This window comes from Lupinus angustifolius, chromosome LG17 (genome assembly GCF_001865875.1).
Source record: "Lupinus angustifolius cultivar Tanjil chromosome LG17, LupAngTanjil_v1.0, whole genome shotgun sequence".
NCBI classification, from domain to species: Eukaryota; Viridiplantae; Streptophyta; class Magnoliopsida; order Fabales; family Fabaceae; genus Lupinus; species Lupinus angustifolius.
Genome location: NC_032025.1, coordinates 3,378,169 through 3,504,167, shown reverse-complemented (window position 1 = coordinate 3,504,167; position 125,999 = coordinate 3,378,169). Strand labels below are relative to the sequence as shown.

At 31.6% G+C, this 125,999-nt stretch overlaps 13 protein-coding genes across 26 annotated transcripts; 9 read left to right on the top strand and 4 right to left on the bottom strand.

The window, feature by feature from the left end:
• On the top strand, positions 5,105–9,878 carry LOC109330792. The gene is made up of 5 exons (XM_019565070.1): positions 5,105–5,564; positions 6,601–6,653; positions 7,601–7,729; positions 8,336–8,485; positions 9,637–9,878. Exons 1-5 carry the CDS (start codon positions 5,105–5,107, stop codon positions 9,823–9,825), a joined length of 981 nt encoding a protein of 326 aa, XP_019420615.1. The 3' UTR covers positions 9,826–9,878.
• On the top strand, positions 13,787–17,214 carry LOC109331733 (plant intracellular Ras-group-related LRR protein 4-like). Of its 4 annotated transcripts, XR_002105840.1 has the most exons (6): positions 13,787–14,096; positions 14,351–15,041; positions 15,172–16,085; positions 16,184–16,352; positions 16,752–16,890; positions 16,922–17,214. XR_002105840.1 is itself a non-coding variant. In XM_019566412.1 (5 exons), exons 2-4 carry the CDS (start codon positions 14,372–14,374, stop codon positions 16,337–16,339), a joined length of 1,740 nt encoding a protein of 579 aa, XP_019421957.1. In that variant the 5' UTR covers positions 13,787–14,096; positions 14,351–14,371; the 3' UTR covers positions 16,340–16,352; positions 16,752–17,214. The 4 variants fall into 4 exon arrangements, 3 of the variants coding, with proteins under 3 accessions (XP_019421957.1, XP_019421959.1, XP_019421958.1); XM_019566412.1 differs by having other exon boundaries at positions 16,752–17,214; XM_019566414.1 differs by having other exon boundaries at positions 14,275–15,041; positions 16,752–17,214.
• LOC109331623 (monosaccharide-sensing protein 2-like) lies at positions 26,500–31,484 on the top strand. 6 transcript variants are annotated; one of them, XM_019566246.1, is made up of 6 exons: positions 26,500–26,579; positions 26,671–26,770; positions 27,041–27,604; positions 27,915–28,795; positions 29,282–29,469; positions 29,758–30,263. In XM_019566246.1, exons 2-6 carry the CDS (start codon positions 26,692–26,694, stop codon positions 30,209–30,211), a joined length of 2,166 nt encoding a protein of 721 aa, XP_019421791.1. In that variant the 5' UTR covers positions 26,500–26,579; positions 26,671–26,691; the 3' UTR covers positions 30,212–30,263. The 6 variants fall into 6 exon arrangements, with proteins under 6 accessions (XP_019421791.1, XP_019421790.1, XP_019421794.1 ...); XM_019566245.1 differs by having other exon boundaries at positions 26,555–26,571; positions 26,619–26,770; XM_019566249.1 differs by lacking the exon at positions 26,500–26,579 and adding an exon at positions 31,468–31,484 and having other exon boundaries at positions 26,587–26,770; positions 29,758–30,221.
• Positions 33,097–38,346, bottom strand: LOC109330570 (MLO-like protein 10). Of its 3 annotated transcripts, none has more exons than XM_019564805.1 (15): positions 38,018–38,346; positions 37,471–37,528; positions 37,093–37,319; positions 36,767–36,883; positions 36,155–36,215; positions 35,909–35,997; positions 35,621–35,695; positions 35,448–35,536; positions 35,277–35,326; positions 35,135–35,175; positions 34,885–35,058; positions 34,452–34,487; positions 34,288–34,355; positions 34,011–34,071; positions 33,097–33,623 (listed from the first exon to the last, which is right to left on the bottom strand). In XM_019564805.1, the coding sequence occupies exons 1-15, from the start codon at positions 38,222–38,224 to the stop codon at positions 33,237–33,239; spliced, it is 1,740 nt and encodes a 579-aa protein (XP_019420350.1). In that variant the 5' UTR covers positions 38,225–38,346; the 3' UTR covers positions 33,097–33,236. The 3 variants fall into 3 exon arrangements, 2 of the variants coding, with proteins under 2 accessions (XP_019420350.1, XP_019420351.1); XR_002105689.1 differs by having other exon boundaries at positions 33,610–33,623; positions 34,288–34,321; XM_019564806.1 differs by lacking the exon at positions 34,452–34,487.
• Positions 39,651–42,717, top strand: LOC109330565. Its single transcript, XM_019564801.1, has 5 exons — positions 39,651–39,810; positions 41,000–41,117; positions 41,401–41,500; positions 41,595–41,681; positions 42,320–42,717. Exons 1-5 carry the CDS (start codon positions 39,744–39,746, stop codon positions 42,458–42,460), a joined length of 513 nt encoding a protein of 170 aa, XP_019420346.1. The 5' UTR covers positions 39,651–39,743; the 3' UTR covers positions 42,461–42,717.
• LOC109332022 (protein PIN-LIKES 7-like) lies at positions 51,629–55,407 on the top strand. Of its 2 annotated transcripts, XM_019566861.1 has the most exons (10): positions 51,629–51,864; positions 52,081–52,160; positions 52,439–52,563; positions 52,783–52,904; positions 53,110–53,322; positions 53,634–53,753; positions 53,873–53,973; positions 54,112–54,164; positions 54,264–54,449; positions 54,951–55,407. In XM_019566861.1, exons 1-10 carry the CDS (start codon positions 51,727–51,729, stop codon positions 55,073–55,075), a joined length of 1,263 nt encoding a protein of 420 aa, XP_019422406.1. In that variant the 5' UTR covers positions 51,629–51,726; the 3' UTR covers positions 55,076–55,407. The 2 variants fall into 2 exon arrangements, with proteins under 2 accessions (XP_019422406.1, XP_019422407.1); XM_019566862.1 differs by lacking the exon at positions 52,081–52,160 and having other exon boundaries at positions 51,779–51,864.
• On the bottom strand, positions 55,436–58,798 carry LOC109332023 (probable protein phosphatase 2C 47). 2 transcript variants are annotated; one of them, XM_019566864.1, is made up of 5 exons: positions 58,185–58,798; positions 58,030–58,154; positions 56,955–57,149; positions 56,642–56,847; positions 55,436–56,427 (listed from the first exon to the last, which is right to left on the bottom strand). In XM_019566864.1, the coding sequence occupies exons 1-5, from the start codon at positions 58,231–58,233 to the stop codon at positions 55,872–55,874; spliced, it is 1,131 nt and encodes a 376-aa protein (XP_019422409.1). In that variant the 5' UTR covers positions 58,234–58,798; the 3' UTR covers positions 55,436–55,871. The 2 variants fall into 2 exon arrangements, with proteins under 2 accessions (XP_019422409.1, XP_019422408.1); XM_019566863.1 differs by having other exon boundaries at positions 58,030–58,798.
• Positions 60,449–64,788, top strand: LOC109330649 (SRSF protein kinase 1-like). The gene is made up of 4 exons (XM_019564904.1): positions 60,449–60,945; positions 62,024–62,812; positions 63,646–63,693; positions 63,904–64,788. The coding sequence occupies exons 1-4, from the start codon at positions 60,763–60,765 to the stop codon at positions 64,222–64,224; spliced, it is 1,341 nt and encodes a 446-aa protein (XP_019420449.1). The 5' UTR covers positions 60,449–60,762; the 3' UTR covers positions 64,225–64,788.
• On the bottom strand, positions 65,941–68,391 carry LOC109331687. Its single transcript, XM_019566348.1, has 2 exons — positions 68,238–68,391; positions 65,941–67,756 (listed from the first exon to the last, which is right to left on the bottom strand). The coding sequence occupies exon 2, from the start codon at positions 67,418–67,420 to the stop codon at positions 66,287–66,289; it is 1,134 nt and encodes a 377-aa protein (XP_019421893.1). The 5' UTR covers positions 67,421–67,756; positions 68,238–68,391; the 3' UTR covers positions 65,941–66,286.
• On the top strand, positions 70,702–73,751 carry LOC109331051. Its single transcript, XM_019565327.1, has 7 exons — positions 70,702–70,906; positions 71,209–71,288; positions 72,134–72,204; positions 72,314–72,372; positions 72,452–72,533; positions 72,663–72,712; positions 73,559–73,751. The coding sequence occupies exons 1-7, from the start codon at positions 70,796–70,798 to the stop codon at positions 73,628–73,630; spliced, it is 525 nt and encodes a 174-aa protein (XP_019420872.1). The 5' UTR covers positions 70,702–70,795; the 3' UTR covers positions 73,631–73,751.
• On the top strand, positions 74,890–79,968 carry LOC109331664 (rab escort protein 1). The gene is made up of 9 exons (XM_019566310.1): positions 74,890–75,781; positions 76,778–76,900; positions 76,999–77,098; positions 77,780–77,818; positions 77,930–78,176; positions 78,267–78,342; positions 78,733–78,925; positions 79,181–79,261; positions 79,507–79,968. The coding sequence occupies exons 1-9, from the start codon at positions 75,042–75,044 to the stop codon at positions 79,606–79,608; spliced, it is 1,701 nt and encodes a 566-aa protein (XP_019421855.1). The 5' UTR covers positions 74,890–75,041; the 3' UTR covers positions 79,609–79,968.
• LOC109331513 (DNA-directed RNA polymerase IV subunit 1-like) lies at positions 95,601–116,254 on the top strand. 2 transcript variants are annotated; one of them, XM_019566054.1, is made up of 16 exons: positions 95,601–95,897; positions 98,453–98,581; positions 98,888–99,014; positions 99,114–99,238; positions 101,725–101,778; positions 101,888–102,106; positions 102,732–102,887; positions 103,005–103,100; positions 103,190–105,456; positions 105,633–105,769; positions 106,293–106,555; positions 106,651–106,824; positions 106,923–107,060; positions 113,038–113,285; positions 114,594–114,705; positions 115,263–116,254. In XM_019566054.1, the coding sequence occupies exons 2-16, from the start codon at positions 98,495–98,497 to the stop codon at positions 115,518–115,520; spliced, it is 4,461 nt and encodes a 1,486-aa protein (XP_019421599.1). In that variant the 5' UTR covers positions 95,601–95,897; positions 98,453–98,494; the 3' UTR covers positions 115,521–116,254. The 2 variants fall into 2 exon arrangements, with proteins under 2 accessions (XP_019421599.1, XP_019421600.1); XM_019566055.1 differs by lacking the exon at positions 98,453–98,581.
• Positions 116,912–119,038, bottom strand: LOC109331715 (bifunctional dTDP-4-dehydrorhamnose 3,5-epimerase/dTDP-4-dehydrorhamnose reductase). Its single transcript, XM_019566389.1, has 2 exons — positions 118,541–119,038; positions 116,912–117,533 (listed from the first exon to the last, which is right to left on the bottom strand). Exons 1-2 carry the CDS (start codon positions 118,991–118,993, stop codon positions 117,081–117,083), a joined length of 906 nt encoding a protein of 301 aa, XP_019421934.1. The 5' UTR covers positions 118,994–119,038; the 3' UTR covers positions 116,912–117,080.

The following is a 125,999-nucleotide window of genomic DNA, read 5'->3' as shown; positions in this document are numbered from 1 at the left end:
TCCGGTCTTTGGGTTTGAGATTTGTAAACTAAGATGTATATATATTAGCATTAAATTGAGGATAAGGATATAGAAGGATTCTTTTATGAAAAATAAAACTTTATTGCATTGGAAATAAAAAATGCGTTATGCTTTTCAGCACTTTCTACTAGTATATTTTTAACACTAGCCTTATGGTTGATGTTAAGAAAGCAATAAAATTAGCCAACAACATTAGGAAAATTTATTAAGAAAAGGAAAATAGGAAATACATTCAAACCCGATACTCTACGAAGTTTTAAAAATGTTGGGAACATAGAGTGGTAATGTATCATAAGGGTAGTAAATAATCAATCTTGGATTAAAGTTTATAGGTGAGAGTGTTGATGAGGATTAGGAATGTCTCTAGCTCTAAACTTAGTAAAACTAGGAATGTAAATACTCTAACAAAATCAACCGTCTATAATGATTATTATACAACACTATTTTAAATTAACATGTGTTTGATTATTTAAAAATTGAATAATTGTTTTTTACATTTCAATATTCTTTTTTATTTATAACCATGACATACATAGAGATTTGAAAATAATGACATTTGACTAAATTTTTAATAGCTATTAACTTTAGTTCATACACATGGAGATTTGAATATAATATTAATTTATTAAATTTTGAATACATATTAAATTATTATTTTTACAATTTAACAATTTACAAAAAATAATTACTTTCCGAAAATACTAATACATGTCGTGTGATAGTCAAGAATTTGAGAATTTTTCCTTAAAATATTATCTTTTAAGATTTCATTACTATAAATTATAATATAAAAGTTATTTATTAGATTTCCATAGTTATTTAGTATTTTTTTTCACTATTTCACATTTACAAAGTTTGAACTACTTTCTAAAAATAATAATGTATGCCATATAGCTTTCTGGTATTCAAGAGTCTCCACTTTTAATATAAACATCAACAAAATGTTCGTAGAAGAAATATGTATTCACTAATAATTATGAATTTTATAAATTATTATTATATTATCTATCATTCATATTTTACCATCATTAATTCTTTAAAAAAAGATTTACAAATGAGTGTTAAATAATATATTAACTGTATATAAATTTTTAATGATACATAAATATTACACTCTAAATATTTTTATTTTTACCTTCATAAAACTCTTTTATTTGGTAGCCATACATTAATTGAAAATCATTGAGTTTATCAAATTCAAAATTTAATCATTGAAAAAACGTCATATAAGACAAAAATCTACTTAAACATACTTTGACGGATTGTTTTCAACGATTACCTATTTCACTATATATTTTAGAAATATGTGACTATTGTCTAATTTAAAAGTACATTGACTTCAAATAATTTTTTTAAATCATTCAAATTCCGTCATCCTCTTTTTTAGTAAACTTGATAATATGGTCAAAAACTATGTATACATAGGTAATATTAAATTCTTAAATTTGGATACAAACTTATAACTTCGAATTAATTATTGCTTATAAAAAATAGTTTCTTATTACATATACAGTCACAAATATAAATATTTAAAATATTTACATATCTATACATCAAATAAATGTATTCAATTGTAGAAATGTTTAAAGTTTCTAAAAATATTAAAAAAATTCATTGTTATTATAAATTATCTATGTACACATATTTTGGTCTCTTTCGTTTGTTAAGAATTGCAACCTTCTCATGGTGAACCTTTTGAGGATATAGGTCTTACTTGATTTAATTGAGATAAGATTGTGGTTTTTGTTTATGTCATGTGCCAATATTATCCCGTTTTTTAATATTCGTGTATGAGGCCATGAGCCCTTCGCTTGAATAATGTGATATTGTGTGATTTAATTGTTTTAGTGTATCCTATAGGATATACTCTTTCTAATACAATATTTTCTTATTAAAAAATAATATTATATTCTTTAAATATCTATCTCAGTCTTCGAGGATTAGTTATCTCGTGTCTATTTTTGCAATTAGTTATATGCATATGACATTATATCATGTGGTCAAACGTAAATAAAAAAGGCATAACTTTTAAAAATTATGTGATTCTAATATTTATTTGTAAATTCTCAACTTTTAAATTGATTCAAGACCAAAAAAATTGTGTGAAAGTGTATGAGTTTTATATACTGTCACTATATCATATATTATTAATATTTAATTATTATTGATTGTTTAAAAATAATCAAAATGAATTGTGAATAATATGATGATTGTGTATAAATCTTTACAATGACAATATATTGATATTATATTGAATATTTCGTGAAAGAAACTTTAATTTGAGATTTTTATTATTATTTTGAGATAAATGATGAGGGAAATATATTCTAGAGTGAATAAATTATTTTTCAATTTTAGTTTTTGCCTTGTCACATGTATCTTTAAGGGGAAATCATATTCAAATCAGATAAATCCAAAACAGATAGAATTAACTCTTTTAATATAGGTTTTCATTCACAATACTCGAATTAATATCTTACTTATTAAATCAAATTATGTGTGTATCGTGCCCTGATCTTCGGTTGCACAACTTATTTAGAGTTGCCACTATATTTTATAGTAAAAAGTGTAGAAAAATCTTGTAAGCCAATTACCTTGGGCTTTTAGATTTTTAATATCCAGGTTAAGGAGTCGGTTACGAGGTAGGAAAGGTATTAGCACCATACCCGTCCGCCTTGAGCGGTACCCTTCATTAAAATATATCACTTTATTATTATTATTAAATTGTCTGATTAATTAACTAATTATTAAAAAGAAAAAATATTTATTTTTATTATTGTGTCTGATAAGATTGACTATAGTCCTACGTATCCCTATTAAGAGAATCAAGGCTTACATAAACATTTCATTGGTTGAGTGTATTTTAATTAAAGAAAATATATTGGTGAAAAAAAAGTTTATTTGATTAATTTTGGTCGTTTATTTAATTATGAAAATAGAATTTAATCGGTTGAAAAGAGTAGTGTGACATTTCGAAGAAGATCTGAGAAGAAAGAGGTATCTGGGACGACATTCTCTCCATCTTTGATTGAATCTCAAAATTAATTAATTTTTTAAAAGTACTTGTTGTCATGTTTTATTTATAAAAAATGTTCAATTTTTTATTGAAAATAATTTTTGCCATTAATATTTTTTTGTAATGTTATTATGAAATTAGAAAGAAAAATAAAAAATAAAGTTCTTAGAAAGAGATTGTTATTATTCAAAAAAAATATTTTTTTATTTATAGACTAATCTCTGTTAGATGTCATACAAAAACTACATTTTTTTATTTGTTAATCGATATTATGATTTACAAATACAAATATAAACATACTACAACAAAAAAATTAACTTGTTTGATTATGTGTGGGAGAGAGTATGGAGCCTTCTGCACCTCAACATATGGTGAGTGTTGGATCGTGGACCAGAAGGGTGCATGAGACGGTGTGTGGTCTTGCACACACTGGATCTTGTGCAATGGGTTATGGTGAAACCATTATGAGTTTCGCCTTGTGATTGAATGATCTGGAGTCAACGCCAAAACAATGGTTATCACACAAATCCAACAGTGGTAATCTATCCTAGCGGAGGGAGCATATGACGGACCTTGGGCACGCATGTACTCGATCGCTACTCCTTGGTTTTTTTCTCTCCCACGTGTATACTCTGTGCTTTTTTTAAAGTAATTTTGCAGTGTTTTTCGTGTTCACAGTATATTTATTGTTTCCAATGTCATTTCTTATCGATCCCAATACTTCTATTTATATTAAAAATTATGTCAATCGAATCCTAATTTTAGGTATTATAAAAATCATTTGGATAAATTTGATAACCACCTCCTAATCAAATCATATTTGACCAACCTTTTTATCTTTTTACAATTCAAACAAAATTTCTTAAAAGAATATTCTTAGCATTTTCATTTAATTACTTTAATAAATCCGAAAATAATTATAAAAAATCCATAAAAATAGTTTTAATTATTTTTATTCATTTAATATTATAATTTTGAAAAAAATAAATTAAATAAAATAAATTCATTTTATTAATTGTTTTATTTATGGATAAATGTATGAGTTTCTAGAAATTAGCTTTTATTACAATTTTTATTTATTTCTGACAAATCATTTTTTGTGAATTAAGTTAATTTAAATTTTGGTTAACCTAGTCATTTAGATTTAGGAACATTAACAACATTGATTTGATTTTATTATTTTTGAATTTTGGTTAACTTAATCACTTAGATTTAGGAAACTCAACAATATTGATTTGACTTTTCCTATTTAATATTATTTGTTTAATTTGTTTTGAAAAATGTTTTGTGCTTGGTTTTCATAGTGTGAATGTAGTACCATATAGCTTTATCCATTTAAGTTTCATTTTAAAAACAAATAAATCATGACTCTATATATTATTTCTTCCATATCAAGAGTATCCCTTACCGGCCAAAAACTAAGCCATTTCAAGGCATATAAGTCATTAAAGTGGTTTTTGCCTTTTTGTCACAAAGTATCTTTCTACATACGCATGATTATGATCCAACCTGTATGTCATGCTCATACAACTCATTTTTATTTTATCGAAAACTAAAAGAAAGCAACATTATTTAAAACATTTAAGGTGTCTCTCTTATTTTTTGACTATTTGGTTGACTATTGTCCCTCTTTTTATCCAAATATATAACAGAAATTTACTAAAGATTTTGTACAACAAAAAAGTAGGAAAATGTATTGTTTTTGCTTAAAAGACTTGTAGTTGATATAATGGTTGGGGTTTGTTGGAGAAAAGAAATGTGGTCAACAGTGTGCTTTATTGACTATTTGGTGTTACATGCATTTTATAACTATTTTGTTATAGATTTTTCATTTATTATATTCCATTTTCATTTTCTATCCATATTTAACACACTCAGATTTAGTCATAAAGCATCATATTAAACACTTTCCATAAACTTCAGATTCTAGTTGCATATTGGACCCAGTTTTCATTATTTTAAGATGATTAAGTACTACATCGTATGTGTATAAAATAGACCTAATGATACTCCTTTCATTCTCAATGAAACCCCATCGATCGATATAATTTATATTCAAGAAAGAAAATGTGCAACAAATCAAACCCATGTGTAGCACCATTACCTTCTTCTAATGGTGTTGAGAACAATGCTTCTCTTCGGTACAATTACATTGCAGATGAATCATCACCCTCTTCAGATCCTTATGGCATTGGTGTGGAAGAAGGTAATAACATGTTGCCTTTGCCCATTAACGTTTCTTCTGATATTCCTTTACTAACTCGACCCAAAAAACGTTTTAAAAACAACAACAACAATAACATTGTTCATAAACCCTTTTCCTCTAGTGGTTATGGTTTCTCTATGGTCACTAACATCTTAGAACCCCACTCTCGTGAAGTCGCCGCAGCCACAATGGAACCAGATAACACCTCCAACGTTAATGTCGCCATCACTGTAGCACCACCGCCACCGGTGCCGGAGAATGAAGAGGAGGTTGAGCTTGAAGATCTCCCGCTACCTTTCCCTTACCCTGAAGCAGAACAAGGTAATAGGGTTTTCTTGTTTTGTGTTGATTTTATTTTTAGTATATGTTCTCTTTATAATTATTTAACCAGACTCGTGTTTATTTAAGCAGACTCATATATTCGCAATTAATATATTGTGGTTGTAGTTCTGGGAGTTTTCGGTTAACATAAATATAACGATATGAGCCAAATTTAAAACATTGCTCAAACCTATTATCATATTTTAGAAATTTATTACTATGCGTTGATTTTACAAATCATTATAAGCAGAGCTAAATTTATGGTTTGTGTAATAATTTTATGGTACAATTCTGTCACTTTTGTGGTTTATGGGATTTATTACATTCTTAACTTTAAAAGTCTAACAAGGTGTGATATAATTGTGATTGAAAGCAAGTAACATTTATTGAATTTTTTTCTATAAAAAATATTGATTTTTTTAATCATTTTCCGAAGACAATCAAGCGTATGATTTTGTAAATCAAGAAAAAAAATGCAATTAAATGAGTAAAAAATTAGCTTATCATTTTATTTTTATGAGCATGCGGATTTTATAATTATATATTTAAGTTAAATATGACTGTATTTACTTTTTAGAAGAAGGTTGTAAAATTTTATCAACGTCTTTATATTTATTTCCACGTAAGAAACTGTTATTAAAAATGTTATATTAATATCAATCGCCATACACATAAATTGCATAATATTGTATAGTATGTGTGCTACATTCTATACATGCTCATTAATACTTAAATTGGTCTCTTTCTCATTCTGTTAATGATATATTTACCACACTCCAAACTACACTATATTAATATAGTATAATCAGTCACATTAACATATATTTACAAAGTATTTATATTGGATGTCAAAAATTGACCGAGAAAGTGTTTAAACTTTAAAGTCTCTATATTCAACGTCGCTATAAATTAATAAATGAAATTCAACGTCGCTATAAATTTATACCTTTTTATTCATAAAATTATGCAATCAATTACCAGGCCAAAATTTACCATATTTTATGATTAACAATAAAATTTCACTTAAATTTTACAGGGGCAAATGGGATACCTTTTGAGACATCCACCATCTTGGTGAAGCGGAATAAGGTATTACAACTTTTCGTTGTCCTTATTAGCATCGTAATTATAACTGCAACATTCATAGATATTTAGGTAAATATCTATAATTTGTGGTTTGATTTGGTTTGCAATATACAAATGGGTCTTTTAGAGTTACATATGATACTAGAGTTTTGGTTGATTTACTAATTAAACTTAGCATTTGAAACAGACACTTAAGGCCAAGGAACAACTTAATTACAAGTAATATCAATGCATTAAGGTAATTAATTAGTGATTAATTTGCTTAAGAATAGATCAGAGTGGAGCCATGACAAAATAAGGGTGTGAGACGGGTGTCAATATGGGCATTCCCTGCGGGCCAGTCCGCATTGCCCGCAAAAAAATGCGGGCAGGATATGGTATTTTTGCCTATTAGCCCATATTGCCCGGCCCTTTTGCCCACTTTATTAGTGGACATTTTAAACGGGCTCCGCGGGCATTACATTCTACATTTTAAAATTTTAATCCAAGACTTTATTACTGCTTGGTTATTTTATAATTATTATTGCAGACTTATTAGAGAGAGTTATTATGTAATATAGTTAGAGAGACATGTTTTGAATTACTATTACATAGACTTTTAATTATTATGTAATGTGATTATGTAAAATCTATTGATTTACTGCCTAATGTATTTGATAACTTAGCATTCACCATTGCCTAATGTACTTGAAAATGCCTGCGGGCCGCCCGTTAGCCTGTTTTAAAATGGGCAGGGCATGACTTTTTGTCCGTTAACCAATTGCGGGCATGCCCGGCCCGCTTAAATTATTGCGAGCATTTGCGGGCGCAGGCTAAACGGGCCGGGTGCCCCTTTTGACACCCCTAAGCGTATAATAAGAGGTGGAAAGTTACCGTTTTATTGGCATACAAAGCATCATTATCCTTTCATATAGCATAAAAAACTCACCAATTATATTTTTCTTTTACAGAATATAATACGGAAACTAGTAAAATTTGCACAAAAGCAAGGGTTTTTCATCTTAGGAGCTAACGGTACTGTATCCTTGGTTGAACTTCTTAATGATGAAGATGCACCCGTGGCAAAGACCACTTTGCAGGTTTTTCTTCACCATTACTCCAAATTTATTTCTATTCCTGCCTATCCTTTAGACCAAACTTTCTAGATTATATATATTTGTTGCAATTGATCTTTTATTTTGAATATAATATATAGATTATATTTTCTCATTAATAATCATCATTGTTATGATAAGGTTTTAATTTATAAATACGAGAATTTTAAATTCTAACTGTTACTTAATACTCGAAATAGAAGTCGAGAAATTCGTTATAGTAGATGTTAACTTTAAGTTAAACCTCTTATACAAAGCAATGATTTAATTGATTTTTTTTATGGCCAGTTGTTAATATGTTTGTATATATTGTAGATAAGACTCAAATTTTTAATCCCTTCGATTCCACCCTTAAATATCAGATCACCTTATAACTTATTTTTTATTTATTTTAAATTTACTATGGATGAGAATTAAACCCGTAATCTCATTCACTTCATTCAATAAACTTTTTTACTTCAATTATGATTCCAAGAATTAATTGAATTAATATAGGAGATTTGAGTTAATCTAACACATGCACTATTGATCTCATCTCTAGTAACATGTCAGATTTGAGTTAATCGTTAACACATGCAGTATTGAATGCAGGGAACATTTGAGATTATCTTACTCGATGGAAATATTATAATTCCCAAAAATAATAGCGAAGTTAGTTGGTTAACTATTTTAATGGCTGGAAAGGATTCTAGGATTAAAGGAGGACTTGTAAAGCGTTTACTTGCTGGATCCAATGTTCAGGTTTTTATTTTAAATCATTTCTGCATAATCATCTTTATGTTATGCTATTTTAAATATTTGACAATAAATTCGACCTACAGAATTCCTAAATTTTCAATTTTATGCTTGCAACATTGAAGTTCTAAAGTTCATCTAAGTTATAAATTAAAGTTCATGTTGCCCCTAAATGTTTCTTTATGTTTAATTCAAAAGGGATCACATTTAGTGTCGTTGTTCTTTTTCTTTAGGGTGTGCTAAGGAGGAAAGGAGAAAATAATCTTTTCATTCTTTATTAAAACTTTATAGATGATGGAAGAAAATAAAGAAGAAAAACGTTTATATTTTTTTCTCCCAATAGTGCTACGTCTTGCAACTATCAATCAATGAATGAAAGAAAACCTGTTGCTCGCAAAGTTAAGTGTCTAACGAATATTAGGTTATTAAATATTTCACTTAACTAATTTAAAGTTCTTGCATAAATGAATTACTTAGACATTTTGTTAGGAGAAAAGGCTATGAAAAAAACCTATAGCCACTATTCAACCATATGATGTTACAAATAGTTATTGAGATCCTATCATCTTTAATACTGGACCTAGATCTAGATTCTGATATATGATACCCAAAAAAAATTATCGGTCTATGTTTAATATTATTTTCAAATAAAATAAATAAATAAATATTCATCTCCTTGCACGCATTCATCCAAAAAAAAGTAAGTATACAGATTTAATATTACTTTTAAATTAATAATTAAAAAACTTAAAATTTATTTCTCCTCTCGGATTACACTACCGGTGAGGATTGCAATTTTCAACCGTTCATGTACTTGTTGCCTTGTTGGTCTATATAGGATTTTGGATCTGCTGCATTTACAAAAGTTATTGCATGCAATATCATCCATAAAAATAATATAAAAATTCTGAAGTAAAAATAAAATAGTGTGAACCGTTGACTTTGTGAATGCACTGCAGCCAATTTTTGATCAAAAATTAACTTCTTGCGTGTGTATCAATTACAATCTTTAATGAAAATGTTGTCAATCCTAATATTTAATATACTTTGCTATAAAATGACAATAACATTAATGTATGTTGTAGATCACATTTTATACAAATGACATTATTTTCTTAAATTTTAAAGTTTGAATGTTAATATACAAAACCTTGCAGATTGTGGTGGCCCCATTGAGTGCAATTGATGCAGAATCCATGGCAAGACAACAATATTTGAGAAGACCAGAGCTTGTCCATTTCCCAAACTATAGGCATCGAGATTGGTTGACAAAGGAAGTAGTGAATCGCATTCACAAGGCAACGTTGAAGGAGCTGAATAATGAAATAACAAACACACTTGCATGATAAATATAAACTATAAAAAATGTTAGATAATTTTGGAACGCCTTAGTTGAGTGCATACTAAATTGACTAGTAAAATAGTTGATAAGTTTAATTAATGTTAAGATTGTTTTGAAAGGTTTTATATTAGGAGTGTTTTGGGTATGTAATTGTGCTGCTCTTATTTAGCTTGTAATCTCAATAGTACTAAATTTCCTTAGAGCATCCACAATGGAAAACAACATTTCTGTTCTTATTTGGGTCTCACATATTATTTTATAATTTATTACAACTTCCCATAAAATAACAACAACATTTACGTTTTCTCTACAATGACAAACATTATTCTTATTCTTATTTGGGTCCCACAACCTATCCACACTTTTATATTTTATAATAAATATAATAAAATATTAAGAATAATTACTTATTTATTTATAAATAAATTAAAAATTGTTATAATTTATTATAAAGATTAGAAATCAATTATAAATAAAAAATAAAATTTTGTTGATTATTATTTTTAATTTTTGTTTCTGCAAAAAAAATTAAATTTTTGTGATGATTCTTGAATTTTTGTAATGTTTGTGGATATTTTTATATTTCTAGTTATGTTTGTGTGTGTATTTATTATTTGATTGTGTATTTTCATTGCACTTCTCTCCTAAAAAGGACTGTTCTTATTTATCAATTTTTGTTCTTATTTAAGAACATAACACAATGAATAAGAACAAGACAGTGGAGAATAGAATAAAAACGTTCTTATTTAGTTAAGAACAACCACCGTGGGTATTCTTACCTCTATTTTTTAATAATAAATATACATATAAAAAAAATTAAATAAGAACGTTTTTATTTAGTTAAGAACAACCACCGTACCTCTATTTTTTAATAATAAATATACATATAAAAAAATTAACAATAAGATTGGCGTACATCCAGCTAAACTTGAATATATTAAGTTTAGGGAAGACATTATTATCTTTGTTACTGATGTGCCATGGTGAGTAGACCATCGCTACCCACATTAATGGGGGTTTTGTAAATAAATAAAAAACATTCAATCGATAAGGCTTTATTAGATCTTTAGAAGGATCAAAAAATTAAATATTCGATACTTGTCAGAATGAACTGTCACACATCTAAAAAATGATTAGTTCTTTAACAAAAAAAGTGAAGGATACCATGATATGATAGTACAAAAAAAATCTATTAGTTTACATTGATTGTTTGTGTCATCTTAATTGATTTATAATGGCGACTTATTTAAAAAATTGTTGATAAAGTGCAGATTAAACACGTGCCATTTTCACATTACAGTTGGGCTTAAAATTCTGACATGAAATTTCAAATGTATGGAGCCTAGCTACAATGGGCTCAGCATGCAAGTGATACAAGAAAGGAACGGGATTCAATTGACTTAGAACCAAAGTTGTAGATTGATAAAGCCCCAAGATTCAACATTGAAAAATAGATAGATTAGGGGCACATTAAATTGCTTGAGGACCACACTGTCATTCTCTAATAATGGATTTTTCCAATTTTCTATGAACGAACAGAATTTTCCAAGAACTAATGTGTTATGACCAAGATCAAATTCAACATTTTTAAATACCAAAATTATATTTCAGCCTTTAATATTTGTCAAAGTTATCACTTTTCAGTTTAGAGGGTTTAAATTTGAACATTTGTTGTCACTGGTTTATAGGATCCTATGGCTAAATAATTTTAGCCTAACGTTTACCTTTCTCCATTTAATATTTTGATAATCTTAAAACTATTATTTCCTATATAAAACTTGTACGTATTGATTCTACAAACATTTAAATAATGTATAAAGGACACCAGTTAAATAACTCACTTTATTATATAAATAAGACGTTGGTTTAGTAGTGTAAGACATCATTATATTCACATAACGACCAAAATATATTAGTTTTGGTAAGGGGATATCATTGATAATACAAAAAAAAACTCACTTAATTATGAAAAAATGCAAATAGTAGTACAATTTGGTGGTTAATAATAAATGCATGCATATATGATTGCATGAATGATAAGGGGGGCAAGGCAGAACCAGAGACAGAGTGTGAAAGGTGCAGCCTGAGTTTTTCTCACATTGTTTTATATATCATGTGATATTCCTCAATGACATGATAAGTTTTCATTCCCATAAATTATAAATGGTAGACCACAGGGGTAAATTTAATGTATTATGTATGCAGTGTTATCAAAGGTTATATCTATGTTGCAGTTAATCTACATAAAAAGGCTGAGAAACACGACCACAAGTTACAGAAAGAATCTCAATTATAAGGGTATGTGAATTAATGTAATGTTGTTGATGCTATGAATGAGTGAGTGATTTGTATATATAAGTAAGGGTATCATTTCACTCAATGATAAGAAACTAATCTTTTTGTGTTGTGTGTTTGACCATATTAACAAGTATCACTTCTAAGAATTAAATTTTTGATATTTTGATACATCCGTAGATTCAATGAAGCTTTATCCTATTAGACCAACACTTTGTTAGTAATGATTGAGCGGATGAGATGTGATGGTTGATTATGAAATAGGTATATAGATTGTAGAAGATGTAGGAGGTGGAGGGTAACATGTACATGGGGTTAGCCTGAAGTTGAGGGGACAGATAATGGCACCAACACGTGAGGCTGAAAGTGATATCAGACTTATAGATCATGGGAGGATTATGATGGATTCAAACAGAAAGAGAAAAAATAGGGTTATAATTGTGATTCATTTCAGCTAAACTCAATAGAGTTTGGCTCTTATCCGATAGAGAGGGCAATACATACATAAGATTATAACACATAACAAAAATAATATTTTAATAGTCTAAATTTTTGTTTTTTAAATTAAATATTTTAAAAAATAAGTGCTCTTACATTCCCGGTATCGGAGAATATTCCATTTCAACTCCATGATGAGGCCCATGACCATGATGACCCCACTTTTCTCTCTTTTGTCCACTTTCTCTCTTGACCATGATTTAACAGCACAGTGTAATACTTAGAAGTGTCACACAAAAAAGTGTTGTGATGTACAAATAACAATGCAAGTATTTATTACAACAAACTAGTTAACAGATACAATGCTTATTTGACAGGTTGTTTTCTCATGATAACAATATAATTACATTTGAATCTTAACTTTTTGTATCAATAATTGGTTTATAATGTTATTATAAATTATAAATATTCTTACCATCTTAAAATAAGGAAAAACTATTGATTCTTTCATTATTGGTAAAGTAACTGAACCTGATCTATTTGTGCATTGCTTTGCTGTACTGTGTTGTGTTGCACTGTTGTGTTGGGTTAGCCAAAGAAAAGGGTAATGGCACTGACGTGAATAGCTGCAAATGCCAGCTGGATACACCTTTAAACGTGTCCCCCTTCCCAACACTTACACCTGTACCCTCTTCCATTGCCCTTTTTGCATTTACTCTCTCTTCACATTCTCTTCTGCAATATTTTTCTAGAAACTTTTCCTCTATTTTTCTTAATTATATACACATACCCTTATCACTCAAGGACTAAAATATATAATCTTTATTTTCTCCATCTATACTTACTTCCACCCCAATCTTAAAAATGAGATTAGTTATCCTACATTTTATATCTTATTGTATTTCAGTAGAATAAAAAGTTGTTATATATTTGAAAAGACAAATAAAAAAATATAAAATAGTATTTTTATATTATTTAGTGGGATATGATTAACTTGAGATATGATGACATGAAATTTTAGGTGAAGAGGATCCTAACTCTATATTAGATCCATAACCCAATTTCCAATGTATCTAACTTCCTTTTTTTGGTGTTACTACTATTTTGTTATAAAGTTCACATTATTTCATGAAGTGGGTATTATACTTATGTATATGAGTCCTAAAGTCCTAACCAAAGGCAATTAAAACAGTTGATAATAGTGGGAAGAGAAAAAAAACAAACAACATGGGGTGTCCTAGCTCGTTATTAAGGAATAGGACAAGGGTATACTGGGCAACAAGAAAAGCAGTGCATAAAGACAAAACAGGGAAACAATAACAACAACTAAACATCATGAAAAAAGAGGGAAGAAAGAAGAAACGAGGAAACAGTGGTAGCAAATGATGACGTTGATGATGCAGATCTTGTTCTAACTCTCAACTCGTTTTTCAAAATCTAATTAACTTCTTTCATTTCTTCATCTCCTTCAACACTTCCAAGTCTTAAAAGATTCTACTTTCCTTCTCCATTGCTCAGTTTAAAGTTTAAACTGCAACAAAGGTTTGAACTTTTAACTTTAACTTTAACTTCACTATACTTTTTTCCTTGTTAGGTATTACTATTATTGTATGTAACTCGTGTTCAACTTTAATGGTTTTGCTTTTTCTTCATTTTTTCAGAAACTTAGATTAGAAGAAACCGATTTAGTACTTATTTGTGGTGTTTCCATTTTCAAAAGGGTGTTCGTAATTGTCTTCAAGTTGTAAAATTTAGCTCAAAATTTTGAAGGTTTCACAATCTGGGTATTTGTGTAGAGGCTGAAATTCGAAGGAAATATGGGGACTTGGTTAACGGTGGATGCAGTGGTAGAAGAGATAATGAGGATTCATAAATCTTTACCTGCTAGACCAGGGATTGATGAAGTTGAAGCTGCAAAAACTTTGATAATCAATGTTGAGAGAGAAGACCAAGTGAGATTTGAATTCATAGCCAAACAAAATAAGGGTGTTGAAGTGCCAGAAGAGTTGTTCATGCTGCTGCAAGAGATGCAGAAGAATTTGGTTTATTTTCAGAGCAATGAGCAAAAGAGGGAGGCTATGAAACTTCTTGATCTTGAAAATGTTCACTCTCTATTTGATGAATTGATTCAGAGAGCTTCCAACTGTGTTTCTTCATCTCCCTCCAGTTCCAATTTGAATTCTAGAAAAACTAGTTACCCTGATGGTTCCACTTCAAAGGTTTCTACGAGTTTGTCGAAGAATTCTGTTTCTGCTTCAGCTTCTCGAGGTGGTTTCGATAAGCTGCCACCTCCTGCTCCTGCTGCTGCTTCTTACAGTTTGTTCAATGCAGAGAAAGAACCTGTGAAAGGTTCAGATTTGTTCACAAGAGATGACAGTTATGTTAAGACCAAGTCCACATTCTACTCCAACAGTTATGGAATTCAACCCAATATCCCATCAAAACCACAGATATTGGATTCATCACTAAAACCCACAACTACTGCAGGTAATAAACCCTATATGATACTCAACATCCAATTCAGATATTGTTATTATTGATTTTGTTAGGAGTTGGTGATAATTTTAGAACTTAAATTGTAGGCCTGGTCTTGTTCTCATGGAATGTTGTTTTGCAGGTCAAGTTAGTGATAAGCTGAGTTTGATAAAACTTGCTAGCTTAATTGAAGTTTCTGCAAAAAAAAGGAGTCATGATCTCAAACTCCAGAACAAGTTGATGGACCAAGTTGATTGGTTGCCTGATTCGATAGGAAAGTTATCAAGTTTGGTGACCCTTGATTTATCCGAGAATCGGATTATGGCCTTACCTTCAACAATCGGAGGCCTTTCATCCTTGACCAGATTGGATTTGCATTCCAATAGGATCACAGAGCTCCCTGATTCTATTGGAAATCTGCTAAGTGTAGTCTATCTAGATCTGCGGGGAAACCAGTTATCATCTCTGCCTGCTTCTTTCGGCAAATTAGCACGTCTTGAGGAGCTTGATTTGAGCTCAAATCAGCTTTCAGTACTTCCTGACACTATAGGGTCACTTGTTAGCCTAAAAATATTGAATGTGGAGACAAATGATATTGAAGAGATTCCACATTCTATTGGTAATTGTTCTTCCCTTATAGAGCTTCGTGCTGACTATAATCGGCTTAAGGCCCTACCAGAAGCAGTTGGTAAGATTCATAGCCTAGAGGTTTTGTCCACACGTTACAATAACATTAAACAACTGCCGACAACAATGTCATCACTAATAAACCTGAAGGAACTTGATGTGAGTTTCAATGAGCTTGAGTCAGTGCCTGAGAGCTTATGTTTTGCTACCTCTCTTGTCAAGTTGGTCATAGGAAACAATTTTGCTGACATGAGATCATTACCAAAATCCATTGGGAACCTTGAAATGCTTGAGGAATTAGATATCAGCAATAATCAGATACATGTTCTTCCTGACTCATTTAGGATGCTCACTCGACTACGTGTTCTACGAGTGGAAGAGAATCCTCTTGAAGTTCCACCAAGACATATAGCTGAAAAGGGAGCACAGGTAACCTTAGCTTTTTTCGATCTAGTTGTTTTGATATTATAATAAAGACCTTTCTGTTTTTGTTTAAATCTCAAGTTTCATGTGTTGGTGCATCTCAGGCTGTTGTCCAATATATGGCTGAGCTTGTAGAGAAGAGGGAAAAGAAGGATATTAAACCTCAGCAAGTTAAGCAGAAAAAAAGTTGGGCTCAGATCTGTTTCTTTTCAAATTCTAACAAAAGAAAGCGTGATGGAGTTGAACCTGATTTCATTTAGTTACACCAGTTTGGTAAGCAATAGATTCAATGAGTAAGTTGACTTGTTTTTCAGGTCAATACCTAATTACCTACTACTAGAGAAGTGAAGTTGAGAATAATTATGAAATAGTCCTTGTCTTAACCATTGCTCAGATGTTAGTGTGTTTAAGTGTGTCACTCTAATTGGAGAAATTTGCAAGCTGGCACACTCAAAATCATTATTTGACACAGATAAAAGTATTTTAAAAGATTAATGCATTGTTAATTCCTTATCATGGGTTATAGTATACATTATACAACCTTATATATGTGAAATAGTGATCTAAGTGTCTATTATTCCTACCATGGACTTTACAACCTTATAGTGAAATAATGATTTAAATGTTTATGATAGACTTTCTATAACATATTTAATCTTCTAATATGCATAGGTTCATTACTTTAAATATGTCTGGATTTCTTCAGAGGGGATAGTTTGAAAGAGTGAAGACATGGCTGGTGATATTTTCTGTATTCTACAATGAGAAGCATTTAAAAAAGAGACATATATCTTTCACTCTGCTGTCAATAGTATGTGAAGATATGATTTGGATCCTACGAGAATGAAGTGACAACCTTTTATGGCTGATAGAACTTGCTTTGACTTGGCATCAAAAATTGTAGATTTTCTTGTTATATATTTTTTCTTTTTGTTTCTGTACAATTTTATTTCATTTGTACTTATGTTATTGTGAAAGTAGAAAGAAGTGTACAATCCAACAGGGAAAATACTCAAATAGAGATGAGTAGTGACTAGTGAAGAGTGCTGGAGATGATTATGTACCATGTTTATGTCTATGTATGTATGTATGTTCAATTGTTTAATTGTTGAACAAGTTACAGTTACCCTTTGTACCACTTATATAGAATGTCTTCTTTCAGTTGAAATATGCTATATATCTCTTCTCTTTAGCTTTGGTACTGTTGCTAATGTAGTCTAATTTAAATGAAATTTAATTTGCCAGAACTTTTAATGGTAAGAAACTGGGTTTGCTTGAAGAACTACTATTAGAAATGGAATAGAGAAATGCATGACTTCTTAATTTTGATTTTCACTATTCTTGTAATTGGTGTGACATGATCATGAGCCTTGAATTAAATAGGACAGTAGTTAAGGGGGCCAACCCAAATTTTACTGAAATTATGGTACTGACATATTACATGTCATATGACTGATAGTGGAACTAAACCTTGAATAATAAACCACATACAACTAAGCCTTAATCCCATTATGTGGGGTTAGCCGATTCCCGAGGTATGGGTAGAGACATGGACAAAACCCCAACTGCTAGGTAGTTCAGTTTCCCTTTTAACAACTTGGTTGATAGTATATCTGACAACATAAATGGGTTCCTCACTCTTTTTTCAAACCAAATTCCAAAAGCATAAAGAAAAGGCAAAAGCCTACCAAATGAGTAATGACAAGTTCAAAAGTACTAAATGGTTGCAAAAAACAAAATCCACCACAAAAGTTATTCCTCATATACTATTAAGTATAAAATGACTTGCAATAGTAGAGTCACTAGTGAAATGTGAGTGCAGAAATCAATTTCCCTGAGTCTAACCCACTTCATCTCCTCTCAAATCAGTAGTAACTTCACCACTAGTTGGCCTGCAAGGTTTCAAAGCAAAAATGCATTCAGAAAATTGAGGATATTACTTGAAGTATTATGTTAGTTCAGGGCAACATTTCCTTCATAAATCCGCATGATGCATGAATAACCAATAATATGATTCCTTATAGAGTAACTAAATTGTAATTATCTTTGAACAAAAGATCGAATCCAAACTTCTTATATCAATCTTAATAGTTCAACTATGTGGATGAACCCTTAACCTCAAACTCTAAACACCAAACACCAAATATTTCATGCCAATCTTGTGCTTCATTGAGTAATGAATTATATTTTGTAAAAAAGTAATTTTCAGTAAAATTAACATGTGTTTTTCTGATTGCTTATTAATAATTATACAAGATGCAATATGTGTAACCAAGTTTCGTTATTTGTCACTAATCTTTTTTTAGATGTAAGTGTCATCCAATGAATTTTTTCTTCTATTAACAATGAATTTATTTTAGATGTATAAAAATGTAGAAATATGCATGTGAAAAGCACATAATCTCCCTGAACATAATTTTTGAACAATTCTGAAATATGTGCAATTGCAATTTGGTCCACGGACCATTAACCTTAAAAACTGTCTAGTCCATTTATTTCCATCCCAACTTGTTTAGTCCTAAATTGAGAACATGGATGAGGGACTTGAATCTCTCACAATCATTTTGTATTTGGATATCGGTTACTTTGCAATGTCCATCTTGGGCTTTTGAAGCCCAATAAATAACAAACTAAATTATCTCTTAAGCTTAGTCAACGAAAGAAATTTTCTATAGAAATTATATAAGGATATATAAAAAAACAAGGTACATACGTTGTTGATTTAATTGATGATGGAACTATGAGAAGGAGTGTTGGTATGGGATAAGATAATGGATCATTGGAGCTGGCACATTGGATGTGTCAAAATTAGCAACATACGTATACATTAGTTAGGGAAACTATAATGCCATATCTTACACACAAATGCATAAAGTCGGTGGCTTCTCCTGATATTTGCTTCCATGCCAAGACAAATACGTCTCTATTTATAGATATTTCTCTTTAGACGTATATAAGTTTTATAAGATGTATATATTGTCAATACATTATCTATTATTTATATTTAATTATTATTGACTTTTCATAAAAAAATAATTCAAATGAGTAATAGATAATATACTGATTATGATATATAAATCTTTACACCGATAATACATATATATTAAACTATTTTTATAAATATATTTGATGACTTTTAGTCTTGAGAATAAAATATCTCATAGAATAAGGAGATAAATTATCTTCTTGTGACTACTAAAATCATGACATGTGTCATATTTAATCATTTTCTATAAAATTATTTATAAAACTAAACAAAATAGTACAAATGTCATACTTTTATTGGCTAGAGGAGATAAGTTATATTTTTAGTATGGGGAAATATCTTATTCTTACTCTTTGTCAATATTATATTATACTTCAAAAATTAAATTAAAAGCAGGATATAAGAGGACTTATGAGTTTAATTTTAAATGAGTTTTTTCAATATTGTTGTTTAACACTCTACTGGAATTTATCATAATTTGTTATTCATTTCTCTTATAACACAAGTTATTAATTAATTTATATCTTTCAATATGTTTTTAAAAGTTTTATACAATATAATACTATTAATATATTTTTCATCTACTACATTAAAATGAACATATTCAATTGCTGTTGGTTATAAATAAGATATATCGTACCACTACAAGTTACATAATGATGGGAGAATATTGAATCCATGGTGATTAATTATTTTAAGCAACTTTCACCTTATTGTGATTAAATTCAACGAAGTTGGAATAAAGATCTGTTGATTTTAAATGTAAAGCAATTTATAAAAACAAAAAAACTAAATGTGGTTGAAATAAAGACAGACCAGGGACATGGCTTGAATAGAAGTCTTCCTATATCAACATCAATTCCAGAAAAAAAGCAACAACTCAATTTCGTGAGACAATTACTTTGTATTAGAAAATCTTAATCCTTGAGTTCATTTTATTTTTACAATGGAAAGCTACATATAATGGAAAGTATATCTACCGTTATGAAATCGTAAAGTTTGATTAAGGAGACACATTTTTAATTCGCAAAACTTAGACTAGCTGCTATTAGATAAATCTAAAATAATCAAAGAGGTTAAAAAAATATATAACACCAGTTGTACATTGAATATAATCACTTATTATTTATTGCAAAATAAGTGGACCATTGTACATGACATTGACACCTTTTATGGTTAAGTAACATCCAAATTTCCAACAATCAATTTAAATTTTGAGTCAATACTTACTGAAAGAGTGTGTTACTTTTTTTTTAGTTGGTTGAAAAATCTATATTTAAATTTAAAATTTAAAAATAAAATATTTTTTCTGATTAATTAAAGAAAATGACACATATAATAATATACTTGGTAAGACAAAAGATGCTATCTTAAAATTTATGATTAAGGCAAAATACTCGATAAGAATTTAATTTATAGACTTGTACATAATTGCCTCAATTTAGTAGAATAAGATTTTAATAAATACAAAAGTGTTAATAATTCAATTTATGAGAATAATACATATTGAGATGAACAATCAATACTCTAAAAATAATTAATTCATTACTCATAAAATAAGGTTTATGAATGGTAATACCAAAAATTATTAATACATAGATAAATAATTAATTCATTAGCAACATAAAAAAAATTAGAAAAAAATGTATACACTGATATGTATGAGTTTTATACATTGTCATTGTATCATCACCATTAATACTTAATTATGATTGACTTTTCAAAATATAATTTAAATGAACGATTGATGATAAATTACATGTGTATAATAGATTTTATACTCTTTTTATATTACCACTACATTAGTTATTAAAGTAATGTGCATAAATATTAATATAGAGTTAAACTATATATAATATAGAGTTAATTATACTTCCATGAGAAATTATACAAATTACTATTCACCTTTTTACACTTATACCAACCTTCCATAGTTTTTATACTTTCATTACACTAAGCATCATTGCATGATAAATAAATGTAATTTTTTAAATAAAAATGCGATAAATGCAATTAAGTTAAACAAAACATCGTATATTATGAGGAAAAATCCAAACAATATACAAATTAATATATCTTTTATTATTTTTTATTACGAAATGCATCAACAATTCTAAAGAGATATTGTTTAAATTGTTCTTATACTATATCATAAAGAACCAAAAATAATAAAGAGGTATCGGCTCATATACTATATCCATAATATACCATGTTTTGTTTAACTTAATTACTTTTATCACATTTTTTGTTTTCACTCATTTCTCATACAGGAGTGACCCGTGTAATAAAATTATCACAATTTGAAAAATTTGTGTACGTGTAAAAAATTGAGAAGTGATTTATATAATTTTGCTAAAATTTAGGGGTGTCAATGTATTTTACTCAAGTGAAATGATGGGTACAGGTTTGTTCTTTTGGAAAGATCGTTAGGCAAACTTTATACAATTTCGAACGTGAATATGTACACGTGGCTGGATAAATAAGGTTGCCTGCTCAACGGCTCCTTCCTCTGTTTTTCCGTACGAATTTTGAACTCTCAATGATGTGATTGGCGATAAATATCTTCGATTTTTTTAGTCATGATCTTTTTGTTTCCTTCTTTCAAATTGGACCATTTTTATTCATAGGCCAAACTACAAAATAAAAGTCAATCAATTAATTAAAAGATTTAGAAGTACCAAACTAACAATATGATATTGTTATGATTACACTTACTACTAGAGTTAACAATGCATTAATTTAGTAGTATAAGACTACACTGGATCCTCAAAGTTAAATGTTCGATTAATAAGAGCGACATTTGTTGAAATGAAAAACTACAAACCCTAAAAAAAATTAGTTTTTTACTTAAAAATGTGAGGTTATAAAAAAATTACACTCACTTCCCACTAATCTATCTACTTGATATATGCATTTAAGTGAATAATATTTAAATAAATGATACACTCTTTGAAATTCTTTCTAATTTTCATCTCCATTGTGTACATGAATTTCTAAAATGAATAATTAATCAATAATAATTAAAATTATATACTAAGAATAATATTTCTCTTATATAAGTACAGACACAGAACATGCAATGTTCACAAGCACATCTATATGACCCACATTTTTTTGTATGGAGTGCATACAAAACTTGTTCATTTGCATGTTTCATATTATCCGTTTGCCCACTAGGCCTGTGCGCATAATTCAAGAAATAAATAAGAATTTTTTAATAGATATGATTTAATGTGATTTTCATGCCTACAAAAATATAGTCTAATGTAATTTGTTCAACTTCATATATAATAGTAATTCTTTTGTTAATTTTCCATCTTTAATTACTTTACTTAATTTCGTTTTTATTTATTATATGAATTTTTATTTTTTAGTTATTCAATAATGCATGTGGGCCACTCGTGTGTCCATTATTTTAAAACGAGTAGAATATTAAATTTTGTTCATTAAGATAATGTAGACATGCTCGCATCCACTTAAATTTTTGCATGCACAAGCATAACAAGTGGGACGATCCATTTTACTATATATATATATATATATATGTATATATAAGTTCTCAATAAATATATATAATATGAAGACATAGTATCTTTTTGGTGTTAAAGTATATTCTTATCGACCCACATTCTTATTTTCTAGTATTGACTATTTAATTTTTATATATTTTATTTTAGAGAATTATATGACATTTTTTTTGTATTTAATCATACATAATATTATAATTACTGCTATAGTTTGTGATTGAATGTAGAATCTATATATGATATAAATTGTTACAAAATAAATATATTATAATGAAGAATAAACCTTTAATATTTGATTTGATTGTATTTTGATATTTATTCAAAGTGTGATATTTTTTATGTATGAGAAGTTTAATCAAATATGAACGTGAGATAATATTCAGATATGTAGAATAGAGCACAAAAATATTAATTTGTTTAGTTTTTTTTAATGTTTCAAAGAATTATCTTTATTTAAAAAGTAACTTCAAGTAATTTTATACAACATCTTGAGTTATTTTGTGCATCCAATTATTGCAAAAAAGGTGTATTGTATATGGTACAAAATTGAATAAATGTTATATAGTTGTATAAATGAAATTAAATAAAGTTATACATGTTTAATTATCTCAATATTCTTTAGATATATTTTACATTTATATAATAGTAAAGATATGAAAATTATATTTGTGATGTAAACCCTCCTAGGGTAGCCTTTGATCCCAAGGGCAAGAAAAGTCATGATAGCCCTACAACTAGGGCCAAGGCTAAGGCAGGGATCCTTAAGGTCTCAAATGACACAATTGACTCGGGAGAGGGTATGTGAGAAAGACATTTATGTCCTTAGGGTATGTTCCATAGGTCACTTTCTACTTAGGTTTATTTTTTCATTGATTCAAATAAATGAGATTGCATTCTCATATAGTCTTAGGTTTATTTTTATTCAAGTATTTTAGTATTTAATTCATGTAATATGTGTTGAGATTTATTTGTAACATGGTCCATATTTCGTGACCAAGTAGTTCACCTAGGTTCAAGGGTAAGCTTGTCACGTGGCATTTGAACCTAGAGTCATAAAAATTCAAATGGCATAATCAAATATTCTCCATAAAAATTCAAATGGCATAATCAAATCTTCTCCAACCAACATTGAGGATTCAGTTAGCATGAAAATAGGAGAAGATAGATTATTTATGGCCTTAGGGATGACACGGCTATAATCAAGGAAATTAGATTGTAAAGTTGTTATTCAACTTGCTTGAAGATAAATTCGGTTGCTTGAAGATAGATATAATTTGGCAAAGGACTTGGTTCACTATCTTATCTTCTCCAAATTGTGGGGATTTTGAAATCAAAAGAGGCTTGTGAATCTTCAAATAGATCAAGACTTGGTCAAGGCATCAACAACTCAGCTAACAAATATCTCAACAAAATTACATTATTTAAGATCTTATCTACTTGATTTAATTAGGAATTACATTATTATTTTATATTTATTTTTAGCCTAAGTTTTAATTAGGATTTTCTATTATGCAAGTTAATTATGACTTAGTCTTTTATTTCGGTCCAAGACATTTATGTAATTGAATTGTCATTAATAAAGTAAAGTTGAATTTTGAGTAAATTTGAATTTTGAGTAAATTTGAATTGTTTTAGTTGAGAACACTTCTCCTAAACTTAGGTTGGTCATGACTACCATTGTTGTTCTTATCAAACATCATTGCTTGTAGCGAACTCCATAGCTTATCAAGCTTCCATGCTTGTGGCGCTTTCCCCCTCCAAATCTTTTCCATTTCCCTCACCAAAACAACCCCAAATTCCCCCAATTCACCAAAAACGAATTACAGTTTAAAAAGCTCAAGACTTCAAACTAAAACGATCTTAATTCCAAGGTAACCCCTAGAGGTTGTCATCAATTTGTTCAATCACTTATATACCTCTTAATCATGTTTTATCTTTATATAATAATATAAACAACATATAAAAAATATCATGATAATTATTATAAATAAAACTATTATTCTTAAAAAACTATGATAATTATTATGCACTAAATCTTCATATTTTATGCATAACAACTATCATGTTTTCATCACAACTAAGACTTCCATCTTTTTGCTTAAAAAATCAACAAACATATCAATATTAATATATTTTGTTAAATTCAATATAAGTACTGTTTAATCGGTCATCACATCATTAACTGTTCATATATATTATTTTATTTAAGAGTCCACATATAATTAATATATTGATAGTATAAATTTCGTATATTATAAATACATATATATTAATATCTATTTAATATCAATATGCTTGCACTTACTAATATATTTAGTTGGAGTACCTTTTTAAATCTAACTTTTTCTTTTTAATTGTGTTTGTTAACAACTAAATCCTCTATCATTTAAAAGTCATATCTTCATAATATGTCACTCATCAAATTTTCGAGCTTTTAATCTTTTGCTGTTAGACAAATTTACAACCTCAACAACAATATTTTAAACCTGAGTCAAATTGATCATTTTAACATGATAGTAACTAATACAACTCTAAAAATATTAGTTTGACCCATATTTGATATTTTGCAAAAAATTCTAAATTTTTTCAATTTTTAAGAGATCAAACTAATAAGATCGAAAAACATAAGAGACTAAAATGCATATTTACTATACACTTTATTCTACGTCTCCATTTATTTAGATACATAAAATCATGTGAAGTAAGTCATGAAATGATGGAAGCTGTGTTATTAAACTCGGACCGATCAATGATTCAACCAGGGCAATTAGGCAATGACTTACTAGTTGAACTAATGAGTCAATGGTTGGACTGGTAGACACGGTTTATACTAAAATTCTAAAAAAATTCATAATATTAACTAACATTATTTAATAACCAACAAATAATATTTTTCTACCATAAAATGTCACAAACAAGTTAAAAACACCGTTAAACAACATATGTATAATGTTTAATTATAAGAAAAATGCACATGTGTTTAAAATTTAATTAAATAATAAAATTTTGCTATAGTATTAGTTTAATAAATGACAAATAAACTAAAAGTTTTTTTTTCATCTTAAAACAACGCTTTTTTTTGTTGTTTTTAAATAAATATTTTTTGATTGACTTAGAAGTTCCAACCAGTTCGACCATCCGAGTCACAAATTCTATGCTTAAATTGATCAAGTCGAACCGAGTCAAATTAATTTTAATGTAAAACTAGTTGGATGAGAGACTCAAATCAATCAATTATTCAGTTCACGATTGGACTAGTTGGACATACAAGTCTAAGCCGAGTTTTATAACACTCATACATGTAATAATAATATATAACATAATAATAATAATTAATAAAGGTAATTATATTCAATTTTGTTGACTAGATTGAAAAAATAGAAACTAAAAAAATTTGAAGACATGTATTTGAATAGATAAAGAAGATACTTATTATAACATAATGTTAGTCTAATTGTATAAAATTTCGGATAATCAAAAGATTAAAATTTGAATTTTAAGAGTAACCTGTTGGGAGAGATAATCACTCTCATTAGAAGAATTCATTACTAAGAAAGGAAGGTCTACCTTCCTCGTTATTATTATACAAAAAAAGGAGGCACCCATTATTAAAATAGATAAAGACGAATTTTATTAAATAAATAATGCAGCTGCCATTAGGGAATTGTCACGTGGCAAAAACGTTGAAAAAAATGAAAGTCATTGATTAAGTGCTAATCACGTTTTTGAAAAGGCAACTTACGTGGCAATTCAACTAGAACAGCTGTCACACAGTGCAAGCAAAATTCTCCTTTGAAAATTTGGGTTGACTTTATGAATATTAATTAATTAAAAGAATAAAGAACTGGATATGATTCTATATTGAGAGAATAAGGAAATAGATTTTTGGCTTTTTGAATACATTGATGAAAACAAAATACACTTGAAACCTACACAACAGCATGATGTGTCTTTGAATTTCCAACTATAAAGCTTATATGAACTCTAGAAGCTACTCCAAGCCACACAACATTTTTTTAATTTTTCACATTTTTTATACTAAGATCTGAAAATAGTTCCAAACCTTTCAATTTGATTGAAAGTGTTTGTCTTTGGAAAGATGATGGAGGTTGTGATTGTTGCAACTGCTGCTACACTTGGGAATTTCCTGATAGGATGGGATAGTTCAACCATTGCAGGTTTGTTTTATATTTTGTCATCTAATTATGTTATGTCTAATTCCTTTCCACTTATATATATATATATGGTTGATTGTATATTATAGATTCTGGTTTCTGGGTTTTCATTCATTCTCCAAAAAGTTGCCTTTTTTTCCACTAGTGTTATTGGATTTGAGGATATGAAATTGAACTGCATACCCCAATTCTCAAATTTGACCAAACATTCTGAAAGGTAATAATAGACCCAATTACTGAAATTAAACAATCTTGTTGCTACCTTTTCTGCAGGTGGCATGACCTACATAAAGCAGGAATTCAACTTGGGAAGTAATGCTACACTTGAAGGGCTAATTGTGTCTATGTCTTTTCTAACTGGAACTGTTGTGACAATATTCTCTGGGTCTGTTGCTGATATGATTGGAAGGCGTCCTTTGCTAATAACATCATCTATTATGTTTATCATTAGTGGATTGGTAATTCTGTGGGCTCATAGTGTTACTATTGTTATATTGTCAAGGATATTGAATGGTGTTGCCATTTCTCTTGCCAGTGCTCTTACTCCTCTGTACATATCTGAGATAGCACCACCTGATATCAGAGGCCAATTGACCACTCTTACACAGTTTTCTTGTTCTGGTGGAATGTTCTCGGCTTATATTTTGGTGTTCTCAATGTCCTTGGTGGAATCAAGTTGGAGGGTTACACTTGCTGTTATTTCTATTCCTTCTGTTGCTTACTTTTTTCTGACTTTGTTTTACCTCCCTGAATCTCCTCGCTGGCTTGTGAGCAAAGGTCGGATAGCCGAGGCTGAAAAAATTCTGAAAAGACTTCGCGGCACTGAAGATGTTATAGGTGAGATTGAATTTGCTGGAATTGTCAGTCTTAGGTAGTGTTACTTAGGTAGACATAACAAAACATGATGAAACAAAATATGAGTTTTGTTCTATGTTTGGTGTATTTTGTAATCATACTATAATAGAACTAGACAAAAGACTAAAAGTAGAACATTTTGGTTCCACTGCGTGGGGATGAAACCAAAAAGAAAAGAACATGAACATCATGTTCCGACTTGTTCTTTCTATCATGTTCACTAAACACTTTATTTTTTTGCATCACCATTTTAGCAACTTATTCTTGATTCTCACTTATGTTTGATCTGTAGGCGAGTTGACTTTGCTAGCAGAGGGTCTTAGCCCTGGGGGTGAAGACATATCTGTAGAAGAGTACATAGTTGCTCCAGCCAGTGAGATCCTTGTTAACCAGGAAGCAGGGAAAGATTATATAAAGTTATATGGACCCAATGAGGGTGTTTCAATGGTTGCTCAACAAGCGACTGGACAAGGTAGCATGGTATCCCGCAGCATGTTGTCGCAGCAAGGAAGCTTTGCATCTCAGGCTGCTACAAGTCTGAAGGATCCTATTGTCAATCTCTTTGAAAGTCTGCATGAGAGTAGTGTTCATGACAACGGAGGTTCGCACAGTATGCTAATCCATAATGCCAGCAGTATCTTTAGTGTGGGTGATCCAGATTCCAACACCCCCTTTGGTACCAGTGACAACCTGCAAGCTCCATTACTTTCATTTCAAGGTGCTGCTTCTGAAAGGGATAGGGCTTATGGATCCAAGGACATGTTAGGTTTTAGGAGCAACAGTGGCTTGATAAGTCATAGCAGTTTGGTTCATGGGAATATTGAGGAAACACCTAAAAATTCAAACATCGGTGGAGGCTGGCAATTGGTTTATAAAACAGCTGAGGGTGGTGGGAAAAAAGGAGGGATTCAAAGGGTTTATCTGCATGCAGATCCTGCTGCAGTGTCTCAGGCTCAGCAAGCTTCATTTCTTTCAACTTCTGGCTATGACATGCCCGTAGATGGCGGCGAAGCTTATCAGGCTTCTGCTCTAGTCAGCCATTCAGTTTTAGGTACTCATGATATGTTTAGTATGCCAAAAGCTGTCACAAAAGGTCCAAAATGGAGAGGTTTGCTAGAACCTGGTGTCAAGCGTGCATTAATTGTTGGAATAGGACTTCAAATTCTTCAACAGGTGCAGTTAATTGACGTTGTATCAGCATCACATCACTTGACTATTTTGCATCATGTTATACTTATGATTGATATCCCTTGCATTCATCTTCAAATTTGAAGTTTATCCATTGTTTTATTAAATAAACAAAATTGAAGACCTGAACTCTATAAAGAAGTACCGTCACTTGTACTTCATCATATATTTATTAGTCTCTACACTAAACATGGTTAATAACTGATCATAACCTTGATATTAGATATTGATTTAGGTCATTTTTACTAATCCAAGCACCCACTAACTGAATTACATGTCTTCTGATGATGAGTATCTTTACCCACTTTAACACTAGTTGGGGAGGTGTATCCACCATAATTAGAATATATTTTTTATGTTGCATCGTTCCAATAATTTTGATATCATTCTTCTTGGATATATGCTATGTACAATGTATTATATTCTATCTTCTTCCTTGCTGATTCGAAAATATAATACATATATTTTCAGGCTGCTGGCATAAATGGGTTTCTATACTATGCTCCCCAGATTCTTGAGCAGGCTGGAGTAGGAGCCCTTTTGTCAAATTTGGGATTTAGTTCAACATCTGCTTCCTTACTCATAAGTGTAATCACAACATTCTGTATGCTTCCCTGTATAGTTGTTTCCATGAGGCTCATGGATGTTTCGGGTAGAAGGTATGTTTAAACTATTGCATGGCCTGATTTTCGTGTTACTGTTGTTTCTGTTTTATGAGGAACCCTTAGTCATATACAAACATCACAACTTCTACTAGATTGTTTAATTTCTATGGCCACAAATGTTTCATTCTTTAATTGGCATATTATTTCTCTTTTCATTTGATGGAATTCCTTTTGATAATCTAAATAGGGTCCTATTAGTGCAAGATTTGCTTAACTGAATTTGGAGTAGAAGTGCAATTATTTGTTAATGACATTGTGTTTTTTCTCATGGCACTATGGCAGGTCAATAATGCTGTATTCAATACCCGTCCTCATAGTTTGTCTCGTGGTACTAGTAGTCCGGGAATTATTTCACATGAGTTCTGTCCTGAATGCAGCAATCTCTGCTATTAGTGTTGTGGTCTTTGAAAGCTGCTTTTGCATGGGCTTTGGTATAATTCCCAACATTATATGTGCAGAAATCTTCCCAACTAATGTTCGCGGAATCTGCATTTCTATGACTTCCCTTACATATTGGATTTGTACCTTGTTCATCACTTCTACATTTCCCTATTTGCTTCAGCTCCTCGGCCTATCAGGCGTCTTTGGATTATTTGTTGTTGGCAACATCATTTCATGGATATTTGTTTACTTGAAAGTTCCTGAAACAAAGGGCATGCCATTAGAAGTCATCATTGAGTTTTTTGCTATCGGTGCAAAGCCCGGTACTGATCCTGCTACATTGGGAATTAAATGATGACTTCACAGTGATATATGACACAGATCATGATCGTCATCATAAGAATAAGTATAGATGATAAATTTGGGAGTTTAGTTGGTTTTGATTTTCTCAATTGGTAGATAATTGAAACTATCTAGCATTTGAAGTTTGAAGACATATCAACATTAAGTTTCATTTTTTTATGCTTTTAGGAGATGAGTATAATCTAGTAATTTATTTGCAGAGTACATTATTAATGTCTACAATAGTACTTATATTCTATCCCTTTTGCATTTCTTAGCATTTCTTGTTTAGACATGCTTTACAAGAGGCAATGTGCTTAAGTGCTTTGTTGACATTTGAGTTCTGAAAAAGGTCATGAGTTTTGTAGTTGTATTCTTTAATAAACTTTTCAGGAGAAGACTTTGTTGTCATCCCATTGAACCAACATTCCTCTAAACATATATTTCTTGCAACCGATAATGTTTATTTACATGTCTGATATTCCCTAAAATTGCTACAACACTATCTGAACAGATTAATTTTATAAGAGCCACAGCAGCAGTTATACCACAAAGTGTATTTTATGGTTATCAAGTATTTTCCTTCCCTTATTACCCAAAAAACCAACTTGCAAACATAAGCCATAAAATACAATGGTGATGATACTCTTTCTTTTTCTTTTTATAACTCAACTTGCAAATAGACTATAAAATTATGGTGGTTTCTGGTGGTGTTATGCATCCCTGCTCTGCCATTGTTGCAAATATCCTTGATATGATGAATGATGAATGGTGAGTGATCATAAACCACATTTACTGGGATCATAATGTTGGATACGAACATGACTGGGAGCAAAAACCACAAACACAGTGACTGAGTCCCCATAATTAGGGTTTTTGGGACAAAACAATTTCAAATCTAAAATTGTTCCACATTGACCAAAATTGAATATTGCAAGTTTGCAACTTCAAATGAATCATAACCAATCACCAAATGATCTGATTCATCTCGAGAATCAACCAGGCATCTCCATGATTGGATCTAAATGTACCCCTATCTTTTTAAGTTTCTCCTTCTCTTTATCCTCCTCGAAATTCCCCTTATTATTAATTTTGTTCAGATAATTGATATTTTCTCCTACAAATGCTTCTATAGCATAAAAAAACAATAGCATGTGTCACGTATATAAAATAATATTTTGTTTATTAATGATTGATTTATAACTAACATTTATGATGAAAGAATTTATTGCATAATTTTGCAGGAGCTGATTCCATGTCATGTTGTAGTTCATGGTGAATACAGAAGACGCTCATTGAAGCTTATAGATTCTGCTGTATTAGAAGTGAATCAAAATTGGGTTAGTTTAGTTTGGTTGAAAAGTTACCGTTTTTGGCATATTTAGTTAGTTTTGATTGTTGCAATGCTCGCTATAAATAGCAAACTCTTCTTTTTGGTGAATCAATGAGAAATACACCAAGTAATATTCAGTGTACTTTTACTCTACTCTCTCATATATTCTCTCACACACACAAACTTCTTTTTCTTTCTCCACACACTACTTCTTTTCTGTATTCTTTCTTCTCTTCATTCTTCCAAAACTCTTCATTCTTCCAACACACTGAGTATGGAATATATGAATTTGAGGGAACTAGTTTATTGGGCCATCAGGGGATATACTAAAGTTCTGTTTGGAATGGTGCACTCAGAACAAAACATGGAGGCCATTGAGAATATGCTTTCAGCTTTAAATGTACAGATAATTGATGAATGCCTTTGTTTATTATGACCCATGCTCAAGGGCCAGGGTCCTTTTCATTCATGCTTTTGTTATTCCCTACTTGATCTCTGCAGAAAATCTTAATGATTTTCAAGATCAATTTTGGTTCTTGTAAAGATGTCAAAATGATGTAGTAATGTTCTATTTTTGTTGTATTTTGTTGGATAAGAACTCTAGAAAATTTAAGGACTTTTTTGTCTTTAGATTTCCTTTGAGGCAGGTCTTTCTTTCTTTTATATATATATATATACCTTTGGTGTTCTACACATGGGCTTTTTATTGATATTTTTTTTGGTAGATATGCTGATGGACTGATATGATTTGTTGTATTACTCTATCACCTAGTTTTATGTATTTCTTTTTGGATTTAATATGTATATATTGATGATATATATGTTTTTTATATTGTCAGTAAATTATCTATCATTCATATATTAATTATTATTGACTCTCAAACAAAAGTAATAAAAATTAATTGTGGATGATATATTAACAGTATAAAAATTATACAGGGCATAGATTTTAAACAAAGATTTCTTCTAGTATACATATTGTGTAAATGTCTGAGCATGCACGTCGTACTCAACAAGGATAACTGGTTATGTTGTCTTTAATGATAAGTAAGTTGCAAGTTATTATCTGTAATTTGCCCTTTTTGTTATTGGAAGTAGTTAAATAAATTGCCCCTTTACATCAGATAAATATATAGTCATGTTTTTACGTCACATTACATGCACTAACTAGTTCTATTAAAATATTTTATTTCATTTTGTTGCTTATCAAGTTCAACTTTTAATTATTAAAAGGTAATGATCTATCAAAAGGTAATGATTATTCAAGTTCCCTACCATATAAGTGGCAAGATCTATCAAAAGGTAATGATTGCTTAACAGAAAAGTGGAATATTTTAGAGGTTAGTTCATAACAAACTCCTTCTAGCTGGGAGTCACATGTTACCGTTTGGGTCTTCCTATAGGGCTTGGGCCCCTATCAAAACCTAAGGTTCCTTTGAGTAGCTAATAATACTTAGATATACAAAAATTATTTACGTAAACCAAGATTCTTTTCTCTCTTTTATGACCCTTTGCTTAAGCATGGATCAGAAGGAGGGAAATTTTGTTATTACTGACATCAGTGATTTATGAACAAGACTTAGTGTACAAATTAAAACTGATCATATGAAGTTTAAAAATACAACCTTATACATCTAGGAAGGAGATACACGTTAACAAAGAAAAAAAATAGAAGGATAAATATGGAATGACACTTATAATAATGCTATGTCATGGTTCTTTTCTCGCCTTCTATGTTTGCTTCTTCCCTATTTTCTTCTCCTTGTTGCTCATGACCATGATCTACTTTTACTATCAAGTTCATTGATGTTGATATGGGAGAAAATTCAATATCAGACTGATACTCATCCTCATCCTCATCCTCATATGTTGATGTGCGAGTTGAGTGGCCAATAGTTTTGAAACGGTGAAGTGTGGGTCCAGAAGAGTGCAATGTTGTTGAACCAATGGTGCTTCCATCCATGTCCATGCTTCGCACGGTGGATTTTCCTAGCTTCACTTTTCCATGCTTCTTTTTTACTGTCATGTGCCATTTCTTTAATGCCTTCGATGTTTGTTCATCAAATATTGATTTTTTCAAACTTGAACCCATCTGCAAGACCAAAATGATGAATGAGTTTACCTTGTTAGTGAGAAAAACTTAACAACACCAACCAAACCTTTATCCTACTAGGTAGGATCTACTACACGGGCTGAACACTATAAGCCCATAATGCTCTATCATAAATCACGTTCTTTGACAAAACATTGAGTTTTAAGTTTTTCTTTATCATTTCTCCTATGGTTTATTATTTTCTTATCTAAAATATGTCTTTCTTTTCTCCTTTCTCTTCCTTTTGGGATAAACAAGACACTTATAGTACCATTGATCTCATTTAAGTTCATGCCATCCAACAAAAGTTATAATGAAATCATGAAACCTTGCCAAAAAAGCTGTCTCAGATCACATGACAGTCAGGAGATAAAAATACGTAGTTACCTGTGTTACAAGAGCATATAATGGAAGGGTAATGTAGCTGCAGAGGCATACCATAATGATCCTGCAAAACTCATGAGAAATTAAGCAGATTACTTAATGGTATTATGGCCTTCAATTAATCTAATGTTGGATGTGTTTATAACCCTCCACCTCTCTTTTGTTTTCAGTAGTAGAGGTAGTCTAGATAAACTGTATATTCATATAAAGGGACCATTTATTATACCAAAGTATGAAATGCATAATTAGGTAGGCCATATTATTTAGATCATAAGCTTACCCTAAAGCTACTTCAAGAACTGCAAGCTTGTAGTCTACACGAAAACAGTTTCTAAGCCCAAAAGAATACTGCAAATAAATAAATTATTTTTTCATCATTCAGGAATATAAACGAAGACTTTATTAGTCAACAATCAAGATTAAGAAGTAATAAAGGGTTAGTACCCATGTCCACAAGATATATGTTATTTGGAAAGCAATCTGCAAGTATAAGAAAACCAGATAGCTATTAACTTCAATTTAAAATAAATAAGCTCTTCATAAACCCTTAAACTCTCAGTAGTAGAGGTTCATATTGCAGTTTTATATGACTTTATAATAGAAGATCCATCAAAGTATCTTAATATTTGAAAATTATAGTGACCAGAAATGTTATTCGCTTTTAAGTTGTATATCAAAAGAAAGAATAGATGATGATCCTCTTGAGTACTAGAGAGTCCAGTATTGGATGGAGATTGCTACACGTGGTGAAAAAATGTCTAATGAGCTGTTAAAGCAACATTAGTATCACTGTTATCATTTGCTATATAGGCTACATTCAACTTTTATATTTCAAACATTTCTTTTAGATTCTGCTAAAAGGAAGCTCAATGAATACCTGGAACAGAGCAAAATGGATAAAGTGAAGAACTAATTGAGGCTGACCAAACCAAAAGTATCTGTCTGAGGCTTGAACAAGAGGTATCCCTTGAACAACCGCGTGTCTCTCCGTGATTTCAAGAGCCATCTTTGTCAATATGGCTTGAAGTTTTGTTCCAACAGCCAAAATTATCTGCAACCAATTAAACTCATTGTTGATCTCATTCACAATCAATTTGAGAATTTCATACACAGAACAACATACTTACAGCAACAGGAATTAAGGTTGCCCAAAGCCGAGTTTGCCATCCTGAAAGTATATAGGATTAACAAACTGTCATACATTAGTTAAATTTTCAATTGCAGAATTAACAAATGTTATAGGACTATGCTAAGAATGTAGTTTCTCACCGTTAACATTTAGGAGCAGGAAAACTACAACTGATGCCCAATGGACAGGACTGTTAACATAGTGAATCAGAGTGAGTACACATTTAAAACTAGTCATACTTGGAAAACCAGTACATAATATAATATAATGTCTATAAATGCATTAATGTTTCAAAGACTATTAGTTGTTACCTGACTCCCACAACTACCTTGAAGTCATCTTCCAATGATCTTTTGATGTACTTTTGGAAGTTAAATTTACTTCCAGGAGCTAAGTGGACCTATAAATAAATAATGGCACTGTCAAAAATGGGAAGGTAATACACAATGAGAAGAATATATTCTGTGAAAAGTATAAGACTTACAGCGATGAACCCGTTGCGCAAAGTTTGGAAATCAACCTTACCCACAGACCTATAGAACTGCCTAAAGAAGCAGCCCTGAAAATATGGGTGGGATCTAAGCATGAGAAATTGAAGAGGGAAAATTAATGCATAGTTACATAATTTTTTCATTTACCTACATACTGCGTACCAAATTCACTGTACTACGTACCATGTAATGAACCACAAACCCAACTGGTACCATAACTATGAATTAATGAGTACTTAATATAAGAAGGGGGAATAGAAAGTTGGTAAGATGGGTCTCACAATATAGAAGAACATTGAAATCCTTGTCCAAAAACTGGCATGGGCTTTCACAAATGATGTTTCATGAGTAAGCCTAAATCTTGAAGTATCTGCACACATGCATATCAAATACCATATATAGGTATGAGGTCTCAATGTCTCATATAGCACTATTTCAAAGTAACATTGATGAAAGTTATTAGTAAAACTGAGAGATTAGAAAATTTACACAAGAACAAAAAATATATACATCAATGGAACTCATACCTGTGGAGCACTCATACCCATGAGTTAAAGTCTCCTCCTCCCAAGCTTTCCATCCACGTATCTGAACCAAAAAAAAGACTCTTCAATCATTACCAACTTTAGATTGTCAACAAACTGATTTTCAACTAAGCTGATTTCTCACTGTTCATAAATAAACAAGTTTTTTTTCCAACTTCTCAATGGTGAATTCAATATACCTTGATTTGGTCTTGGGTTAAGGTTATTAACTTATTATTACATTCCTGTGGTGCTTTCACCATACTTACAATTGCGTTCTGTAATATTCTATTCCATGTTATAACAGCACTAGCACCTAGTGTATTAACTGAATGAGGATCATGTTGTTATTCATGTCTAATTACAAAATTTCATTCATTTAAAAAAAAATTATAAAAATAGAAATTAATATTTTAATATTATTTTATGATGTTTGATTGGTCCAAAACAGATACAGGAAAATTATTAACAAGTTCCTCACAAAATTATAAATACATAAACCATCTAGACTCATACTTCAAAATGATAAAAATGTCACAAGGTAAGGGCCATTCAATATCCTTAATATGCACAGACATGTAAAAATATTGGACTATTATAAAAGATAAAGCAAACCTTTAGTCTCCCCAAAAGCATTGTGACAGCACTGTAAAGCACATGAATGATTGCTAAGAAAAATATGAGGATGTGTAATTGGTGCAATCCATTCACAGATAGAAGTGGAACATGTCCCTATAACCATCAACTATTAGATAATATAGGAGACAAAACTGAAAAAAGGAAACCTTTTATGTTGAATATAATTATGGTTTTATTATCCATTAACCTTATAATAATGATAAATGTTTATTGAAATACTACATTAGTTACCTTATTAATCTATTAAGTATATAACACTTTAATTTCTCCTAAAATATAATGAAAAATAGTTAGTTAGTTACCTCGTTGGTGCATTTGTAGGAGGTAGTGTCGGCAGCTAAATATCTACGTTGGTAAGACAGAACTTTCCTACGATGTTCCTCTTCATTACCAAATTCATTGTCGGTGTTTTGATCTCTATATGGACATGGCAACATTTTGGCCGCAACATTTGCATGAATACATATTCTGACAATGTAACTTTGCCCGAAAGTTAAAAGCAATGAAATGAAACCTAAAATCATTAGCTCTGCAAAGAAATAATAAACAAAAGTGATAATATATAACAAACTTAAGAGTAATAATTATTTATTCCACGTAAAGTTCAAAAGGAAACAAAGTATATAGTAATATAGGGAATTTAAATCAAGGTAGTTACACCTTGATTAATTAATTCTTACCAGCTTTGACCTTCTCTAGTGCTTCGAGCAGAGCCATTTTTTGCTTATGTCCTAGCCACTGCCAATGGTTGAGGTACAGAAAACACATGAAAATCCCAATAAATACTCATCATGTTATCAACAAAGCAGACCAACCCATCAAGTTATTATATTTAATGCACACAAATATTGTACCAAAATTTTAATAAATGAAAAGAAAAACACTAATAACTTCAATGAAGCTTTTATCAAATGCTTATGAAAAATGAGATCCTATGAGCAACAGAAAACTTCAATGTGAAACTGAGTGATATGAATCCGTTAAACCAAAGTTTTCAGGGGAAACAAAAAACAAAAGCATTTTTATCAAAATACTCAAACCAACTTCCCCAAAAAATTTAGAGCATGTTTATTATAAACGTATGTTGTTATCTCAAATTATAAATGAATTGAAGAGAGTGAGTAAAACATATAAAAGGGTCAGTTAACTTAATGGAAAACGCAGAAACATAAAATTAGTGCTAATAATTACCAAAAACAAATGTTACATAATTCATTAGTGACATACTGTTCCAATTTTGTGAAGACTCTTCTCCAAGGTAATGGATATCAATATAAAAACTGTGGACACAGCTGCAACAGCCCAAGTTGGTGTCTGATCAAGATCCCTTGAATCATTGCTACCTTCACTTGCAGCCATACCAGAATTTCCAAACCAGATTGGCATTGAAAACAGAAAAAATAAAAACATTTTTTTGAAGTTTGAGTTAGACATGGATGGAAAATTCAGAGCACAACTACCTAACACAAAGTAAACACTAAACAAGGAAGAGATAGAAGGAAACTGAAATTGGGTTTCGAGCTTTCAAATTATATATGTATCTCCGTTCCTTGTGATTTAAGCAAAAAAAAAGAACGTGCATGAGTTTATAAATAATTTTTTGAAATAAAGTTTAGAAAAATGTTTGCTGAGATTGTTTATAGATTTTCTAATACAGAAAATGTGCATTCAAAATTAGTTTTTTCTTTTCATGAGTTTAATTCCTAAGTGAGTTTACTAATGCTGTTACTAAAACTTGCAAGTAACCATAACAATCCTGCCTAATGAGTTTACTAATGCTGTTACTAAGTGAGTTTATATAAGAATTTTTATATTATTTTATCATTTATTATTTATTTATTTTACTCTTAAATAAAAGTAATGTATATGAATAATAAATAGTATATGATTTAGGAACATAAGAAACCATACACTCACATATGAGTACTCAGGATGACTATTGAATTCATTACATTAATCCATCCAAATATAGTATATACCTTTTAAATTCTCTTTACTTTCTCTAATTGGTATTCAAATGTAGGTTTTTGAGAGTATATCTTTTATTGGATAATTAGTGTCATTTTATATTACTTGTTATAATTGATTAGAAAAATACTTAATTATTAAATTTTTAATTTAAATATATTTTCTTTAATTAATTACAATAAGTATCACATGAAGTGACACATTTTTTGGGACAACAGGTTTTAATAAAACTATTGTTTAATGCAATATGATAAATGGACAATCTAATGTCTCAATGTGTTACTACATATGACAGCTCTAATTTGTAATGAAAATATTTAAATTATTTGATATTTTAATTAGGTAACAAAAAAAGTACTTCTTGGATAATTAAATAATGTATCACATGGACTAAAGCACCCCGTGTGAGTAGAAGAAGACAAGTATTACTTAAAAAAATTATGTTACATATTTATCCTTTATTTTTATTTTCTTACTCTAATATATGTACTAAAAATGTATTTACAAGTTTGGCATGTTACGTTGTTTCTATTTTTGTTTCTTTCATTAACTAAAGATATGTCAAGTGATAACATGGTACCACCCATAAATGACATGTCTAGCATTAAAATATACATTCATGGTTCAAATTTGATGTTATAAGGAAGTAGAGAAGGATCAAAGAATTTGAAATGCCTAGACTTTTTAGATTAGGTTCCAATCAAATATCAATAATTCTAACCACTTTTACATATTTCCGAAACCAAGGACCCAATCTAACAAATAATCAAGTTATAAGAGAAAAGTGTATTTTGGGCTAAAGGAAAATGTAGGCCAAGCCCAATTTTCAATTGCAAAACGACACCGCTCGATGTTATCAAAGCGCAAGGCAAAAAACTGCGATCTATTTTTTGTGTTGTTTTTCGTTTTCTATCAGGAAACAAATTAGCACTTAGAAAAAGTTCGCAGTGTTTCTCATTTTGGGTCTGAATCTTTAGCTGAGGAAATGGCTGCTACTTCTCTATCAAACTCGATCGTCATGGTGAAGAATCCAGAAACACAATTTATGTCAGGTGATTGATTAAGTTTATCATTGTCATTGGGCACCGCTCAAAAACTGCACCTTTTGTTTTCTCTCAATTTCATTACACATTCCCGTTTTATAGATTGTAAATGCATTTCTGCTATTGATCTATTTATCAAGTTTACACCTTTTTTTTAATTTTATTTAATGTGTATGTATGATTCGTGGGTATCGAATTTGTAAAGCTATATTATTTTTATACAATCCCACTTATTTCTAAATCCATATATTTATTTAATAGAAAGAGGGAAAAGGAAAGGATTTTCATGATGGTTTTAATTGTTTGTGACTTTAACTTCGTGTGATCTAAGCCTTCATCAGATCTCAGACAGTTTGGTTAAATTGCCTTCAGATTAACACTTTCTTTGAGTGTGAAAATAATGCAATGATTGGCCTCATTGTGAAGCTATGTTGTGCTATAAGTTATTGGCTTAAACAATGGCCAAATTTTAATTCCTTGCTCTAGATACTAGGTTGGGAGAACTCTCTGGTATGCGGTATGGTGTTCATGACTTGTTATATATACAAGACTTTCTTTACATTGTGAAGTGCCATGAATTGGTGCGATTTGCAGATTAGCTTAGAGTACCTGTTAAGTTGTTAGCTATGTGTATGATATGCTTGACTAAGGATGAGAATAAACAAATGGAAGATGAGAAGGTGAAAATTGGAAGTGTACGTACCACTTTGATTGTATGTGCCGACTGCCGAGATACATTGTCATTGTTCATATACTGACTGTGAATTTCTGGACATATATTACACAACATATATTTGTTTTGGTCTCATTTTGAGGAGGTTGATACATACATGCTTCCTCTTTTTAATTTATTTTTTATGGATTATTGATGTTAGCATTAGCGGCATTGCTGGTGACATGTTAATTTCATAGAGGAACCACAATCCTGATGTTAGGATATTTTGATTAGGTCTTGTACTTCCAGGTTTTTAAGACTTTTATATCAGTTTTAATTGGTGGAAAATCACTTGATGAATAATTGTAATATGTTTGGGCTAAATTCCTGCTATTAAAGTAAATTTGTGTGACCCTTACTACTGTGCTTATGACTGGTAACTTATCACAGTTTAACATTCCCCTTCACCTCCTCTCCCTATTTCTTTTCCCCCAATTATAATGACTTTCCATGAAATCTAATATTCAAATTATTTAATGTCAGGTTCTCTGTTGAAGCCAATGGATAAATGCTTCTTGAAAATCAACTCTAGTCAGCATTTTACGGGTTCCTCTGTTAGGGCTAAAACGGCTCGTAACCTGCCACTTGTAGTTCGAGCAAGGTAGGATATAACCTTCTGATTCATTTATTTATCGTACATGACTGTTTAACATGCAAACCTAAAAAATTGTTGGGTAACAAACTAAGTATCAATAAACAGCTAATGACTGTTTCATTTTATTTTTCTAATAAATCGTGTTGTGATTGTTGATCATGTCTTACATTGAAATCGTTTTGCTTGTCTAAAATTTTAGTACAACAATGATATATTTTTAATTTAACAGGTAGGTATAACTTTTAGGAGTATGTTAACTTTTTAGTGCTTTTTATCTCTGTTAGTACAGTGGAGATGGTGGTAGACCCAGTGGTGGAAGTATTTTTGTTGGTGGCTTTGTATTGGGAGGAATAATTGTTGGAGCATTAGGTTGTGTATATGCACCTCAGGTATGAGAGAGCTTCATGATGAATTTGTGTAGTTTTTGAATAATTTTCTTCAAGGCTCATGAAATGTTTGACTGCTATGTTAATAAATTTTCAGATAAGCAGGGCACTAGCTGGAGCTGACAGTAAAGATTTCATGAAGAAACTTCCAAAATTTATGTATGATGAGGAAAAAGCTCTGGAGGTAAGTAATTATCCATGCACTTATCAGTTATCACTCATGTGAAACCATGCTCATTGAGTGTATCTAAATGTATGTGAAATAGAAGCAATATGAGCCTATATTTATAATATTGCTTATACACACCTTTCCTTTATATATTAATTACAACAACAACCAAACCTTTATCTTACTAGGTGGGGTCGGCTACATGGATCGAATGATGCCTTAATGCTCTATTATAAATCATGTTTATTGACAAAGCATTGAACTTCCTCTATGAATTAGACTAGCTTCCATTTGATTCACTCTCCTTATAGGGACTTCTTTATATATTAATTAAAGAAGGTCTGTGACAAAATGAGCCTAATCTGTTTTACATTACCATGGGGATGAGTCCATTTAACTTGCCTTTGAGTTAAAGATTTGTTATTCAAGTTTAGGATTTTGATGTTTTTGCTAACCTTTAGACTGATCCCAAGGTCATATAAAACCCCACATAGAATCTCATACTCTAGATGCAAGACCCAAGTCCCATGTCTTGCAATTGGATTCCTAACAGTACATCTTTTTGGTCACTTTACATATAAACTTGTACTCTCATTTTGTTATGCAAACTACTATATTGAAATCCCTGTTATTTTCTGCTGTGATTAAAACAGAAGACCCGCAAGGTGTTAACTGAGAAAATTGCTCAGCTGAGTTCTGCCATAGATGGTGTTTCTGCACAGTTGCGAACAGATGACGGCCAAAATGAATCTGCAGCGAACTCAGAGGAAGCTGAAGCTCCCATATACGAATGAGTCGCCTGATTAAAATGTCATCATTTTCTGGAGGTGGTGGTGGTCATGAAACCTGTAGTTGTTGGATTTTAAGTTTTGAATTCTTACTAGTAAATTTTGCTCATCAGATTTAATTTTTATATACAACAATGGTTATTTGTTTCTATATTTTTTCTTCTTCTTGGGAAATTTACAGCACCACAAATCAGGCATGAAAGTTTGTTATTGACTGAGATTGAAATTGAATGCTACCAATGCTATCATGTATTAAACGTTGATGTCTACAAATTGATTTGGCATTATTCAACGACCGGTACATGTTTACTATGAACAACGGAATTCACAAGAGAAATGTTTGTGATTGGAGGGTAATGTATTCATTCATTCTAATGAGAACACAATATGTCATCTTAGAAAGAAAGAATATGGCTACATAGCACGTAGAGTGGGACTCACACTCTTGCTTTGTCGTCATGTTATAAATATATTTTATCATTGCAATTATTTAATATTTTTAAAAGTTCTGTGAAATAAAATACATTTTGAAATGAATTGATATATTTATATATAAAAAACTTTAAACTCGATACTTGTGCAAAAAATCATGTTGGCAAATCCAAATTGAGTACTTTATAGTTCTTTTGCTTATACATTTCCTTTTACATTTCGCATTTCTTTTGATCTTTATTCTTTCTTCATCATACCACTAATTACATTATGTGCATCTTATCTCCAAACATCTACATCTAAAAAGGTAATGTCTAAGAAATATTTCTCATACAATTTATCCTTGTAATATAATCTTAGGTCAGTCAAAATTAATGTTATGACCATATGAGAGGTTCATTGTATTCACAACTTAGGAAGAGAGAGAAAAGATTCATTTCTAACAAATGATTTGAAATCTTCGCTATATTTTTTTACCGTCAAACATATAAAATTATCTTTTATGTCCGAATTAGAAAATATGGTTATTAAACTAAAGTTTTAAACTTGAAAGTCGATTACAAATTTATGGACCAAGGAAGATGTTGACATTTTGTAAGACTGCATTAAAATAGTATCCTCGCTAAGTGTATGAATCTTTATACTATTAGATTATTTTAATAAAAAATTAATTATTAATGTAGAATAATATTTTTTATCTTTGTGTTCGACAAAAGTTTACATTTCTCTTACATATCCCTTTTTTGCAATATGTAAATACAGACTACATAATTTTGAGTTAAAATTTGATTATTTATCTATGCTTGACTTTTATTAAAGACAACATTTAATCAATTATACTGGATTAATAGCACAAGAGACTATATTGACTATGAATCGACTTCTCACTTTGAACAATAATAGAGACAATACTAATAATTATAATCATTTCTTGGTTTGAAGTAGAAAGTAAGATATGAGATGAGTCATATACTCACTATTAGATTTCTAAAACATTTTAGTTATCTTTTGCATTTTTATTTGTTAAAAGAGAATTAATAATAGATGAAAATACATTAATTGTGAGCAGACTTCCTCATTTCGAGAGATAGTATAGAGATACCAATGACCACAATTGTTTATCGACTCGAAACAAAAAGTAAGAAATGATATAAGTTGTAACCTTACTATTAAATTTTCAAAGTAAATTATTATTAATAAAAAATTTAAATTAGATTTATTTTGGTTATATAAATGTGATCTATTTTATAATAATTTAATTGTAAATTTGGAAATTAATAATTATTATTTATCTATATGATGAAAAATAAAATAAATGAATCAAATAAATAAAAATAAAATGTGTACTTATATTCAGCATGTCATGTGACTATGCTTGAATGTACATCAGAAAAAGATGGAAAAAAAGAAAGAGAATTGCAACACAAATTTCGAGCTATTCCTGGACTCTTGTGTCTTTCTTCTTTTAACTTTTTTCTCTTTCTAGTTTTCTTGTTGTGTTTTGAAGTGATTACCATTATGTCTATTCATAGTGAGAAATGATGAACTTTGTGATAGAGAATATCTGAACTTTAAAATTAAAACTAGGATTGTTATTTTATTTTCATAAACTTGGTAACATTGTTAACTTATTTTCAAATATATTGAAACAATTACTAACCTTCCTATCCCATATTCAAAATATCATTTTTCAGTTGGATTGATATTGTTTATTATTATGTCAGATTTATTTTATTATTTTATATTTATTTCGTTTTTACATGTTGTTAATATATTTTAGTTTTTATGACCAATAAAATTAAGTGTTTACATTGACAAAAAATTAAAAATGATATATATGTATTATCAAACATATATGCATGTAAGAAACAAAATATCTTTATGATTTTTGAGTCATAATATATTTAGTTAGTAAAGAATTCACTCATAATCTATTAAATTTTGAGTTAAAATATTATTAAACTTTGTTGATAGTTGGATATGTAAATAATTTTGTGTACGATTTTTTACTTTCCGTGGTGTTCAAGTCAACAAAACTGTTCCACATATTTTGCGCACAATTTATATAGTATTGGCAGCATGTCACTATTTTCAAACCAGGAATGAAATAGTTATGTTATTTTAAGTTGATGCGAAAAAAGGTGTTTTAGAAGAAAACTCATTTTTTTTTTACAATTAAAAAATAATTAGTCTCCATTTCAAGTTATCCGTAACAATATATAAAGAAAAAAAAATTCACTTATTCTAAAAGTAAAATTTCTAAATTTATTCTTTATCTTAGCTATTAATTTTATGGACATCTAATGTATTAGATCTACTCACTAATTAAAATCATTTAATTTCCTTATAATTGATTACTAGGATGAGGAGTAGGTTTAAAAAACTTACTCTTTGAATACATAGATCTCCACTCAATAGAAAAATGTTAGGCAATTATGTAGAAAGTTTTTTATTTTTTCTTCACTCCTTTAGAAAAGGATATTAATGAAAAAAGGTGCTGAAGTACTCTTTAAAAATTTTCAATTTACCACTATTATTTATTTATTTACTCATATATCTCTTGGGCACATTTCATAGAGTATTATCTCTTAAATAATTAACATTTATGTTTTTAACTTGCATTCTATTATTTATATAAAATTAAATTCATCAATGTCACTCCTAAAAAAGTATATTTTATATTTTAAAATTTTAGCTTATAGTTTATAATTATTATTTTTTAATATTTATTACTAAGGAAAAATTGGTGGTTGATAAATGGAAATTCATAGTTAGATGTCATAAATTAATTTTACCATATTTTAATGATGATAAATTAGCTTTACCCATTTTTTCTCATTAAAAAATTGTATTTCTAACTAATATTGTATTATTCATCTAAAATTAAATTTGGCTTTGTAACTTATAATAAGCTTATGTCTGAATAACTCTAAAATTAAATCTACCTTTGTCACTCTAATAACTTTTATATTTTTATATTAATTTTTTAAATTATAATTTATGTATAAAATCTTATCTAAGAAAGTATTAATATATAACATTAAAATCATTAAAAAAAATTATAATAGTAAATTCACTCTTATATAAAATGAGTTCACATCTATTGTCCCATAAAATGTGTCACTTTATGTATTATCAGTTGTGATTGATCAAACAAAGAGTTAATTATTAATTTTTTAACTTAAAAACATTTTTTTTAACCAATCGCATGTGACATATGATGGTAATGTAGTAACACAATTTTAAAAATAACAATTTTGCTAAATCCAATTCGTTAGACAAGACATGTGCTCTCCTATACTACAAGACTTGTCAAAAGACTAGTTAAAATATGTATGGAATAGTTGCAAATATATCTAATTGTTTTTGGTTTAAATTCCAATCACCATTTTGCAGAATTTTTTCTATTTACATTTAGTACACATTAGGTAATAAATCTTTCAACTTAGAAGTAACTTGTTCTGGTTTGGTTTGTCCGTGTATGTGGAAAAATCTATATTAGAAGAAACAAATCATTATGTAACGACTAAGATACATCGAAAAATAGTAATATCTTGTGTTGATTGAATACATCTATATATGTTAAAATAATTTTAATAAATCAAGTCTTAACAAATTATTACGATTGTATTGTTTAGGATATATGAGTACTATTAAAATGCCAGGACTAATTATAAATTTTGGAAAAAATAATTTAATTGTGATGCAACGTTTATCAACACTTATTGGCAGTGTTATAAAACTCGGCTCGAACCGGCCGGTTCAACCGGTTCAACCATGAACCGGACATCTAACCGGTTTGAGTCTTTCATCTAACCGATTTTGTATCAAATTAGGTTGATTCGGTCAGTTTAAGCCTAAAACTAGTGACTCGAGTGGTCGGACCGGTTAAACTGACCGAGTCAATCAAAAAAAGTTTTTTTTTTAAAAACAGTCAAATTGATGTCATTTTTAAGTGAAAAACAAGTATTTTAACTTATTTGTAGTTATATTTGTCATTTGTTAGTTTACATTATAACAAAATCTTCATTGTTTAATTAAATTTCAAACTTATTGTATGTTTTTGTTGTAATTAAAACATAGTTCATATGTTTTTGATGATGTTATCAATTTACTTGTGTCATTTTATAGTAGTAAAATATTATTTTTGTTGTTGTTTAATTAGGCATGATAATATTTTTAAATTTTGAGTATACCATTATTAAATATTGTTATGTATTATGAATTTTTAAAATTTTTAATACAAACCGAGTTAACCGGTCCAACCATTGACCCACTGGTTGAACCAGTGACTCATTGACTCAGTACCCTGACTGAGACATCAATCGGTCCGAGTTTAATAACATTGCTTATTGATCCATTTATCGAGTAGGGTATATATGTAGAAATTTAGGATGATAAAAATTGATTAAATTTAAATGAGTAAGTCAAATTAATTTATCACATAGACAAAAATCATTATAAACTATAAAACTATAACGACATAAATAATAACTAAATATACATCATTTAACTATTCATCTCAGTTTTTTAAAAAAAAAATATATATATATATATATATTATTTTTAAAAATTATATTTTGTGTTTTATACCTTTATCATGTACCAAGAGAGCAAAGTCCGTAAGTAAAGAACGCTAGTAAATTCACAATTCATTATATACTTATATGGATATATGTTATTTGTGAGAGAATTTACTAGTAGTTATCTTTATAAACTACCGGTAATTCTATATTTTTCTATTAAATTATCTTAACCATAAATAATGATACATGTTACTTGTAAGAAATCACTTTATAATATATGTTACTTTCTTGGGGTAAAATGATTAGTAGAAGAACTTAGTAATATGATATATTATTTTCTAATTATTAATTAGTTTAAATCGGAAATTTGATAAAATTTGGTTTAGATCGAGGCAATCCTTTATAAATATCCGCAATTTGTAAATAGTTGTTATTTGAGTTACATCAATTGTTAGCTTAATTAATTAATGATGATACTTCCATACATGTTAATCGTTTTTATTAGAATAATATTATATCCTCATACTAAATTTTCATACTAATCATTTTACCCACACAAAAAATGACATATTTTATATTTAAGAATATTTAGTATAAGAATATATGATTTTCCTTTTTATTTTCTTTTTCAACATGCACCTAGGTAATTGTGTTTATCATTTTAATTAATTAATAGGATACATATTGATTACTTCCTACATGTACCTGGATTTATGGAAGGACAAGGATCGATATTGATCACTTCCTACAATTTAGGACCCAAAATAAGACAGTGAAAAGAAAGATTAATTTAAAATAAAAACATTTTGGAAGTGAAGAAAGTACATATAAATACCAATACATGAATAAAAATGATATATATATATATATATAATCTATACTATTAATAAAATCAAAATAAATAATAACTATTATCATGACATAATTTTTATATTCTAAATTTATTTTCATTTTTTATTTTAATATATCATAATCTTCCATATACTCTCTCATTTATATTTTCACTCTCTCTTTAAATTGTTTTTTCTTAAATTATATAACATGAAGCTCATACATTATATATTAGAAATAGTTGAACATTTTGTTTACTCCGACTTAGGGATGACAAAAAAACCCGACCCGTGAGTACCCGTGGAAATATCCACAATGGGTACCTGCAATAATAGCTTAGGGTGAGAACGGATTTTGTGATACCCGCCCTGCTGGTACCCACAATAATATCATATTGTTAATGTAACAATTATTTTTATATATTGATTATTACAAATTATATAAATATATAATTAAAACCCGATGAGTACCTGCAAATACCCACTACCTGCACAAGTACCCGCAAATATTATGGGTTTGGGCACGGAAAAACACTACCCACGCCCACCCGCGCCCGTTGCCATCCTCAACTTAATCAATCCCTATTATACATCTTTACCATCAACATTTTGACTGAGATGAATGTTTCTCATTTTCTTTAAGAATTATATATTTTTAAATTATATAATGAATTACACACTGACTTTTATTAGGAAATACTGTATCATGGTATATTAATTTACTTATAAATTTGATTATTTGACTTAGAAATTAAAATATTTATTCATAATTATCTTGATGCTTTCTATAATTAATTACTAGAGAAAATTCCGCTTTTGATATTTCCTTTTGCGGGCGCGGGTAATGAAATCTTTTAAAACAATTTCAGCATTTCCTTTAATCTAGAATAGATTTTCTAGGTTCTTTTTAAATCAAATGTGTGATAGAAAATAATCATATTAATAAAAACTTGATTGGGAAATTCTGTTATGAGTATTTGAATTGCATATGTAAGTTTTCCTTTAACTGCAAATTGAAGATGGATCAATCTTAATATTTTTGGATTGTCAAATAAATGTTATGATATAAGAATATGATTATGTGATTAATTAAATATACAAGTGTTATGCATCATTTTATATTATTTATAAAATTGTATGAAAAATATTCTCAAATTCAAAATGTTAAGAGAAAGTTAATTATTTAAAACTTTAATGACTAACCAAGTAATTAAGCAATTGCCGTAGCTATAAAGTTGTTTAATGCTTTTTAATTTTTTTATTATTTTAAAGTATTGATATTATAAAGTTTTTAACTTCTTTTTATTTTATTCCAAAATTTTTAACAAGCTTATACTCAATATAAGCTTATCTCATCCTTGGGATGGAACATATGGGATATTTGTTTCTTTCACGATTTTAATATTTTCTGCATCCTTGATTCACGCTACTCAAATCATCTAATACATTAGGTCATGGTACGTTACTGAAATAATTTATAACATATATTAGACTATAGAGACACTTTAATTTATACATACATTTGTCTAATATTTATTACACAGAACAAATAAAACATTATTAATAGTTTCATTATCAAAGGAGAGTTTCTGGTAGTATGACTTTGGCAAATATAGAGATTTGGTGATTTACTAAAATACTTAATTATTATAACCAATCAAAAGGTATGTTCCCAATATTATAACGTGCATCTGTCTAACAAATTTCATTGAATAAGAAATACAAAAAGGAAAAAGGATCAAATAAAATTTAAAATATTTAATATTCATACACTATAAATATAAAGTTTTTTACATTGTCAATATACATTAAATATAAATCATTAAAATATAAAAAATTATTTCAGTTTAAAAAATTTCCTTCTTTTTAAATATTTCGATATTTTAGTGGCAGCCAAAAATGATAACAGCAGCCAAAAGCCAAAATATATACGCAATCTCCTCTTACAATGAAACAACTGTAATACAAATTCAACTTTAATTCTATACAAGCTTAAAATCAGCCTGGCTTCTAAAATATAAAATGTCTTTCAATCAAGTTTCGTCTTTTGCAATAAGCATAATAATAATACGAAACGTGACAAGTAGGAATTACCCACATTATGAACTCACATTTTTATTGTGTGACTATGAACTTCCAATTTCTACAGCTGTAACAAAAAATTATTTTTTAAATCATTAAATTTGTATTTAAGTGTAATTTGCACCTTGTACTATTTTTGGGAAAGATTTAATTTAGATGCACATCATTACATGTACAAATTGTTTTGAACAACAACATCGTCTCAGCATACTTATTTCATCTCTCATGATTTTATTTCATTGCGTGAGAATGAGTCATATTCTTTGAATATGAACTTCTCATTACAAAAATACCAAGTTTTGCATTATCAAATGCATTTATTTATATTTCATTCTTTATCCATACGCATTATAAAAATTTTGTGACACTGAACTTACAATTTGTACAGCTGTAATATTTATTTATTTATATTTTATACCTTTTTATCTTCTTATATATATTTAAAAAATGTATCAAAACAAGGAAAAAACGACTTTTCTGAACAGTATTAGACTTAAGGTATATTTTTCTTAATTTACATACCATTCAAGTATTTATATATAGTACCATAATCCTAATAATATGGCAAGGTTACTGTACATTTAGCTTCATCTTATCTTATGCAGTCTCATTTATAAAGATGGCATTAATGATAAAATGTGGCTTGTTATAATTCTTTAAGTAGCACTTTTTTTCCTTGTTTTGATATAGTATAGTATATTTTATAACTGGAATATCGGTGGTATTTGGGGTGAGTGGTACATGTGAATACAGTTTTTGGAAGAGGTTGATACAGTGAGTATAGCTGTTACATGTATTTGGATTGAGATAAGATTATTATTAATTATGATTTGGATCGTTATTATTTTATCATTTCTAACCACTTTTGTAAGCAGCCTTACTTGATTATTAGGCTTCTTAATGCCCACTATAAGTGCAATTTACAGCTTCTTTAGGTGGTCAAGAATTAAAAGTAGTTATCCAAAAATTGTAGAAGAGTACACGTCTCTATCTGTAGAACTATATCATTTTTTATTATTTTTATTTTTGATTTAAAGGGTGATCGAACCAAAAGTTTCATATATCACCCCTTAGTTATCTAGTTATCTAAGTGAAGGTTCATGCAGCACCATGTGTCAGTTTTAGCATTTGCCTTGGCTTGTAAACATTCAAATACATAAGCTACTTTTTTCTGTTCTATTATACTACGATGTTACAAAAAAAGAGACATTGGTTGTCGTCATAACTAATCACATTGATTACTGTATCTACTTCATCACACTATTTTTTTTGGTTCTGATTTACTGTTTCATCTCTCCTGTTTGTTCAATGATCTTATAGAATAGAGCTGAAGATTTGAGTCCTGAAGTTATATTAAGAAGCAAGCAGAAGAAGGGAAAAATCACAAGAAATTCAAAGGAAGATGGGTTTTTTTAATCTACTACAGGTTGCTTCTATGCCAATTATTCAAGTCCTACTTATAAGTGCATTGGGAGCTTTCATGTCAACTCGTTATTTTGATCATCTTCTTTCACCAGATTTTCGGAAATCCTTGAACAAGGTAACATTTGCAAGCTAAATTAAATATATCCAACATAGTTACATGATTTCGTTATTTAGCATAGCGTGCACCGGGTTTGACGTATTGCCTACAGGAGTTCTATATAAAAGATGTCTTTGTAATAATAATATAAAAATTGACAAATCACGTAGAAACGTATATGTCGCGCAGAGTGTTTCATATAACTATTGTTTTTGTTTGTTTGCCCTTTTGCAGGTTGTTTTCATTACATTCACCCCTTCACTTATATTTGCCAGTTTTGCGAAGTCTGTTTCACTTGATGATATGATATCATGGTACGCATGGTTTAATTTTCACTCTTACAAACTTTGAACTAGGAAAATATATTACTGAACAGCTATAAGAATCTTTACCTGAATGAAAAAAAGTTATATACTTACATGAGCCTTGCATTTAGTGGCATTGCCTGGAACCCTTTATTTGTTTGCCTTGAACTTAAGGACATTGCAACATGATCATTAACTACGTGCCTAACTGTGATTCTTTTCAATTTGTGGAGAGAAAAGGGTATTCAATTGTGTTAAATGTTTGTGTTGTTTACTCATCTATGCAGGTGGTTTATGCCAGTTAATGTTGGACTTACCTTCTTAATTGGAGGGATTCTAGGATGGATACTAGTAAAATCACTAAAGCCTAACTTGAAGTTGGAAGGTCTTATAATTGCATCATGTTCAGCAGGTTAGTATGGCTTCAAAGTTATAGTATGCTTGGCAAGAGTAAAAATTGGAAGAAGTATTAAGGTGGAAAATTTCACATTGTATTTTAGACATGGATGCATGCCTTGATATATTGTAAAATTTCACTTTTATGGCCACTCCTTCTAATCTGTCTTCTTGATTTTCTTTTCTCATAAAAAATGTATTTGAAAGCCTCTCATTTTTGTGAGTGTTTGATCAGGAAATATGGGTAACCTTCCTATAGTAATTATCCCAGCTATCTGTGATGAGAAAGGAGGCCCATTTGGTAGAAGTGATGCTTGCCATAGCAATGCACTCTCCTATGCATCTTTCTCTATGGCGGTAATGCAACCTTTTTACTACTATTTTGCTTGTATCATATCTACAAATATCTTTAGAACCGGGTTTTAGAGGATAAGGTAGAGAAATAGAAAACTTTAGAGTCGTTAAATACACTTGTGAATCCTTCTATTTCCCTTCTTTCTCCTCTGAATCCAACTCGTAAACGGACTCTGTGAATCTTATTGTCTCATTTTGTTGATTGTAGCTTGGAGGCATTTTCATCTGGACTCATACTTACCAGACAATAAAAAGCAGATCTTTGCGATATAAGGCACTTGAGGCTGCTGGGATCTTAAAGATTCCCAACAAAGATCTTGATGCTAATGCAGAAACTCTCCTTCTCAAGGGAGGAAACAATGAAAACACAATATTAGAAGTCCCCACGTCAGATTATATTGGAGACACTGAAAACCAAAGTGTAAGACCCTATGCAAAACTAAACTATGATGGTGATACTTGTTTGAGTAGGTGAAAATTTTGCTATGAAAATCAGTTTAAGCTTGCTTAGTATAACTAAAATGTGGGAAGGTAGAAATTGAAAGTGCAACACATTTATACTTCAACCCCACAAATTTGACTATTCCTACAATCTAACTAGTAACAATATTGAAAATTAAAGTTCTTCTATCCCACAATATAGTTACTTTCCTTGATTTTCACCTGATCAAATATGCTTTTAGCTTATACACCAAACATTTTCTAGATTATAATATGTATCTGCATTTGCAGATTCAAGAACAAGACCAGTCCGCTGTATCGAAGAACAGGAAAGAATCCTCTTGGTATAGAGCGATAGAAGTTCTGAGACATTTTGTGGCAGAACTACTTTCACCCCCAGCAATTGCTACTGTGAGTCCCATTTTGTGGCAGAAATTTTTTAGTTTTTTACTGCATAGGTGCAATCCAGTTTGATTGTGAAAGTGACTCAGTTACTGAGATGTGTTTCACACCCTTAATTCCATGTTCAGTTTTTCGGCTTCCTGTTTGGTACGGTTGCATGGCTAAAGAACCTAATAGTAGGAGATTATGCTCCATTCGCAGTTATCCAAGACACTCTTGTAATACTAGGGTATGTGACTTTGCTCATAGAACCAAACTGTTCTACCTTGTCTATTTCTTTCTAACTATTATCTCATGATATTATCATGTAATAGTAATACTAACTACATAGTAATCTGATTGAAGTATTGAATTTATTGCTTTTCAGGAATGGTACAATTCCCTGCATCACTCTTTTACTTGGTGGTAACCTCACTCAAGGTACAAAAAAAGTAGCTGCCAAAGATATCTTCACTTCAGCATAATTTATCAATTAAGGGGTGTAAAATAATGGTTTTGTTAACTGTCTATAAATTTCAGGCTTGAAATCCTCAAGTGTCAAACCATTGATCCTCATCAGCATCATCATAGCTAGATTTTTTGTACTACCTGTTATTGGATTCTTTATTGTCAAAGCTGCAGCAAATTTTGGCTTACTCCCCTTGGATCCTTTGTTTCAGTATGTCCTGGTCATGCAGTATGTCATGCCACCAGCTATGAATATTAGTAAGTTATTAATCTTTGCTTTTAATTGAAGTACTTGTTACCAACAAGCATTGGTCTAGTGGTGTAAGGCCCCACTGGATCCCCAAGGTCGAGGGTTTGATTCCTGAGAGCGACACTTGTTGGGAGGGGCATCCACGAATCCCAAAAGGGATTAGTTCCTTATCCAAAAAAATTGAAGTACTTGCCCTTTTATAGGACACAGTAAGCATGATTATGATACAAGATATAAAATTAATATAAACTTAGCATAAAATCATAAATCTTAAGTTAAAAAAGAAGATTAATGTTTTAAAAATTAACACTAGTCATAATAAGTACAATAAATGTGATATTTCCATCTGCACTGATATGAAAATTTAGAAAAGTAGATGTAAAAATTTGTATAGCACAATTAAAGTTTCCAATAGGGAAACATGTCTTAAAGGGACACAACACAAATATGACAACTATTTTGTTGTGTGCTTGACAGAGAGTTTACCTTAACTGTATGATATTATGCAGGTACCATGGCTCAGCTGTTTGATGTAGGTAATGAAGAGTGTGCAGTTATCCTATTGTGGACATATGTTGCTGCAGCCATAGCACTCACTGTTTGGTCAACATTCCTCATGTCAGTGTTATCTTAAGGTGTCTACCTCTGCACTCATCACTATATTGTCCAAACAAACATTTGGAAGAAGGTACATGAAGATAGAAGATAGAAGAATGGTTACTTCAGATTTTTTAGTGAAATATTGAAATAAATATAATTAGATTTTTGAGCCAAATTTTGAGATTGCTTACCTCTGTGCCATGAACACTGGTGCCAGATTAATACAGCAGTTAAAAGAGTAATGTGATTGATATTGGTATGAATTGATCACTCCGGTTAATAAAAAAATGATCACCACCTTTATACATTTGGAAGGAGGTGCCAAGTAGCATTTTTTGGTGTGGTTCATTTATTTATTTTGTAAGATGAAAAAATGTATATCAAATCAGCAGAAAAGGTAAAAAGTGCATGTTTCTTACAAATTTACATTGGCTCAAAAAAATTGTAAACAATAAACTAATGGGAACAAATTACAAAACACTTGCTACATAGTTATTTTCAACAGTCTGAAGAAGTTTCTGTTGTGTACTTGCATACTTGTATCAGTTGTGGCCATAGACTATGAAGAATTTGGCAGAAGCCATGATCTGTTTCTTAAAAGTTTGACTTTCTGAGCTGAAGCTTGCCATGGATGCGAGGTATGGTTGTAATAGTGATGTGGTACAAGTAAAGAAGGCTATGAATCTGTTATATGCTTCCAAATTCAAGTGTGTGAATTTTGATGCTGTAATTGTGATTTAAGCAAATAGTATTTTTTATATAGCATAGGGGTTAGTCAGAAAATTCCCCACCAATTGAGTATGTACAAATAAATAACAAATGAGTTTTACTCATCTTCCATTTAAGACACCTTTGAGAAGATCAAGGCCTTCAGCTGAAATACTTCTCCTCCTATGTGATTTAGGAATTTCAATCTTAGAAGGTGGATCTTTGGAGAAACAAACTATCAAAACTGTTAGATTGTCACATGTGTTCCGTTGAAGTGCCTCGTTTACGAGTCCCTTGGCACATGCTGTAGGATCATTATGTTGCATGAGTTCCTTCCTTACCATTGTTACTGCACACTGACTACTCATCACATCCCATAATCCATCACAACCCATTATCAAAAACTCATCTTCTTCTGTCAGAACAATCTCTTCCAAGTCTGGCTCTGAGCTTAAGGGGCTTTTAGAACCTTTGGAACCTTTGATGTGCCAATCTCCAAGAGCACGAGCCACCGATAGTTGGCCATTGAGGTATCCATCATAGATCACGCCACCTAGTTTCTCAATTCTTAATCTTTCTGAAGTGCAATTTGGTTTATGGTCTTTAGAAAGTTCGATAGCTCTACCCCTTTTTCCTAATACAGCACGAGAATCTCCTGCATTGGCGATTAGCATGACCCTGCATAATTACAACATCCATTAATAATGTCTGCCACAAATAGAAGTGCACAAGTACAATTATATCACCAAAAATGTTTTGTGAATGTCTATTCTAAAAAATTTCCAGACAATTTTGTTTTATAGATAGCATTACTCCTACAGCACTTGCATGAATGCATGACAACTTATGCAAATAACAAGTGCTTAGGTATGAAGTGATACTCAGTTCTCACCTTCCCAACACAAGCGCTGTGAGAGCAGTGGTGCCCGAAGAACTATCAAGAGCACTAGCATCTTTAAATGCATGATCAACCTTCATAAATGCATTCTTAACAGCTTTCTTAGTGCCAGAGGGGAACTGAGAGTCTTCCATTATAAACTTAAGGATGTTCTTTTTGACAAATGATGCTGCATCAATACCACCATGCCCATCAAATACCTGTAGATATCAACAGCGCACAACCTCCGTGAGTATCTAAATGACTGCCAGGTTAGTCGTTAGAATGCTAATTAACCATTATATGTCGTCAGCATGACGAAACATACCCCATAAAATGCTGCTGGAGAAGGAAGGTCTGCTCCTCCACCAACATGTTCACCGAGAATATCAACACAGATGAATTCATCCTCCATAAACTGCTTTGGTCCTTTCTCAGAACAGCATCCAGACCTCAATATAGGTGAAAACTCTGACTTCTCTTCACTGGTTGATTTCAATCCTATAATCATAATATCTGGTTCCTATACAGAAGAAAATAAGACAACTATTAGTTAAGGCAATAAAAAAATGTGTTAAAGAAATATAAATGCAACTTGTACAAAAAAGCAACCCATTTTCTTTACATGCAGCCCAAAATGCGATACTCTGATAATGTTTTCAGAAACTTATCACTCTACTTGAAACCAACTGATCAAAACAAAGATTTGAACCAACATAACAGACATGCTCAAAAGTATAAACTGTGAAATACTATGTACCGATTTCAAAGGAAAATTATCTTAAGGTTGCTGCTTCTGCAATCATCTACAAAATATCACTAGAAATATCATTGACAGTTTTGCACTTAGTTGCAGGTTCATTAGAATCCCAGCCTCTTTCAACTTTCGTAATTCAAAAGTCAATGAGTACGAGGATATTATCAAAATTTCAAAATAACACGAACAAATAAATATGTACTAAGCTTTCCAATATCTTATGTGTTCTATAAAAATATTGAAGCTATGTGTGTGCTGCACAAAATTTAAATTGCAAATATGTTAATGTAAATATTATGCATGGGTTAACCTCAGTTATGGTTATGGAATTCAATCATATTCTACAAAGAAACAGGTAGCTCTCTCAACAAAGTAAGGGCCTACGTCTCAGCCATTGAAGGCTGCACAGGTGAACATATATATATCAATAATGGAAGTAAGATATCAATTTGTGTTGGTTCCGATGGTATGATTCTAGTTTTCCTTAAGCAAGTTCTCGGAATCAGGTTTGAACGTCTTTCTAACTCGAATAAAATCAATCATACTTCAAAATAATTTTCAAATATCTATGGTATGATTGGAACTAATATGAAACATGGATGATAAGTCCTAAGATAAAAGCAACATGGTAATTAAATATACTAACAGCTTCAAGAAGCCATGAAGAGCTGGTGCAATGGCGCATAGAGGAATGATCCCTTGGAGGTTTGCCAATATTATGATTCAAACTTCCCAACGTATCACCATTCTGATCCTCCATACTAAACTCACCACTACTACTTCCCTCTTCGAGGCTCTCACCACCACTCATTGTACTTGTCTCAGATGTGCAACCAGTCCCTGGTGCCATCCTTTTCCCATAATCTCAAATCACCCACCAAACAATATCTCCAAAAAATTACTCTTTTTCCAATAACAAAATGAATTAGTTTTGTTCAAAGTTCAAACAACCGTTACAACCAACATGCAAGCCATTTTTAGACAACCCCAGAAGATGTTACAGCAAGAAAAAGCTGTTTCAAACACTCAAGCCAACCCAATAAGATCATGTTGGTGACCAAGGAAGAAAATAATATAGCAATATTTGTTAGGTAGTAGAATCCATAGAATTGGATGCAAAAAACACATGGTAGTGCAAAGCTCGTGAAAGCTTTGTAGCATTACGGAATGGATAAAGAATAAGAGCAGAAAAAAGCAAGAGCCACAAAAATAGAGAATAGTTAATATGAAAGAGGATGGAGTAGGAACCGTTAAGAGGAAAGAGAAGTGGCATATAATATGTGTTTAGTTTATTGGCAAATGCAGGTTTTGCGGGAGACATTGTAGGGCATCAAAGAGAGATTGGAGAAGTCACACGTGGCTTCTTCTGCTGCCATTTGTGTGTTACTAGTTCACCTTAACCTTGTGGTACTCCATAATTCCAACATCTTACTATCTATCATCTCTCTTTCATTATCAATTTCATTAATATAATTTATATGTCAGACCCACTCCCATCAAAATTGTACCAGAAATTAGAATAATTAATATGAAATAGATAAGATTAAAAATTACAGTGTATGACTATCATAAGTAACTTTTAATTACCAGTAGTGAGACTCATTGTTTATTCTCACAGTTTTTATATAAAAACTGTTTTTACTAATTTTAGGTACATAAGAACAGTTATTATTACAATTTATAAAGAAAAAATATATAAAAAATTACACTTAATATATTATCCACTTTTTTTTTGTACATCGGAAATAAAAGGAAACAAACTAGAACAAATATAATTTGTCCATATGAAAGATATGAACCTCATCTAGAGGGACAGAGTCCTAATGTCTAACTCTACAAATATTAGTTTGACTAATCTTGGACATAAAATTAGCAAGCATATTCCCCTCCCGCCAAATATGGTGCAATTTCACATACCAGTCCTTCTTGAGAAAGAGACGAATATTATCCATAACCTCGGCAACCCTCCCAAGATGAACATCCAAACCTTTCAAGAGTATATGAACCACCTCAAGACAGTCCCTCTTCATAATAACATTAATATATTATCCAATGATCATATACTAAATCTATATAAATGTGAAATTAGATAAATATTATATTCATTTATAAGTCTTCACCTTTAATTGAGACAAGGAGGAATGGTGAATGTAGAATTGCATTCCTAGATCTTGTGTAATTATACTCACTCATCACATTTCAGCTAGTTTGCCTTTCTCTTATGTTAGGCTTTACTACGTATTTTTCTTAAATAATTTTCGCAAATATTAATAAATAAAATTAATATTTTTTATTTATGTAGGACCCCTGAATAAAAACATAAGATTTTGGAAAGCTTAGCACATATCTATTATAGAAATGGAAAATATTAGTTATCTCTTTATGATGATGATGGTAGGAATGTTCTTCCATTTTCTCATACTCCAAGCATGTTCCCTTTCATCAAAGTGCTTGACATGGTGTGCAAGTTTCATAACACCCCATCTTTGAAGATAGCTAGGGAGTTTTATAGGAAGATTATGATGGAATGTGGGGTTCAGGGTGATGATTATACTTGAGGGATTTTGATGAAAGGGCTTTGCTTGATAATAAGATAGGTGAGGGTTTTAAGCTTGATGAATAAAATGGAAGAACCTAATGATGTCGCCTTCAACCAAATAATATAAAAAAAATATTTTATTTTTTTAGGATTTTTCTTTTTAGGTGTCACTTTTTAATTAAATTGGTATAGAAATGAGACACCAAAAGTGTGACAGGTGATCTCTGGAAGTTTAATCACTCATTTATCTTCTTTTTTTATACAACTAAGCAACACTAAATTTTTCTCTATTTCTCACATCTTTCTCTTCACTTTCTTTCTTTTCACTCTCTTTCTCACATATTTCTCTCTTCTTATTTTCTTCCCTCAACCAAATGGAGTATAAATCTTTTAAAAATAATTTTAGAAATAAGAGAAGAGTTTTTTATATTATTATTGTTTAATGAATATTGCGAATGATGTATGGAGAAGCCATAAATACAAGGGTAAGGATATAAATGTAGCAAAGAAGGTGGCTTTGAAAGAAAGAGTATGATGAGAAAAATAGAAGACCCACATTGACATATGTGAAACATTACAGGGGAAGAAAATAACAGAAGGCAAATGGAGAAAAAAGTGGAGCAATTGAAGAGAGAGCCTCAGCAAAAACCACACACACCACAAATATAAAACTTCAATTTTTTTGTCACCTCTCTATAATCACCACCAAACAAAACACTAAGAAAGAATAATAGAAAAGTCACAAATTTTCTTTCCTTGGGACCAAATAGATATCAAATCATTACAAAAAGGATAATTTTTTATTTACTGTTTGGTGAATCTGAATACATCATAGAAGTGATGTCGTGTTCATCGTCATCAGGGTCAGATGAAGATGACGAGGGATTCGATTCATACCGGAAAGGAGGGTACCACGCCGTTAGGGTCGCCGATCATTTCGCCGCCGGCCGATACATAGCGCAGAGGAAACTCGGTTGGGGTCAGTTCTCCACCGTGTGGCTTGCTTACGATACTCACACTTCTGTATGTTAATCTTCCAACTTTTATTGTTTGGTACTTCGCTGATCTTTTTTTAATTGACCCCAGTTTTAAAATTTTGATTTTTAGAATGTGATTTGTGTTCTGGGTTTGAAATTTTGTTGAATTTGTTTCCCCTTAATTGCAATTGGTTTTGTAATCTATGTGGACATTTTTACTTGTTGTGTTGTGCTTTTTTCTCTCTCTTCAGATTTGCATGTTTTAAATTGTATGCGGAGGTTCCTAGATCTTCCTTTCTTCTTTCTTTCCCTTGGTACCTTATATTATTGTATCTTGTCTTTTTTAAACAAATTATGATCTCACACTACTTTTATAATCTTTTTCTACATCCTGATCAATGATTGATAAATTCATGATTAATCATGTGTATATGATTATATTTGTGTCTAATGTTGGAGTATAGTGATTCATTTTGTTATGTGATTATATATATTGTCCTTTTATGTCCTAGGGGCATCATTTTATTAGTAATCAAAATTGAGTTTATTTGGCTTATTGATGTTGATTTCTTCTTCCCATTCAACTGGGGTTCCTTTTTTTGTTTCTTCAATAGGATGTGTTTTTCAACATGTGTCAATTTGGTATAACTAAAACTGGTGAATGGTCCTCACAAATGTGAGCACCTTTTTTGCTAGATTTGTCTTTACGTAGGAGCAATAAATGTTCCTCTTTCTTCTGCCTGTTTGATTGGTTAACTCTGATTTGGTACTTTGTCTACTGTGCTGCTTTGTAACTGTAATACTTGTTGTCTTTTATATCTTATACTACATACAATACAAGTATGTAAATATTCTCAAGTATCATGCTTTGTTCATCTATCTCTATATATTTAATTAAAAAAATATTCTATGAAGGTAAAACATTAATGGTTAATCATGTATTCTCATGATTTTCCCCAACCAGTGGTAAGCTCTCTTCATCGTTTTAGTTGTCTGTTATTTGTTTTTTATTCTTCTTTTTTGCCCAACCCCACCTGGTGGGAATAAGGCTTGATTGTTGTTGTTGTAGTAGTTTAGTATTTGCCTTTTCATATCTTTTCTAATTTTAAGTTTGCGGTTTTCAGTCATATGTTGCGCTCAAGATCCAGAAAAGTGCACCCGAGTTTGTTCAGGCTGCCCTTCATGAGATCAGTGTTCTTTCATCGATTGCTGATGGTGATCCTTCAAATTCGAAGTGTGTTGCCCAATTGATCGACCATTTTAAGCACACAGGCCCAAATGGGCAGCACCTTTGCATGGTCCTTGAGTTTCTTGGCGATAGCTTGCTCCGTTTGATCAAATATAACCATTACAAAGGCCTTCCGTTGAATAAAGTTAGAGAGATTTGCAAATGCATTTTGATTGGTTTGGATTACTTGCATAGAGAACTTGGTATAATCCACAGTGACCTAAAACCTGAAAACATTCTTCTATTTTCAACCATTGATCATTCCAAAGACCCTTGTAGATCTGGACTCTCTCCAATTCTAGAGAGACCTGAGGGAAACATAAATGTTGGAGTTACAAGTCTTATTGAGAAAAGGTTGAAAAGAAGAGCAAGGAGGGCAGTTGCTAAGATATCATTAAAAAGAGATTCAATAGGAGGAGCAGGTGAACCTCCAAAGTCCGCTAGAAATATTGATGAGATTGATGTGAGATGCAAGATAGTTGATTTCGGAAATGCTTGTTGGGCTGATAAGCCGCTTGCAGAAGAAATACAGACAAGGCAGTACAGAGCTCCGGAAGTTATACTGAAGGCTGGCTATTCCTTCTCTGTCGACATGTGGTCTTTTGCTTGCATAGCTTTCGAGCTTGCCACTGGTGATATGATGTTTACACCCAAGGGTGGTGGACAAGGTTTTAGTGAGGATGAGGTATGGTGATTTTGCTAGTAAACTATTATGGTTAAATTACATTCTTTATCTTATGCATGTATAATTTATGATAAACATTCAAATGGGAACTGTTTGCCGTAGATTTCTTTTCCATTACGAAAAGAAAAAAAATAAGTTTATAATATAATAATTTGGTTAGTTAGTTCTTGAGATTATAAGAAATCTTTTGCTCATTTGAAAGGAAAAGGTTCTGGAAGAATTTAAAAACAGTTATATATGGGCTCTAAACTAGAAGAATCTTAAGGTATTGCATTATCAGAATGTTGTGGTCAACGTTATTATTCTCACTAATTTCTTTAAAAAAGTTGAGTCACATTAACTTCTATTTAAATGTATTTGTAAATTCAGATCAGTTACTTCTATTGTGGAATATGAGTAAAGTAAATCTGACAATGGGAAACAGAGTTAGAACAATACTTTAGAACATAATTCATTGAATCTACTTTTGAAGTTTTAATACCTCTCTGCTTTAGATATGCATTTATCAATAGTTTAAGTAGGAAATCAACTATCATGATGTCCTTTCTGGCATTAGCACTTTTGTTCTTTGGTGATCATGGTGAAAATGATCAAGATATAGGTGTATGAATTATGAGTTTCATGCTTTTAGCATATCATTTATAACTAAATTGCTGGTGTTGGAGTCATTCTTTGATTCATTCAGCAAGGGGGAGGGGGAATATTCACTTTGGTCATGCATTTAAGTGGGAAAGTATACAGTTTGTGATTTCCTAAACTTGTTGGTCCCATGTCTCTACACTATAGATTTTATGTTAATAGAATAATTAAACTCTGCATTGTGCTGATTTCAGGATCACCTTGCCCTGATGATGGAACTCCTTGGAAAGATGCCCCGGAAGGTGAGTACACTCCCACTATAAAAAGCGACCTAGTGTGCAAAGCTTCCACCTAGTGGCATTTGAGAATAGTTAATGTACTGAACTTTAACCCTGGAAGCGGAGAGACTATGACCTCAAGGCAGCAACCTTACTATTGTGCCGAGGCTCACCCTTGAATATACTCCAACATATTCCTTTAGTGTCTATTCTAACATCTCTAATGCTTTGCAGATTGCTACTGCTGGAGCACAATCCAAGGATTTCTTTGACAGGCATGGGGACCTAAAAAGGATTAGAAGGCTAAAATTTTGGCCACTTGACAAATTGCTCATTGATAGATATAAGTTCTCAGAGAAAGATGCTAGCGAGTTCTCAGAATTTCTTTTACCACTTCTTGATTTTGCAGCAGAGAACCGACCAACAGCGCAACAGTGTCTGCAGCACCCATGGCTGAACTGCAAGGAGTCAACACCAAATGAAATGAGAAATGAATCTAGTGTGGAAAAGGTGAATATTGGTGTGAGTAACCTTAAAATCAAGGTGGGAAAGTGAAAGGGAGAGATGTGTTTTGAGTTTTGACATAGTCACATCTCTAAGCCCCTCCTTCCACATGAAGGACTATTGATTTTGATTTTTTTTGTTTTTTTTTTCAGTTTATTAAGATTCTTTTAATTGGACTATTAACTACAATGATGTAAATTAGTAAAGAATTTTTACACCCAGAGATATTGACAACAGAATTGGTGTGTATGTACTCTTCACATGATGTAAGTGATGATAGTCCTTCAAATCAAGTCTTATTTTCCAATTTCCATTGCAGTGCAGATATGCTATGGTGGACTTGGTGAATACCCCTGTTAATAATTTACTGTTATATAGTTATGTTTCATTAATTATAATTATTATTAAAGATATCACTATTTAACCTACAAAAAATAAATATTATTTTGGTTTTATACACTTTAATGGTTGCGTCCGAATTTTATATGGTTTTGTATTCTCAACTTGCATGTTGGAGAACGTTAACCGGCTACATGCAGCATAATGAATTCCTATAATATAATATTATTTATGACAAGTTTGTTCTGACCAGAAAACTTTGCAAATAAATCCTTCTTTTAAAAATGATTGATTGGACTTTTGTCGCACTATAATTCACCCTCACAACATTTGACAGATGAGTATGCCACGTGATACATTTTTTATTAAACAAACAAACAAAATAGTCAGATCTGTTCCAATGAATACTTATGCTTATTTATTTCACCATTAATTCTTCACTAACATACCCCATTACAATACTCACAAACTGGTGCTTCTCTAATAGATTATAATTTTTTGTCGACACCAAAGTAAAATAAAACATCCAACATCTAATTTGATCAACTATGTTCAAACACTTATATAATAAATGACCATTTTTTAATACTAAAGATATTTCAAAGAATGAAAAATGAATTAATCTCTTTCGATTGCTATGCAGGACAAACGAATAGATTTTACAACAACTATAATTATCTTAAAATTCATTAACTGGACTTATAAATAAACCAAAGTTCTTTAATGTTCTTCTTTAACTTCTTCAACCAAAATCTTCTACTTCTGCAGTTCTGCTCCTCATTCAATGGATTCTTACTTAAAAATAAATATAAGAAACATTGGTCCTTGTGAGAGTTTAAAATGAATGCCAAAAACATTAATACTATATAGTTGGAAGTTATTACCTATGGAGTCTGGTTAGGATAGCAAAGCATCAAATGTTTAGTGTTACTAGTGACCCAACTCAGCAGGAGCCAAGTTTCCCTTTCTACATTCCCTACTTCACTGCTGGAATTGCATAGTTTTTCTTTTTCAAAAACATAAGAAACAAGTAAGCTTCATTTATAACATTATTGGTTGTTTAAAGGAAAGGTTGGCATTGAACAAAGTAGGCGAAAATGATAACAGTGAAAATGAGGAATGCCAAACTCCATCCGTACAATATTCTTAATTTAGAGAAACATGTAACCGTCACTACTACTCAAAATGCCAAGACTTTACTTGATCACTAATGCCAGTAACTAGATTAATAATTGCTGTCAGAAGAATTGTTACCATAAAGATTTCATAACACAAATTTAATGCCATAAAGTAATTACTATGTTTCCATTCATTAGTTAATCATGATGCAATTAGTTTATTGAATTATATTGAGCTAAAGTGCAAATAGAATACATTGACCAGACATTTGATCATAAGGAGAGGGGGAAATATCCATAGGTAAGAAAAAATCATAAGTAGAAGACCAAGAGGTTTTCTTCTTTTATTCTCGACACAAATGCGGGACGAAATATGCCGCATAATGAAAAGGCTGTTCAAAATTCATTGCATCCACCTACCTAAAATCATGTTTTGCTATCAATTAACCTTACACGCAACTTTAAACTGTAAGAAGTAATGCAAGCAACTATAAATCTAAATTTACATTAGTCGGTACAAATCCATTACAAAACCAAAGAAGAACAAAAAGGATAGAGGCCATATATGTAAAAAGAAGCATCATGATTTCTACCTCAGCTATCGAATTTTGTCACAGTAGTGCTGAGATCCAGTCAACTCAATTCAAATCTGAATATTATGACTGCACAGCTTTATTTTGTTTGATACAAGCGGGTGTCTTGAATTCCTGGCATTTCCACCTGGATGTAGCCTCAATTGGCATCACTCTCTCAGTGGATGGCTCCGCTGCAAACAAAGGATAACTTCTATCAACAGGATTATTGCCTTGTTTCATTTCAGTCAATGGAGAACTTCTAGCCCTTATAACTTCTTTTGGCTGTGCCCTATCTTTCGAGGTGCAAATGCTTAAAGGCAACTTCTTTAGCTTCACCCTTCCTCTCTTCTTTCCTATGGGAGACAAATCTGCAGTGTTTTTCTCCTTTGACCGGCTTGACTCTGCTTCTCCATTACCTATCTCCATTTGGTTAGACCTATCATATCTAGATCCCTTCTTAGCTTCCTTATTTGAGCATACTTCTTGAATGGAGCCTTCAGAATCAATTTTGCCCGCTGCTGCATGCCCATTGTTCAAAGATAAGCAATCTTGTCTAGATGCCATACCGCCATCAGAGTCCTCAGTTGTTTCAAAACTTGAAGAGCTTTTAGGCTTCTTGTGCTTACTGCCTTTTGAGCCTGAATTTGGAGAGTTCTTCGAGATTCTAGGAGAGCTATTCATGGCTCGATGTAACTTACGGGCCAATTCTTCATCTGTCCCACAGTTTTCAATCAGTTGATTTTTTTTGTACAAGAGCTGAACAGGGAGATGCTTCTTCAGCTTGTTCCTTTTCAGATTTCTTTCCTGGTTGACACCCTCTCCAGGGAAAGATGCAGCCAAATCTAACGCACACTTGGCTGCAGCAACTGCTTTGGCTGCTATTTCAGCCTTCTCTTCTGCTGCGGCTCTTGCAGCCTTGGCAGTCTGTGTTGCAGCCAACGCTGCTGCTTTTGAGGCCTCCACGACTTCCTCAGGAGTGAGGTTAGGGTTATTTGAATGCGAAGTCAACAGATTCTTAAGTCGGGTTTCAAACTCACATGAAAAGGAGGACGAGGAAACAGCCTCAGAAATAGTAACATAAGAACCAGAGACCACGGATGGAGAGGCAGCAGCATGACCATCTGGGCTCTGTTTTTTCAATCCAGCAAGAAGACGCTTCCGAGGGGGCAAAAGAACATCAGCGTCCAAGTGATTGACATCACACACGTTCTCCATGCTCCTCCAATAAATAAATTCAACTCAAAGCTCACAAAACAATGGACAATCTTCACATAAATTAAATTTCAAATACGTCGACAACCAGATCATACTATAGGCACAATGATTTCAAATGTTTTTTAGCTGATCTAACTCAAACAACCAATTCACATCCACGATCAAAAGAAGATTTTGAAAACCCTAAAAAATGTCAACAAGATCTACATAAACCTAAGATCAACTCAAACCCTAGCCAAGGTGACGTCCTCTGTTTGCTTGTCAGAAACCCTACCCAAAGAGAAGAATAAATTTGATTCGTAGCCAACAAATCCTTCCATTTGATCGATTTGATTCCTAACCACAAATGGAAGAAGATCAAATTCAAATCAAATCAATCCAGCACATATGATTTACTTTATCAGAATTAGTTTCCCAATGAAAATGAAACACAGAATAGCATAAAACATCACTCGTACACATTCATCCTTCAATAATTCAGAGACATGAATTGCCATAGATGCATAATTCAGAAAAGAACAAAAGATCAGAGACAAAAAAAAGCACTTTGATTTCCAAGCACACCAAACTCATGCATAGCAGAGTTTGATATTCATAATCATAATTCATATTCATAATCCATAATCCAATTCTAAATACGTCATGAATCAAATTTAGAAAGCAAATGAATCATGAATCAAGTGCTATCCAAACTGGTTGAATCTGGATTCAAGAGAATTATGCAAAAAAATAATAAGATTTAAACAAAATTGTGGATCAAATTAAAATGGAGAGTTAAGAATTGGAAACAGGTGCAGGGAAGAAGGTCCACAAGTACCTGATTCTTTTGAGGAGTAGAGAGAGAAAGAAGAGAGAGAAAGAGAGAAGAGTAAACGGAGAGGTATAATTAGGGTTTTCTCTCTTTCAAGGAAGAGAGAAAATAGAAATAGGTGGTGGAAGATTTTCCAAAGCTAGGAACACCCAACATTTTTTCCTTTTTTTTTATTTTCTCTGTTTACATAATAATAATAATAAATATGAAATATATATAATTATATATATGACATGGTTTCTTCTACAAGCATACTGTTAAACTTTCTCTCAGTAACTAACATCAATTTTTCTTTTCTTTGTTGTCAATTCGGCCATTGTAACATTCCTTCTCCTTTTGTTTTGCTGCTGTCAATTTTTTTGTTTTTATTTTAGTTCTTTAATTAATGATCTTGTTTAGATATAAGTTTGTTTTCAGTTTCTGCTTTATAATACTGAAAAATAGACTAAATATTTATTACAAGCTTATTGATTTTCCTAAGTTATTTTATTACTAATTTGATCTACAAACTTAAAATTAATCACTTTCGAATTGAAGAGATGATTGAAATGAATATAATTTTTTTCATAGAGTATTTTCCATTTAAAAGACACAAATTAAATTATTGACTTCATGTTTAAGGAATTTAGCATTGTCTTAATTTCACTATATGGTGTGACTATACATATGAAAAAATGTCATAATGTATCATAAATCATGTTATTTTGTTTTTGCTATAGTTTGTTTTGAATCTTGTTGTATCTAGAAGTTAAAATTAACTTAATATTCTTTTAATCTACTTTTCTTACTTGGTCTTCTCAAAGCATCATCCACATATCCTCAAACTACTAATCCAACATTTAGTTTATATAACATTTGATTTTATAATGTTGTGGTAAAATTATAAATGCTCTTAACAAGTAAATCTAGCATGATACCTTTTTTCCATAAATTCTTTCCCGATGAATCTAGCACCAAAAAGGTGTTTATCGATATTCCCAATTCACCAATCAACATTTTAGTTTTTTTGTTATAAAATTACAATGAGTGTAAATAAGCACTTGGGAGTGCCAATAACAACTCCCATCCCTAGATACATCGCAACACCGGATCATCTCTCCCTTACATTTTCTGTTCTCCATTAATAAGTATTTCCCAATAAATAAATAAAATAATACTTCATTTTATTTTTATTTTATAAAAATAATATATTTAATCAACATGTCTAGATATAAATGAGTAGAATAGAGTTGGGAACACCAAGTTTTTACCAACTATCTCCATCCATACATCACATGCCTGGTATGCTAGCAACTGGGCAGTATTTTAGTTACTCGAATTCAAAACATTGCTTAGGGGATTAAGCATGTACCATTAATTGAACTATCCCATTCAACTAGCTTCTACCAAGTGAAATAAAAATTAATATCATCCTTATAATTATTCAAGGCAAATATAAGTTGTTTACACGGTTATACTTTCTTATCCCTTTCCATCCTTTCATTTTCATCATCTAACCGAGAATTGACAAGCAGTAAATAAAAAATTATTTCATAGCAATACCATTTTTCACAATTGTGACTTCGTCATAATTAGTCCACAACAACACCATTTTTCATTACTGCAAGAACCATCCTCTTCATCCATAGAAACCTCAAACCACATCTACCATCATCCAGAGCTTATCTCACCACTTCTATTTCACCATAAACTTGCTAGCCCACCCATCCTCCCATTTTGTGAAGTCAACCTCTCCACCGAAATATTTTTTATCTAATTTTGGAAGAAACCATCTTAGATGTGTGCTAGATATTTATTATAGGTGGTACGACTTAATAGAATAAACGACTATAAGTCTCTGAGATCATGGTTTGAGTCGTAGGAGTCTCTCTTAGGAAAATAAAATACTATAAAAATAGTTAAGGTTAATGGGGATATGCTTAGTAGGATTCGTGATAAATAAGATGTCAAAGTTGGGATGTTATAGTTTTCAAATTACAAAAAAAAAAAAATTGTTTAACATGTTTAGTTATTGAGAAAGCAATTGAATTATAAATGAGAAACAAGTATAGTTTTATATATTATTATTATTCATCATTTATGTTTAATTAATTATTATTGATTAGTTAAGAAAAATAATATAAATAAATTATTGATGATATACTGAATGTATATAATTTTTACATCGATAATACACATATATTAGAATTATTATATGTTTATCCAAGCTTAACTGTATTCACGTTGCTATCTAACAAGACTTAGAAGTTAGAAGGAGGTGACAATTTTTATAAACAACCCGAATAAATATTACATAACACATAAGATAATGTTATTTTTTCGAGATTAAACAAGAATATAGTTGGGGCCAAAGAAAAGTGATAAAATAAACGAAACTCTACTTGAACTTACTCACATGTAGAAGGCCAATGAATTGGGCCATTGTATTTTCTCTTTTTCTTTTTTTTTTATTTTTAACTAAAGAAGAAAACAAATAATTGTAACGTCGAATAGAAGAAGGTGTTGAAACTCATTTTGCAAAGCATTGATCTCCTTTAAAATAGAATCACAGAAGAGAGTGAATTATGGGAGAAGAAGCAATCCAAGAACATCAAAGATCGATAGCAGCCCCTCTCATATTTCTTATCATCGCCATTTTTCAGTTTGCATACTATTGGCTTGATCATTTGAAGAAGGTATCATCCTCTTTTTCTAAACAAAATCTAATATTTGACAAAAATTTGTACATTGGCCATTATAATAATGTTGATAAATTCATGGGTCATCTTTAATTTATATCATTGAGAATCAAATTTTTTTCACGATGAACAAATCAAGAGATTGGAAATGAATTTCCATTCATTGTTAATTAACAAATCAAGAGATTTATAAAAGAAAACCTTGCACCATGTATGTAAAAGTAGGAATGCAACAACCCCATAACATTAATGATTATATATTGATATTCAACTCATTTAGTCTTATGTTGTTTCCAAAGGATGGATTGGATCATGCAAAAGAAATTCAAATGCATGGTGAAATAAAAGAACTCTTGAAGGAGGCAAGTTCCCTATCACAGTAAGTAAATTCATAACTATCTAAAATAGTTACCATCTTGGATTTTGAGTTTTTATATTTTAAAATGGAAAAATAAATTATAATATAGGATTATGAGTTTGTGTGGCAACCAAAAGTTAAAGGTTAAATAATAATAAAAAATGGGTTACTTAAATATGTTTTTAGTAACTGAAAATATGAGCAATTTTGATTTTAGTACCCAAATTTTTTCCATGATTTTAGTACATACTTAAGTTTTGATTTTAATTCCAAATTTAATTATCACCCATTAATTCGGTTTTACTTCCAAATTCTAATTATCAAATAAGTTCACATGGAAGGGTTGCTGTGGCATGGTAATTTGATATTCCTTGCCCTATAAACAACCCACGTGGCATGTGTATCAGATATTCTGGTTGTAAAACTACATTGAATATGAGTAAATAAGTAAAGTGGATGTGCAAATTTATAAGGAAAATGTTAGATGCTAACTCAAACATTGAAGTAGCTTCAATTAAAAACAAGATGAACAACAATTACTTTAGACTTTGCAGAAAAAAGAAGCAAATGACTTGTTGGGTATACAAGGAACAACGAACATTTCTTTCAAGTAATGGAGAGACAAATACTTGTTTCTCATCATGTCTTTAACGATTAAAATATAATTTCGTGATAAATAAAATAATAATTACATCCTTACATAATATCTTTTGTTTGTTATTGTGTGTTACTCATATAAAGTGAGGGCAAAATCAAATGGATTGAGACAAAAAAAAAAAGAGAAACAATTGAAAAATAGATGATTATTATATGTATTTGTAAGACTGATAAAGAATAAATGGATCCTTTTTTTGTCCTCTAATTAGGCCTTCAACCTTTGCACAAGCTGCAAAACTCAGAAGACTAGCAGCTACTAAGGAGAAGGAACTAGCAAACTGTGAGTGTATCTCTTATTACAAGTTTATCTTCATTTTTTATTCTTCATATCCTTATTTTTAATTTTCATAAGATAGCATTATGAAATTATAATTTAAACTTATATGCAGATCGAAATCTACATAACAAGGATTATGTTTTGTATTCGAAGCTGCTCCTCATCTCAAAGGTATCTTCATGTTCTAGATATATAACATTTTTTCTTTGAAATTTATAGAAAGTAACACTTTATTGGTTGTGCCATGTAGTATGTAACATACATAGTGCTTGTTCTATGGTTTTGGCGTGCTCCTGTGGCTTGCATATCTCGACAACTCGTGCAACCATTTGGTATTGAAATTATGATTACATTATACTTTAACTATACTACATTATCATATAAAATTCATCTTCTATCTGGATAATTTAATGGGGTGCCATACAAATAAAATATGATTTTCTTATTCTCACTCTATGCAGAGAGATTATTATCTTGGAGGACTACAGGAGCTCATAACAACGATGTTATGGTAAGTACTATTTGCTCGTATATTTTAATTTCTTAGAACAGTTTCTTGATACATGCAATAATCATCAATTTTTATTAATTTTAATTTTTGTGGGGTAGTCGTGCTAATGCATGATTAACCCTTATATATTCCCTTATAGTTGTGGTAAACCATTTAGGCCTTGTCTGGGAGTGGGGTTTTAGAGGGGAAGGGAAGAGATGACTTTTCAAAGTCTTCCCTTGTTTGGGAGGTGGATCAAGGAGAGGAGAAAGTTTTGGAGAGTTTCTTAAACCCTCTAAAACCTTTTACATGTCTATTTTTAAAGTCCCCCAATTTGAGGTTTTTTTGAGACAAAATGTCAAAATAGCTAGATATGTTTAGTAATAATATATAATTACATATTATTGTACATTTCTTATTGTTAATTACATTTTTAAGAAAACAAAAAAATATTCTTACATTATCATTAGTTTAACATCTTTTTTCATCTGAGTTTCATACTCTCAAACAAGAGAGAAAATTTCATTCATTTTCTCTTCTTTCCTCCCCTTCCTAACCATTTGATCCCTCTTCTTCCCTTTCCCTCCTAACTCCCAAACAAACAAAGCCCTTTAGCATACTCTTTATATCAATTGGGTCCCAAGAGCTTTGTCAAATTTAAGTTTCACTACATAAGTAACAATTTTAACTTGTTCCGACAAAAGTGGAATTTAATCACATTTCACTGACTTTAGTTTTTTGATCTCTCAATTTTTCGTTTTAATCTTTAGGAGAAAATTTGTAAGTTTACACATCTATCTCAGCTTTCTACGTTTTCTCAATTATAATATTAGAGTTGTTTCTAACACTTCTTATATATCATTGTAGATTGGAATAATATCATGGTTAATAGTATCTGCTAGAGTTTGTAGATTTGTTCGTCGAGCTTATAGCAAATAGAGAGCCATGTTTTTCATCGAATGCAAACAAAAAACGGCTAGCTTCTTGGATTGGTGTCTTGGTTTTGAAGTAAAACGAACAATGTCAATATGTTAATACTTCATGTTATTTTAAATTTTTTTGTTTGTGATCTAGAATGGACAAAATATGATATTATTTAAGACTTGTTAAGAAATTGGTAAGTATTTGAAAAGTGTAGTTTATGTTCTCACCATTTAGATGAGATATATTTTATTCAAAACTTATTATGGAAATGATACATAATTAAAAATTTAAATTTTATTGATATATAATCTCTGTCCTTTTTTGTTTCACTCTCTCGGTTTATTCTGAACCCTTAAATCGCAATATTGTAGCTAGAGACTATAGTTGTTTAAATTATGTTAAAAATCTAGATGCCATTTTCAGCTAATACTGCCTTGCATCATTGGATCATTATACTGCATAATTACTTAATTAGCTTCTTGCTGGTTTTATTGCTGTCTATTACAAATAAGAAGAACCATTTATATATACCTACAAAAACTATTTAAGTTCCGGAAAGCCTTGGAATAAGGAAAACTTTAAAATGGGATTGCAGGGCAAAAAAGAAAACAGGTTGCATGCAATGGAATTGCAAAGGATAAAAGAAAATTAGGTTCAATGTAGAAGAAACTAAAATACCAAAAATGGCAATGAATGTTCAGCTCACTTCAGCACTCTGATCACTCTAAAAGTCTCATGTAGAACACATGATGCTAACTAAGTTTGTTATTTTTTGAATGAGTAAAGTGCATAAAAAAACAAAAGAAAAGTGAAGATGATATAACATTATTAGTTTATTACTCCTTAGTTATAATTATATCACTTTCTATCCTTACGTATCAACGAATATTAATTCAAGTAGTACATGTTTGATTTCCCTTAAGTAAGTTCTCGGATATGATACCTGTGAGAAACAAAAAAAAACTTTCTATCCTTACATGCACACAAAAATCACAAATTGCTTCTTTGAGGATAAATCTTTTCACTTGTTTTTTTATACTTTTCCAAATATTTCAACACCAAAACATAAATAAGTGCTTAATCGTGCCTATTGTAAATCCTTAGCCATGAACTTTTGTCCTTAGTGATATGTTAATCGTTAGGATCAGAATATAGGGAAGATACTGGCTCAAGTTAGTGATAGTTTAGTGAATATTTTTTTGTACATATTTAGTGATATGTTAGTTTTGCTTTTATTGTTTTTTAAGGAAAATAATTTTTTTGGCTTTAATATATTTGAGCAAAATTGGGTATCACATGGTTCGGGTCGCTCATTGTTCAATAGACCCATTCTTCCGAAACCACTCTACTATCTTTCCCCTTTTCCAATCTCCACCTCTTTGTTCACGGTACAGGCGGCGTTTAACCTCCACGCGCCGTCTTCACCATGAGCAATTCCGAAGATACCCTAACCTACCCTCCCATTGACCCTGACCACTTCGATCTTATCATCGTCGGCACTGGCCTATCAGAATCTGTCATCGCCGCTGCCGCATCCGCCGTCGGGAAAACCGTCCTCCACCTCGATCACAACTCCTTCTACGGAAGCCATTTCGCTTCTCTCTCCCTCGAAGAACTCGCCTCTTACCTCAACTCACATTCTCTCCCTGCGTTGCCGTCAACCGCCACCACCACCGCATCGAACGACGATCCCGACCACGTCGTTGTAGATCTCATCCGGGAACCACTCTACTCCGACGTGGAGATTGTTTCACGCGATTCTGATGATGAAGACGTGAAGCTGCTCCGAGAAAATTCTAGAAAATTCAACGTGGATTTGGGAGGACCAAGGGCGTTGTTCAGCGCCGGCAAGAGCATAGATCTGTTGTTGAAATCAGGAGCTGCGCAGTATTTGGAATTCAAAGGCATTGATGAGAGTCTCGTGTACCAAGCGAATGAAGGTTTGGTGAATGTGCCGGATTCCCGAGGTGCGATTTTCAGGGACAAAAGCCTTTCTCTGAAGGAGAAGAATCAATTGATGAGATTCTTCAAGCTTGTTCAGCAGCATTTGGCTGTTGATGATGGTCAGAATGAGAGCGGCGAAGGTCATAGAATTTCAGAGGAAGATCTGGAGAGTCCATTTGTTAGTTTCTTGGACAAAATGCGGTTACCGCCCAAGATAAAATCGTATTGATCATTTCTATATCCTAGTGAGAATTGATTTTTTAATCTATATGCGCGTTTCATTTATCTTTTTCTTATAGCATAGTGGATCTATCTTTCTATTCTATTATGTTATTTACTGGTATCTAATTCTTGCTTGTTTGAAGAACTTTTGAAATTAAGTTGCAATTTGTTATAAATGAAGTGTATACTTATAAGTATGCCAACATTGAAGCCTTTAGTTTAGGTCATACACCATTATTGTCTTGATTATAAGAGAAGGGTATTTTGTTCTGCACAAGTTTTTAAATAGCGGTTCCAATCACGGTTTTGGTGACTTCCAAAACCTTGATGCTACATACAAGTGCAGGCAAATGCAATCACAATTGTGGTTGCTTTGCGGTTCTAGAATCTAGACAACTCCAAAAACCTTAACATGTTGGCTTTTGCAATGGTTGGGGACACAGATTTAAAACCTTAGTTCTACATGTCATTTCAATCTCAGCGACGAAGTTTGGAGTTTATGATTTGATATTTTATTACCATTTTTTATGTGTAGTTGTCATGTTTAGAAATGAGGAAATAGGAGTACTGTGATGTGAAATTATAACTAAACCACTTAGCAGACTTGATTTGCACTTACAGAATAATAATATAAGACACTCTTTTGGACACTTTTCGGCAAAAGATTCTTGGTGATTGGTTAATCAATGTTTGACTATTGTTTGAATCTTATCAATTATTCCACTTTCCCTGAAGTTGTTGCCGTTTGAAATGTGATGATTAGATGAAACAGTCAAAATTTTGAAATGGTTGCCGGACTAGTAGCTCAGTTTGTTTGCTTTGTGCTTTTATTTGAAAAGGCGAAATTTACCACCCTGTACAATGAAGGAAATTATCTTCAGTCATCTTTCATTCACATTTCTTAATAAACCCTATCATGCCTCCCTGCATATAATGCATGCATAACCCGTTGACATGAGTTAGTACACTAAGGGAATGCCTCTTTATCTGCTACAGGATTATTTTGTATGCTATAGCGATGGTAGATTATGATCAAGACAATAATGAGGTTTGTAAAGATCTACTTAAGACAAAAGATGGAATAGATCGTTTAGCTCAGTACAGTTCATCTGTGGGAAGGTAAGTTCTGATGCTTATTGTTCATGTGTTTCAGTTGCCTTGCTTTTATTTAAGCTTGTTTCTTTAGGGATACTTATGACTTATCCTGGTTCTGCCAGGTTTCCCAATGCACCAGGGGCTTTGCTTTATCCCATTTATGGGGAAGGAGAATTACCACAGGCCTTTTGTCGTCGTGCTGCTGTCAAAGGTTGCATTTATGTAGGTTCCAATGGATTTATAACACTATTTGGGAGATTTCCTAGCTACCTTTTACTTCATTCTCTTTAAAACCTGTTCTATATTTCTGTTCACAACTTTGTTTTATACATTGACTTTTTGATATTTCTGTTTAAAATTTCTAGCTACCTTTTCTTCATTCTCTTTAAAACTTGTTGTATATTTATGTTTAAAACTTTCATTTTATGCATTGACTTTGTATATTGACTGATGCCTATTTTTTCCGTCTTCCATTTTAATCTTCTTGCTCTTTTAAGTGTCCTCATATCATATGTTAGAAGGAAACATCGTCCAGCTTTGCTGTTGCCAAGGACTTTGTCATGGTTGCCATTTCCTGGATCTTTCTTTCTGAAAGCCAGGAGCGTAGTTATGGGTAAGGGGATGTAACTTAAATGTTACTGGCTGAGGAGACTTTTTTTGTTATTATTGTTATTCAATTTAGTGAAGCAGTCTTCTGTGTGCTGGTTACTGTCATTGTAACAATGTATCTTTCGGGTAGGAAATGTTCACTTCATGTTAATGTTTGGACCTTTTTTAATACTTTCTTGTCAAATTAAATGACATTGTTAACTATTTCCATGCTTACATATTTTTATTTTGTTTTTTGTTTTGTTGAACATATGTGCTTATTTACACATCTTAAACTTGTGTTGTGTGATTCAGGTTCTCAGAATGCCAGTAATTTCCGTGCTTATGGATAAGGTGTGGAAATAAATCTTTGAACTTCGTTTTATATATATCAAAATTTTGTGAGAAGATACAAGGTTGGATATCCTCAAGCGCAAAGGGAATTTAATATTTGCAACATTGCAGGTTACTGGGTTTTATAAAGGTGTTAGATTGGCTTCGGGTCAGAACTTATATAGCGACCAGCTAATCCTGGATCCATCCATCACAATCTCATCACCATTGTCTTCTTTTCCTAGAGATTTTCCCACTGAAAGGCTCCAATTGCTGAGTGAGAGAGATATTAAAGGAATGGTGGCAAGGGGAATATGCATCACAAGGAGTTCCATAAAGCCAGATGTATCAAATTTGTCAATGGTGTATCCTCCTAGATGTAAGAGAAACTTAAACACTGCATTTTTTTAAGCAGAAACATATTAAAACACGAGAAAGAAATTAACTTTTTCTTTCCTTTTCCATCTAGCTCTATATCCTGAACAGGTGACTTCAATCAGAGCTCTTCAGATAGGATCAAATCTTGCTGTTTGTCCTGGTGGCGTGTAAGTTGTTTTTACTACATTAACATTGAAATTCTCTTACTATTTACTTGTTAATCCTTATAATTTCTTTTCTCAGATATCTAAAAATCTTTTATCAATTTTTGGGGTCTGAGATCCACTTTATAGACACTATCTTTTTTCTTAGCTGATGATTCGATGCAACGACAAGGTTGCTTGCCTTGTGACTTGTAAGTCATGGATTCACATCCTGGAAACACCCTATTTGCTTGCGAGGGTGAGGCTACGCACGTCTACCCTCCCCAGACCTCACTAGGTGGGAGTCTCGTATAGTGGGACGCTCTTTTATGATTAGTCAAAACAGAGTAATAACACTTAAATTTTGCTTGTTGAGTGAACTTGAACTGACCAGGTGTGATGTCTCCTTCACAGCTTTGTTTTATACCTTTCCACTTTGTGCACTGAAGTTGATGAGGGAAAGAAGTTACTAAAAGCAGCCATGGATGCCCATCTTAGTCTGCCTGTAACTGGAAACTCTGAAAGTATTCCCTTTGATCAAAGTGATGGTCAAAATACAAAACCCATTGTGATCTGGAGTGCATTTTATATTCAGAATATAACAATTGTAAGCTTCTATTCTTGACTTGGTTAACGCATTTCTGTCTTCCATAATGCTTATGTTTTACCTGCATATTGCATGTGCACTTGTTTCTGTGTTATTTCCTTTGCTGCTTCACCTCGTGGCTCATTTGAAAACACAACCACTGGCTCCTAGACTGTCTTTTATGAATTTAGTCGAGACAAATGTGGTTAAAACATATTTTACATTGTGCAGACATCATTTTCTTGACTTATGGGTATACTGGTATTTTCATTTCAGGGCAAACTTGAATCTATCAGTTCGACTCCTACACCAGATGGAAATCTAAGCTACAACGATCTTTTAGATGCAGCAGAGAAGGTATGCCTTTAATATTTCTTCGGTTCAGAAATATAACTTCTTCTGTATACCTGCATGATTTTTTGCTTTGTTATTCAACACTAGACAGTAGCCCCCTGCTTTTGGATAAGTTGCTTGCAAAAAATTCATGAAATTTTTTGAAAACTTTTATATTCTTTGGAAAAATTACTTATAGACCGAAAATAGGTATGATAAATAATTAGCACTGTCAATAATGCTTACTAGTTTGGTGTTGGTATTTTCAGTTATTTAGTCAAATGTACCCCCAAGAAGAGTTCTTTCCAAAGACAACGTCTCCTGAAGATACTATAGATGACGATGATAATGGAATAACCCTGGAAAGCTAATCAATGTTAAAGTGGGTGAGCATCTAATGTGTGTACTCTATCACCATCCCGAGTAGAGAGGAAGTTGTGAAATTATATGTAAATGCCTCAAAGAAGTTAAATATGTAGGTTAAAATTGTCAATTAGAGAGATGAAAGGTTACAGATCCGAATTTTTGAGTGAGTGAAAACAAAGAAAAGATCCTTAGGCATAAAACAAATGGTTATCTCATTGTTAAAATAGTAGCCACTCGTACAAATACTGATTTGGCTCTGTTTATTCACTTTAGAGCCATGTATGTTGGACAAAGTTGCCACCTTTTAATTATGTGGAACAGTGGAAGTTTCGAAGCCCCGGGGTTGAAGTATAACGCTTAAGTTCCTGTATCTCTTCATGTACAATTTGTATTTTGAAAATGATTTTAATTTGATTGTATAACATATGAATGATGTTATGTGTCTAATTTTTTGTAACTCGCAAACGCTGTAGTGACCCAATATTGTAGACATGAAACAACGTTGCAGCAGGTTGTGCAAACATATTTAATATTAGGAAAAGCACCTGCCCTTCTGTTAAAACAGAAAGGATGGTTCCTTAAACGAGGCTTCCAACTAGTTTTTAGGGGATTTGAATCTGTGAGGTAATGTTTATTAAAAAGCAACCTTTAATATGGGTGGAGAAGAATAAAGAATGAGAGAGTTTTCATAATCGCTTTTACTTCTTTAACTAGCAAGTTATCCGTGCATTTGCACGGGACGATATTTTTTGCCGCATGATTAATACAAATATTACATGTGCATTTATGATTAAGAATATATATGTTGCTCGTGCATTCGCATGGTTAAAACCATATATGTTGTCATAGCATTCATATTGCTAAAAAATATTAATTATATATAAAATCATACGGTAAGACCATACGGTTTAACTGTTTAAATCGGATAAACTTAATATGCGTCATCTACTGATTTAACATTTTGCTCGACTTTCTCAACATTGTTTTTTACACATACATAACATGATATAGTTAGTAGTATCATATTAATCAAAAAAATCATCAATAAATTTATAATTTCATTATTATTTGATTCTAAAATAAAATTAGTATAAAAATAAATATTATTTAAGTCTAAAATAGCTACAAACAATATGTTATGATTCATATTATTATTATTTTAATATTACTATAGTAACATTATATTTTAATATTGTATAGGTAATCATATTCCTTTTATTTTAAATAAATCATATGTCATGAGGGGTTGAGATTGACACATGTCATGAGGGAGTTCTTGAGAGATTGACACATGTCATGAGGGACCTTTAGTTTTGATGAGAGGTTGACACATGTCATGAGGACTTGAGAGATTGACACATGTCATGAGGGAGTTTTTTTAATTTTTTTTTTATTATATAGGTTTTTTAAATAAATCACATGTCATGAGGACTTGAGAGATTGACACATGTCATGAGGGAGTTTTTTTAATTTTTTTTTTATTATATAGGTTTTTTAAATAAATCACATGTCATGAGGGCTTGAGAGATTGACACATGTCATGAGGGAGTTCTTGAGAGATTGACACATGTCATTGAGAGATTGACACATGTCATGAGGACCTTTAGTTTTGATGAGAGGTTGACACATGTCATGAGGGCTTGAGAGATTGACACATGTCATGAGAGAGTTTTTTTTATATTCTTCCTATCCTTATTAGTAGAAGGCTTTCTTAATTAAATTATCAACTAGTAATGGTTATTTTTTATATTTTAAAAATTATGTTTATAATTATTTAATAATATCATTATTTTTAGTTGCTAATCTTGAAAAAACAGCAAACTTTTAATTGAACCTTATTATATATGGATTATTGATCTATACAAGATAAAATAGAAAAGGTTAAAACTTTTATTAATGACAAATAAGAAAAAATCATAAATGTTTCATAGAAAGGATTAGCAAAATCCTTTTTAAAATAGTATATTTGATCAGAATCTATAATACATATATATGAAATGATGCCACAAACCAAATATAATACAATTATGTTTTATGCTTCTCAGACTTGGATCTTTATCTCCTGATTTAGTTTTTATTTATTTATTTCTGATATACCAAAAAATGTGTTATACTTTTATATATTTTAAATGGTACTTATAGTAATTTTGGTCTATTAGCTAAATAGGCTTTTGGAATAAGTGAAGATTATGGGTAGTGGTTCAATTCCGATACCAATAATATATGAGGATAGAAATGGGATTTTGGAGGAGTAGATTACAAGAACAATTGGTACTTCAATTCAATTAGAGTCTCTAGAGAGCTAGTAAAAATAAAACCATTGTATCATGCTTTTAGAAGACTCAAATTAAAATATTCAATTCTAGAACTTTGCCTATATGAAAATTTGTGTTTTTGACAATAATGTGATTTCTTATATGCTTTATAGTTTAAATAGTTACGAAAGAAATTAAGTGAGAAATTGGTCTTACCATTGTGGATAATAGAATTAAGACTAATCCGAGAATAATTTTTTTTGCCAAACTTTAAAGGTCTTTAAGCCAGAAAATAAAGATAGCTTACTGATTCATCCAACTATTTGCATAAAGATCACCATGTTGAGATATTTGCTTCTAAAACACCTCTTCTAATCAAATTTAATTTTTTAGATACTTCATTCATGGCTGTTTTTCAAGGTACACATTTCATCTTTTTAAGACATGGTATCTTGAAATAGTCTTTGTTGTTTACATCCTCTTGTAATAGTACCCGATAGACATTTCAAACAAAATATTGACTTCCTCTATCATAGATCTGGATCTAAATATCAATATCATCTTATTTAGATATTGATGATTCGAGAGCTTTTAAAAAATCTTCAGGTTCATCTTTAGATATTGATGTGGTCCATTAGCATCTTATATTTCTAATAGGATTTTGTGGTAGTTAATGGTCATATTTTTCAGGTGGTAGAAAAAGCAATGACTTGCATTTTGAAGATTGTAAGTGTGTTCTTGAGGCAACAATTGAATAAGCTAATTGTTGCTGCCAAAGTCGGTGCTTATATGAACCTTCTAATTAATCAAATGATATTAAGTTATATTCGAGATATAGCTACCATCCAACTTCTACACATTTGATAAATCACATTGTGATGAAGAAATTGGACTAAGAGAATGTCCTATATATATATATATAGTGTATTGATCTATGAGCCATAATATAAAGTCACAATTAAAATTACAACATTATATAAGTAAACTGACATCAGTACCTTAGCAATCAACGCAACATGAACAACCAAAATAATTAGTCATTGAAAGTAAAATGTAAGAGAATTAAAAATTGAAAGAGACATGAGTTTAAATACTTTCAAATGTCCTATATATATAGTGTATTGATTTTACTCATGTCTTGCTTGTCATATTTATAAATTGCCACATTTTAGTTCTTAAGGGCAGCAATGGAGTTACATTTTACAATATTCATTGCAATGATAAGTTACAACTTCTGAGAGGTTGGGATGATGACTAAAATCATCTTCATTAGGAAATGATTTGGAGTGCCCTAGCAGCCTATTAGTGAACAAGTCGTAAGAGAAATGTATAGTGGCTGTGCATAAAGTGAAGTGCAAGCTTTATGTGAAGGTATTTTTCTATATGATGAAAATTTCCAGTGTAAATTTTATACTCTTGTAGTGTTTGTTCTCATGTTAGAATAGGACAGAGTACAATGTTTGGATTGTGTTCCATGTGTTTGGTATATCTTACAAGGTGAACAGAACATGACATGATACTAAAAGGTGGAACATTTTGGTTCTACCAAAGGTGGTAGAATAACAGGAATGATTGTGAATCCAAGTCAGGTCATGAGCTAACCTGATCTTAGGTTTGTAATCTATTCTGTCAATGAAGTGACCATATCACACTGGTTGTTTTGTCTGTCCTTTTTAAATATTGTTTCTACCATAATGAAGCAATTATCCAAGTGTTTTTTCTTTAAGAGAAAGAGAATAGATTTAATAAAAATAGTAGTCCTTAATATTAGTATCCTCCTTGTTCTTTCTTTAAAGCTATATACATACAGACTGGGATCAGTTGTCTCGTGACTCTGTCCCAATATTTCTGTTCGCTCCATTTATATATTGACACATGGAAAATGTTAAACAATTTATTTTAATTCACATTATTATAACTCATTGAATTACTATTAAACTCTTTTACTTTCTCATTAATTACAAAATCATCACCCTCCCTACTTTTATTTTATTTTATTTCTCTTTCTCCTTCCTCTTTCTCTCCCTGCATTTTGCAGAAAAACAATGGTGGCCTGCATACCCTCAACAACAATGGTGGTGTGCATACCCTCTCCCCTTTTGCTAACATTCTATAAATCACATTCCTTTCTCATTTCCTTCACATTGTTCAAACTTTCTCATCTCCATTTTTGGACTCACTCTTTTCACAAACCTATTCATCACACTCGATGGTTTCTTTCTTTCAATTTTTTAGAATAGCTCCTCCAGAAATAGCAATAGAGAAGAAAAACACTACATGCCTAAGGAGTGAGACATCACCAAGTATAATTTCTATTAAACCCACTAGGCTTATTTTGAAACCTCCATTACCGGTGGTTATAATTCTGAGGGTTATAATAATGTGAATTAGAAAAAATTATTTAATATTTCTATGTGTCGATATATAAATGAGGGAGACAGGAATAGGGACAGGGTCGTGGGACAGCTGATCCCCATCCATATAGAAAGTTGGACAAGGATCACATGTCGCGAACCAGGATCTTCCGTTCCAAAAACTTCCCGTCTCCATTTCTCAAACCAATGATATCCCACCAAATCACATAAAAATATTATTTTATATTCTTAATTTTTTTTTCAAGTATGTGTCAAATTTCTATTGAATTGGGACACAATGGGACACAAAAAAGTGGAACAGTTGATCCTCATTCCACATGTCACATCATTTTTGCTGTCTGCATGTCCTGGGCTAATCAAACATCACAAAATAATATTAAAATATTAATTTCTGTATTTATAATTTTTCTTTTTAAATGAATGTAGTTTTGTGATTAACTTTGTACACCAAATAAACATGAATGGGGGCATGTGATCCTCATTCTAGATAGTTGCCTCATATGCTTGTTACGGGAATGAGTAATAATGATTTCCTTACATTTTACATCCAAAAAGGGTGTGGGGTAACATTTTTCTATTTCAATAGCTTCTCTTCATTTAGATTCTTTGTATTTTTCTTATTTCTAAGCAATTCCACCGTACCTACTATGATTGAATAGCTGATGAAAAACTTAAGTAAATATTGAGAATCTTATAGGGCAATGCTCATGGAAGTGGTGATAGTCCAGAAGATCGAAATGCACTGGCATCAACTATCTTGAGAGTACAACCAAGAGCCTCGATATTGTGCCACCTTGAGCCATTAAATTAATTAAAAACTATATCAACCTTCAATTTTCCCTTCAAATTTTTTTAAGGTGTGGTAAGTGTTGTTTGTTAGATTCTGTGTAACCAAACATTGTGTTTAGGAGACTATTGCTTGTGTACCATAAGAAAAGAATGTAGGTGACTCTGGTCGGCTATATGTATGTATTATATATAATGAGTACCTTGCTTGGACCTGTGTAATATATATGTATGTATTGCAATGTAAATACGGTATATATTATGAGTATTAGATTTATGCATTGAAAATGTAAAGATGTATATAAAGTGAGTGTATCGTCCAACGTTTATTTGGATTACTTTTTAAAAAAATCTATGAAAATGGACAAAAGATAATGGATAATACAGTGGCAATGTAAAAAACTTTTACATATACATCTTTCTCTTATATCTATACTACTTATAAAGGGAAAACCCAAAATAACCACCTATCATTATGTAATTTGTGGTTCTCCCTATTTTGCCCTCACTATTTTCTAATTTTTATAAAAAAAAAATTATATATAACCTAATGTTTCTCTCCACCTAATATATACTCATATTATTTGGTTAATTATTTTTTATTCTTTCTGACTATCAATTTTTAATGTAGAACATTACACCAATCAAATAAATTCAACTGTAGATTATAAATATTTAACACAAAATATTATATTTAACATTTATAAATGATAGAAAAGCGAATCGTGGCTGTCAACACGCTAGTATTATATAATATTCAATGATGATTCACCTCGCACACATTTTTTTCTCATTTTTTACAAGCTAAATGTTCTTAACCATGAGAGTTTCTTGGGTGCTCCGCAACCAATGGTTGGGGACACTTTTACTCGTTTACAGAGCATTAATAAGTTATGAGTATTAAAAACTATGAATATTTGTTTTGGATCATTCGAGTAAGATAAAAAAAATGTATGTATTAAAAATATAAAAATATTTTATATTATTATTATTGTATTATTCAATATTCATTTTCAATCAAAATAATATAAATGAATTATAGATGATATATTAACTTTATAATTTTATATAACTATTTACATTATCAACATTAGTGTGTACATGCACTTCGTACCTGCCGGCGAATATTGTGTAATACTACGTGTTCAATTTTTATATATTAATTTTTTTGTGTGTTTATGATAATATTTAATTTAAGGTGAGATATGTGGTTAATTAATGTATTGGTGGTAGTTGCTTAAGATTATATAGTTTTTTTGTAAAATTAAATAATATTAAGGGCAATATAGGAAATGAAAATTATACCATAGAAAGTTATTTCAAGTTTTAGCTTTATATATAGTATAAATATAAATATTACATTCCCTAGGTAGTACCATCCAATATAATATTTTGTTGTTTATCCTATCTTGCATGGACTTAACATTTTTTTCTAAAATCCTCCTGATTACCAAATATATATAACTTTTAATCCTTTTTCATTTCCAAAATAATAAAACATTTTCTTTTATGTTTTATATTTACTTTAAATAGTATTAGATTTTTTTACGATGATTTATGTACATTTATCATTTTTAATATGAATTTAATTTTTTTGTATTGTATGTCTAATTTTTTATACAATCATTATATTATTAAACATATATTTTTATTGAAAAATGAGAAATATTTAATAATGACTAATACATTAAACATATAAAAAACTTTTAGATGATAAATATATTAAACTCTTTTTCTATATGCTGCATGTTGTGTACTCTTTTGTGCGACTCATTGTGCTAACAATTATGATTGGTCAAAAAAATATCTAGTAATTAAAATTTTAAGTTAAATAAATTTTTTCAATCGATCAGTAATAATTTATAAAATGATACAAAAAGTGAGACAACATATATGCTTCCAAATTTTACCTATAGGCATAGCTTTCATGGAAACTTGAAATGTACGGTCAATTATGGGACTGCGGTCCTGACCAAAGCTTGTCCCTCAAAATCATATTAAATCCATTTATGGGACTGCGCCTCTGACCAAAGCATGTCCCTCAAAATCATATTAAATCCACTATTGTTATAGTCACCTGCTTCTTCCCAATGTGTATTTTATAAATATGGATGGACAAAGATATATGACTAGAGAAATAGTATTGTTTATGTCAATATAATATTTTAATTTAATAATAGTACTACAAGACACAAGTGGCTGTTTATTTTTTTATGCAAATAACCTAACTGAATATAATATTACATTAAAAAAACTCCGGTTCTTGTTGGCAATTGAATTGTATGTTTGGATAAATTTTTTATGGAAACTGTTTTTTATTTAGAAAACGATGTTTTATGTTCAATTTGATACGTGTGGGGAACTTGATTTTTTTGTATAATAAAATGTATTCCTTCCTTTTTGGAGAACTTGATTCAAAGCATATAAAAATATTTAAGTAAACATTTTAACACAAATTGAAGGACTCTTTTGCAAAGCCTTCTATTAACTGTAAATATTATCAGTCTTAAAAAACAACTTTATACATTTTGTTTACATTTTACCATATAAAAATAACTTATTTTAGACAATTCAGTTGAAATATATATTATAAGGTTAATTATATTTCTAAAATGTTTAATTCTTATAAGCAACATCTATAAAGAGTTAAAGACATATAATCAAACATTTTAAAAGAGTTTAGTTCCTTAAACAAATATAAAATTTATTATTCCAAAGTGCATCATAAAATGCAAGAAAATCCGAGTCAAAAGATGTGATGTAGTTCACCAGTAAGATTTGATCTCCTCTATTAATAAAGATACAAATACTACAAAATCTAGAAAAAATAATAATATGGTAAAATATTTTTATTTTTTTATATGTAGTATAGTTACAATTTTGTCATTACAATTTTTTTATATTTTATTTCGTTATGTTTGATTCAAGCCATTGGGTAAATGTAAATCCCAATCAGACCAAATCATAAATGATTTAGTTACCGAACTTCGGAAGTTCATCAACTTTCTAAACTAAAAGTCTAGCTGTTTTTAGCATTTTCCATATAAAATATAAAATAATCTAGTCCTGGTTAATTCCTCTTTATATATTTGCCTATCTAATTATCATAAATCATTTGATAACTATACACCAATTGCCCCACCCTTGGGACATAGATCAATTGATTCTAATAATGTTTAGTTCTTTTAATTTCATATATATATATATATATATATATACCATAAATCATATATTGTTATTAAATAAAAAATCTTTTAAAAAAACTAACATTTTGATATTGTTTGCTAAAATTTGATTAGTCCATGATAAAAAATAAAATATTATTGAGCACAAGTGATCTATAAAGCCCATCTTTCTTCAACCACTCATATAAAGTGTATCTTAATTTCTCGTTCTTACTAATCATAATTTAGTTCAAATGTGAACCATTGTCATGTCTTATTTGATGTCCCAAGTTAACGAGAAAACTTTATTCATTTAGAAATAAAAATTATAATGTGAAGGTATTTTTCTATATGATGAAAATTTCCAGTGTAAATTTTATACTCTTGTAGTGTTTGTTCTCATGTTAGAATAGGACAGAGTACAATGTTTGGATTGTGTTCCATGTGTTTGGTATATCTTACAAGGTGAACAGAACATGACATGATACTAAAAGGTGGAACATTTTGGTTCTACCAAAGGTGGTAGAATAACAGGAATGATTGTGAATCCAAGTCAGGTCATGAGCTAACCTGATCTTAGGTTTGTAATCTATTCTGTCAATGAAGTGACCATATCACACTGGTTGTTTTGTCTGTCCTTTTTAAATATTGTTTCTACCATAATGAAGCAATTATCCAAGTGTTTTTCTTTAAGAGAAAGAGAATAGATTTAATAAAAATAGTAGTCCTTAATATTAGTATCCTCCTTGTTCTTTCTTTAAAGCTATATACATACAGACTGGGATCAGTTGTCTCGTGACTCTGTCCCAATATTTCTGTTCGCTCCATTTATATATTGACACATGGAAAATGTTAAACAATTTATTTTAATTCACATTATTATAACTCATTGAATTACTATTAAACTCTTTTACTTTCTCATTAATTACAAAATCATCACCCTCCCTACTTTTATTTTATTTTATTTCTCTTTCTCCTTCCTCTTTCTCTCCCTGCATTTTGCAGAAAAACAATGGTGGCCTGCATACCCTCAACAACAATGGTGGTGTGCATACCCTCTCCCCTTTTGCTAACATTCTATAAATCACATTCCTTTCTCATTTCCTTCACATTGTTCAAACTTTCTCATCTCCATTTTTGGACTCACTCTTTTCACAAACCTATTCATCACACTCGATGGTTTCTTTCTTTCAATTTTTTAGAATAGCTCCTCCAGAAATAGCAATAGAGAAGAAAAACACTACATGCCTAAGGAGTGAGACATCACCAAGTATAATTTCTATTAAACCCACTAGGCTTATTTTGAAACCTCCATTACCGGTGGTTATAATTCTGAGGGTTATAATAATGTGAATTAGAAAAAATTATTTAATATTTCTATGTGTCGATATATAAATGAGGGAGACAGGAATAGGGACAGGGTCGTGGGACAGCTGATCCCCATCCATATAGAAAGTTGGACAAGGATCACATGTCGCGAACCAGGATCTTCCGTTCCAAAAACTTCCCGTCTCCATTTCTCAAACCAATGATATCCCACCAAATCACATAAAAATATTATTTTATATTCTTAATTTTTTTTTCAAGTATGTGTCAAATTTCTATTGAATTGGGACACAATGGGACACAAAAAAGTGGAACAGTTGATCCTCATTCCACATGTCACATCATTTTTGCTGTCTGCATGTCCTGGGCTAATCAAACATCACAAAATAATATTAAAATATTAATTTCTGTATTTATAATTTTTCTTTTTAAATGAATGTAGTTTTGTGATTAACTTTGTACACCAAATAAACATGAATGGGGGCATGTGATCCTCATTCTAGATAGTTGCCTCATATGCTTGTTACGGGAATGAGTAATAATGATTTCCTTACATTTTACATCCAAAAAGGGTGTGGGGTAACATTTTTCTATTTCAATAGCTTCTCTTCATTTAGATTCTTTGTATTTTTCTTATTTCTAAGCAATTCCACCGTACCTACTATGATTGAATAGCTGATGAAAAACTTAAGTAAATATTGAGAATCTTATAGGGCAATGCTCATGGAAGTGGTGATAGTCCAGAAGATCGAAATGCACTGGCATCAACTATCTTGAGAGTACAACCAAGAGCCTCGATATTGTGCCACCTTGAGCCATTAAATTAATTAAAAACTATATCAACCTTCAATTTTCCCTTCAAATTTTTTTAAGGTGTGGTAAGTGTTGTTTGTTAGATTCTGTGTAACCAAACATTGTGTTTAGGAGACTATTGCTTGTGTACCATAAGAAAAGAATGTAGGTGACTCTGGTCGGCTATATGTATGTATTATATATAATGAGTACCTTGCTTGGACCTGTGTAATATATATGTATGTATTGCAATGTAAATACGGTATATATTATGAGTATTAGATTTATGCATTGAAAATGTAAAGATGTATATAAAGTGAGTGTATCGTCCAACGTTTATTTGGATTACTTTTTAAAAAAATCTATGAAAATGGACAAAAGATAATGGATAATACAGTGGCAATGTAAAAAACTTTTACATATACATCTTTCTCTTATATCTATACTACTTATAAAGGGAAAACCCAAAATAACCACCTATCATTATGTAATTTGTGGTTCTCCCTATTTTGCCCTCACTATTTTCTAATTTTTATAAAAAAAAAATTATATATAACCTAATGTTTCTCTCCACCTAATATATACTCATATTATTTGGTTAATTATTTTTTATTCTTTCTGACTATCAATTTTTAATGTAGAACATTACACCAATCAAATAAATTCAACTGTAGATTATAAATATTTAACACAAAATATTATATTTAACATTTATAAATGATAGAAAAGCGAATCGTGGCTGTCAACACGCTAGTATTATATAATATTCAATGATGATTCACCTCGCACACATTTTTTTCTCATTTTTTACAAGCTAAATGTTCTTAACCATGAGAGTTTCTTGGGTGCTCCGCAACCAATGGTTGGGGACACTTTTACTCGTTTACAGAGCATTAATAAGTTATGAGTATTAAAAACTATGAATATTTGTTTTGGATCATTCGAGTAAGATAAAAAAAATGTATGTATTAAAAATATAAAAATATTTTATATTATTATTATTGTATTATTCAATATTCATTTTCAATCAAAATAATATAAATGAATTATAGATGATATATTAACTTTATAATTTTATATAACTATTTACATTATCAACATTAGTGTGTACATGCACTTCGTACCTGCCGGCGAATATTGTGTAATACTACGTGTTCAATTTTTATATATTAATTTTTTTGTGTGTTTATGATAATATTTAATTTAAGGTGAGATATGTGGTTAATTAATGTATTGGTGGTAGTTGCTTAAGATTATATAGTTTTTTTGTAAAATTAAATAATATTAAGGGCAATATAGGAAATGAAAATTATACCATAGAAAGTTATTTCAAGTTTTAGCTTTATATATAGTATAAATATAAATATTACATTCCCTAGGTAGTACCATCCAATATAATATTTTGTTGTTTATCCTATCTTGCATGGACTTAACATTTTTTTCTAAAATCCTCCTGATTACCAAATATATATAACTTTTAATCCTTTTTCATTTCCAAAATAATAAAACATTTTCTTTTATGTTTTATATTTACTTTAAATAGTATTAGATTTTTTTACGATGATTTATGTACATTTATCATTTTTAATATGAATTTAATTTTTTTGTATTGTATGTCTAATTTTTTATACAATCATTATATTATTAAACATATATTTTTATTGAAAAATGAGAAATATTTAATAATGACTAATACATTAAACATATAAAAAACTTTTAGATGATAAATATATTAAACTCTTTTTCTATATGCTGCATGTTGTGTACTCTTTTGTGCGACTCATTGTGCTAACAATTATGATTGGTCAAAAAAATATCTAGTAATTAAAATTTTAAGTTAAATAAATTTTTTCAATCGATCAGTAATAATTTATAAAATGATACAAAAAGTGAGACAACATATATGCTTCCAAATTTTACCTATAGGCATAGCTTTCATGGAAACTTGAAATGTACGGTCAATTATGGGACTGCGGTCCTGACCAAAGCTTGTCCCTCAAAATCATATTAAATCCATTTATGGGACTGCGCCTCTGACCAAAGCATGTCCCTCAAAATCATATTAAATCCACTATTGTTATAGTCACCTGCTTCTTCCCAATGTGTATTTTATAAATATGGATGGACAAAGATATATGACTAGAGAAATAGTATTGTTTATGTCAATATAATATTTTAATTTAATAATAGTACTACAAGACACAAGTGGCTGTTTATTTTTTTATGCAAATAACCTAACTGAATATAATATTACATTAAAAAAACTCCGGTTCTTGTTGGCAATTGAATTGTATGTTTGGATAAATTTTTTATGGAAACTGTTTTTTATTTAGAAAACGATGTTTTATGTTCAATTTGATACGTGTGGGGAACTTGATTTTTTTGTATAATAAAATGTATTCCTTCCTTTTTGGAGAACTTGATTCAAAGCATATAAAAATATTTAAGTAAACATTTTAACACAAATTGAAGGACTCTTTTGCAAAGCCTTCTATTAACTGTAAATATTATCAGTCTTAAAAAACAACTTTATACATTTTGTTTACATTTTACCATATAAAAATAACTTATTTTAGACAATTCAGTTGAAATATATATTATAAGGTTAATTATATTTCTAAAATGTTTAATTCTTATAAGCAACATCTATAAAGAGTTAAAGACATATAATCAAACATTTTAAAAGAGTTTAGTTCCTTAAACAAATATAAAATTTATTATTCCAAAGTGCATCATAAAATGCAAGAAAATCCGAGTCAAAAGATGTGATGTAGTTCACCAGTAAGATTTGATCTCCTCTATTAATAAAGATACAAATACTACAAAATCTAGAAAAAATAATAATATGGTAAAATATTTTTATTTTTTTATATGTAGTATAGTTACAATTTTGTCATTACAATTTTTTTATATTTTATTTCGTTATGTTTGATTCAAGCCATTGGGTAAATGTAAATCCCAATCAGACCAAATCATAAATGATTTAGTTACCGAACTTCGGAAGTTCATCAACTTTCTAAACTAAAAGTCTAGCTGTTTTTAGCATTTTCCATATAAAATATAAAATAATCTAGTCCTGGTTAATTCCTCTTTATATATTTGCCTATCTAATTATCATAAATCATTTGATAACTATACACCAATTGCCCCACCCTTGGGACATAGATCAATTGATTCTAATAATGTTTAGTTCTTTTAATTTCATATATATATATATATATATATATACCATAAATCATATATTGTTATTAAATAAAAAATCTTTTAAAAAAACTAACATTTTGATATTGTTTGCTAAAATTTGATTAGTCCATGATAAAAAATAAAATATTATTGAGCACAAGTGATCTATAAAGCCCATCTTTCTTCAACCACTCATATAAAGTGTATCTTAATTTCTCGTTCTTACTAATCATAATTTAGTTCAAATGTGAACCATTGTCATGTCTTATTTGATGTCCCAAGTTAACGAGAAAACTTTATTCATTTAGAAATAAAAATTATAAAAAACAAAAATTAATATTTTAATATTATTTTATGAAGTTTGATTGATTCGGAACAGACACAAAAAATTATTTCACATATGATCCTTGTCCCACTTCCACTATCTCATTTAACGGGGCATCAGAAATTCACAATACCACCCGTGTGCTACTATAGTGATTAGCGATGAAGACGTAAGGACCACACTACAAAGAGGGTGACCAATGTCTTCTTGTCACCCAAATTTTTTTAGAAATGCATGAAGAGATGCTATAGTGTGGATTGGCATTTGGTGCTGCCGGTAAACATTAGAGAATGGAGGTGGATACGGGTGGTGGTGGGAATGGTGAAACAATGTCATAGTTCACTAAGGTATGAGGAATTTGAAATAGATGGTAAAATCTAACGAAGTTCTGTTTTTGGTGGAAAAAAGTTAGGACAATTACATGCTTCAAATCAAGCCAATTTGTTATTTCAGTTTTTTTTGGTAATTTTTCGCAGAGTGTATAGTTATCTGTCACAACACATGTTGCTTTGAAGAATTAAATCACTAACCTTTTTGATTTTTTCTAAAAATTTAATGAAGACTTACATCGTTAAATCAATATCTTGTTGGTCGAGTGGTTAAGGTTTGATATCCAAAAATGCTTAACTCAAAACAACCAAAACCAAATTACTTTTATTTTATTAATAAATCAAGTGTAATATTTATAGATTATCAATTTAAAGATTTATACATAGTTAATATATCATCTATTATTCATCTGCATTATTTTTTTGAAGACTCGATAACGATTGAAAATAAACGGTGTATAAAACTCTTACAATATTGATTATATAAAATTTTTACAATATTGATTAATATATTTCTCTCTTATTAATATATATATTTTTTCTCCCATTGACATATTATACCTAACCCAATTCACCACATTCCTAATAAGTTTAACTTTGTTGCTGATTTTTTTACAAACAATATATGTAGCTATTTCCGCCATTGACAATCTATTACTTTGAAACAATTTATCCTTATTCAAACATAACATAGGAATTAGGCCAGTCAATTTGATGTGTCCTTGAAGTCTGCAAACATAGTTGAGTTTTCTTAGTATGTCTGATATTTTCTTAAAAGCAATTAGTTGTAATTGAGTTTTACCTTCAAAACATGGCTGCGAAAATGAGTGAAAATTTATCTCGGTTTCTATTTAACAAAACTCAGTTTGAGTTTTCAAATAATACCATTAAAATTATCAACTTCTACCCATTATTCCCACTTTATTTATTATTATTTCTAACCATACTTATTAGTAACTTAATATTTGACTGGATTATTAGTGTCTAATAAATAGTTAATTTGTATTTATCTTGATTATGCCATGCTTAGCAAATCACTGTAATTTAATATTTTTACATATATTTACAAATTAATGTATCAACATTTGTTTCATTTTTGGTAAAGAAGAGAGATCAAAGATAATATAATACCAAATGAAAAATGATAACTATATATATAAGAACCATTAGAATTTTACAATCATTCCAAAAACACTTTTAACAATAATGTATATAAAATAAACTTAATTAATCAAATTACTTTTTATCAAAATTCATTTTACAAACAAAATTTCGATTTTCATCAAATGCTATAAATGTTTTCATAATTTTTAGCATACAATCATCAATGTATGAAAAATAAAATAAAATTTTCAATTATACAAATATTTTACTCCTTTAAGATTAATTAATTCAATGAAATAAAGTTACCGATAAAGTTTTGACCCATTGTGGGGCGTGATTCTAGACCAGTATTATCTTAATATAAAAGAAAAAGGCAAGGGTTAGAGACACCGTGATGAAGAAAAGCTATAACCTTTTCTATCGCTCCTGAACTCCGCGTTTTTTTCGTGGACTGGCGCCGTTTTCATTTTCTCTCCACGCTTTCACTCCTTTTCGCTACTTCACTACCCTTAAACTCTCTCATTCATCTTGCTCTCTATTTCCATCGATTTTCGCGCTCACACGGCGTCGCTTCGAAGCTCACCTCGTAGTTACTCTGAACTGCGCTTTCCGATCATTATTCGTTCTCCGAAGCGCATTCGCTCGCTTCATCCAAGTATGTAAAATTTCCTTTCTCTATCGTCCTTTTTTTTCAGTATTAGTTTTTGAGGATCAATGTTTTTTGTTTTTATTTATCGGAAACTTATTTAATCGGTTTAATTTTTATTATGTGCATGATCGTCTTCTGCATGTTACATGATTGAGCCTTTGTAAGGTTCCAGAGCAGTGTTTATCGCAATGCGCCTTCGTTTTTTCGCTCCTTACTATTCAATTTCTTTGATTGCACTGTTTTTTAAACTGTTAATTTGGATTATGTAACCAGCCTTTGTGATGTGTCTCAGTTCTATGGTTTATATAACCAGCTATGTGAGTTTTTTGGTTCCGAAGTGGTGTTTATCGCAATGTGCCTGTGTTTTCATTGTTACTAATCAATTTATTTGATTATACTGTTTTCTTTGTTAATTATGATTACAGAACCAATCTAATCTTATTTGGATCTCAGTTCTATGGTTGATATAAGCAGCTATGTGTGTTTTTTGGTTCCAGAATGGTGTTTATGGCAACATGCATTTTTTCGTTTTCATTTTTCCTGTTTGCTACTAATCAGTATCTTCTATTCTACTGTTTTTCATTGTTAATTAGGATTATGGAATCAATCTTTATGATAGCTCAGTTCTTTGGCTGATATGATCAGCTATTTGTGTTTTGGTTCCAGGATGGTTTTTATCGCAAATGTGCCTTTGTTTTTCTGCTTTGTTACTAATCAATTTCTTCGATTATTCTGTTTTTCTTTGTTAAGTAGGATTATAGATAAACTTTTATGATATCTCTGTTCCAGGGTTGATATAAGCTAATAGTGTGTTTTCTTGGTTCCGGAATGGTTTTTATTGCAATGTACCTTTGTTTTTATTCATTACTAGCCAACTTCTTCAATTCTACTATTTTATTCTCTATCAATTATGACTTCGGAACCATCCTGGATGACATCTCAGTTCTACCTGCTTGTTTTGGTTGATAACTTAATTGAACAATTTTCCTGTTCCTTCTGTTGGCATATACAATTTAGTCTCGGGAAATTTTCATCTCCCCGTTTGTTACGCTTATATCCTAATCATTTTTATATATTCAATTATTCATTATTTTTTCTAAAGAAAGTCTTTTGATCAATGGGTATAACATGTAGGAGTTTAAAATGGTTAAAAAATGGTTTATACTCAAATGAGTTAGTCCAAGTAATTTATAATATAGGCAAAAACCGTTACAAATGACAAGATAATAACAATACAAATAAAAACTAACAAGATAAACAAAACTGACTAAATCATAAATAAGATAATAGAAGTTCCAAAATTTTGGCATCTCGACAGCAAAATAGTGACCAAACAAGTCACGGAGGATGAAACCGCTCTAACACCATATAGGAGTTTAGGATGGTTAAAGAATGGTCTAAACTCCAATGAGTTAGTCTAAGTAATTTATTATATAGGCAAAAGTCATCACAAATGATAAAATAATAACAATCCAAATAGAAAACTAACAAGATAAACAAAGCTAACTAAATCCTAGATAAGATAATGCTTTATCAATCTAAATATATCTAATATAAGATAACTGTAACAAAAAGGGTGAGAATATCATTATTCTTAATCTATTTGGCTGAATGACATGTTCTATGTTCTCTGTGACATTGGTGTATGTACTTTCACTCCTGTGCTTTTGGACGAGTTCCCCCTCGAACAATTAATATTGCCTCCCAACTATTTCTTTCATCAGGAAATTCAGGGCGCCTTTGACCACTGATTTATTGATTTGAATATCTGTTTCATACTTTCATCAAACCTTTGTGTCAATAATTTAGCTCCTTCATATGAATATCTGATTTCTCTTTTTTTAGGTAAATGTTAGTATGTGAGTATTTTTATGGTAGGTGGGAATTGAACCCTCAACCTCCTTATCACTCCACTCCCTAGACCCTCCACCCCATAGGCCCTCCACCCTTACCACTTGACCTCCTTATCCTCCTTCATTTGAATATCTGATTTCTTAATAGGTAACTAGTGCAGATTTTCTTGGTAAGTAGTGGGCACTCATTTTTATTTTCTGGTCATATCTGCTATTAGTAACATTTGGCCGTTTGGGGTATATATACATCTTGGATAGCATCACAATTAGCTTGTATGACTTATATACTATCCGGTCCACGCAAAATGGAAATATTTGCTGCTTTAGTTTGCAGTTAACTGAAACACCTTTAAATTGTGTTGCTTTTAAGTATTTTTTTCTTGTTTGATGTACTTTTTGCTTCATGGAATTATTTTAAAAAAGTGGAGTTTGAATGTCATGAAAAAGTATTTATCTTCTGGTTTAAATATTTGATTATTCATTGACTTCATAGAACTAATCTGGTAATATATAGTTCTGTACCCATTACCTTTGTCTTTAGGTTTTGTTTTGAACATTCGGTACTTGTTTCTATACATGCAACATTGCAACCTAGACTAATCTGGTAAAATACCAGTTCAGGTTTAGACAATGTGGGTGTGCATCATTTTATTCACTTGCTCTTTGAGCTCATTTAGTTTACACTATTAATACCTTGCAAATGAATAGGCTGCTTGAAATTTTCTGCCTAGAGCAAGGTTACCAAGTTCCATGGAGAAAGACCTCTTTCAAGAGCAGAAATTGCCACAAGGTCTCATAAAAGCAATCAAGTTCGATGTCTTAACTGAGGCAGATATAGTTAAGTATATTCTCCATTTTATATCTATATCAGCTTTCCAATTATTCCTTGGTGTATCTGTTCATTGTCAGTTTGTCACCATAGCAATGGAATTAGATCAAATGGCACACACTTACTGTGTAACACTTAATCACAGAAGAGAGGGTGGGTTTAAAAGCTCATCCTTGTTTGGATGCACCAATTGTTATTTCCTTTTAAATGAGAAAACCCTAATCTCCAGAATATATTTTCAATTATAAATCCCTCCTGATTGCCCTGTAATTTATTAACCATATATTGGATGTTAATTACTTTCACCTCTACAGGATAAAATGGTTGCTTTGGAGATAAATGCAGCTGGGCAGGTCAGCTGTTCTGACCTGGGACTCCCAAATTTATCTTCGGAGTGCACTACATGTGGTGCTAAATCTTCCGATAAAAATTCTTGTGAAGGTGTGTATGAGATATTATATACAAAATGTATTTGAAGACTGTTGTAGGCATTGCGAATTTACTGGAAAAGATGCTGAAAGATTAATATTTTAATTACAGGTCATTGTGGAATGATCAAATTTCCTTTTGGCATACTACACCCATATTTCATGTCAGAGATTGCACAAATCTTGAACAAAATTTGCCCCGGATGTAAATCTATTCGACGAGAATTACAGAACAAGGTAAGGATTCATTTAGAGTTTTATGTTATTCATGTGGCATATGGTCAGCTACTATGTAAAGAGTTTCATATTTTATGTGAACCGTATGGTGCCACCTATTGTAAAACGTTTTTTATTTTTTATACATACATATTTCTCAAGTGAAAACCTTTAGTTACTAGAATGATATGCAATGATATTCTTTATTGCTAGCATAAACAGCTTTTTATTGACAATTGACCAAATGTTAACTATTTTTTAATATGCTAAATCATTTTTCATAGCACATTAATTGCAAAAGTTTAAATTTGTTCTATTATCTGTGTAATCTGTTTCAGCAACCAAAATGGGGTCACATCTATTAGGTTGGAAACTTGGATTAACTATGTACTTTCTCCTTTGGTTAAGGTTTTAAACTTTTTTTTCCACCAGGAGGCAGCATGTGACTCATTGATAGTTTTAAACCCTTTCATTGAATGTGAAGCAGAAGTAAATTTGAACTAGAATAGGAGCACTTTTTTTCATGAAAATGGTTATTTTTAATTTTACTGTAAGTTTGAGCTTGTGCTTTCCTCTTCCCCTCATATCAAGTCTCATAACTATTTTGTTCTGAGTGGTAACAGTTCACTCAGCTAAGCATGTATTCTCAAGTTCACTCATGTACTACAATTTCATTCACACACACACATACACACTTCTAGAGGTGGAGTTAAGTAGCATCATGTTCTTGTAATATTGAAAATCTTATGGTTGTGCCATATTTTATGATGCTGATCTGAGTCAAGCATCAATGCTTTCATTTAACTAAGTGCAAAGTACATTACATAAAGAACTTCACCTTGATATTTATGGCCAGAACTAAGTGATTGTTTTTCACCATTACCCGAGTGTTCCAATTCTATGAGCAGGGATGTGGGTTATAGGGATCTCTTTCGCAGGTTTGCATGTGGGATCAACTTGTTGATTTAAGATCTGTTACTATAATCTACTTGGGCGTTTAACATGTGTTACTATACATTGCTCCACCTCCAAGTTTGGGGAAAATGGCTAAGAAACTAAAAAAATGTTCACTAATTTAAACAAATTAAAAGCATTGAACTTGCAGAAATTTAAAAGGAACCCAATTTAACTTTTTGTTTGATTTGTTTCTCCTCTCTCTTGCACAACTATTTTTCCTTGACTTGTGTGTGCATGTGCGTGTTTTATTTATCTTTGCTTTTGTACTATCTCCTGGTTTTTACACATGGTTTTTTAAGGGTTTTTTGTTGGATATAGAGGGATTAAAAATCCATTCTTTAATAAATAGTCACTCATTAGCCGCTGTTTGAACATTATTAATTTATCGAGCAATTATTAGTTAATTATTTACAAACTAGAAATACTTTACCGAGAATGCATTTTTGGAAATTTCCCTAACATTGTATTTGGATGATAGGTGGTAACTAGGGGAACTAGAACAAGTGGCCCTCGTTTTTTAGTTTCAAAATAGATAGTAACGGTATGGAACTGAAGGGAACCTATCCCCCCCTCTTTTGATACATATCCTAGTGGGGTTGATGCTTGGTTGTTGTATATGCATTTAATATCTTCAGGGCTTAAACAACATTGAATACCTTTTTCATATAGTAAATAGGATGATTATTAGGAGATTGTGAGTTATTTCTATTTTCCCTCCTTTCCTCTCAAACTCTCGGACCCTATTAGGTGGGAGCCTCGTGCACTGGACTGCCCTCTTTTTCCTCTCAAACTTCCAATTTTTATTCCCTCAAAATTGAGGTGAAATATGGGAAACTAAGCATTAAATGGAGTTGAAAAAATAGTTCTGTTCTGTTCCTTTATAAGTTAAATCCCAAACAAGAGTAGTAGGGTTCTGTTCCATTCCCTGATTAATCTTCCAAGCAAGGAAAAGGTAGCTTTGGTTCAATCCTTCCCTTGCTTGCCCATCTAAATTTGTTCTGTTCTGTTCCATTAATAAATTCAAATCTAAACAGTGTAACAACTAATTCGATAACCAATTGTTTAGAGTGTGTGTAAAGTACACAACTAAATTGGCATGAAAAGAATGTAGACCTTCCATCATGGAATGACATGCTTAGATCATACATCAACCTTTTATTTAAGGCTGAGCCTCAACAGTAAGGTTGCTTGTCTTGTGACCTGAAGGTCATGGGTTCAAATTCTGGAAACAACTTCTTCACTTGCGAGGGTAAGTCTTCTTACATCTATCCTCCCCAAACTCCACTAGGTGGGAACCTCGTGCATTGTGGCACCTTATTTTATTATAAAGTTTCCTATCTCCCAACATTTAAATTATATGGGATTCTTGGCATCCCTGTGCATGCTGTGTATAAAAGCACTTACTGTGGCCTTTGCTTCTGGCCAATGGAATAAATCATTCGATAACATTTTTTTATGTGCATTTATGTTGTTATCTGAGTTGACCCATATGGATTTGCATAATTACTTGTTATCTTCTTCTTCCTGTTGATGTTTTAGTTGTCTTGTAGGCTGCTCAAATTCTCTCTGGAGTCAAGCAGCTTAACGGTTGCAAATATTGTTCTGTAAGTTTTGCGGCTTCATCTTTGTTGATTTCCTCCAAAAGTAAATTTCTTTTTTTCCCTTTTTATTCATCTGCATGTGCCGTTCTAAGACAGATCATGCATCAAACAGGGAAGTTTTATGGTTCGCTATCCAACAATGAAATTCAGAGTTTCCTCAAATGACCTCTACAGAAGAACTGCAATTATTGCTGAGGTTAATGATAAGGCTCCAAAGAAGAAAACTTTTGGTCTAGGATTACCTGATGATTATTGGGATATTATTCCTGCAGATGCTCAACAAGAAGACGGTTGTACAAAATCAAATAGAATGGTTTTATCACCTGCCCAGGTAGTTCTGCCCACTTTTATGTACTTGCATTTTTGTATCATTTCCCCCAGGATACTATGACTGTATGGTATATTTTTAATCCAATATTTGCTAGAAGGCCAGAATCATATAATTGTATCATGTTTAATAGGATTAAAGATTCATCATATGTTCTGTTTCTGCTTAACTGCTTATTGGTGCCTCTAATGTACATACTGCTGCTTCAAAGTTTAAATTTGTGTCACATGAATGCATACAAATTATTTAGCATATTCAAAAACGAAAAGTCCAAAGACATTCATGTAAATCCTCGTGCACCCACAGCTACGTGGACAGGAAAGATACAATTATAAATCTGATGTTGTTTGGTATTCAATTTGTAAACAAATATATGCACCACTGACTCAAATGTCGTGATTCAAATATGTCAGATTTTTGTTAATTGATTTGGATTAATTCCTTCATTGTGAAAAACAAGGCCTGCTGGTACAAGTATTCCATTCTTTCCAATTAGATAAAACTCCTTTTCCAAGATCACTGAATTTGACAGGGTTTTATGAGTGATTTTCATTATGAGGCCATGTGGTTTTGCTGGTGCTAATGTGCTATACCAATGTAATTTTCACGTCTCCCATTTGGTTTTCAGGTTTATTCTTTGTTGGCTGATGTTGATCCAAACTTTATTACAAAATTTGTTCCACGATTGGATTTGCTTGGTCTCAACTACTTCCCAGTGACACCAAATTGTCATCGTGTGACAGAATTTGCACATGCATTTTGTAATGGGAACCGGTTGAGTTTTGTAAGTGTATTTCTTCTTCTTCTTGTTATTTAATTAGTTATTATTTGTAAGCTGTCACATATAGTTTCGTGAATTCCAATTTTTAATATGGTACTTTACCTGGTTAAATGTTTTTAGGATGACAGGACCAGAAATTGTAAGAAATTGGTTGATTTCAGGGGTACAGCTAATGAGTTAAGTTCTCGCGTTTTGGATTGCCTGAGGATCTCTAAGGCAAGCAGCTCAACAGTTTTATTCCTGTATTCATTTGCTGCTTTGTCATAAATTCTGTCTTGCTTATGGATTTTACTTTTAAGTTGCAGTTAAATCCTGATAAAATACCAAGTAATAATATCTTTGCCGATATTCAGAAAAGAAGAGTTGGTGAAAATGCTTGCAATTCATCTGGTTTGAGATGGATGAAAGATGTGGTTCTTGGAAAACGTAATAGTAGTTCATTCCGTACTGTGGTCGTCGGTGATCCAGACCTTGAGCTTAGTGAGATTGGATTACCTTGTCAGATTGCAGAAAGTTTGGAGGTTTGTGAACATGTAAACAGGCAGAATAAGAAAAAATTGCTTGATTGTTGTGAGTTACGCATGTTAGAGAAGGGGCATATAAGTGTCCGCAGAAAGGGTAGTCCAATTAAATTGTACAAAAAGGAAGCTCTTAAGATAGGAGACATAATTTATAGGCCCCTTACTGATGGGGATAAAGTGCTGATAAATAGGCCTCCTTCCATACATCAACATTCCATGATTGCCCTCTCAGTTAGGGTCCTTCCGATATCTAATGTGGTATCTATTAACCCAATCTGCTGTTCCCCACTGCGTGGTGATTTTGATGGTGATTGTCTTCATGGGTATATTCCACAGTCAGTTAGTGCTAGAGTTGAGCTTAGTGAGCTAGTTGATTTAGATAGGCAATTGATTAATGGGCAAAGTGGTAGAAATCTGCTTTCACTTTCTCAGGATAGTTTAACTGCTGCTTATTTGCTGATGGAAGACGAGGCTCTTTTGAATGTTTACGAAATGCAGCAGCTTCAAATGTTTTGCCCTTACAAGTTAACACTTCCTGCCATTGTAAAAGCTCCTTCAAGTAATTCCTCATTTTGGAGTGGCAAGCAATTGTTTAGCATGCTCCTGCCTTCGAAATTTGACTACTCTTTTCCTCCAGATGATGTTTTTGTTAGAGATGGGGAGCTTATATCTTCCTCCGAAGCTTCTGGCTGGTTACGTGATTCGGACTGCAACGTTTTCCAGAGTCTTTTGTACCATTTTAAAGAGAAAACTCTGGACTTTTTGTATGCTGCACAGAAAGCTCTTTGTGAGTGGTTGTCTATGACAGGTTTTAGTGTTTCCCTGTCAGATTTGTACCTCTCTTCTGACTCCTATTCGCGAAAAAATATGATGGAGGAAATCTCATATGGTTTACAAGCAGCAGAAGAGGCATGCAACTTCAAACAGTTACTAGTGGATGATTATTGTGATTTTCTGTCAGGAAATCTTCAAGATATTACTGTTAAAGTGGATCGTCTGAATCATGAAAGGCAAATATCTGCTTCTCTGAGTCAAGTGTCTGTTGATGCTTTTAGACAGGTTTTTCGAAGTATTCAAAGTTTAGCTGACAAATATGCATGCAAGAGCAATACTTTCCTTGCTATGTTTAAGGCTGGAAGCAAGGGTAATTTACAGAAGCTAGTGCAACATTCAATGTGTCTTGGCCTGCAGCATTCTCTGGTTCGTTTGTCATACAGAATTCCCCGCCAACTTTCTTGTGCTGCTTGGAATAGGCAGAAGAGGCTTGATTCAATCAAGAAGTATTTAGGAACTCCTCAATCTGTCCAGTCTTACATTCCGTATGCTGTGGTTGAAAACTCTTTTATGACTGGGCTAAATCCACTTGAATGTTTTGTTCATTCAGTGACAAACCGTGATAGCTCTTTCAGTGACAATGCAGATCTTCCTGGAATGCTCACACGTAGACTTATGTTTTTCATGCGTGATTTGTATGATGCATATGATGGAACAGTGAGAAATTTATACGGTAGTCAAGTTATTCAATTTGCTTATGATGCTGATAAGGACTCATCTTCCGATAGCTGTTACCAAGACTATACCACGGGTGGCGAACCAGTTGGAGCACTTTCTGCTTGTGCGATTTCTGAGGCTGCATATAGTGCTTTGGGTCAGCCAATCAGTCTGCTTGAAGCATCACCTCTGCTAAATTTAAAAAATGTTCTAGAATGTGGTTCAAAGAAAAAAGGTGGTGATCAGACCGTTTCATTATTCTTGTCCAAGAAACTTGGTAAACAAAGAAATGGGTTTGAGTATGCAGCCTTGGAAATTAAGAATTATTTGGAAAGGATGATGTTCTCAGACATTGTTTCTACTGTAATGATAATATTTAGCCAGCCGTCTTGCAGCCATGAAAAGTATAGTCCTTGGGTTTGCCATTTCCATCTAGACAAGGAAATTGTAAAGAGAAGAAAATTTACGATGCATTCTATCATTGACTCTCTTTACCAGAGATGTGACACGTTAAGAAAAGAGTCAAAAGTCAATCTTCCCAATTTGATAATATCAAGCAAGTGAGTCATTTTTATCCTTCTAACCCTTTGGAAGTTGTAATATGTCTTAATGAATTTTTGTTTTTATCGAAAGAATAATGTAGACAGCTTATATTATTTCTGTACCATTTTCTGCATTAATTGTTGTTCTTGCTTGGAGCTTTAAAACGCTATTGACTTGGACAATGATGTAACAGGAAGTGTTCTGCAAATAAAGGAAAGGAGGGAGAGGATTGTGTCACTGTTACAATTGTTGAAAACTCTGAGGATTTGATACAAGTGGATGCTGTTCGGGACTTGATGTTACCTTTGCTTCTTGGAACGGCTATAAAAGGTTGGTAGTGACTTGATGTAGATGTCCATTATAGTTTTGTGTGGTGATTTGCGCATAAACCTTTTAGAAATTAGCTTGGTGAGCAGATATATGTCTGGGACAATTCTTTAGCTGTTGTTAACACTAGAATCATAGTCCTAATTAGGTAAGAAAATGTCGGGAAATAATAAATAGGAAATAAATTTTAAGAGATCTTCTAGGATAGTCTAACATATATTCTAAAAGATAGGATAAGATATTTTCAAATTCTATAATTTTATGGACATCCAATTGAGTTAAAACTTTTCTTTAGTAATGGAGTTAAAAACATAATTGATAGTTGTAAGAACCAGAAGCGGGTTTGACCTGGTCAGATGGTCAGGTCAACAAAAATTGGAAAAAATGATTTGTTTTTTTTACAAAAGTACATAGATGGTTTTTATCATTACTTCTACTTCTTCTGGCTTATATCATGTATTGCTTGTTATGGTAAAATATGCTTATATTTACAGTCACCATCATGAATTCCTGAAATGTTCTTTAGGATTTCTGGACATCACGAAGGTTAATATTCTCTGGAGTAATCTGTCGAAAGTATCAAATTCTAGTAACCGTTCTTTTGGTGGCGAACTGTACTTGAAAGTTACTATGTCTAGTGATGGCGGCAGTGGTAGATTCTGGGGTGTACTCATAAACCATTGTCACAAGATAATGCATATGATTGACTGGACACGAAGTCATCCTGATAACATTCATCATTTCTGCTCAGCCTATGGAATCAATGCAGGCTGGCAATATTTTCTCCATGTGAGTATGGTTTAATAACTCCACTCCCATTTTTTTGTTCTGATAAATATATGGCAATGTGAATTTAATTTACCAGTATATGGTTTTAAATGTAGAGTTTGGCATCTGCTACATCTGATACCGGCAAGACAATCCTTCCGAAGCATTTGCGTCTTGTTGCCAATAGTCTGTCAGCTAGTGGAGAGTTTGTTGGATTAAATGCCAAGGGCATGACACGGCAAAGACAACATGCATCTGTTGCGTCACCCTTTGTGCAAGCATGCTTTTCTGTCAGTTTTCACATCTTTTTTTCCAGACAAATGTTTCATGGCTTATCACGTGAGATTATGATAACCCATATAATTCATGTGTATACTGTCTTTTGTAGAATCCAGGTAGATGTTTTATAAAAGCTGCTAAGTGTGGAGTCAAGGACAACCTCCGGGGCAGCATAGATGCATTGGCTTGGGGAAGCTGTCCGTCCATAGGGACAAGTGGACAATTTGATATCTTATATGCAGATAAGGTGAAGTTATTTATTTTATTTTCTATTAAACTTCTAGTTGGGGTTTTAAGAAAACTTATGTGTATGACAAACAAGTAATGGAAATTTTTCTTGTGGGTGGTAGATATTTTCATTTTACCAAGTTAACCTTTTGACCGAAGTCCTTACAAAAATGCAGTAGCCTCATTGTGCTTTGTTAGAATATATGAAAGAATCTCACAATATTTTAAATTATCTTATAGAAAATATGTAGAGGATATTTGAATATCGATAGAATATCTCATATTATCATGACTATATCTTAGTAGATCTCTTAGGATTGAGATTGTTTTTTTAATATTTTATGAATTGTTTCCTTATTTAATTAGGAGTTTAATATTAGTATTAGTAGGGATAGTGCCATCACATTTGTAACACTTCATCATTCACAATATTATCGTCACAATTTACTATTTTTAGCATTCTTTTTACTCCCTCTATACCTAAACCCTATTTTGAGCTTAGGCTTGTGATCCCTTTCCCTATTGGGTTTCCAATTGTGCCTTTTTTCTAAGTTGTTGTCATCTCACTTTCAAGGTTTGTCATTTCCGCTGTTGTTTTATTGTCTTTCTAGCCTCCATCTTTAGCACGTCAGTTTTCCTTCCATGATATAGATACTCATCCCCTTGCTCTCAAAAACCAAAAAATACCCCCATTCTCCTTCAAGCATGTGCCACTTCCATGGTATTTTGTGGCACAATTTGGATGTTGGTGCGATCTATCCGTAGGTTCAATGTTCCTTTTGATGCCCGCACATGAGTGTTTGAAGTTGAGGGTGCATGCATTTTTTGTATTTTGGTGCAAACCAAATGTTTGGCGATTGATATATCTATTTGCACACCAAACATTGTCGTATGTGATGCGGACCTGGTTCCAATGTGTATAGATATCTGTTAAGTGAGAGAAAGAGAGAAATGAGAGAAATATATTTGTAGAAATTGAATTTTATTCAATTAAACTTGTTACAAGTGGAGAGCCTAAGCTCTATTTATAGCTAAGAAGGAAACGTCCTTAGCAAGCTAATTGTGTTGGTTAGCTTGACTAATGACTTTCAACATAAATATTAAATTCACAACAAACTAATTACTAATGTTAGCTAAATACAAAATAAGCTAACCTAATTATTATTTCCTAATATTCCCCCGAATACTTTTGGTGTGTTTTTACATTATGAAATTAAAAAACCTTGAGTTTTATCTAAGAAAGCTAAATCTTGTAGGAGACAAAGCTTTTGTAAGGATAAGTCTGAAAATTGGCTGGGATACGCATGACAACAAGTGTCTTGTCTTGAACTTTGTCCCTGACAAAGAATAAGACCACTTCAATGTGCTTGGTCTTTTGGTGGGGCACAAAATTTTGAGCAATGGCCACTATGCTTGAGTTGTCACACAACAATAGAGGTGAAGTAAAATTGAAATGAATCCCTATCAATAAAGACTACAACCACTGAAACTCTAGAGCTAAAAGAGCAAGACTTTTGTAATCAGTCTTTGTACTGGATATAGAGATAATGGTCTGTTTCTTTGACCACCAGATAATGAGATTATTACCTAAAAATAAGCAAGCACTAGATGATGTGGATTTTCTGTCATCACAATTAGAAGCCCAATCTGCATCACAAGTCCAGTTAATGGCAAGGGATAGCTAGGAGAATACCACATGCCAATTAAGTATCGTAGGATCCTTCACTACAGACCATTGTTTTTCTAGGGGATTGTATAGAAATTGATAAACTTTATTGATTGAATAGGCAAAGTTAGGTCTTGTGACAATAGCATATTGAACTGCTCCTACTATTGGTGTGTATAAGTAAGGATTCTCAAAGTAATTAGAACCTTCCTTAGTGAGTTTAGTGGTATGAACCATAAGAGAATTAATAGACCCTGCACTACTCATTAGCTCTTTAAAGTAGGTCTCTAACGTACTTGGATTGAGAAAGAAAGAAATAATGAGCCATTCCCTAGAAATTTAACCTCTATTCCGATAAAGTATTCAAGAGACCCTAGTTGCTTGAGAGCAAAGGCATAGCTTAACTGAGTGATAATGCTCTGAACCTTACTGAAGGAATATCTTGTGACAATTATATCATCTACATAGACGAAGACATAAACTTTGTAGGAAGAGTTGTTGAGAATGAAAAGGGAATTATCACACCTACTCTTAGTAAAACCAAGAGATACCATAATTTACTTCAATTTCTCAAACCATTGTCTTGGAGCCTGTTTGAGACCATAGATAGCTTTATCTAACTTGCAAACTAGACCTTTATTGGAATGCTGAACACCTGCAGGTTGTTGCATGAATACTTCTTTAGCCAATGTTCCTTTTAGAAAGGCATTAATGACATCTAGTTGTTCAATGGGCCAATGATGAATTAACATTAGAGTCACTAAAACTGTAATAGTGATAGGTTTGACTATAGGACTAAGTCTCATTGTAGTCTATCCCAACTTTCTGATGAAAACCCTTAGCAAATAGTCTCGCCATGTATCTGTTCACATAGCCATCTGGATTTTGTTTTACTCTAAAACCCATTTGCAACCAATAACTTGTTTTCCTAGGGGCATTGTAGCTAGAGACCAAGTTCCCAACTTCACATCAAGGGCTCAGTATAAGTTTGAAAAACTGTAGGAAATATCTGCTTAGAAATACCAGACTTGTACCTCGTTTGCATTGGGTGAATGGAGGAGGATGCAAAAATAGAGTGAAAAGATGGAGATGTTGAATCAAGTGAACGACTACATTTGATATCAGAAGAGGTAGTCAAGGAGTTAGTGTTTGGGGAATGAATAACATGGGGAGTAGATGTGGAACATGAATCTGTCCCACCACCAGTAGTAGGAGCGAATGTAGGAGGCAAAACATGAGAACGAAAGATAGCAGGACTAGAAACAGAGACTTGGGAATCATAAAAAGGAATATAATGAGAAGAAACCATAGAAATACCACCAGGAGGATGGAAGTGATAAGTATTATGGATTGATTTTGGAAAACAATAGGAACTTGGCTTGATAATAGAAAGAGAAATAGAGGCAGAGGGAAAGACAAGACAATGATTAGGATTGAGTTCAAAGTAACATGTTATCTGTAGAAAATTGTGAAATACTTAGAAGATTTCTTGTAATAGATGGCACAAGAAGAAGAATGTTGAGAGATAGAACAATATTATGACTAATAGTAGAATAGAATTTAGAGGAACCAAATGCTTGAATGAATATGCTAGCACTATTACCCATGTAGATATGATCGGTAGAGAACTTCTCACTTGGTTAATGAACAGGTGCTGGATCACCGATGAGATGGTGTGCAGCCCCTGAATCAGGGTACTAAACTATGTTAGAAGGCCTGGTAGTGGGTGCACCTGTAGAGACAACAGTCATAGCATGAGGATACAAAGTTTGTTGAGGAGCTTGAGTGGATCCAAGAGCATGACTTGATGAAGAAGATTGTGTTAGTGCATACGGAGAGTTTGGATTAGAATGGTAATGAAGATCCATTAGGGAGGAGGCATAAGATGCTAACTAGGATAATATGTAGTTAGAGACTTGTGATAATGAAGTGGCAAAACAAGAGTGGATGGAGTAATGTATGGACCAAATATAGGTGGTGTATCATAGACTTGGGAGTATTGTACACCAAAGTTAGGAGGTGCATAGTAACAAAAGACAAATCATGCCCAAACCTGTTACAAAAGTATCTGCTTTTGGCAGAAAACCTACCATACCACTACCACATGAGCCACAAAAGCCCTAGAACCACAATATCCTCCAAGAAAACCAATAAAACAACCGAAATCATGAAAGTGAGCCCTAAAGCCATCTATACGAGTATGAAAAGAGAAAAATTGGGATGCAGTGTGCAAACGAGCTACATTCCTACCAGAAGAAACAGAATCAGACGAATTCAAAGGTGATGAAGATGCAATATTTATAGAGAGAGCATCTGAGATGGAACGACTTCGATTCCCTTCCAAACGAGCCTCAAATGTGAGGAGAAAGTATTGAAGAGCATTGACAGTAGGTAGTTCATTTTGACTCTTTATAGAGGTGATGATAGGCTGAAATTATTTAGTTAAACCATCCAAAATGAAACCAGCATTCCCTACATGTGAGATGGGATTGCCAATTGAGACCAACAAATCAACTAGACCTTTAATTCGTGTAAAATACTTTGAGATAGAGCTAGAACCCTTAGTTATGTAACGTAATTGAGACCTCAATTGCCTTGCTCTTGATTTCAAGCCACAATTGCCTGGAATTGATGCATCCTACAACACGAGGTTGTAACTCTTCAGAAAGGGTATTGGGAATCCAGGAAAGGATGATTTGATCTTGTTCCTCTCAGCTCATAAATCCTAGATTAACATGATGTTGAAGAGGATCAACATCTGTAAGAAACTTAGCACATATATCACACTTAGTGGTAAACCTTTCATCATGGTTTGACCTAAGGACAACAAAAACAAATTGAAGCCACACAAGAAGCTTGTATAGGTGCAACTGTAGTTGGAGAAGAAGAAAAGGCGCAACATGAACATGGGATGGTGAATCACCATTGAAACCAGGATCTGAGGTGTTAGCCATAGCTAGCATGATACCATGTAAAGATAACTTCCATGTGAGAGAGAGAGAAAAGAGAGAAATAGATTTGTAGAAACTGAATTTTACTCAATTAGACTTGTTGTTACAAGTGGCGATCATCAACTCTATTTATAGCTAAGAAGGAAACGTCCTTAGCAAGCTAACTGTGTTGGTTAGCTTGACTAATGACTTTCAACATAAATGTTAGCTTCACTAACAAGCTAATCACTACTTTAACTAAATACAAAATAAGCTAACATAGTTATTATTTCCTAATACAATGTTGTAAGGTTCATATTTTGAAGTTCAATATGTCGATGGTTTGGATGGCATTGTTATTCTAATTCTCGATCGCCTTCTTCATCATAATTGTCGATGGTTTCTCTCCTCTCCATGTTACGAGATGGATGCATATGATGTATATGCTTCAGCTTGAGGGGAGTATAGGATATAGAGTTGTTGAAGTGATTCGGATCTCAAGAGGAGAGGGTCTATTGTAGTCTATCTATGGTTCATGCTTGCTGCTTGTGTTCTTGTGCTGATCAATTTTCTTCTTGATACTCTTGAAGTCGTCTCGGTTACTGGTTAAATGATTGTGGTTTCTGGTTCGTAGTGGTCTTTAATTCTTCCTTAATCTTCAAATTATATAGTCCTTGTAGTCTGGTGCTGCTTTTTGTGTGCTTATTGTTCCTGTTTGTCTGCTTCTATCGGTGGTTAAAGCTTGGAGATAGCTTTTGCCATGGATGCCTAAGCATTGTTTTCTTCTGTCGGTTGTGGTGAAACTTGGAGATAGCTTTTGCCCTGTATGTTTACGAATTGTCTGCTTCTGTGCATGGTGATTAAGCTTGGAGATAGCTTCTCCTATGGATGGTGAAGTTTTGTTGCCTTGTGGCACTTGAAGATTGCAATTGTTAATAGTTTAGACTTGAGGGGGAGTATTAGATTATGTGAAAGTATCTCACAATATCTTAAATTATCTTATAGAGTATTTGGAGTATCGAGAGAATATATATCATATTATCATATGATTATATCTTAGATTAGATTAGAGTATCTTATACTAGTTTAGATTAGTTTAATCTGATTTTTGTATCATTTAAGAGTTGTTAAACAGATGACTTTGGGTTCTCCAATTAACATTATTAATTCATACATGTTAATCTGCCCTTTCCAGTAAACCTTACTTTGGTTATTGGTAATCATTTCTATGGCAAGAATGTGAAGTGCATTAGAGCCAATGATATTTTTTATCTGGTGTTGGGTTATTGAAAGAAAGGCTTATAAATGCTTAAGTGTTATGGAACAGAGTTATCTTGTACCTCTCAAGTTGTAATGTAACACTTTATCATATAAAATTGTCTAACATTTGCTTTTATCAGGGACAAGAGCTTGCTAAATCTGTGGATGTGTATAACCTTCTTGAGGCCAGTTTTGACCAGCTGAATGAAAAGATTGATACACCTGATGCTCGCAGCTATTCATCTGACAAATGTGGTTCTGGGTATAGATATAAAAATGGTGGTTATACCATGAAACAGTTTAAGCAGGCAAAAAGCAGTATAAGAAATTTCGTGACTGTAAAGGATATTCAGAAGCTGACTTATGCATCAAGTTCCATACTGAACAAGTAAGACAATAAACATATAGTTTTTCTATCCTCTAATATTGTTATGTATTTAATGCCATAACGCAGTATATATTCTATTGTAGTGACATTCACGTTATCTATGTTGTGTTTTGCATTGCATATAATAGAGCAACTAGAAGATTGTATTAGTATTCCAGCCATGGTAGTCTCTTGCAGTTTGGAGCTGCTATCAAATATCTTAGAAAATAGTTCACAATTATTCTATTTTAGGGTATCACAATATCTTTTAGGATTTATTTCTTAGTTATTTTATGATTTTTTCCTTATTTAATTAGGATCTATTTCTTAGTTACTATAAATAGGACTATTGAGGTTGTCTTTTGCAATCCCCTTATGACATCAACATATGATCAATACATCGGATTAATATCAGTCTCCTATTTTTCCTAATTTATATTCTCTCCTTTTCTCCTTCCTTACATAAAATTCTCCAATTCAATAGGTCCCTCCACCAAATTATTTTTTCTGCATAATCATTAAATTATGTTTTCTTCTCTCAACCTTTTGAAAATCATAGACTAGCTATTTGCTGTGTGTAAAGAGTTAATGCTGTTTTTATTTCTTGGGTAACTTTTAAAGCATTGTAGTCTTGTTTGATGGAAACATTTACTTTAGATATAAAACCATTGTTGCGCCTCAACCTAACAACTGAAGCTCTTAGGAGAATTGGTCCTAAACTAATTTTCTTTGTAGCTGCATCACTGTTTTATGTTTTAACTTTTAAGTATGACCAACTACAAAATTTTCTGAGACACTGCAATCAATTTATCTCAGCTATTGCCAGAGGGAAATAAATTATTCTCTTTAAATTGTATAACATGAATAATTTACTTCTGAGAGGTTTCTTTTGTTTTTTTATAAATAACATGCATCTATTGATTGATAACTTCTTTCTTATCTCCGCCGGGATGACCACCAAGGCAGTCTGATTTATTATTTATTTGTGATGGCCCTTAAGGCTGTCTCATACGGATCCTTCTCAACTTTCTATTTCAACTCTTTATAGTGGCTGACTTTCTAGCATAATTAGATGTGGGAGATTTTGTGTCTTTGCGAGCAGGAAATTTTATGCTTATTATCAAATGTTGGCATGTGGCTGACATGGATATTAAATGATTATGTCTAACATTAATATTGAAATTTGTTTGGTTTCTGATCCCATGGTTGTTTGTGCACTTTTTATTAAGCTACTAAACTCAACGTTGTATTTTTGTCTAGGCTGCATTACCATGATTGAGGATCTATGTTTTGCAGAATAATTATTAACTTATCCTGTTGTTTATGTAGTTATTTGATTGATCAGCAACTAAGTGACAGGGACCTGTCAACAATGCTTCGGGTTTTGCATTTTCACCCGCATAAAGATAAGAAGTTTGGCACTGGACCACAGTGCATAAAGGTATTTGTGATTGTGTTAAGAAGGATTGTATGTGTTGTCAAAATTTACTGTGTTTGTTCATGCTAATATTATTATCTTTGCTGACAGTTTAAAGGAAAAATGTTACTTCGTGGTAAACATCTAGTGGTTATTGAACTTGATGAATATATTAGCGCCAGTAAAACAAGCATGATTTGGTCAATCCCTGTTGCCCTGGCCTCCCAAAAGGCTTTACAATTCTCCTTTTTTTAAGAGATGACAGGAGCTTTTTTGCATTACAACAATAGCACCTGGTTACCACAATTTTTTGTTAAATATTAAACTTAATATAATAATATTTCAACCTTTTTTCTTCACTTTAGTCGTTCAAATGTGTTAAAGATATCTTTTAAAATCTTCTGGTTGCAGGTTTTCATTCTATTTTAAAAATGACAAACACCCCTCTTAATGATATAGCAGTATTAACAGGAGAAAGCTGTGCTTGTTTTTCCAATGCCAAATTTTCTCTAGTAAAATGCGTTGGGTAATAAGGCTCTCTTCATTCTCATGGTCTAATGCCTATATCTTTTTTTTCACAGGTCGGACAGCATCCTATATATAAGGATACCCGCTGCTTTTTCATAGAACGAACTGATGGGACTGTTGAAGATTTTTCGTACCGCAAGTGCATTCTTGGTGCTCTTGAGATTATTGACCCTGAAAAGGCTAAGAGCCAGAAGAAAAGATGGTCAGGAGATAATGTTGAAAATGAAAAGAGCCAGATAAAAATATGGTCTGGAGATAATGTTGAAATGGCAAAGAGCCCGAAGAAAAGATGGTGGGAAAATAATGTGTAAGCTGTCTCTATGCATGTCCAAACATAATAAGTGACTGGCATTTAATCTGGTGACAGCCACAGACTTGTAAAATATGAGGGGATGTTTTGTCTGAAGAAATCCTCCTAATGTGCAGTTAGAAGGGTAATAATGGTGCCACGACTCTTACAAATCACAAAAAAACAACATTGTTTTTCCACCTTTGATTTTAAGGAGTCAACTGTAGGGGAAGCATAGTTGTTTTTTGTGGGTTTAGAGTTATGTCATTGGCATTACTCCAGCTGAAAGGTGAATAATCTGGAGCATTCTTTGTTGAATACTATCTCAAAGCTAGATTGAGTAGTAACTTTAGTCAAATGTAGCTTGATGAATTTGCTCGTCCGGTAGAGGCAGTGCTGCGAATCAAGATGAAACTGTTAATTATTGTGGCAGCACAGTTTGAAACTAAGAAGATAACGCCAGAAGGGAGCATACAAGTTTAAAGGCAAGTGGTAGCACATTTATGTAATATGTAACACTATCTTGTTCCTTTTTATGATAAAAAAAGAATGGGGTATTTACCTATAGCTTCCTTTTGCTACTTCCACATTTAGTTTACTTGCCTCCGATGACGTCCGGCAGAGAAATATACAGTGGAAGCAGCAACGAGAAGCTTTTAAAGGATTACCATAGACCAGATGTATTATTGGATATGTGGCATTTATATGTATATTTGTTTAGACTAAAGTTCAAGTCCTATTGTTGTCTCTTCTATTTCCCCTCTGATGCGCACAAATTGAATCCTAATACCATTTCATGGTTATATTTCACTCTTAACGTGGGTGAAAGAGATTTTTTTTTCTTTCTGTGTAGTCAACTCTCCATTTGATGGGATTCATTTTTTTGTACTTGAGTTTTTTTTTCTGGCACAAGGCAGAGCGATTGGTATTTATTAGTTATGAATTTTTGTAGAAAATAACTAACTAATTTCTTTGACAAGATTATTTCTTTCCTTTCGCATTTCGTGAAGTTTCAATGTAGACTCAACATTTTTCTGATTTGGAAATCTCCAAAACAATTTGATAGTTGAGTGCCACCATGACACTCTAAAATCAACCCAAATCAAGATTGAAGGGTTTGAAAGAGAGGGCGTGTGTGATTGGAATGATATATTTATTAACATGTGCATTTTTTAGACAGTTTGGAGAGGAACTTGATTGTCAATGGTTGGGGGTAAGTTTCATAACCCAAGAAATGATATAATCGAAAATTTAAATCTAGTCTTATTTTTTATCCTGTATGCATGTCCTATGCTTCATGAAATTTTCAATTTAATCTTGTATCACGTGGTATCAACGTGGGATCTACGTCAACGACGTGATGTTGGAATAACGCAAATAGTAGGTACAACAATTCATTATTTATAAGTAACGTGTAATTAATTTATTATCCATGATGTAGTCAATACAAATACAAGATTCAAAGAAAATATGATGCACCGACACATAGAAGAACGTGTCTGGTTAAAGCACACAATGTCCACACAAACTGAATTCAACTCTAGAGATCATGAGGTAAAATTGGTAACTAAGATTACAAGCTTCAAGCTTTAACCTCAATCTGATTTGGCTCAAATACATACTTAATGAGGGATTCCTTGATGGACAATAGTTCAGGGAACTCATTCTTTAATTTAGATGCATCAAGTTCATTGTTGCTTCTTGGTGCAACAATCACCTTAGCCTGTTCCTCAAGAGTGAAGTTCTTCCAAGCAAAGTTGGGATCAACATAGTCCTTATACAACTGTAGAATTTCATTGTGGCTAACCACGCCAGGGTTAGTAAAATTCCAGATTCCAGTGAGGTTTCTCTTGGCCATTTCTAGAGAAATGGGAAGAAGCTCATCCAATATTGTCATTGAATTTGGAATGTCCACAACCTTGTCATAACGAGTGATCTTGGTGATGAAATTGCGAGGGTTGGATAAATCAGAAGAGATTGGCATCCTCACTCTCAAGGTACACACGTTCTCATAGTTATGAAGCAGATCTTCTACCTGTGATGAAGATAATAAGACAGAACAACTGGGTTGAGTAATATATATCTAAAGTCTCATAAAAAATGAAACTCAATAGAGAATAGACACATTTCAGCAAAAATAAAGTAAAAAATCATAACTTGAATGACATTCATTTCATTTGGAATGCTTATTGCATACTATTACTGTTAAGATCATATAAATCTGAATCTAATGTAATAGCACAAACATACAGGGGGTGACAAGTAAAGTAAGCCCAAAACACAAGATCCAACTCATAGTATCAGATATAGATAGTGATAAATAATTCATTTTTGTCGGTTCCAATTCAACGTGCACTTGTCACATGCATTCCACTTGGATTCTCAAGCATAGTTTTGTGTAATTTAGATCTTGAAAGGAAATAAAGTTTCTTTATGATGTAAAAATTTCATCCACCATTAATTTATATTACCATGTGCATAATAATATAAGTAATACATATATATCAAACTAAAAAATTTAAGCATCCAAAAATATCAATTGCATATTAATTAGCTTTGTTGCTATATTTAAGTAAAGTCACAAATTATGAACAGAATATTTTATAAATAGAAAGGAGTGATGAGCATTGACTTAAAGTTTTGTTTTAGTTGTTGGAAGGCTCATGGTCGTGGAAGAATCTAACAAATGATATTATAGATGATTGTTAGTCCATGACATAAGACATTAGAGCAAACAAGTATATTAAGTGTGAAGTCCCAACTAACAGAATGTCTAACAACCACATCTATCTCCCCCTTAAATTTGTTTCATGTGTAAGAGTTAAAATTAAAATATGAGTATACTGAAAATAAAGTAGATCCAATCATAAAAATTAAGAACGAAATCAGCTAGTACAACATGTTATAGACAGATGAATAAAAATAAGATCCATAGTTAATTGGGTGCAAGAAAAAATAATTAACATATGGATCTACTAAAAACAATGCTAATCCAAAATATTACGTGTTGATATAACAATGTGGTGAAAAAAAGTTTATTACCATAGCCTTGGTCTTAGAGTAAAAAGATCCAATGAAATTAGGAGTATCCTCTTCCTTAAATCCAACACCAGATCCAAGAGTATGAAGAGAATCATACTCAAAAATACAACCAGTAGCATAATTAATAAGGATAAGACCCTTGCTGCGACACACATCAGCCAACGTAAGAGTCCCAACAACGTTGGTTGTTATTGTTTCAACCTTATGAGACTCGCACCAGTCAACGTTGGGTCTACCGGTTACTCCGGCGGCGTTGAACACGTGGCTTGGTTTCACCTCCGCTATGTCAGCCTCCAATGATGACCGGTTCTCTAGGCGTCCGGTTCCGTAGACATAAGTGATGCCTTGGGCTTCACATAGTTTTCCGAGAAGGCCACCGATCCAGCCGGTTCGGCCGTAGATCAAGAATTTCAACTGATTTTCACCGGTGCTGCCGTTAGTTGGTAAACCCATATTTTCTTTCTTTCTCTCTCTGTAATGAGTGAAATTATTGTATATGTTAATGGTTGATTTTCTCTCATCTTTCCCTATATATTTATATATGTGGATGAGAGATATTCGAGATTTGACAAGATTCCCTTTCTTACTTTTCGACAGCTTAGCCACGACGGTGATTATAAAAATCTTAGATTTAACATTTCATTACTACCCTCCACAATATCAGGTGGGGGAATAAATTAATGGTAAAGATAGTTTAAAAAATATTATAATCTCTTAATATAAAATTATTTACATTATATAGAACTTAATGTGTTAGCAGTTTTATACAATTCAGGATTCATTTGTAATTATGATTTATTCTTCACAAAAAAAAATACAAAGGCAGTGTGGTATATATTCACTTTTACTGTTTCTACTTTACCAATATAAAATTGTTTACATTGTATATAGAACTAATATTTCATGAAAAAACAATAATTATTAACACGTAAATAAATAGTGAGATAATCACTAATAATATAAAGAATCCTTTAAATATTGGTACATACCATTTTCTGGTGTAGTTGTTTGTGTTAGAGTAATTTTAAAGAAAGAAAAACGAAGAAGAAGAAGATATGTTGTGATTTAGAGAAGAGAATAGAATGAGGATGAATTAGGAGAGTCTCTATTTCTGGAAATTCTCAACGTAGTTAAAGTAGGTAATCAAAGCTATTTATAGTAAGCCTCTTGAAAACTAACAAAACTACCATAACTGATTTTTGAATTACAAACTAACATCTCCCATAATGCAAAAATCAACTAAATTGTTTCCCAATTACATTGTACAATTTTACTATACTACTCATATTCTTTGTTGATCATTCCTTTTGGTTGTGAATGCCCATCATCATCCTCAATTCTTTAAATCTCTTTGCCTTCAGAGCTTTGGTCATAATGTCTGCAATTTGTACCTCAGTATTACAGTGAACCAACTCTATTTTTCCTTCTGCAACTTGTTGCCTCAAGTAGTGATACCTTGTTTCGATGTGCTTACTTCTGCCGTGAGAAACAAGGTTCTTTGCTAAGTTTATTGCAAACTTGTTGTCTATCAATAACTGAATTCCATTTTCATCCTTTATATTGAGTTCCAGCATAAGTGAACTTAGCCATGAAGCTTGACATGTTGTAGCACATGCAGCTATGTATTCTGCTTCACAAGTTGACAATGCTACTACTCTTTGCTTCTTAGAGCACCATGAGATTGGGGCACCTCCCATTAGGAATATATATCCCATAGTGCTTTTCATGTCTAGAATGTCCCCACACCAATCTGAGTCAGTGTATGCCACGAGTTGTGATCTGTTTTTCTCATATTGATGTGGAAAAACTGTGCCATAGTTTAAGGTGTCTTTCAAGTATCTCAAGATTCTCTTGGCTACTAGCATGTGTGATTGTTTTGGTTTGCTCATGAATCTGCTGATCATCCCTACACCATAGCAAATCTCAGGTCTTAAGTGGTAGAGATACCTTAAGCTCCCTACAATTTGTCTAAAAGTTGTCTCATTGGTAGCAGCTTCTTCATCACAGTTTCCCAGCTTAAGGTTTGTCTCAGTTGGTGTTTTAGTGGATTTTCAACCTGTCATCTTGAATTTGTCTAGGACTTCAATCAAGTATTTCCTTTGGTACATGAACAAACCTTCTTTAGTGTATTGGAATTCCAGACCGAGGAAGTAAGATAATCTTCCTAGATCTGTCATTTCAAATTCTCTTTTGAGCTTCCTTTTCAATTCTTCAATTCCTTTTGAACTGCTCTCTGTTACAAATAAGTCATCTACGTATAGGCAGATGAATAATGCATCCTTGTTTTGATTACTCAGCTTGATGTAAACACCATATTCCACTGTGCATTTCTTAAATCCAGACTCAGATAAGAATTTGTCTATCCTTTTATTCCAAGCTCTAGGGGCATGCTTTAATCTATAGAGAGCATTGTTCAATCTGAGTACTTTCATTTTATTCCCTTTGCTAACAAAGCCATGTGGTTGTGAGACATAGACCACTTATTCTAAGGGACCATTTAGGAATGCTGATTTTACATCTAGTTGTCATAGACTCCAGTTCTTCTAGCTAGCTATAGCTACAATGAGTCTTATAGTTTCCATCCTTGCTACTGGTGCAAATACCTCTGTATAGTCGAGTCCTTCTTTATGCATAAATCCTTTGGCAACTAGCCTTGCTTTGTGTTTAGCTATAGTGTCATCGGGTTTCAGTTTCACCTTGAAAATCCACTTGACATTGATTGGCTTCTTGTTTGAAGGTAAGTCCACTAGCTCCCATGTGTTGTTCTTTTATATGGATCTGATCTCATCTTGCATAGCTGCTCTCCAAGTATTATCAATTATGGCCTCTTCTAAGTTAATGGGTTTTGCATCAACAAATAGAGCCATATGTTGAACCATGTCACCTTCTTGATCTATTGTATCATCAAGATTCAATTCATAGTCTGCTAGCCAATTAGGAGGATTTCTTGTCCTTGTAGGTCTATTTCTGCTTGGTTGAGATGTTGAGTTAGTGTTCAATCTCCTCTCATTCATCTCTGCCTCATCATCAGGTTCCAAGTCAATTTGTAGTCTTGCCAGGGGAGTAGGATTTTCTCTATGCCCTTTCCATGAGTATAGCTCATCAAAGCATACATCCCTGTTGAAAGTTACTTGGTTTGTCTCAGGGTTGTATAGTTGTTAGGAGCCTGTGGAATTGTAGCCTAGTAGGATCATTGCTCCAGCCTTGTCATCGAGTTTCTTTCTTAGCTGATCTGGTATGTGTCTATAGCACAAAGACCCAAAGATTCTCAGGTGTTTGACAGATGGTTTTGCTCCTGACCATGCCTCTTCAAGTACCTGGTTACTTAGTCTCTTGGTTGGGCACCTGTTTAGTATGTATGTAGCAGTGGTTGTTGTTTCTCCCCAATATTCAGGTGGTAGATCCTTGCTTCTTATCATGCTCCTAACCATGTTCAAGATGGTTCTATTTCTCCTTTCCGCAATTCCATTGTGTTGAGGTGTGTAGGGGCAGTTACCTCATGCACAATGCCTTGAGCTTTGTAGAACTCCTTAAATTCTCCTGAGTTGAATTCTCCACCACCATCCTCCTTAGAATCTTTATGCACTTTCCTGATTCCCTTTCAGCCAAGGCTTTGAATTGTTTGAATACAGAGAATGCCTCATTTTTTACCTTTATTAGGTATATCCACAGCTTCCTGCTTAGTTCATCAACAAAGGTGATGAAATATTTACTTCCACCCAATGATGGTGTGTCAAAGGGACCACACACATCAGAATACACTACATGTAGGAGATCTTTTGCCCTTGATGGAGTGTATGCACTGAAGGATGATCTTGTTTGCTTGCTTATCTGGCAGTTATCACACACCTTGTTTGGAGCCTGAATTGTTGGTAATCATGTTACCATAGTCTTTGATTTCAGCAAACTCAAGTCTCTGAAGTTTAAATGCCCTAGTCTTAGATGCCATAGTTAGGAGTCTTCTGATAGGGATGTTGCAGATAGGCACTAAGTTTCAATTGTTTTTAGACTGACTTGAAATGTTCTGTTTTGGGCCAGAGGTGCCTTTAGTATTAGTTTGCTTGATGCATCAAATATCTTCACCATTCCTTGGTTCATTTGAACTGAGAAGCCTTTTTCTATCAATTGTCCAATGCTTAGAAGGTTGCTCTTCATGTTTGGAACATATAGCACATCGGAAATCAAAGCATTCCTACCATATTTTCTGCTTATTAACACATCACATGTCCCATCTGCTTGGATCATTTTGCTGTCTGCAAATCTCACACTGCATCTCTTCTGTTCATCAAAGTTCACTAGCCAGTTTCTCTTTCCAGTCATGTGATTTGAGCACCCTGAGAGTATGTACCATTTGTCCTCATTGTCTGATTCATTGTTTGTGACCATCATTAGCAACACATGTTCATCTTCTATCCTTTCAGTGCTTTCTTTCTTGGCTAGGTAAGCTTCACTGTGATGTTTGCCTTGTTTCTCATACTGATTTGAGGGTGCCTGACATTCATTGCTAAAATGTCCAATCTTATCACAATTGAAAGCATTTTAGTTTCCTCATATCCACCTTTCTTTTGTTGTTCTGCCATCTTTGATGACCCCCTCTTCTTGATGAGAATTCTGCCTGATCTGTTTCAGATCTTTCTTGATTAGAGAGTTGAGATGATCTGAAATTGCCTCTTCTCTGATCCATTCCTCTTCCTCTACTCATTTGTCCACCTCTACTTCCATAACCACCTTTTCTTGTGGTTTGAGCTTGTAGTGCTTGTTCCATTGGTTTCTCTGTGGATCTTTCCAAGATTCTCTGTTCATGTGCTTCAAGAGAGCCTTGGAGATCCATAATCTTCAGCTCATCTATCTTCTTGCAACCACTATGTGATCAAACTTTGGGCTTAGTGTTCTTAAGATCTTTTCCACTATTGTTTGATCTGCCATCTTCTCACCGTTGGCCTTCATTGTATTGGTGTGGCTATTCACTTGGTTGAAGTATTATGCAATTCTTTCATTTGGTTCCATTTGCATCAACTCATATTGACTTCTCATGGTTTGCAATCTCACCTTCTTCAATTGTTCAGCTCCTTCATTACTTTTCTCAAGGATTTCCCATGCTTCTTTTGTTGACCTTGCCTCTGCTATCTTCTCAAAATGTGCTTCATCTACACATTGATGTAGTAGGAATATTGCTTTGCAGTCTTTCTTTTTTGCTTTCTTTGTATAGCACTCTTTGTGTTTCTGTGGTCAGGTCTGCAGTGTCTGGAATTCCATCTTCCACAATCTCACTCACTTCTTGGAATCCCATGATGGCTAGCATTTGAATCCTCTACTTGTTCCAGTTGTTTCCATCGAGTAAAGGGAGGTTTGCAGGGAATCCAGTTTGCCCCATTGTTCTTGAACCTTGCTCTTGATACCAATTTGTTAGAGTAATTTTAAAGAAAGAAAAACGAAGAAGAAGAATGAGGAAGAAGAAGATATACTGTGATTTAGAGAAGAGAATAGAATGAGGATGAATTAGGGGAGTTTCTATTTCTGGAAATTCTCAATGTAGTTAAAGTAGGTAATCAAGGCTATTTATAGTAAGCCTCTTGAAAACTAACAAAACTAACATAACTGATTTTTTAATTATAAACTAACAGTTTGAACTCAATAAATACAGTTCATTTCTTGGTATTAAAATAAAATATATAGTTTCACAATGTTATCAAGTATAACTCTTAAGTATTTTTTACATTATAGCCTAACAAATGTTGAAAATATCATTTATTTATGTTTAATATGCTACTGAAAATGCTTTTAACATTATTGGTAACATTTTTATATGCATGTGTATTTCCCTCGCAACCGTTTACCATTTGTTTAGTTTTGGTTCACTATTACAGGGAAACGCCTGCTATTAAATTGTGATGTAAAACTCAAATATCTTTCTAGATTTAAAAAGCCTATTATAGAAGCACATTGAGACATTTATCCTTTATTGTTTGGTCATTTTCTGAAATTGTTTAATTGTTATCTATTAAGTATTTTGATTATTCATGGTATTTCTGAAGACCAATGAAAAGATGGTTTGTTAAGAAGAAGAAAGTGGTTCTTGATAATATAAAGATTACTCTGTACAAGCTTGAAGGAAAAAAAAAGATTGTTGTCCAACATATACGCATTGAAGTTATTCTTTCGCTTTTGTTTCTTCTATTACCTAATATATGCATTGATGTTTTTGGACAGAAGGACAGGCCGATAAAACGTAGATTTCAGAGAAATTATTATAGTGCGGTGAGGAGTCAGGGCATCAAAATCTTAGTAAATAAGAAGCTATTATATGTTATATTATACCGTAGTAAGATTTGTTGATAAATGTAAAAACTCATTTTGGTTACTTTTATGTCTTAAAATGTTATTATTCTCGTTAACCATGGTTTAAAGATTCGATTCATATTATATATATTTATATATAAACTGTTTATATAAAGTAAATTTGATTTAGTGATGTCGGTTTTTAGTAAGGGATTAATTTCCAATATATCGGTTGTGTAACATTTTAGTGAAAATGAACATCTTTCATGAAGGTTAGTAAAATCATAACATAAATCTAAAATCTCCACCTTTTAGGAAGGTTAGTAAAATCATAACAAAAATCTTTAAAAATTATGGCACCATTTACTATTTTAAAATAAGTTTCAGTTTGGCATGTGCAGTTTTTTAAAGTAAGTTTTAGTTTGGCCATGTGCATTTTTTATTCGAAGAATTTTTTTGTTTGAGCTAAAAACTATAGGGCTGAGAGGTTAGCTCTCACAATAAAAGTTTTCTAGAAGTTTTCTCAACACGAGTCTAAAGACTGTTTTTAAAAATGAGTTTAAAGACTGTTTTAAAAAACAATATGTATTTTAAAATTTAATTGTTATCAAACATGAAGGGAGCATTATCACAAAGTAGGTACATGGTGTACATGCGGGTAATACCTGCGTGTAGTTGAGTCCAAGTTTTTAGGCATGCATGCCGTTAGAGTAAAAGATTTTAAAACTTTATTGAATTGGTTGAAGTCTAAATAATAGGTTTCCTCGCAAAAGTACCTCATACTCACAATTTCTAATTTTGTCGGCGGGATATTATATTGTTAACTAGTAATATTATTAATTTATAAATATGATATATTGTTATGTTGACTTCTTAATGAATAATTTTCAATCATAATGTCAAAATAATGATTTATTTGAGTAGAATGAATTATGTTTAATGTATAACTTTATCACATTTTGTAATTTATTATTATTTTTCATCTTTTTATTTGTCTACAAATAACATATAAAATTACAAGAACAAACAACTTCCTAAGTTATTTATAATTATTTTTAATGTTTTTTGAATTTTTAAAAAATCTTGGACATGATAGACTCAAAGACCCTACTAAAGTCATCCCTCGGCACAACACACCTCCCATGAAGGCAATTATCTCTCTCATTGTTGAATGAAAAAC

Excerpts from the sequence above, each read along its gene's own strand:
- LOC109332023 (XM_019566863.1), bottom strand. The coding sequence starts at position 58,233 with ATGGCACCAGGGACTGGTTGCACATCTGAGACAAGTACAATGAGTGGT. Across the intron at positions 57,150-58,029 it reads CTTCATGGCTTCTTGAAGCT|GAACCAGATATTATGATTAT; the intron begins GTTAGTATATTT and ends TCTTCTGTATAG. Across the intron at positions 56,848-56,954 it reads CTCCAGCAGCATTTTATGGG|GTATTTGATGGGCATGGTGG; the intron begins GTATGTTTCGTC and ends TGATATCTACAG.
- LOC109331715 (XM_019566389.1), bottom strand. The coding sequence starts at position 118,993 with ATGGGTTTACCAACTAACGGCAGCACCGGTGAAAATCAGTTGAAATTC. Across the intron at positions 117,534-118,540 it reads ACTCTAAGACCAAGGCTATG|GTAGAAGATCTGCTTCATAA; the intron begins GTAATAAACTTT and ends TCTTCATCACAG.
- LOC109331687 (XM_019566348.1), bottom strand. The coding sequence starts at position 67,420 with ATGGAGAACGTGTGTGATGTCAATCACTTGGACGCTGATGTTCTTTTG.
- LOC109331513 (XM_019566054.1), top strand. The coding sequence starts at position 98,495 with ATGGAGAAAGACCTCTTTCAAGAGCAGAAATTGCCACAAGGTCTCATA. Across the intron at positions 101,779-101,887 it reads ACGGTTGCAAATATTGTTCT|GGAAGTTTTATGGTTCGCTA; the intron begins GTAAGTTTTGCG and ends TGCATCAAACAG. Across the intron at positions 102,888-103,004 it reads ATGGGAACCGGTTGAGTTTT|GATGACAGGACCAGAAATTG; the intron begins GTAAGTGTATTT and ends AAATGTTTTTAG.
- LOC109330565 (XM_019564801.1), top strand. The coding sequence starts at position 39,744 with ATGGCTGCTACTTCTCTATCAAACTCGATCGTCATGGTGAAGAATCCA. Across the intron at positions 41,501-41,594 it reads GTTGTGTATATGCACCTCAG|ATAAGCAGGGCACTAGCTGG; the intron begins GTATGAGAGAGC and ends ATAAATTTTCAG. Across the intron at positions 41,682-42,319 it reads ATGAGGAAAAAGCTCTGGAG|AAGACCCGCAAGGTGTTAAC; the intron begins GTAAGTAATTAT and ends TGATTAAAACAG.
- LOC109330570 (XM_019564805.1), bottom strand. The coding sequence starts at position 38,224 with ATGTCTAACTCAAACTTCAAAAAAATGTTTTTATTTTTTCTGTTTTCA. Across the intron at positions 35,537-35,620 it reads TGCGCAACGGGTTCATCGCT|GTCCACTTAGCTCCTGGAAG; the intron begins GTAAGTCTTATA and ends ATTTATTTATAG. Across the intron at positions 34,356-34,451 it reads CATATATCTTGTGGACATGG|TATTCTTTTGGGCTTAGAAA; the intron begins GTACTAACCCTT and ends ATTTATTTGCAG.
- LOC109330649 (XM_019564904.1), top strand. The coding sequence starts at position 60,763 with ATGTCGTGTTCATCGTCATCAGGGTCAGATGAAGATGACGAGGGATTC. Across the intron at positions 60,946-62,023 it reads CTTACGATACTCACACTTCT|TCATATGTTGCGCTCAAGAT; the intron begins GTATGTTAATCT and ends TGCGGTTTTCAG. Across the intron at positions 62,813-63,645 it reads AAGGTTTTAGTGAGGATGAG|GATCACCTTGCCCTGATGAT; the intron begins GTATGGTGATTT and ends TGCTGATTTCAG.
- LOC109331664 (XM_019566310.1), top strand. The coding sequence starts at position 75,042 with ATGAGCAATTCCGAAGATACCCTAACCTACCCTCCCATTGACCCTGAC. Across the intron at positions 75,782-76,777 it reads TTACCGCCCAAGATAAAATC|GATTATTTTGTATGCTATAG; the intron begins GTATTGATCATT and ends TATCTGCTACAG. Across the intron at positions 77,819-77,929 it reads TTTCCGTGCTTATGGATAAG|GTTACTGGGTTTTATAAAGG; the intron begins GTGTGGAAATAA and ends GCAACATTGCAG.
- LOC109331733 (XM_019566412.1), top strand. The coding sequence starts at position 14,372 with ATGGGGACTTGGTTAACGGTGGATGCAGTGGTAGAAGAGATAATGAGG. Across the intron at positions 15,042-15,171 it reads AAAACCCACAACTACTGCAG|GTCAAGTTAGTGATAAGCTG; the intron begins GTAATAAACCCT and ends GTTGTTTTGCAG. Across the intron at positions 16,086-16,183 it reads TAGCTGAAAAGGGAGCACAG|GCTGTTGTCCAATATATGGC; the intron begins GTAACCTTAGCT and ends GGTGCATCTCAG.
- LOC109332022 (XM_019566861.1), top strand. The coding sequence starts at position 51,727 with ATGGGTTTTTTTAATCTACTACAGGTTGCTTCTATGCCAATTATTCAA. Across the intron at positions 52,161-52,438 it reads CTTGATGATATGATATCATG|GTGGTTTATGCCAGTTAATG; the intron begins GTACGCATGGTT and ends TCATCTATGCAG. Across the intron at positions 53,974-54,111 it reads GACACTCTTGTAATACTAGG|GAATGGTACAATTCCCTGCA; the intron begins GTATGTGACTTT and ends ATTGCTTTTCAG.
- LOC109330792 (XM_019565070.1), top strand. The coding sequence starts at position 5,105 with ATGTGCAACAAATCAAACCCATGTGTAGCACCATTACCTTCTTCTAAT. Across the intron at positions 5,565-6,600 it reads TTACCCTGAAGCAGAACAAG|GGGCAAATGGGATACCTTTT; the intron begins GTAATAGGGTTT and ends TAAATTTTACAG. Across the intron at positions 8,486-9,636 it reads TTGCTGGATCCAATGTTCAG|ATTGTGGTGGCCCCATTGAG; the intron begins GTTTTTATTTTA and ends AAAACCTTGCAG.
- LOC109331051 (XM_019565327.1), top strand. The coding sequence starts at position 70,796 with ATGGGAGAAGAAGCAATCCAAGAACATCAAAGATCGATAGCAGCCCCT. Across the intron at positions 72,373-72,451 it reads AGCTGCTCCTCATCTCAAAG|TATGTAACATACATAGTGCT; the intron begins GTATCTTCATGT and ends TGTGCCATGTAG. Across the intron at positions 72,534-72,662 it reads ACAACTCGTGCAACCATTTG|AGAGATTATTATCTTGGAGG; the intron begins GTATTGAAATTA and ends CACTCTATGCAG.
- LOC109331623 (XM_019566249.1), top strand. The coding sequence starts at position 26,692 with ATGATGGAGGTTGTGATTGTTGCAACTGCTGCTACACTTGGGAATTTC. Across the intron at positions 28,796-29,281 it reads GACTTCAAATTCTTCAACAG|GCTGCTGGCATAAATGGGTT; the intron begins GTGCAGTTAATT and ends ATATATTTTCAG. Across the intron at positions 29,470-29,757 it reads ATGGATGTTTCGGGTAGAAG|GTCAATAATGCTGTATTCAA; the intron begins GTATGTTTAAAC and ends GCACTATGGCAG.